Source organism: Zeus faber (assembly GCF_960531495.2).
Source record: "Zeus faber genome assembly, chromosome: 6".
In the NCBI taxonomy this organism is placed as follows: domain Eukaryota; kingdom Metazoa; phylum Chordata; class Actinopteri; order Zeiformes; family Zeidae; genus Zeus; species Zeus faber.
In genome coordinates this window covers 4,047,572-4,161,390 of record NC_137201.1, presented here as the reverse complement: position 1 = coordinate 4,161,390, position 113,819 = coordinate 4,047,572, and the positions used below count along the sequence as shown (strand labels likewise).

Genomic DNA, 113,819 nt, shown 5'->3' with positions numbered 1-113,819 from the left:
ACGCTAACTTCTCTCTCCCTTTCTGTCTGCAGACCAATGCGTCGGACAGAGAGCTGGGCATGGTCGTCCCAGGAGGTGGAGGGGACCACCGGCTGATGCTGTACCTCAGCCTCGATGTCCCAGAGCGGGAGTTGAGGTAAAGCACAATGGAGTGCCTGGGGATCAAGTGGGCCATCGGTTCCCTCAGCTATTATCTCCTGGGATGCGCTTTCACCCTCTGTTTGGACCACGCCCCACTGCAGTGGCTCCTCTGTATCCACTGATGGTCGTGAGGGGAGGGGTCCAAGTATGTGGTGGACCAGGGGTGTGGTCAAGCTGCAGCTGCAGACGGCAGCATGGCTCCCTTTCCCGCGTCCGCCCAGCTGCCTCGAGGTCCAACTCTGTGCAGGGAGCTTTCTAAATGTTTGTCTGTCTTGCAGTGGGGTATCAGATACAGGTCTTGAGAGCTGACCATGAGCCCAGTCGCAGTACCAGTGGCGCAATAGTCGGAGATTCCTCCAGCACCCCAATTAAAATGTTTAACCTTATTATTTAGCATTTTGGCCAGCAAGCATTTTTATTAGAACTATTAATAAAGATTCTTGTCATGTTAGCAATCCACGGCCAGAAAGACTCCGTCTCCCTCTCTTAACCCCTACCTGTGGGCAGAGACTCCCCCAAGCGGTACCTGAACAGGGACACGGGAGGGGCAGGGCGCCAAGTGAAAGATGTCCCGGAGGTGATCCGCTGGCTGGTAAGCGCCTCACGGACATAGAGGATGAGCGGGACTTCCTCCGCTGCCAGCTGGAGCGTGTCCTTGCCAGCGTGAGCGCCTGGGAGCATGCTGCAACTGACCACTGGCGGGCCCAACACAAAAACACAAAACAAAAACCTCAAAAAGAGAAGAGAGATAACTCAAACAATTTAAATCAAAAACAAATGCATTTATGCTGCTGTTATGCATCATATCTGCTTACCGTGACATCACAAAAAAATATTTTGTAAGCAATTTTTCCCAATTTATATTGATCAATATAGTTTTATCAATTTGGAATGCTTCGCGATAAAATCTCTTCACAAAGCACAAACTACAGTTCTGAAAACAAACACTCATAATACTCCTCACCTTTACCAAAGTTGCATTAATGAACTGACGGACATTTTTTCCAGCAACTTAAAACCTGCTACAACACCACACCCCTATGATCAATATCACAATCATCTCTCTAAACACAATTCAACAGTTCAAACTGTAAAATATGTATTCCTACGACCTCAGCATAGACTACTGTTGTTAACTGGCACTTAACTGGCACTGGCATTCAATTCGACTTTAATTGAATCTGCTAAAAACCACTAGTTAACCATAATCATACAGAGCACCATTTGACTATTGGTTAAATCACTCAGTCCTGCAGCTTCATCTGCCAAACCTTACTATCTTACTGAAATTATATATTGCAACTCTTTTTGCTCCAAGTTCTGTCCTAGACAAAGAATCCCAAATGCGTCATGCGCTCACTTTCCCGCTTTTTATTGTCTTTCACACCAACTTCCATAATCCTTGCTACACTTTTCTCAGTAACCGGTGCAGTGCTGCGATCCACAATGTGAACAATGCTAACCTGAATACCACCAGGAATCCCTTCACTCCTGCATTGGTGGTTCTAATTTACTCTGCATGTTCGTCCTGATCCTCCACCCACTCCAGGTGGTTCATGTATAATATTTTAGCTAAATTACAGACACACAACTTATTTTACAGTTGACAATATTTACAAGCACATATACAGTTTCTTGCTGTTGTGGCAACCCCTAACGGGAGCAGCCGAATGTAGAAGAAGATATAAATTTTCTTGCCATTGCCTAGCCCTTAGGCAATTTTAAACTTCCTGTCCGTACAGCCCTCTCCTTCACTTGTCTGCGAAGACACAGGACGAAGAGCGGTACCACAGTAGTCGTGTCAACTTAAGTTCCTCTTGAAATTTATATAACAAACTTCTGTATACTACTGTATTTGCATTAAACACACACAACAAACGTTTTCCTCTCAGTGCTGTAACTGCGACTCAACGTACTACGGACGTGCTATTTTTACACCTTTTCCCTATGGTTCTTCTGTGTGTTCAGCAGCAGTTAGTGTTAGCCAAACCAATCCTCCAGGATACACGAGACAAACCACACACAAACAACAGGATCATTCATACTTTCCACACCATGGTTTTTCATTTACACACATGCACATAGATTATTCGCATCAGCCTCTGTTTAAGCTCATTTTTCTGATTCAATTTATAATTACAGTAATTTTTAAGTAGGTGAATATTTTAGGTTCAATGGAGAAGAGACTTTTTCCAATACCTGCAACCTGGGTGGAGTCCTGCACACAGACACAAACAAAATTTGCAGAAAATAGGCTCTGCTTACCTTCAAATAGTGTGGCCAGTAATGTCTCTGAGATGCAGGTTGGTCCTTCCCAGGTCTTCGGTCTCGTTCCTGATCATCGTTCTCTCCTTGCTCGGCTTGCCAAATTGTCGTGATCAAAAAGGTCCAGACCTGGGCCAGAAAAAAGTCTGGATTTCTGGACAATGTTTCTATCTATTCTGGCCTGAAAAAACGTTTAAGAAAAAACTTGAAAAAAGTTGATTGTGTATCTGAGAGTCAAGTACAGCAATAAACAGTGAGAGGGACTCTGGAGCCCAATTAACTAGCTGATCTTTTGGACTTCCTTATATACCCAAGATGTACTCTTCTCCAATATCATGTTCCGCCCCTTTCAGCACCGGGGACCAGTCATAGCCTTGTTGCTAAGAATTTTCTCTTTTTTTGGGGTAGTTTCCAAATAACCAATCACAGTCTTTGCAGGGTGTGAACCGAACACAGGCCTGTTACCAGGGAGCTTCTACATTCCTGGAAAATATTTTTCTCTACGGTTCATGGAACCCCCACGCCATATATGGGCATATGACATTAGCCTGTTTGTTTGTCTCAACTGTATTTGGCTGGTGTTCTGTTTGGAACTGTTTTTGTGGAAGACGTAAGTTCTTTCTGTTATATCATTACTTCCCTTAGTTTTGGGTTTTATAGCATACATTTTTCAAAAGTTTTTTTTAATACATATACCTTGAATATTGGTGGTTTAGTATAACATGTTATCAGTTTATTTTCATGTGGGGGTTAATAATTAATCACAACAAGTTGTGGCTAATTATTGTGAAGAGGAAAGATGATAGATAAGAGGAAAGATGGATACAAGTCATGCAAGCTGGGCTGCTAAAAGAAAAGCCAAAAACATGTCAAAGAAGTGCCAACAAAGCAAAGAATTCAGAGGACTTGGACAACGAGAAGATTTGGACAACAATGGCACTGGGAGTGTAACTCTACCGAATAGCATCGATCTAACTGCCAAAAGTAGCCATGATAGAGCTGGCAGTTGCAATACAATTAGCACTAACGCCATTGTCACACTATATATTTTTCCTGTGGTATTTCAGTAACACTTTATAAGACGGATCGCCTACAGTGTAACTTCCTTGAGGATTTAGAGTGTAACTTCCCAACATGTACCACCAAACCTCCTGGAACTTAGGATGTAATTTTCTCATATGAATCATATGTTTATGGATGAAGTGCAATAAAAAACAATTATTTGCTGTGGTAATGGAACAAGCAACATGTGGCGATGCTTCCCATTTCGTTCGAGAAGAGTGGGGCTGTGAGAGAAGAATTGATGGAATGTCTGTCATGAATGAACCCTTTGAGGAGCATGGTCAAATGCGAAGTATGGAGCGCCTGTTAAGACGTTAATTGTTCTCCCTGGCCTCAGTTTGGTGTCTGGGGTATGTGGTGTGGGGATGGTGTGGTTTGAGCAGCCACACCTGTCTGTGGTCTAGGTAATTGGGGCCCAGGATCAGTGTGGCTGTATACCTGTTGCTCGTTGATTGGTCTTACGAGCAACAGTTAAAACCCCCATCCCCACACACGCTCAGGAGAGGAGCCCTTGTCATGACATGCTGTCCATCTGCTCCTGGGCTTGTTTCACCTTGCCCCCTCTCTACAATTAACTTGTGTCTCTGTGCTGAAGGTCCCTGAAATCGCCACTCAGGTTAGATCTGCCACAAAGATATTTTAGGCTGCTCCAGCAACCGCAGGCAAGGGTTGCAGTAAAGTATAAACTCCCTCTCCAAAGAACCTCAAAAAAGGCCAAAGTCAGGGTGGAGAGGCAGTACTTTTAGGGCATTGGTGTCTGCTTTTACCAGCCAAGCGCTGTGGCCGCAGAGACGGATGAATGAAATGGCCTGGTCAACTGTGGAGAACAGCATGGAAACTCTGGGCTGGGAATAAGACTGTTAGTGCTCAGAATATTGTGCCATGTGGAAATGAGAGGTCGAGAGGGATGATGGAGGGATGCTGGAGGGAGGATGAAGGGATGATAGGGAGGGATGAAGGGATGATGAAGGAAGTATGAAGGTATGATGGGGAAGGATGAAGGGATGGTGGAGGAAGGATGGAGGGATGATGGGGGAGGGATGATGGAGGATGGATAATGGAGGAGGGATAGAGGAGGGATGAAGGAGGAAGGATGATGGGGGAGAGACGATGAGGGCATGGTGGAGGATGTTGATGGGGGTCTTAAGGTGTTGCAAGAGGCCTAGTCCTGCTATCTTTTGGGTTTGTGGGGAAACACTGTGGGGACAAACTGAGTGGGCATGCCCCCCCCCACAAAAAGATCATCTATGTAGGATGTGTATGTAAGTATGCACATGGAAGAATGGCAGCCCAGGTTGTTGAAGTTGTTACAGTTGTTACATCATCTGACTTGGTAAGGTTTGGGTCGACCTCTCTTATCTTATCATTTTGGTGAGGGAGCCAGGGCTGTGGGTGGAAATGGCTCGGGAGCGGTGGGTGGAGGAGGTGCAGCTGCTGAAAGATGACAAAGACTGGTGTCAAGGTGGCTGGCTTTGGTGATTTAGATGGAGGAGCTGTGATGCTGCAGGCCGAGGCAGGGTGGGATGGAGCGCCGTAGAACATCTCTCTCGCAGTACGAGAGAGGTGTTTCTGAGATCTTGCCGGCCTTGGATGGCAGAGAAGATTGGGCCCTGAATTGTTGTCAATGATCCTGAGTTGAGCCTATGAATGCTGAATGAGTTTGGCAATATATATGTAAATACCAGCGAGGATTTGCTGGCGGACGGAGGTTGAAAGAGATGAGGGGCGAGATATTGCGGTGGGGCAAATCAGAGGGGTGGCTGTAGCCAGGGGTGTAGGAGATGTTAGAAGTGATGGGTAGGGGTGGAGGAGGATGGGTAGGTAAAGATGGTGCGGCCTCTGCTGGGGGAAGGTTAGCACAATGAGAAATTACGTGGGGATGAAAGTCCAGGGTTGGGGTGGGGAGGGGGAGGATTGAGGAGGGAGAGGATAGAGCAAAAGAAGAAAAGATAGGGGAAAGACTGAAACCCTGCCATGGGTGACCAGCTGAGGGGAAAGCCGCTTAGCAGCCCCTCGCCCCATGATAGAGTGGGCTTTAGTAGCCACAGGAGCCTGTAGGGGGTTTGCTGAAGGAAGGGGAGGAGAAAGATGTGGGATGCATGTGCATGGGGAATGGTGGGTGCAACCTACACACAGGGATAGTAAAGGGATGAAAAGAGGGAGACGAAGAGATTGGAAAAATCCAACATTGAGAGAGCAGGCACTCGGGGAGGGATACGACCTGAGCCTCCGGTCTGGCTGACGCAGAGGCTTGAATCGCTGTAGTGGGCATCATGACATGAATGGAGATGGCCGATGGCATGACATCACCGCATAGTTGACCCGGAAGTGATGGGCAATTAGTAGAGGCATTCTTGTCAGGTCGCTTGCTTCCTAAGGAGCCGGTGTAGATAGAAAAAGGTTAGACTTTATGGGCGGTGCGATGAAATGTAATTTTATGCTCTTTTAAAACCTTCTGAAGGCGAACGACGGTCAAGTCGGAGCTGGCGGTGGATGGGACCCCTGACAGCCATTACGGGTCTGCTTGGCGTGGGATGCTGGCAAATTTGACTGGTGTTTCCTACAAAGATGCTGAGGATGAAGGCCGTGGTCTCGACCTAGGAATGGTTGGAGCCATGAGCCTGCTTGCCGGTGGGGTGTCCTCGTTGGAAAGAGTGAATTTCTGACTCAGAAACTGAAAGTAATTACTGAGGACTAAATTAAAGTCCAAGGCAAAAAGAGGCCAAGGCATTTGGCATAATTATTATTGAATGTGACTGATTTACTTTTTGCATTCAACCAAAATAGATCATTTTGACAAAAATGACTCAACTCACAACTCTCAAAAATAAATAAATCAAATAATCTAAAAAATGAGTTGAATCTTTCATTTCTAATTTATACCAGATTATACCTCTGATTTATACCAGAAATCATAGTCCTCACTTTCAGTGCAAAACTTGTTCAGATGAACACAGAGTTGGTATCCTGTCTGAAACTGATGATGTATTAACGCAGCCTTGCCATTTTGCAACACAAGAGCTAATAACAAATTACGACAAACTTATCGACATTATCAAAGGCCTTCCTCTGTTATCTCAATTTTGAGCAACACCAAAGAGTCGCATTTGTGATTGGACCCTCTTATGAGCTGATATCATCACTGGCTTGGCTGTAGATTAACATTATTAACAGTTGCTCTTGAGTAAGCGTTCCAAACGTGCTGATTAAGCCCGTTGGCCCTGGTCCAAGTAAGCTCCCTTTGGCCCCAAAAGCACAGCAGAAGCTAATGAATGCCCACAGTCAGTGGCTATTTGTGGGATTGTTTCTGTTCTTTTTAATCACACAAGATTCAAGATTCAAGAGGTTATTTGTCACATAGATATACATACGGTCATACATAAATGCAGTGAGACGTGATGACACCCGATGACACAAAAGCTCTAAAAATAGTAAAAATACTAATATGTGTGTAATTGACACGAGGCGCTCCGCAGCCAGCCGCAAGGAGTGGCGCCACAATTGCGATTCTGGGTTCTATAATTATATATAAGTATTAATTGTCTGTGTTGTATTAAATATACATTTAAATCGTCCTAAATTAAACTTACCTAAACTTACATCCAGTGATTTATCTCTTCTTATTGTTTTTTTTTGTCATTCAATAAACATGGATTTGGTCCTCATAGGTAACGTTTCCTCAGGATCACAGAACTAACAAATAGTGGAATTTGTGAAATTTTGCATACAATTTTTAAAATATGCCTTCATGCAAACTGACAATGACGCTATCGATACCAAGTGAGAAGCATGATGTTTCCAGAACGAAGGGAGAGAAAACTCTCTAAAAAGTATTCTTTTTTATTATTTCAATTTCATCATTCATTCTTTTTTAATTAATTTTTTACAAAAATGGTACATTTCTTTTGTTTAGCCATCCATCAGAAACAGACATCTCAGAATTCTGACATCAAAATCTCAAAATCCTCACATTAAACTCAGAATTCTGCCTTGAGATTTCACATGGCAATAGCTGTTCTAATCACATCATATGATCACACTTTGTAATTACAGTAACTTCCATAAAAGCAGTGTTGGGGGTCTTCAATTATCCATTTGATATCGGCCTGCAAACCATTTAGAGAATGTAATGTCATGTTACGTAGCAAATTAATTTAAAAGAAATCCATGCAGGCAAATAAATGAATGACTTTTAGAGCAGTAAAATATTGGCCCATCGTAATAGAGAAAATTGGCGATGGGCCAATAGATTATTTTTTTAATTGAACTGACAGTATGATAAGATCATATTGACAATTAAAAAAAAGATAGATAAAGTCGTGATAGGGGACCACATCAAGTGGCACGTGGACTGCGACTTGCTCCAGAGTTACTCTGAAAAGTCACAGAAATGTCTTATTGTACATAGCAAGATGTCAGATGCACTATGATCTACACAAATTCAATTAGGGTGACTGTTTGCAAAGGTTGTCAATTTTAATAGCCAGGACTTCTACTCTGTGAGGTTAGTGCTGGAGGTACGAAAGTTCAGGTAAGTTTCATTTAGGAGGATTTAAATGTATATTTAGTACAACACTGTCAATTAATTATATAATATAATTATAGAATCCAGAATCGCGATTGTGGCGCCTCCCCTTGCGGCTGCCTGCACGAGCACCTTGTGTCGATTACGCACGTTTTGGTATTCTTTTGTATTTTCAGAGCTTATAGAGCTTATTGTGCGTAATCACCGGGTGTCATGACATTTCACTGCATATATGTATGACCGTATGTATATGTATGTGACAAATAATCTTTGAATTTGAACTTGAACTTGTGTATATGAATTATGTCTCAGATGTTAGATAGCAATGGACGCATGTGCGTATGCATTTGGACAGAAATGGAGATGGTGGTAACATTAGATACTGCCTCGCTATTGCGCAACTGTTAATCAGCGCACCCATCCCGACTATAAGCTTTGTCTTTGTCGTCTTTGAAATAGGAATAAGATCACTCCGCTTGCTCCCACACAGATTTATCTTTATTGAAGGGAACACGTGAACGACACCGAAAAACAGGGTGGGAGAGCACGGTGGAGGCAGAGGCCAACTGATGTTAACTTCAGATATATTTGAAGCACTGCTGCGCTATCTCAATGGATAACCTGTTTGATTGATACCGCCGATTCAGCTGGCTGGAGGGGAAATAAAATCTGTTTTATTCCCTGTTCTGGTAAAATATAAACTGTAGAGGACATGTCGCCACCGCGTTGATGTCTTCAATGGAAAGTACACTCTTTGATACATACATCCTGTATATATATGGAAAATAACAGGTGACAGTGACTGAGAAAGTTTCCCCAATACGCAAGGGGCTTTTTGTGTTTCATTTAATTAGAAAAGAGAGGAAAATGACGATTCTACCAAAAAACACACAGTTTTTATTTGTATTGTTTGGAAAAATGATGGCTCTGATCTGAGCAGCTCCGCCGCAGAGCGCAATGCTCAGTGTTAGGTATGGTCCACTTTAGTGGGATTTTTCCAGGCATGAATATGGGAAATATATTGTAATGTTAACGACTGCAGGTAAGAAGGGTATATACATTTTCCGACCCCCTGATCTGTCATTGTACCCTCTTCGGGGGGGTCCAAGTCTTAATTAGGGGGTCATACCCCCCCATACCCCCCTTAATTCAAACCATGCTCCTCTCTTCGGATCACGGTTCATTTCTGCCTCTGTCTACTATGTTGGCTGTGTGATATAATTGTATAAAAAATATATATGTTACCAAAAAGCTCTACAACGCCTCTCAGGCCAATAATATGTCTAAATTCATCATCAAATTCGGCTAGGATTGTATACTCATGACCGGACCAATATTTCAGTTTGGGATTTTGGGGTATTTTCACTATTGGGGAACATTTTACTACTTCTATCTCTCTCCGGTGAATGGGAAAACCAATTTCTCTTTGAGGCTCTGAAGTGAAGAACTAATTATTATTATATTAACTTATTTTTATTATATTAACTATAATTATTTCAATTGCAGATATACAAAGTTCAAGGTGTACTCATCTCATCTAAATGGTGTCTGTGACTTTGTAGTAATCAGAATGTAAATAATATTTTTCTTGGTTTAGTGCACTTCTTCTTAATTCTACCTAACTGATCTCGACTAGACTGGAGAATCGCTGAAATCTGACATTAGAAATAACCATAAAGTACCGGTCTATTGACTGACCTCCATCATGATACAATTGTCAAATTTCACGCCTTGGAATTCACCGCCAAAATGCTCACATCTCAACTGGAAACCCCATTGCAAAGCAATGGAAACATTGTTATTTTTGTTTAATTGGGCCTCAGCTGACACTTCGTTCCTCTCAAAGTATCTAAGTGACATAACTCTCGCAGTTTCAGGTAACTCATTAACTGTTTGCTTCTGTAAAATCATGCCTGTCATTGTTCCTTGGGTTTTGCTCCTTTTTAGGGCCTTATTTTCGAGATAAAAAAGAACACTTAAATTGTATAGCATAGGTGATTTTTTTATAGACACTCGCCGTGGTAAAAGCTCTGTCCAAAGCTATCTGCACGGGATGTATCCTGACAGTATATTAACTCCAGGATCATAACAGGTGTCATAAAAATACTGATATGGCTATCCTTAAGTGTTTTGGCGCTGCTGTGTGTTCCTTTGACATGGGATTTCTATTTTTTTTTTTCCGTTACCGAGTAGTTCATAACTCAGAAGTAGTGGAGTGCAGCAAATAACTGTATAACTTGTATGTGACGTTCTACTTTTACATATGTAGCATAGGTGGTCACAGGTTGGTTAAAAAGTGAAATTGTGTCACTTACACAAATTTCCACTTACGCTGACAATAAAGTTATTTTATTCTATATATAGCCTTGTTTTTTAACTATTTCAATTTGGAATCATTTCATATGAGTTTTTGTTCTGTTTCTTTAAGCCAAGGCAGGACAGGGGGGCTTTGAACTGTACTTCACCGTAATTGTCTATGACCAAAAGCCAACAGACCCCGTTGGATTTGTGATATGTTAGATGTGTAAACATATGCCGGAGTGGGAGTAAAGGAAAAAATGACCGCAGAACGGAATGGGGAATAGCACAACCAATACTACCAAAAACACAGAGAATTGACGACCACAGCCGACACGTGACCTTGGGAAATACGACGATTCTAAGGTACTTTTTACCGAGGGGGGAAAAAAACTTTTCAGAGTGAGGCTGAAAAGCTTTTATAAGTAGTTTACATTAGTATTATTTTCAGGTTACAGGAAATGATTTGAGTACAATACCATTGGTGATTTGTCCTTTTTTTATTATATGAAAAAAAAATTGCACGTTCATTGCAAACACACACAGACTTTAAATATCTAAGATTTATACTGAGTTATACTTGATAATAAGTTGTTGTGAACCAGAAGTTTGAACACACAGATCATCCTTAGAGTAAGGCGATATTTTGTAATCATAATATTTCAAGCATGCAATGCTCAGGGTTTATAAGGTTTCGAGTATTAACGTAAACACACTAAAGTTGCTAAACTTATATATTCATTCAGCATTGCATCCAAAAGGACACAGTGAAAACATTTCAAATGTAAATTGAGAAGGAGAAGGAGAAGAATTGACAAAGTAATGATATCAGTCCTTTGCATTAGGTGTAAATATTTGTGAAAAAGCACTAAAATGCTAAAATCTGCAATCGTTTGGTTATGAAACACTTCTACAATTTAGCTGTAAACCAATCTCCTCTTTTGCAATTATTTTACATTCCTGCATTCAGCAATTCTGCTTTATAGCTATGCATCCATAAAATGGGATTCATAAAAATTGTGCTTATGTGGACAGCTGCCTCTCTTATTTTACTAAGCACTATTTAATGTCACAATGACATAATGGGTCTAAAAAGTGTATTTTTCTATCAAAATGTTTTTATATATATATATATATATATATATAAAAATATGTATATCTAAGTGTGCATTTGTATACATACCGATCAGTCACAACATTAAAACCACCACTAATAATGTGTAGGTCCCCCTCATGCCACCAAAACATCTCTGACCCGTTGAGGCATGGACTCCACAAAACCTCTGAAGGTGTCCTGTGGCCACAAGGCCACCTTCTTCCATTGCTCCATGGTCCAGTTCTGACGCTCATGTGCCGATTTGCTTTCAGCGGTGGACAGGGGTCAGCATGGGCACTCTAACCAGTCTGTGGCTCCATACACAGCAAGTGGTGAAGCATTGTGTGTTCTCACACCTTTCTATCATAGCCAATATCAACTTTTTCAATCAAGCAATTTGTGCAACAGTAGCTCTTCTGGGGGATCAGACCAGACAGGCTAGACTTCACTCCCAATGTGTATCAACGAGCCAATGGGCGCCCATCACCCTGTCACCGGTTCACCGGTTGTCCTTCCTTGGACCACTTTTGGTAGGTACTAACCACTGCATACTGAGAACACCCCACAAGACCTGTTGTTTTGGAGATGCTCTGACCCAGTCATCTAGCCATCACAATTTGACCCTTGTCAAAGTCGCTCAGATCTTTACGCTTGCCCATTTTTCCCAAAACAACTGACTGTTCACTTGCTGCCTAATATATCTCACCCCTTGACAGGTGCCATTGGAACGAGATGAGCAATGTTATTCAATTCACCTGTCAGTGGTTTTAATGTTGTGGCTGATGGGTGTATGTGTATATACAGTATATGAATGATTAGTAATATTGCCTTCTTATTTGTGTAGGTTTACAGCTTTCTTTTTACTGATATTTTCTTTGTGTGGGCTATTCATCTCTCTAGGATTTGATTATCTTTAAGTGCATGCAATGTTTGGATTTGTGTATATATAGATGCTATGAAATATCTATGTTAATTTATCAAAAGTCCAACTTAAGCAGAGCCTGCCTCTGATTAAAAACAGCCACTACTAAACTTACAGTGTAGATGAAACGTAGAATTATCTTAGCTTTGAATATATTTTTGCTTTCGATATAAGCACCGCTTGCACAGTCATTTTTAACAAAATCTCTTGACATTATGGTCTATTAACTAGATACTCTAGTATCTGTCATATCCTCATATTCTATATTTACCCAAAGGAATTCAAAGGGCAGGGCCACTGTGTATGATGCATATTTTCTGAAGTATAAAGATGTAATTCAACAAGTCTGGGAAAATCAGGTGAGAAATGGAGTGCTAGGACGCCAAAGGGCTTAGATAATAAGATCCACTCCTTTCACAAGGCTGGCTAGAGGCATGTGTATGTATAAATCAGTTAAAAAAAAAGACATTCTGAATGCCTCCATCAATCGTCCCTTTGTTAATAGATCACCTATTGTCTTGAATGGGAGGGGTTCGGGGGTTGGAGGAATGACTCCACGCATGGCTACATATAGAGGATATGCCAGCGGCTAATCTTACTCCTGGTGTTCCCAACATTGACAGCTGACAGGTGGCAGGAAAGATGGGCAAAGGCTTCTACATCAGCAAAGGCGTCGGGGTGGTGGGGATAGTCCTGGGTGCCGGGGCCGTGGCCACCATCATCGCCCTGTCCGTGGTCTACTCCCAGGAGAAGGGCAAGAATGACGACCTGGTATCCCCCACGGTCGCCGAAACGACGACCACCACTCCGGTCACCACTCCGGTCACCACTCCGGTCACCACTCCGGTCACCACTCCGGTCACGACGCCCGCCATCTCCACCCCGACCCCGTCCAATGAACCATGGGACAAGTACCGCCTGCCTACAAGCCTCAAACCGGATCACTACAATGTCACCCTTTACCCAAGACTGAGGCCAGACATCGCCACTGGGCTGTACATCTTCACAGGTAAAACCCTGAGGTGAAATTGGTATATTTTTAGGAGGAGGAAACATTGAACAACTGTGATGTTATGTAACATGTTTATGCATTAGATGGTACAGTCAGCCAGCCAGGACCAAACATGATGTATCATGTGTCGCGGATCTCTGAACGTCTCCTCTTTTTATAGTGTTTGAAAGTTTTTGAGAAGAGCGTGATGCAGACAAAGTCTAGGAAAGGTTGAAGGAAATCAAATTCATTAACAGTCCAAGAGCAAAAGAAAATGACCTCCTTTACACTTTGTTTTAACAATTTTCGAACTTTATCATCGTCATCTAAATTAGCCATGTTAAGTTAGCTACTTGGCACTCACAGCATATCGGGTCCATTTTAAACAGACGTAATTGTAACTTCAATCACTGTGGAGTTTATAATAATGATACATCATGTGGCCTGGAATAGTCCTGGGCCTGTTTCCTCTATATCCCTTTTGTTTCAGCTACGAGTGACACTGTGGCTAAAATCTTTGGAGAGATTTGAGTCAAGTAATTTTGTCTGTTTGCTCCAGTGGCCATAAACGGATCGGGTCACTTGACTCAATGGTAAACTGTTCCCTCCAACAGTAGAACCCTGCACAAAATACTTTGGAGTGGATGTGGTGGAATGACGTTGTTTTACATGTTCATGTGTCTTATCTTTCAGAGTTGTCCAGTTTGTATTTGTATTTGTCAGCCTGCAGATGTCAAACGACAGAAATAAAACCAGCTTCCTTCTTCTCCCCCTCTACCTTTCATTATCATTGTCTCACGTCACTGCAGGATCATCCAGCGTGGAGTTTGAATGCGTCCAAGGGACGGAGTTGATCCTGATCCACTCCAACAAGCTCAACTACACCACGTTGGAAAACAACTTCTTTGCCAGGCTCACCGTGGTCGCCGGAGAGGTCCCGACCCCTTCCATCAAGTCTGTCTGGCTGATGAACAAAACCCAATACCTGGTCATACAGCTTAATGGTAAACTCATCAAGGGCCAGAAGTACCAGCTCTACACCGAGTTCACCGGAGAGCTGGCTGACGACCTGGGTGGCTTCTACAGGAGTGAATACATAGAAAATGGGAAAAAGAAGTACGTTTGAAAACAAAAATTAAAAACATGCTGGAGAGACAATTGTGCTTCCTAATGGGATAAACCATATCTAAGGAAGTTCTAGAAGGATTGGAATTAAAAGATAGTTTTGTGATTTTTCAAGCTGGGCCTTATTATAATGTTGGCTCCCATCATTTAGAATTGTTCATTTATAACTGTATATGTTTTTCAAAAGGGGAAATTTAAACTGTTGTTTTTTAAAAGCCTTAAATGTTTTCCCCGTTGGACTGCATTTAAACACAGTGAGAAGATGCAGCAGAGTGGTCATTTTCTCAATAGTAAAGCGCTCAACGAGATTGTGCTGTGAACAGTTCACAATGATGGGAACCAACAAGGCCTGGGTTAATAAATTGCAAACTTATTCTTCCTTAATTCCTGAATAGATACGTCAAACCGTTGAAATGACACAGCCTTGATGTGGAAGGCCTCAAAATCAATCGCAAATATCTTCCGCTCTGCTTGTCATACATAGGACGCTGTAGTGTAGACATGGTGTAATCTAGCAGTGGATAAGTTTCATGTGTTGTGTCTAGACAGTAAAAAATAAGATAAACATCTGACCTGTTTTGTTTTTTATTTTCTAAATAGGCTTTTTCAATTGAATATATATATATATATATATTTTTTTTTTTAGATTTCAATGCAGTATGGTTGCTTTAACTAGAGTGGCAGAAAGACTGAACTTTTTATTTTTGCTTTACTAAATTGCATTGTCAAAAAAAAACAACCCTTCTCCTTCAAGAACTTTTCACCCATAGTTTTCAATAAACCATTTTATTAAATTACATACAACATATATTTTTTTTTACCATATTTGATATAATCATCAAATATGGTAAAAAAAAATGTTGTACGTAATACAATAGTATGTTTTTTTTGTGTGAAGCTATCAGAAATACAAATGAAATACTTATAGTCATATTAGATAGAAAACAAAAAACAATGATTATGACATGACTTTCCATCTCAGGGTTGTTGCCACCACACAGATGCAGCCAACAGATGCCAGAAAGGCATTCCCGTGTTTCGACGAGCCTGCGATGAAAGCTGTATTCACTATTACCCTGATCCATGAAGCCAACACTACGGCTTTATCCAATGGCAAGGAAATAAGTGAGTGTCCCCCAGTATACTTTTTATTTGTCTTTAATTAATGCATAAAAGGTAGAAATTGTCATTTAGATTTTTATTTTCTTTTTAAGAGCCCCAAGTTAATTCAATTTTAATTCAATCTTTTTTTTCTAATTCTCATTAAGCCAACATATCACAGTCATTTACATCAGTCAATCGGCCAATTAGATCACAGTATCGCATGTGTAAGCCTCCACACATGGAAGCCCCACCCACTCACGTGAGCCAATCATGAATACTGTATTAACAATGGCGAGACTGGGCCCTCTCCGATCTGCAGATGATCATATGAGAGTCGTTAAGAGTCGATAAAACTATAAAAAATATATATTAATTAAAGAAATGCTGCCTTTATAATGTTGTGTTCAAGGTTTTTCGACATTCATTTATAAATCATAGTAATAAAACACAACAGCTGTGAAACATTATGACAGCAGTCTGATTAAATGACATTGATTTCAGCAATAAAACAGCAATAAAATGGCGTTTTTTGTCTATGACCCATTTTGTCTGACCTGTAAAAGTCTTCATGAAAGCTTGTGAATAAAATGTATTTTTTTTTTATTTTACATTTTGAATGTAAATAAATAAATATAAAAATGCTATATTTAATGGGATAACCTCAACGTTAATTGCATAATGTAGCTTATACAATACATTTGTGTTGCAGAGTTAACATAATTTTTATTTTTTTTATCAAATTCCAATCAAGATTGTGCATTTCCTTTGGTTGTCATTTCTAGGTACAACCGCCATGGAGGTCACAGGTTTATGGATGACCACGTTTGAGCCAACCGAGAAAATGTCTACATACCTGTTGGCGTTCATTGTCAGCGACTTCGATGTTGTTGAAAACACCATCGGAGGAGTTTTGGTAAAATAAATTTCAAATTTCCTTCTCAATGAACAACAGCATTTTATTTTTATAGAAACTGCATCTCCAGTTAAATGTTTTAAAAATAGCCGGCACAGCTTATCTGGCACATCACAGCCATTTGAAGTAGTGATACCCCACCCCAGGGTTTTGAATAAAGGCTTTTAAGATGAAGATCTGGATTTCGTAGGTTTTCGCTAACCAATGTGTATGTTTTTGTGTGTGTGTGTGTGTGTGTGTGTGTGTGTGTGTCTGTACGCCTGTGATCCTGTGGCTTAGATTCGTATTTTTGCACGGAGGAACGCTATCGAGGCAGACCAAGGAAATTATGCCCTCAACGTCACTGGACCAGTCCTCAAATTCTTTGAGGATTATTACAATGTTAGCTATCCTCTGTCTAAATCAGGTAAGTCCACCATTTATAAAATTCCTCGCCTGGCTTTTTCCTGAAGTTACAACTCAGGATGTGACTGTGTCCCTTTTTGAACGATGGGACTGTTGACGACAGTATCATATCACACTCATAAATGTATGTTGATTGGAGAAAGGTTTGGGTGATTTCCGCTCACTTATGACACGTGTACTAGTCTTTTAAACTCCAGTGATTTACCGCGTGAACACAGCAGCATCACTATAAGGAAGCTTTAACGGGCTGGGACTACCATTTTGCAAACCCCCTATGGCCAATTTCACTTCCTGCTTCCCCTCTGACATTTTCCCCATGCGAAAAATGGGGGAGAGGTTGGTAATTGCCCGTCACACGTCGCATCTACTGCGTTTGTGGCAAACAAATCTTTGAAATGACCCCGGCCAAAGATTTGTTTGTTTGCGACTCTGTAACTGCAGCGGGGCACACAGGCTGAGCTGAGACTCGAATGTCGAACGAAAGGAGCCTGATTCACACTTGGTTTTCTTCTTAAAAACCATTATTCTGACAGAATTCAGTGATTCTCATGACGAATTCCATTCACAGCCGAAGCGACTCTTGTGACTCGCTTAACCAACTGAATCAAACGAACGAGTCGGAAAATTGAACTTATCTTTTTACTGAGTCACTCGTAAAGAGTCGACTCTCCAAAATGAGCCAGACTTAGATGATATAGAGGCTACATTGCTGCTTATATCATTTTTTAATTTTTATTTTACAAATATGTACAGGGGCGCCAGAGAATAATAAGCTTAACAAATAAAACCCCACTGGAGCTGACTTTGAAAGTTCTACAGACCCCGGGAAAAATGTGGACGACTTTGACAATGAATTAGCTAGTTAATCTGAGACAGATTTGTGACAGAAAATAATAGCTAAGCTCCATATTTATTTCCATTCAGATCAGATAGCTCTTCCAGATTTTAACGCTGGGGCCATGGAAAACTGGGGCCTGATCACGTACAGGGAGACAGCGCTGCTCTATGACGACAAGTACTCTTCCAACGGAAACAAAGAAAGGATCGCTTCCATCATCTCCCATGAACTGGCTCACATGGTTGGTTTTTACACACACACACACACACACACACACACACACACACACACACACACACACACACACACACACACACACACACACACACACACACACACACACACACACACACACACACACACACACACACACACAGAAAATCGTGTTCAATTATTGGTAGCCGTTCGCCTTTGACACCATTGACCCATTATTGGTGTGACATTCTATTTTCAACTATTTTTCCGGCCCCTCCAGTGGTTTGGTAACCTGGTGACTCTGAGGTGGTGGAACGACTTGTGGCTCAATGAGGGATTTGCATCCTACGTGGAATACTTGGGAGCGGACCATGCCGAACCGGCATGGAATGTGGTGAGTTTTTTTCTCTGTCAAGCAAATGGAACTTTGATGTATTTTTAATGGGGAGGGTCAACATATTTAATGGAAAAGTAATGATTTAATAGCAAATATGCTGGAGCCAACTGACCTCTATCCGACAATATAGTGTTTTCTTTTTAATTATTTATTTTTAATTACATGTATCTTACAGTATTGTCAGTAAATATAGTATATATATGTTGGCCCGACATTGTTTTCTTATGAATAGGATTGTTGAAGTAATTTCCCCCTGGGTTTATTAAAGTGTCTCTGATTCTGATTCTGATTCTGATTGACAAATCAACAATACCTTACAAAAAATATTTGAGAAAAATACTTGAGAATTCCGATAAGATCCTATAGGATTCCTATCGTTTTCCAAAATGAATCCTATTTAAACAAGTATTACTGTATTTAGTGATCATGGTAGTATGCCAATAGTGGTGGCATACTATGGAGACCACAAAGTCTTCCTGTAAGATCCTATACATAGCTATAGGAATTCCAATAGGATCAATTTGGCACAATTCCTATTACTTCTATAGGGATGTAGAATTCCTGTAGAATAGGATTCTATAATGCATCATATAGGGATAGTTTCATAATAGCATATAATTCCTTTTGGATCCTATAGGATTTTGCATGATTATTTCTATATTCTTCTAGAGAATCTTTCTATATCAATCCTATGGGATTCTACAGGAATTATATGATATTTTTTGGACAATTCCCTTGACCAAAAATATTTGTCCTTGACAAAATCTGTAATACATTCTATAGGAATTGTTCCATGTTATCATAAAATTCCTATTAGTTCCTATAGTATTTAGCATCTTTATATAGGAATCCTATGGGGGTTTTTTTTCTAAGGGAAGTAGTATAGCGAGCTACAGCTCTTACTTCACTTAACTGGTTCATTGTTGATCAGCAGTCTGATGCGTTTTCCTTTTGCTTCTCCTCGCCCACCAGAAAGACCTCATGGTGATTTACGACGTGCACCGGGTGTTTGCCGTGGACGCTCTGGCCTCCTCCCACCCTCTGTCCTCAAATGAAGAAGACATCCAGAGACCGGAACAGATCAGCGAGCTGTTTGATGCCATATCATATAGCAAGGTACCCTCTCATATTGGTAGGCTCTCTAGCCCTATTGTTAAAAGGTCTATGAAATAAGTGAATCTGATTTGGCCCAAGATCTTAGTTAAATCCCTGAGAGCAGCATATCATCTTTGAGACATTATTTGCATATAAACACCATCTAACATGATTGTTACTTTGAAACATGAGAAACTGTGAGATACGTACGAAGAAGACAAATGGAGCTGTCACCACGTTCAGGGTTAAAACATTAGGACAGTTCAGAACAGTCTGCACTGAAGACACAGTTCAGCTAGATGGCGCATTCCTAACAAAAAAACCTCTTTGCATCAGCATTAAAAAGAGGATGGGAATTGTGTTTCTTTTTGAAGAGTAGTGACCAAGACAAATGAAAAACGGCTAACAAACCCATTTACATATTATAGATGGCATTTCCATGTTCTCAATGAATTCCACCAATAACTGAAACTAGTTTGAGAAGGGAGCCATCTGAAGTTGCATTGATCTCAAAAATTCATCAATTCTAAAAACGTGTTGGATTTCTTAAGTCCCACCCTGACAGGAGGGGGCTGAATAAACGGACATTTCAGAGGTTTAAATGCTCTTTAATTGACATGCTTTGTGAGAAACCAGCCAGGAGATCGGAGGGGATCTGAATGTTAATCGAGTTAGGACACGTGATAAAAATATGTAACTCAAAATGGCATTTTAGCTGGAAGGAAAGAAAGTCTCTGTATAATAACTAAAAAAAATGCAACAAAAAAAAGCAATGCTAACATATGCGGATGACACTGTGAGCATCACAGTAAAGTACACAGTACATTAAAATTGCTGAAATTTAAATAGTATAGGCCTTTACAACCCAGTCTCATGAGTCGTCCAAATGTGACACCTACAGTATGCATAAAACGTTGGTTACAGTACGCAAAAAAACAAATTGTTATTTTCACACAACTATTATAAATATTTTAATTATGTGGGGAATTGATGAGGGAATCCACAATTAGATCACAGACGAACATCAAATCCTTGTCCTGGGAAATAACAGATTGGTTCCAAAGGGAAGAGATATCTGTCGTTGCTCCAGAAGTGTTTGACAAGGGAATCTACTGTACTCTACTCTACTCTACCTCTACTGCTACTCTACCTCCTTCTACTCTACTCCCCCCCCCCCGTGTTACCTCCCCCACTTTTCTTCCGTCTTTTCTGTGCCTCCTCTAATCTTTTTTGTTTTTAATCCTCTCCGCAGGGGGCGTCTGTTCTCAGGATGCTGTCTGATTTTCTCACTGAAGATGTCTTCAAAATGGGCCTCAGCGTAAGTTATTTTTCAGATTTGGATTCCACAGAATTGCCCCAAAAGAATGATTAGGCTTACCATATCCAACTAACAAAAATCCAATTGTCGTATAAACTCCTCAGTTGGTCATTTAGCAGGGCCAAAAGTAGGAAGTACTGTGAAAATCCATTTGACAGTCATGATAGCGCTTTGTATGCAACTTATTTCTGACTTAAAGCACTCATCCACAACTTGATCAAAAATATTGACTTTAGTCCTTGACCATAAGCCTACACCCCATACACAATATCGGTGCAAGATTAACATTTTCAAATGTGTTACTTAAGTCAGGAATACAATCATACACTGTGTTGCAGTACTTTTATAAACTCAGAATTTATTTTTATAATCAAGTGTTAATCAAGATAATATTCCATTACCACTGGTCGCATAGCAGTAGTGCATGCAGTGTTATACGCATGAAACGTTAACAATAATGCAATAATCAGACTATCTTTTTCTATCTTGTGGTTTGGTTGAATTATTAGGCCGCATACTCCATGTGTGAGTAGTTACATACACAGTGGTCGCATCAAGCCCCCCAGGGTCGGGAAAGTGGGGTTTGCTTCCAACTGGCTAACTGGCTGGAAGACCAATGGGAGACCCCCCATTGAAAACCCACCTAAGACTGCTATGAACATACATTGATCTCATGCGGCACACAAGATCAAAAATGGGTGTTTATATAATGAAGCTTTAAATATTTGAGTCTAATGGGTCTCAAAGATTCTTATAGCCCATTAATTGCACAGGCGTCATTGCTTCCTTGGCATGGATTATTTGAGCTTGGCCTTTTTTATCGAAACATTTACGTTTATGCTTACAAGAGCTTCTAAATTATAACCCAAAATATTTGAAACTATGATATGATGCATATCAAAGTTTTCTCTTTTCCTTCCTACAGTCCTACCTGAATGAGTTTGCCTACGGGAATACGATTTACACAGACCTATGGGATCATCTCCAAATGGTATGTCATGCACAATGTCTTTACTACACGTCGAACCACTCTAAAAGGACTCCGTGCATATTTTGTTATCATGATTTCATATTGATTTCATACATATTTTCACAACATGTATTTACTTTTGGTACAGTTGCTTATGATTTGTGCTTTTGATTTTTTGGCCTCGTCTCAACATTTCCTACGTCCTCCTCCTCGCCCCAGGCCGTTGACCTCAATAGCACGAAGCTTCCTCACAGCATCCACGACATCATGAACCGCTGGGTGCTCCAGATGGGTTTCCCCGTCGTTACCATAGACACCACCACGGGCGTCGTAAGGCAACAGCATTTCCTCCTGGACCCCGAATCCAACGTTACTGTATCATCCCCTTTCAAGTTAGTATCTCCTTCCATCCTTCCATCCAAGACTAGGTACCTTTTAAGATTGGTCCTCACTTCAAAGGCAATAGTGTGCAATCCCTCGACTGCTTTGTTAAAACTAAATAGATAATAAAGCACTTTTTTGCCCCCGATTCGCCCCTTCCAACAATCGTGAGCAAAGTCCAGATTTTTTGATAGTTCTAAGGATTGTAGTGCCCAATTATGCTGTTGTGTGAGGTATGTTACTAGTGCTATTTAAGTCTGTTCTGGCTCCACCGATCACAAATTGCAAGTATTAAACATGTTCAATATTTACGATCTGATATCCTGTAGTATGGGGGGAACCCCGAGGACGCAGTCTGTGGATTGTCACGTGGGAAAGGCAGACGATAGCCAATTGGCAGCCAAGCTGACTGAAACACAAGATGTCATAAACACAACAGCAGCCATGGTGGCAAATGCGAACTCAGCGCTACACCATGGTCGCGCTGTCTCCATTACTTCATCCATTCTTTTTTCTGTCTTCCTTTTGGTTTTTCTGTTAAAAAAATGTGCAAAAAATAGCATCACTAGTTCTAGCCCGTCACCCGCTATGTTTGCTTACTCTAAAGTCACGTTTCATCACATGAGATGTACGGTTTTGAGAGTTGGGACTCTGGTAATCTCCCGTAGCCACACCTCTGTATGAAATTTTTGGTGAAGGGAATCTGTGAGTCTGTGGTGTGCTGTTTGGGCAAATCGTTGCTCTCCACAGACTATAGGAACATAACTGTTAGATTTTTCATGGTATGTCGTTATGTGCGGAGTATCTTAAGATTTGAAAAATCTTGTAGTGTGGGCATCGCTTAAATAAAATATTGATAAATGAATGAAATGAGTTTGCCACTATAATGTATTCCTGTCATGTATTTCTCCTTATAGTTATGAGTGGATTGTTCCCATCAAGTGGATGAAAACTAAAGAAGTGCAGCAACCAGTATGGTTGGAAAACAAAACAGGTACAGTTACAAAAAAACCCTGTTTGGAGCCAGAATGTCAGTTGTTTGGGGTTGTTTGGTAACCAACCCTCACCTGAATTCCCCCCTGGGGATAATCTTATCTAAACGTATCTTAAGTTACCATTGTACACTAGTTCTACCATGAAGCAAGCAATTTCATCACAAGCTTCTTTCCCTGAGACATGAGCTGTTGTTTTCATTGGAATTAATGTTGACAATGGATTCAAATCACGTGGCACAGAAATCAACGTCAATAATCATTTGGGGGTCCCTTTGTCTTTGGCTCACCTACAGCAATATTTGAACCGATGAAATCACCAGTTGACTGGGTGTTGGCCAACCTCAACGTGGTGGGTTACTACAGAGTAAACTATGACCAAGCCAACTGGGAGAGACTCCTCATGACTCTGAGCACCAACCACAGCGTAAGACAACAACAACATTTACCTATTTCAGATGAGTTTGTTTGTATCAATGGATTGGGACTCAACAACAAGCTGAAGGGCTACCAACAATAAGACATTTTTTCTATATTGTTATATGGTTAAAAATGCTTTAAGTAAAGGAAATAAATTAAGGAAATAAATTCATTGTGAAAATGGCATTACATTATATTAACAAGTCAAGCTAAGAAGGGTTATTGTTTCTCCTCATAGGATATTCCACTGATCAACAGAGCTCAGTTGATTGATGATGCATTCAACCTGGCAAGGTAAGACTCACAAGTTGTTCAGGGTAGGGGAAAATGATGGAAAAAAAGGTCGCCATCCGCCTATGTCATTTGCATTCCTATAGTGGAATGATATATAATTACTCAAACTGTAGAGACGTGGGGCATTTTAGTTTGATAAGAGGAGCTCTCTTATTTGAAATGTTCAGAAGAAAAATCCCAGTCGCATTTATAGGTTTCTGTGCTGCCCGCAGGGCAAAGATCATCTCTACGGTTCACGCCCTGCGGACAACCAAGTACCTTATCAAAGAGAAGGAATTCATGCCTTGGGAGTCGGCTCTGAACAACCTGGATTTCTTCTACCTAATGTTCGACCGCAGCGAAGTCTACGGACCCATGCAGGTTGGTCATAGCTCAGAAATTAAAGCCAAAACGTATATTTATGTAAAATTTCATATCAGTGTTGGCAGCGCCTGATATCGTACATCACTCTTTATTGCTCTCATTTTAGGATTACTTGAAGAAACAAGTGACTCCACTGTTTGACCATTATAAGAACCTGACTGGCAACTGGAGCGATGTACCGAAAGGACACATGGACCAGTGAGTAAACATAATTCTCCCTAATTACCCCCGATTGCCCCTATTGACCAATCAGAATCAAGTATTCCACAGAGCTGTATTTGAGGATATTAAAGATAAAAGACTAAAGATAATATATAAATAATATATATATTTGAACAAAAATAATAATAATAATAATAGACCAAAATACCAGACTAGACCTTATCTATAATATCCTATAAATATATATATATATATATATATATATATATATATATACTGTATATAATTCTGGGGACCCTCTTGATAAAAGACAAATCATTGTGACTCAATTAATTCACCGCCATTTCGCAACCCCCGATATTGTATCAAAAGAAATTTTGAAGAAAATGAATGTTGAGTCAAAAGAAATGTTTTACAAATCCAAATGTTATTTAAGACAATATTCACGCATTCCACATATATGTTGATAAATGAAGCCCGATGATTGCATTCAGGCGGAGTTTATCTCATAAAAGGGGCCAGTTCATTTTTATTTTCTTTTTTTTTCATCATCAGGAAAACTAATGGTGTATTTTCACTAATATTAACATAGTCTAGTCTTCCTTTTCACAAAATTTAGTGTCGCTGTAATCCTTAAAGCTTAACTTGTTGGTAGATAAAGTGGTAGACACAAGCATGTGTGGCTTGGCGGTTGACTGATGATAAAAATATTTCATATTATACATTTAAAAGTCGAAGGAAGAAATTGAATGAAAAAAAAATCTCCTGCCGGACTTGACGCTGCTGTCGAGGTGCAGAGGTAGGAAGCCCTGTTTTTTTTAAAACAAGGAACAACCAATGACTCCTGACGCTCTGCTTTGCCATTTACCTTCACCCTCCACTTTTTTTTTCTGTTCTTCTCTTTTCTTCTAATATTCTCTCTTGCACTCTCATCCATCCCCCCACCTTCACTCAGGTATAACCAGGTAAACGCTCTCAGAGTGGCCTGCAGCACTGGGGTCCAGGAGTGTCGGGACCAGGTGAAGTCCTGGTACAGTGAATGGATGAAAAGACCTGATAATAACCCGTGAGTCCAGGCTTCCGTCCGCTTTGATATTATTTAGGAATGAACTTTTTCCTCAATATTGTCTTACTTTAAAACGCTTACCTCGTTAACAAAGATGGTCGATTTAGTACTTAGAACTAGAAGCTGGTTTTCCAAGTGCTTCACCAATCATTTAGTTTGGAGTACATTATTTATCACAATAATAATGTAATTGTATCCATCCAGCTATTGTATCTAGCCATTTAATTTCATTTGAATGATTCTGAATTGATTATTATTAAAAAAATCAGTTTTACCTTCATCTATGTATTTTTTATTCTTTTTGTTATTCAAGTAATTATGAATACATCTATATATGCCCACATGTGTACAGCACTTGAGACATATTGAGGATAACATAAATGGCAACTGCATCATCTAGTTTAGGCACTACAGTGAAAAAAAACCCTGTTATCTGAACTTAACAGTCTTCATGGGTATTCGTTCATGTTTCAACCTTACTCAAGGATCGACCCCAACCTGCGCTCCACTGTGTACTGCAACGCCATCGCAGCAGGGGGGGCGATAGAGTGGGACTTTGCTTGGGGCCAGTTCCAGAATGCCACCATTGCTATCGAGGCTGATAAGCTGCGCTACGCCCTGGCCTGCACCAAACAACCATGGCTACTCAACAGGTCCGTCAGATACGGGTGGCACCACTTCTGTCTTCTAATGCTACTTATGTTATATTCCTCAGTTGAAGTAGCCAATTATCCTCGGGCCTGTGTTCCTCTAATGTGTGTTCGGTTTAGAGGCTCTGAAATTGTTTGTTGAAGGAAAACTCAAGCATTTTTTTACCTAAACCTTAATTATGGATCATTGGGAGCAGATCTGGATTTAACGCTAATTTGGCCTAAATTGATTGTGTTCGGCAGAAACATGCAGAGGGGGTTGGCGAAGGGTACCACCCTTGCAAATCTTGTTCCATGTGCCCTTTTTTTTTTTACTTTGAGCACCTGCCCCTTTAATGGTCTCTGCACAGGCCTGGTGTTCTTTGTTCAAGGGATCCTTGTAAAATGTTTTTCCTTTGACTTATCGCTGTGAAAAAATTAGAGGAGCACTTGTGCCACTGCATGAAAAAATATCTTTTACATAAAAAAATATACCATCAGCCTGATTTTCTGCTTTGCGCCCTCCCTTACTCAGGTACCTGGAGTACACTCTGAAGCCAAAGCTTATTCGCAAGCAGGATGCCACATCCACCATCAGCTACATCGCCAGCAACGTGGTGGGACAACCTCTGGCTTGGGACTTTCTCAGGGCAAACTGGTTCTACATCTTCACCCAGTGAGTACAATGTAACATTCCACCGCCTTCAATCTCAGCCTGTACAGGTCACATAAGCCAGAGCATGACCAGGAAAAGCATTTGAGCGAAGAAAAAGGAAATTGCACAGCTGTAAATGAACTGTTATAAACCTTAGATGAGGTAACAGGGAAGTCAATAAGCTGAGGTGTGATATCACCAAATCTGTTTCTGATACGAGTTGCCTCGTTTGGATTACACACATTTTAGTGTTTTTAGTTTTTTTAGAGCTTATTGTGCGTAATCTCTGGGTGTCCTGACATTTCACTGCAAATATGTATGACCGTATGTTTATGTATGTGACAAAAAAACCTCTTGACTATTGACTCTTGAAGCTGTCTCACAGTGGGAACACTAAGATACTAACATAAACCCACAGTCGGCCAGAACATCGATGAACACTGGACCATAATTATGATAATGCATCAATATTACATTAGCTGTATTGCATAAGTTTGACACATTTTATTTCAGCCAAAGTTAAATTAAATGAAGTGCAAAGTTCCCCTACAAATGAGCATGGGTTGCTATGCTCCAATTACCCCCATCTGTTTAAATAGGCCAGACTGTTTAGGTGTTCAGTGATTTGCCAGGGGAACCACAAGATGATCACATGTAAGCTATCATAACAAAATCTATTACGCATTTTAATTGCTCAGCACGATGATTCATTCATTAATCTCTAAAGAGGTAGGTTCCAAAACTCCATAGTTTGCAGATTTTTTTTTTTTTACTTTTTCTTTTTTACTTTTTCTTAATCCACACACACCACACTTCACCTCCTTTGTCCATGATAATAGACTTAGCTTGGGCTGTGTAACAGTAGTAAATGTAACTGGTATATCCAGATAAGAACGGACATTGTGCAAATATTTCCATCCATGCCCGCAAGAGGAATCAGACCAGTTCATTGGAGTAGTGTGAGGGTTAATTGTGGTGAACAATCCATCCAACTCCCGTCTTCGCAGGTACTTGGCTTGGTGATGAGTGAAAATTGATTGTTATTTTAACACTTTGTCTGTCCTCCGTTAAAGGTACGGCGGCGGCTCCTTCTCCTTCTCAAACCTTATTAATGGTGTTACCCAGAGGTTTTCCACAAAGTTCGAGCTACAACAGGTTGGTGTCAATGTTGTCAGTATTCACACGTAGAGATTTAGATATTGATGTCACACTTTGCTTTATGTCTTTATAACAGCTGAAGCAGTTTAAACAGGACAATGGGGAGGTCGGTTTTGGCTCGGGTCAACTGGCAGTGGAACAGGCCATCGAGAGAACCAGCGCTAACATAAAATGGCTTGAACAGAACAAGGCGCAGGTGCTGGAATGGTTTGTGGTGGAGTCGAAACTATAAGAAAGCCCTCGCAAGCATCTTTCTTTATAGATTAATTTTGTGTCCAGCTCATATTTTTTAATTTATTCAGGAATCTCCTGTGTTATTCCCTGTTTCCATTGTGTACATCCTGTATACTGTATACTAATATAATGTATATAGAAGACGTAGAAGAAAATATGTTCTATTTGGTTCCTTGACAGAAAATGTATGTATGTAGCTTCTCCTAAATGTCCAAATTGCCACCATCATCAGTAGAGACAACAAAGTTCAAGCGTTGGGGCTCAAGAAGACAATGTTTGTAAATTGAACCTTTTTTGAAATTTCCTTTTTTTAGTAAATTATATAAATAAATTATAATTGAATTGCCTAATAATTTAAGTTATTTTTTTATTACATGATCTGTATTACAACTATGCAATCTAGAACAAATATGCTTATTCATGTATTTAATCATCTAAAATAGCTTTTAGCCTGAGTGTTTTTTGAAGTTTTATACTCGATTTCTGCATTTTGACTTCATGTACTTGAAATTGTCTAATGTATTTCAATTCCGCTGAAAATTGTGTCCTAAATCATTTATGAGAAAAAGGCTTGTATGTATTAATTCTCTTGTCTGTTGGAAAAGCTATTCATAAAACATATGTTAACATCCAGAATTTTTTCTATTTTGAAAAACACCAGTACTTTAATATATATACAGTATTTAATATATAAAGTTATATTTTATTACTGGTGATTAATGGCTAAGTTTGGATTGTGATGAAAAGTAGTAATAGTGGATCCTACTGGTACTATAAATCATTTATAGTGCCAGTCTACCTGGAAAAGTAAAAATATTCCACTGTGACCAAAAGGTTACCTCTCCATTTATCAGCTAAACATTTTTTAATGACTGATACTTTTTTTTTATAAATTGTTGTCATCTTATGCCAAAAACTTTGCAGATGATTACTGAAGTTTTAAACAATGATTGTTTAAAACTTCAGTTTTTTTTAGAATTGTTCTTACTTCTTGAAAAAGTAATAAATATCTTTGCTATGTATCTTCTGCCTGCCTTGTACTTTGTATGACTGGGATTTTCTAGTTGCTGAAAACAGTCAATTTCATTGATTGGCTTTAGTCGTACATATGGTAATTGCTTTTGCATTTTGCAAATGGTAAAACTGGTACAATACCAAATGTGGTGGTGGAGAGTGTGGTTGTTTAAACTGGTACTCCAAGGATACAAGTAGGTTTGCTATATTTTCAACCCTTGTTCTAAATGATGTTCCCATCATTTAGAACTGTTCATAGCACAACCTTGCTGAATGCTTCACTATAGAGAAATGCACAACTCTGCTGTTGTACTGTGCTCATATGCATCCCAATGGGGCAACTGTTTAACCCATATGTTAAATATCCTTTCTGGAAACTGAGAAACCTACATTATAGTCACAGAACAGTAATATCACATGTTGTGCTATGAACTGTTTGTTATGAAACCATGGAACCAATATTCTAATGAGGCCTGAGTTGTAAAACTGGTGAACCCATCCTTTAACACTGTCGTGAAATAACCCACACTGACACTTAACGCTGGAGAAATTAGTATAGAAAAGCTTCAAGTTTACCACTGTGGAAAACTTTGATATCAGATGTGACCTCTGAGCTACCTTAGTCCATAAATAGGAGAAGCTTATGCCATAGACACAAGGTTGTCTGAGCTGTGGTTCATTGTGAGCTCATAAACATCCTAAATGGCCTCATAAAATCTTATTGCTGTGAATTTATTACTCTTATTGCTCACTTCACAACTGATGATTATCTACCCTTTACACTACACCCCTGAGAGCTATTCTGCCCCAATAAATCTTAGGTTAGTGCTTAATAGCGGGAAGACAGCACTGCAGACGGTGGGACAGTGGGAACATACGTTGAAGCCAGCGGCCATTCTGCACTAGCAGAGAAAATTGGCAAACTAAACGATTGATTACAAGGCGGTCCTGGCTGTCTTCAAGCGGCATCGAATCAAGTTTTTATTTTTCGCGAGCAAAGAGTAAGTGAGCTTATTTTCCGAGCAGTTATTCCTGTTCCAGAGGCACTATGGGAAAAGGTTGCAGTGTCAGCAAGCTGTGTGTCATGTGCGTGGTCCTGGCCCTGGCCTCTGTGGGAACGATAGTTTCTTTGTGGACTATTGCCCTCACTGGCGATGCTGACGCTACACCTCCGTGGGACAGGTAAGGATCGCTCAGAGACACTACACCGTTAAGACTCAGTGAGACAATCGGGGGTTTTCAAATCACAAGCAATAAATCCACCACAATTAATTCACTTTTTGAAATGAATGACATGTCAGTTAAGTGATAAAAAGAAACTTGTAGAATAACAATGCATTTTTTATTTATATTTTCTGAGCTCTTGCACTTGATACATTGGCAATAAAAGTACCTTTTTTGAAATAGCATTCATATGTAGATGTGACGTGTGTATATCTGTACAGGTATATATAATTTATATATTTTATCATAAATCTTTTATTAATATATATATAATTTTAAAGGGCAATATTTAGACTTTCTAACTCAAATAAAATGGAAAAAATTGTGGTAATATTCTATTCTAAACTGATCTTATGTGACAGCTTTGGTGTTACTCCAAAACTGTGTTATTTAGGCAATACATCTTGTGCCTTTACACTTAGAAATAAAAACATAAAATGATATCTTCTTGTTCGAATGCATTTACATTCTGAACTATTTTTGACCCACAACCATTTATCCATATCTCATTATAAACTGTAAAGAACCGCTTCACGTAAGTTGCCAAGTACAAACTGCAACGCCTTGTGTCAGAACATCACCGACAACAATACTCAGCTGACTGAACTGGCAACTCACAGGTAGCACACACCTGATAATCACAGATGGATAAATGTGTAAAAAATACCTCCAAATGGTACTGACCTTGTCATCTGAATAGGTAATAGGTCATCTGAATTTCCCTCAAAAAAAACATTTTTTTTTTCTTTTAATTTTCCTCAGCTATCGTCTGCCGAAAACTTTGGTCCCGGACCACTACAATGTGACTCTGTGGCCTCGCCTCACCCCTGACCCCAAGACCGGCCGCTACCTGTTCACTGGTTAGGAGACACACTAGCTTCTTTATTCTGAGTGCACCAAAATATACACCGACAAGCCACAACCTTAAAACCACTGACAGCTGAAGTGAATAACATTGCTCATCTCCTTCCAATGGCACCTGTTAAGGGGTAGGATATATTCGGCAGCAAGTGAACAGTCAGTTCTTGAAGTTGATGTGTTGGAAGTAGGATTGGCAAGTGTACGGATCTGAACAACTTTGACAAGGGCCAAATTGTTATGGCCATTGATGCAAGTGGGGAGTGAAGTCTAGCCCGTCTGGTCCGATCCCACTGAAGAGCTACTGTAGCACAAATTGCTGAAAAAGTTAATGTTGGCTATGATAGAAAGGTGTCAGAACACAAGGTGCATCACAGCTTGCTGTGTATGGGGCTGTGTAGCCACAGACCGGTCAGAGTGCCCATGCTGACCCCTGTCCACTGCCAAAAGTGCCTACAAAGGGCAAGTGCGTGTCAGAATTAAAACCATGGAGCAATGGAAGAAGGTGGCCTGCTCTGATGAACACGTTTTCTTCTACATCATGTGGATGGATGGAGTCAGGTTCCGATCAAGCATCTCTGAGATGTGCTGGAACAACAAGCCTGATCCATGGAGGCCCCACCTCACAACTTACAGGACTTAAAGGATCTGCTGCTAACGCCAGATACCACAGAACCACTTCAGAGGTCTTGTGGAGTCCATGGCTCAACTGGTCAGAGCTGTTTTGGTGGCACGAGGGAGACAAAACATTGTTTTCTATGTTGTAATTAATTTCTAGGTTTATTATGGCTTTTATAAATACGTTATTTATCTATAGTTCATATATCATTAGGCTGTATATTGTCCCTCTCCCTTGTTCATAGTTTATTTTAGGTATATTGTTTGGTTTATTTAATTGAATATTTCAAGCTTTTTACATTTTCCAGCAATTTTTTGGGTTGCTACATATTGCCATTTTCTTATTTCTATGTTATTCTTATTACTTTATAATTATATTAATCATGGGATGAATAAAGTATCTATCTATCTATCTATCTATCTATCTATCTATCTATCTATCTATCTATCTATCTATCTATCTATCTATCTATCTATCTATCTATCTATCTATCTATCTATCTATCTATCTATCTATCTATCTATCTATCTATGTAATGTAGTCGTGGTCTCTACCTAACTGGGGCTGCCAGTGCAAAAAGACAAACGTCACAATTTTACATGACGATACTATCTATCTCCATTTGTCTGCTAGGTCATTCCAGAGTGGAGTTTGAGTGTGTGCAGGCGACGGATCTGATTGTAATCCACTCCAACAAGCTCAACCTCGACAGTCTGGAGAACAAGCACCTCGGCTCTCTCGCCAGTGAAGGTGGATTATTACGATGCTGCCGACGACCCCCTTATATTTCATTGCCATTTTACTGCCTTTAGAGAAGTATGGGTTTTGCATATTAGATTTGACCAATTTTTTTTTTACTGTACCGACGCACAATGTTTTTTTCTCTCCCTTCCACCTTTCTTTTCCCACTAAGGCAGCGCCTTTGTTCCTGGGATTAAGTCTTCCTGGCTGCAGACTCAGACTCAGTATCTGGTTCTACAACTGGATGGTACCTTAGTGAAAGGCCAGAGATACCAGCTGTACACAAAGTTCACGGGGGAACTAGCGGATGATTTAGCTGGCTTTTACAGGAGCGAATATGACGAGGATGGAGTTCAAAAGTAAGTGTGCAGTCTACAGTTTGTAAAGTAAAAAGTCAAAGCTTTAGCCATTTTCCCCGTTTCATTTGGAGTCAAAAATGCAACATGTAGTTGGTATTGTACAATACATTGGAATAAATAAAAAGGTATAAAACGAACTGGCCCCTACGGTGGCTCAGAGAGCTCAACGCACTGCAACTTAAGACAACACAAGCAAATGCGAAAAAGACAACCGCAAAACCACATTAAGGAAGTAAGCCACACGATTACGGAAGTAAGCCACACCGGATGCACTGATTTATCTGCAATAATATAAATTTAACTAAAATATTCGTGTCTGTAATTATATGTAAGAATTTAACAAGTAAAAACCTGGAACCGCAACTATCACAGAACAATCGCGCCGCGCGAAACCGCCATGTCCGAATCCTCCATCTGCTTTCTCCATGTAATAAATAAATAGAAAAAACAACTTTTATATCAATCCACAGTTTTTATGCAAGCCATTTGAGTGTGATGTTCCAGGGAAAGCGGCTTCTACCGGCTCCGTGATAGTGTAGTGAAGGCCCCAAAAGATTAAAATGTTTTGGGTGAAAAAGGGGATTCTCTCACTTTTGAGGGAATCCCTGCGAACGAATCAGTGATTCAGCGAATCAGTGACTCAATGTATCACTCATTTTTTATTCACTGAATCACTGCAAACGTGATTCTGAATTATGTTCGCTCGCAACTGACTGAGCTCTCAACAGAACTGACCGATGAACGGATCGTCTCAGGAAGTAATTCAGTTCAGTTTGTTCACCCAAAAGGTTCGAATCTATCGCGAATTTCACCACCCTATCACGGAGTCGGTAGAATTTGCTTTATCTGGAACATCACACTTAAATGGCTTGAATAAAAACTGTGGATTGATATAAAAGTTGTTTTTTCTGTTTATTAATTGCATGGAGGAACCAGATGGAGGATTTGGACATGGTGGTCTCGAGCTGCGCGATTGGTCTGTGATAGTTGCTGCTCCAGATTGTTACTTGTATAAATTCTTATATATAATTACAGAGACAAAATAATTTAGTTATACATTTTATTCCAGATAAATCAGTGCGTCCGGTGTGGCTCACTTCTGTAATCGTGTGGCTCACTTCCGGTTTTGGGGTTGTGTTTTCTGTTAATGCGGTTGTGTTTTCTGTTAATGCGGTTGTGTTTTCTGTTAATGCCGTTGTGTTAACTTGCTTGTGTTTTGTCTATTTGCATGTGTTTTCTTAAGTTGCAGGGCGTTGAGCTCTCAGGGCCCCCGTACTTTACTGTACTCTTCAGTTATAAAGTCACAGGAACGCCATAATATTTCTGTATAATTCCAATACGACATATAATAAATCACATGCAATTAGGGGACAGAGGACGCCATCATAGCAACTTCTCTTATTGCTCATAAAATCAGGAAGTATTTTCAGGTGTTGTAAAGTGTCTGAAGACACTGAATCAACAAATAAAAACCGGTGGAAACATACCACATCACAGACATACGTTTTTTTAGGGATTGTGCAAACACAGCGTCACAAAATTCTCAATATTTCTACCCGAAATAACTGTCGAGGCAAGAAGTGGTTTTGCACTAGGTTCATAGGAGATAACAGTAAATACTGACAGCCTCCTTGGTCTGTGCTGAGACCCAATTTCATCTCATGACATCGGGTGAGGGTGTGAAGTTGTTTATTTGTGTCGAAAGGATTGTCGCCACCTCCCAGATGCACCCGACTCACGCCAGGAAAACCTTCCCTTGCTTCGATGAGCCGGCGCTGAAAGCCATTTTCCACATAACTGTCATCCACCCACCCGGGACAATAGCTCTGTCCAATGGCATAGAGGAAGGTCAGTGGAGGCTTGTTTTATTATTTGGCGTATTTTCTGGATTATTGTTAGGTTTATATTATTGTTTATTGTTAAAGTTATAGTATATTTACCCCCCCCCCCCCCCCCATTTTTCTGGCATTTTATTTTCTTGGTCATTGCTTATTTTTTTGGTTTATTTTATTGTTTCTCATTTGATTATTGTATATTGCTAATTTGTATTGTTAATTTCATATTTTTCTTTAGCTTGAGTTTGTATTGTTAGGTTTATTTATATTGTTTATTGCTATCTATCTATATCTATCTATCTATCTATCTATCTATCTATCTATCTATCTATCTATCTATCTATCTATCTATATCTATCTATCTATCTATCTATCTAATACATAGAACTTAACTTTATTTTTAGATGCTTGGATTGATCCAGGACTACAAATACAATAACATTTACAAATTGGATTTTTCAAATTCATGTTATAATAATTACATTCACCCGTGTTTCGCTAAAACAATAACTATATCATATGTTTTCTCAATATATATTTCCAACATATACACCTTTCAGCCACAACATTAAAACCACTGACAGGTGAAGTGAATAACATCACTCATCTTGTCCCAGTGGCACCTGTCAAGGGGTGAGATATATGAGGCAGCAAGTGAACAGTCAGTTCTTGAAGTTGATGTGTTGGAAGCAGGAAAAATGGGCAAGCATAAGGATCTGAGCGACTTTGACAAGGACAAAATTGTGATGGCTAGACGACTGGGTCAGAGCATCTCCAAAATGGCAGGTCTTGTGGGGTGTTCCCGTTATGCAGTGGTTAGTACCTTCCAAGAGTGGTCGAAGGAAGGACAACCGATGAACCAGCAATAGGATCATGGACGCCCATGGGCATGGGGAGCGAATGTCCGTCCGTCTGGTCCGATCCCGCAGAAGAGCCACTTTTGCACAAATTGCTAAAAAAGTTAATGCTGGCTATGATAGAAAAGTGTCAGAACACACAATGCATTGCAGCTTGCTGCGTATAGGCTGTGCAGCCACAGACCGGTGTGACCAAGTGCCCATGCTGACTCCTGTCCAGCACTGAAAGCGCCTACAATGGGCACGTGAGCGTCAGAACTGGACCATGGAGCAATGGAAGAAGGTGGCCTGATCTGATGAATCACATTCTCTTTTACATCATGTGGATGGCGGAGGTTAGGTTTCGATCCGATCGAGCATCTGTGGGATGTGAAGCCCGATCCATGGGGGCCCCAACTTAAAGGATCTGCTGCTAACGTCTTGATGCCAGATACCACAGGACATCTTCAGAGGTCTTGTGGATTCCATGCCTCAACGGGTCAGAGCGGTTTTGGCGGCATGAGGGGGATCTACACAATATTACGGTTGTTAGTGGTGGTTTTAATGTTGTGGCCGATCGGTGTATGTATACGCTATACTGTAGATACAATACATACTGACATAAACAATCAGCCACCAGTCCAGAAAATTAAGATGTAATCAGTATAAAAAAAATGAACTATTGAACACATCATTTCAAGGTATCACAGGCCTTTCCCTAAATGATGAATGCAAATTTTGTGTTTCCTCCTCTAGAGATTACCAACTCCAGTATTGCCGGGTCGGCAGTGACAATGACCAGGTTTGAGCCCACCAAGAGAATGTCCTCTTATTTGTTGGCCCTCATCGTATCTGACTACAAGTCCCTGCAGGCTCAGCAAGGCGACACGCTGGTAAAGGCCACAGTGCAAATTTATCCAGGGCTGCCAAGTTTAAACAAATGTTCAGAGTAAATTTACGGGGAGGGGATGCATGCGTGACGCAGTAGAGTGAGCACGGTTGTGCATGCATGTTCACGTAACGTGCGTAAAGGATCTCCCGCAAGTTGAACAGTGATGGGCACCAAGCATGTGCGAGTGAGGAAAAAGAAAATTAATTTTAATTATTTTGGAATTGTCAGCATGAGAAATACGTATGAGCTTGTGAACTGGTTTGAAATGCATGCGTCTCGCGGTCAACGCGTGAGACTTGGCAGCTCTTTTTATATGTCCCAAAAACTACTTAAATTTCAATGATGCCTAGATAGGTTTATAGTTTAAGGGGTGTTAAGTGAAGCACTCATATTTTGATTATATCTGTTGAAAGATGGCCTGTTCGACTTTGACCAATTTCCCATGATTTTCTTGGTTTACCGGAACTGGTTTAAGAATACATGCAACCCCAACATTCGAGAAATGGAAATCTTTTTGAACCCAGAAAACTGTGGACCTTTATCAATCCCAGAAAATTGCGGACCTTGATTCAGTCTAGTTCGACACTACAGCTAGTGAAGGCAAGGTGTCATTGAATATTTGAATATCAAGAAATATTTTAATGGATGCATATTTGTCTGATAGGTTTGTCCAAATGTAAGCATCTTAGCCACACTAACACACACGCATACAGCATAGTGCCAAAATAGTCCCCGCAAATGAGTGCAGCATGTGCTTTTCCCCCCCCGTTATTTCTGAGGTCAGTTTTCGAAATAGAAAACAGAGTGTGAAGTGAAGTTAAAATAGCATCATTTTGCAGTAAACTTGGTTCATGAACAATCGATATACGTTTAAAAGTACATTTGATTAATTCAAATTAATCATAATTGTGTTTGCAGATCCGTATCTGGGCACGCAGGAGGGCTATTGAGGAGGGACAGGGAGGCTATGCCCTCAATCTGACAGGTCCCATATTAGACTTTTTCCAACAGTACTACAACATTTCCTACCCGTTGTCCAAGTCTGGTGAGTCTAGTGTTTTTTTTTTGTTATTTATTTTACAGAGCTTATCTCAGAGTCGTCAGATTATTAAATCAGTAGGATCATTTTGTTAAAAAATATTTGATCCTTTTCTTATAAGAAACACAAATGTATGAAGCATATGCATTCTGCATGTGCTCCTCTATATGCTGTTTCCAGCTAAATAAAATGTTACTCACTGTAACTTCTCCTTTTCGCATCAATTGGAACATCCAAATTTTAAATCATTGATCTAGCCTTACACGCCATAATACAGTTCCCAAACCAGGAACTATGCACAGGGTTACATTTTGACCCTCTGAATATATTTCTAACCTAAAATGAAACTTCTTTAACTATCCACTCCAATCATATTTAGTAGTATATGGGTCATTCCATGAATTGGTGCCATTTGGGTCCACAGTCTATAAAACACAATAATCTTCCAACATGTCTGCCAAGCTAAAAACATGAATTTAAAGTTTTTTTATTAACAAACTATATGAGAACATGTTACTTAAAGTGAATAATCATATCAATCATATCACAATAATAATATTATTTTTCAAAAGAAAGACTTTATTTTCATGTCCGTATGTAGAGTCATGGAAGTTCACCAATATTACAGAATAAAATATGCATTACCATCACAACTTTGTTATATTTTCAAGTAAATCTGTTTTCCCATCCACACAGCACATATTAATTACATATAAAAACATTATTTGTAATTGAAATAAGATGATTTATTTGTGTCCCTCAGTTTTGCTTTCCCCCGTCACATCCTCAAAAACAAACTGTTGCTTACAGTGGCATCATAAAGAGAAAGTGACATAATTTAAGACCTATTTAAGATAAATTAAAAAAGCCGGTAAATTTCATTATTGATAATTTGATGGGGTCTATCAAGCATTACCTTTCCACCCCGTCACTGATAATAGATAGAGATAAAAGTTTTTAAATAAATTCTTTGTGATATTTACAAAATAATTGAATTATTAACTAATAAATATCAGCTAATGAATTTAACCCTGAGTACATTTTTTCTGTGGTGGCCATTATGATGAAATTTTCTACCCCCACCCCCCCCATCACCAGTAATTGTAAATGGATGATAAAAATAGGGCTTTTGTGTCTGGGGTGGGAAAATGTTTTCTGGTAGGTTTAACATGTATGTTAAATGATGAATATTAGATATTCTGAAAAAAAAAAAGGCCAAATGGCATTGATCATGGAATGACTCATATTCTACATTTCAATTGTGCAACGAATGTGTAATTAATACGTATTTACAAATGTAAACCAAATGTACTTACATTTATCCTATAAAATAATCTTGATTATTTTCTGCTTTGCAGATCAAATAGCTCTGCCGGACTTCTATTTCGGGGCGATGGAGAATTGGGGCTTGGTGACATACAGGGAAAGCAACTTGCTGTATAATCCCCTGACGTCTTCCAATAGAAATAGAGAGACCACAGCCACCATAATTGCTCATGAACTGGCCCACATGGTGAGCCACCTTTCTTTCTTTTGTGTTTTTTTGTTTGTTCATTCCTTCTTTTCTTTTTGCTTTGATTTCCCAGTCCGTACGGCTAGCCTTGTTTTTTTTCTTGTTCAACTCTTAATTCTGAAGTCAATCCCAACCATATAGTGGGCCATGGGCGCTGGTAGGTCATGGGCTGAAATCAAATATTTGGTAGATTCATTTTTTTTTGCCAAGGAAGAACGGAGCTCCACCACTAATGTGTTTTGACTTGAAACGATGGGTTAATCGATCGATGAACCGATCCACCTATCGGTTGCTGGATGTCGCTGCTCTCTCCTGGACAGTGGTTCGGGAACCTGGTGACTCTGAGGTGGTGGAACGAGGTTTGGCTCAACGAGGGTTTCGCCTCCTATGTGTCTTACCTGGGGGCTAACTACGCTGAACCATCGTGGAACGTGGTAAGGATGTTCACTGGGTCAGATTCAATGTAAATATCTAAAATAATTGAAATACAAAGGCCAGCGGTTCTCCACTGGTTGGTACTAATCCTGTTCCCAACTGTTGCGCTGTTGTGAAGCTAATCAGGTTGTCACTTGTTACACCCAAAGCTTACTGGTCACTGTTTTCAACAGTACAGTACTTCTGATGTCCGACATTCTTTCTATTGAACAGTATGTACTTTGGATATGACCAAGGAATTGCATTTGTTTTTGTAGATGTTTGCCTTTTTTTCATCCATCTAGCACCAACTATACATTAATGACACTGAATGATTATAAGGCTATGTCCCATCCAGAAAGACTTGATCGTACTGGATGACATCCATAGGGTGTTTGCTGTGGATGCTCTGGCCTCCTCCCACCCGCTGTCCTCCAGAGAGGAGAATGTTCTGCAGCCAGACCAGATCATTGAGCAGTTTGATGCCATCTCGTACAGTAAGGTACACAACGGAGTCCTTTGGTCGTACATCGGGAAGTTCTGAGACTGAATTGGTTACTGCTACTCTTGACAGAACGCAGCCCTACCTAATGGTTCTCATTATCTATTCCCAGGGTGCGGCGGTGCTGAGGATGCTTTCAGATTTCCTCTCTGAGCCTGTCTTTGTCCAGGGGCTCAGTGTAAGTATTTATACACACCGGTTTACGTATATTTGCATTAGATGGTAACTTTTCGGTATTAACTAAATATACTCTTTTTTAAATTTACAAACCCCAATTCCAATGAAGTTGGGATGTTGTGTAAAATGTAAATAAGAACAGAATACAATGATTTGCAAATCCTTTTCAACCTATATTCAACTGAATACACAACAAAGACAAGATATTTAATGTTCAAACTGATAAACCTTATTGTTTTAAAAAAAATATTCACTCATTTTGAATTTGATGCCTGCAACACATTCCAAAATAGCTGTGACAGGGGCATGCTTACCACTGTGTTACATCACCTTTCCTTTTAACAACACTCAACTGAGGGAACTGAGGACACAAATTGTTGAAGCTTTGTTGGTGGAATTCTCTCCCATTCTTGCTTGATATATGACTTCAGTTGCTCAACAGTGCGGGGTCTCCGTTGTCGTATTTTGTGCTTCATAATGCGCCACACATTTTCGATGGGAGACAGGTCTGGACTGCAGGCAGGCCAGTCTAGTACCCGCACTCTTTTACTACGAAGCCACGCTGTTGTAACACATGCAGAATGTGTCTTGGCATTGTCCTGCTGAAATTAGCAGGGACTTCCCTGAAAAAGACGTTGCTTGGATGGCAGCATATGTTGCTCCAAAACCTGCATGTACCTTTCAGCATTAATGCTGCCTTCACAGATGCTGGCTTTTGAACTTTGCGCTGATAACAATCTGGATGGTCCTTTTCCTCTTTGGCCCCGAGGACACGACGGCCATGATTTCCAAAAAACAATTTGAAATGTGGACTCGTCAGACCACAGCACACTTATCCACTTTGCATCAGTCCATCTCAGATGAGCTCAGGCCCAGAGAAGCTGGCGGCGTTTCTGGGGGGTGTTGGTATATGGCTTTCGCTTTGCATGGTAGAGTTTTAACTTGCACTTGTAGATGTAGTGACAAACTGTGTCGACTGACTGGTTTTCCAAAGTGTTACTGAGCCCACGTGGTAATATCCTTTACAGAATGATGTTTTTTAATGCAGTGCCGCCTGAGGGATCAAAGGTCACGGGCATTCAATGTTGGTTTTCGGCCTTGTCGCTTACGTGCAGAGATTTCTCCAGATTCTCTGAGTCTTTTGATGATGTAATGGACTGTAGATGATGAAATCCCTAAATTCCTTGCAATTGCACGCTGAGAAACATTGTACTAAAACTGTTGGACTATTTCCTCACGCAGTTGTTCAGAAAGTGGTGAACCTGGCCCCATCCGTGCTTGTGAACGACTGAGCCTTTCGGGGAAGCTCCTTTTATACCCAATCATGACACGCACCTGTTTCCAATTAACCTGTTCACCTGTGGAATGTTCCAAACAGGTGTTTTTTGAGCAGTCCTCAACTTTCCCAGTCTTTTGTTGCCCCTGTCCCAGATTTTTTGGAACGTGTTGCATTCATCAAATTCAAAATGAGTGAATATTTACAAAAGAACAATGAAGTTTATCAGTTTGAACATTAAATATCTTGTCTTTGTAGTGTATTCAATTGAATATAGGTTGAAAAGGATTTGCAAATCATTGTATTCTGTTTTTATTTACGTTTTACACAACGTCCCAACTTCATTGGAATTGGGGTTTGTACATACTTTAAACAGCAGAGGGCAGAATCGCCAATCCAACTTTGTATATTTATATGATAGCAGTGGGGAAATGGCTGTTAAATTAGCCAAAGGCTAAACAGCAACTCTGCATCCTACAACAAGGAAAGCTGGAAAAAGATAGAACGCAGTGCATTGGAATTGAAAAACATTTAAAATAATTATATTCATTCAAGCATCATCTTTTAAAAGTTGAATAATTTCACAAAATATATTATTGACGCTTCAAACTATATAAGAAAGATAAAAATGAATGGAAATAAACTAAGAAGAAATAAACAATAAGAAATATATAATCTTGAAATTGTTCTTTAACATTAAATTCATGTTAATGTTAATTCATTGCACATTGAACTCTGAAAGAAAAGAAGGAATCTTCCACGATTATAATTTGTTTCCGTGTTCACTTTCTGTGCAACTGTCAAAAATATTGTGACTGTGTTGAACTGTACTGTACTTTATTAGCTTATTCCTGTTTTTAATTTATTTCATTCTTTTAACTATTTTATTGTTCTACTTTGTAAATGAATTTTGCATGTCATGTATGAAGTTGCTATACAAATAAAGTTTAGTATTATTATTATTACTATTGTTATTATTATTATTACAACTGTGAATCCCGTACTGCGTATCATACTGAACCTCAGTGATGCAAGAGTCGCTAATGATTTATTCGTAGCCAAGAAATATTTTAAATGACTTGGGAGTTGTGACTCCCAACCAACAACTCGTTTGAACAAAAGAATTGTTCGTTCGCGACTCTGTAACTGCAGGCAGACACGCGGGCTGAGACTCTTATCTCAAACGAAAACAGACATAGAGTCGTGAGCAAAGCACGCTCCCCTTTCAGCCAATGACTGTGTCTGATTTCCACTTTGCATCCTTCCTAAATAAATAACTTTGACAGAACTTAATGATTCTTGTAACAATTCCATTCACAATTTGGAGCTGAACGGACTCTTGTGGCTCGTTAAGCAAACTGAATCAAACCGACGAAGAGTCAAAAGATTTAACAAATCATTTTAGTGTGTTGTTGCACCCCTACTTATTAATGAGAATTCAATGAAGTTGACTTTGCGTTTTGACAGCAGGTAGGTTTTAAAAAAAATGTTTTATTCATGATTGTTGCCTTTTATTTTTCTCCAGAGCTACCTCAATCATTTTGCCTACAGCAACACAGTAGGGGCGGACTTGTGGGAGCATCTGCAGATGGTAAGAACCTTTGTCCCTGATGTTGTTCACTCCTGATGTTGTTCACGCCAGTTTATGACCTACCCCTTCTGTGGTCCCCAATGCACAAAGCTTTTTTTCTTTCTTTTTTAATAATTTGGCAATTTAAGTATAGATAGGGAAGAGAGTTTTAGATTTCCTAAAACCAAGTATCAACCCTGTGGGGATTGTAAGTTGAGGCGTAGTTGAAAAGATGGTAGGTGATTTATAACCTCACATTGATTATTTTGGAGCCTTAGACTGATATCTAATTTCACAATTTTATTCATCCGGCCTTTTGCTTTAGCTTTATTTTCGACACTACACAGAAGATTTGATACAAATGATCCCAAATGCTACCAATTTGTTGCAGAAAGCCTGGTCTGCTCATGTCCTGTAGCTGTGTACACACTTCTTTTTCAAATATAATTTTTAGGGCTGTACACAACTAAGAATTTTGTCAGTTGAATCGGATTTGGATGTTCAATGCAAATATTTGACTATTCGCCGGCGGCAGCCAGGGTGGGGAAGTTCGGCCCTTCCTATAGGCAAGATAGGCGGCCGCCTAGGGCGCCATCATGAGGCAGGGCGCCTAGAGTGAGCGACTGGGGCGCATTTTGTGCTCCTGTCTCCCCCAGTACAGACGATGAGTGCGCCAGCGATGGGGTGCCCGCGATTGCCGCGTCAGAAGTGTATTTTTATTTTATTTTACGTCGCCTTATTGAACAAAACCGTGCGTAATCGGGACACTTTTGCCATGACTCTCTCCCTGATCACCCACTTTCAATGTGTTATGTGCAGAAAATTATCTTAACAAGTCTGTGAGTCGTGCCCTGTTCCTCTGTTCCCCACACAGTGTTTAGTTGTTTTAATGGGAGGAACAGAACTTGGCTCTTTGCCATCGGGACGCACAGAGTGCCGTGTCCGGATGGGGACAATTCACACATTTAAAAAATATATTTATGATTCCCCTTATTTATGATTCCTCATTGAAATGTTTTCCCTGTGCATTTTGTAAGCTTTCATCCTTTTTATCCTGTTGTTGTAATGCACACTGACTGAAAAGAACCCCCATAAAAACGACTGCTCGGCTTGAACAAACTCAGTCAACTGACTGGTTTCAACTGATGATTCGACTCATCGACTTTCAGGGGGCAGGCGGCTAATACTTTTCTTGCATTTTTAATTATTTTTTTAAAGGCAGTGCAGGCTCGAGGTGTGGCCCTTCCTGGCAAAGTTGATGAAATCATGAACCGCTGGGTGCTCCAGATGGGTTTCCCTGTGGTTACCATAGATACAACCACAGGTGGCATTTCCCAGAAACACTTTCTGCTGAACGCTGAATCCAACCACAAATCCACTTATAAGTAAGTTGCGTTACCGCTGCAAAATATAAACACATCTATAAACAACTGTAAACGTTGATTTAATGTCATGCATCCATGCAATGTTTCATATTTGACCAAAAAGGTCACTAGTAGCCAAAGTGTCAATAAGTCACCAAATCCATGCCTACTGGAAAACACCAATATAGGTTGAGCTGTCATTGCAGAAATATAAAATGTACATTTATTATTTACCAATATGACTACACAGCTGAGACAGAGTAGAATTTTTTTATTTTTTCATTTCATTCTTTATTCCATTTTATATATTATTTTCATTTACATGGACTTGAAGAAGTTATACAATCCAGAATACATTCTCATACACTTTTTCTTGCTGACCACCTCACATGGGATAATATATTTTCATTACTTTTAACCTTCCATCCATTCATCCATCCTACTTTCTTCAACGCACCAACTTATAATTCAGGTATTAACAAAATTCCTAATGGAATTATACGTTTGACTTATTTGCTATTGTTTTTCTTGAATGAATTTGAAATTTCTTGAATTATCACTCCTTTATTAATTATCTTTCAGCTATGAGTGGCTGATTCCCATCAGGTGGATGAAGTCTGGAGGGGAACAGAAACACTGGTGGTTGATGGAGCAGACAGGTATTAAATCAAATTGATCAAACATTTTTCATTGAAATCTAATTGAAATAGTGACTGCTTGCAATCTTTAGGTTTTTGGCACCTTACTGTAAGAGGAGTTTTTCTCCTCAGCGGTCTTGAACAGGCATACTTTTCCCATCACACTTTGACGACCAAGCTCAGTCAGGGTTTGAACGCCAGAGTAAGAGATCTACTACCTGGTGGCAATTGATCACATTAAGTAGTGACAGAGGCCTGCATCTCCCAGTAAGGAGATTCATGCAGTGATTGATCCATTCACAAGGGCATTTAGTCAACTGCCTTATAAGCATCCCGCCCATATACACTTGTTTTATTCTAGTCCAACATGTGCTCTGACCTGATGTACATTCAATGCAAAATGTCTGCCTGGCAAATTTCCACTCCCCTGAATATTCTGTATCTCTTGGAGAGATTTTTCATTGCATATAGGAACTTACACTATTTAATAGTGCGCATATTTATATAACTGCAACTTTCATTCTCTCAAAGCGGTAAACATTGCTATGAAGACTGACGCTGAGTGGGTTCTTGGCAACATCAATGTAACTGGCTATTACAGGGTAAACTATGACTCTGGTAATTGGGAAAGGCTTCTTGCTCAACTCCATGCTGACCACCAGGTAATCGTCTCCAGTCGGGATTTAAATCTCTGATCACACCATTTGTTTGAGATCATTCAGATTACTTCCAATTTTGCTGTTGTTTCCTCCACATTGCACTTTATTTGTTATGCTTACTTTTTCTCCGAAAACATTTAAAATCCAATTTGACATGAAGACAAGCATATCTCTTTGGCAGGTGATACCACTGATCAACAGAGCCCAGCTTTTGGATGATGCCTTTAATTTGGCCAGGTAGGTCTTTGCTTGAGGTCATAGTATTTTCCATAGTTAAAATGCAAGCTTTAGAACCCCTCTGAGAATTTCACATGAAGCAAACCATATCAGCCATATTTAATTCTATTGAGTTGCCATTGTCTTTGAACACTAAGACCCCAACATTTTTGTCCATGTCAATAACAAAGCACATCTCAAGTGGCGGCAGTATTGAAGTAAATACAACCCAGACAAGAACTTTTTGTCTTTGGTATGAGGACCTTGTTCATTTCTAAAGACTTAGAAGATAATTGAAACATACAACATGTTAACAATTATACCACAGAACATCTGAACATAATCGTTGTGAATAATAAAATAAAATACTTGTAATGCTATGCACCAATAAGCTACGGAAACTCAGCAAATGTAAAGTTTAAGAGTTGTATGCATTGAAACATGACATCTTCTGGCATGTACTTTACAATGTATTGAGCATGAAGACATAGTAACGTGGTCATTTCTCAAGACTGTTGTCAAATGATCAGTTCATGAATGGAGAAAGATTTTGTGAATAATAACTGGCATATTTGCAATCAATCCTCAGAAATAAGATTGCCATTTTGACTGGGTTCAGCACTGGTGCCTAACATGCGCCCAACATGCGCGTGCCCAACATAACAACATTATGCACAGTGAAAAAAGAAAACAGCCAGAATAAGTGGCTCGGTGACAAATTTAATGTAACATCTTCTGGCCAGTCAAACTGGAATTTTGGATGGGCACTGTGAGCTCACTGGTAGTTGAACATGGGACATAGTGCACCCTAAGTGAGAAGCATACCAGTAGCCCAATGAGCCAAGCACTGCTGGCTGCCATTGCAAAAAAAGAGTCATTTTGATGGTTAAAGAACAACTATTGTAGTTGTATAACAAAAATAACACACTACTCATGAAATTGTATGGTTGATAAATATTTACACAACTCAATTTACTTACACAACCCATAACCCAAACCGTATAGAGATGCATATAATTCAATTTAATTTGGGTGTATTGTATTTTCTACTTCTCACCAGGTGAACAGTGAAGGATACTAAGCCACCGCAAGTGAGGAAATACACACGTAGAATTTAAAAAATTGCGATTTTCACTTATTTTTGGAGAGAGAAACTGATCCCTTTTTGGTATCGATCCTATTGACGCTAGAATCGATCTTCAAAACAAGACAAAGTGGGTAGTAGTATCAGTACTTTTGGTATCGATCTGCCACCCATAACTTATATGTTTGTAAACATTTCAATTTCAACCCCTTGAGCAGTTGAGACATTAGGAACATTATATGTTAAAGCAGCACTATGTATCATATATTACATATTTGGGATTGGGCGCCCCTACACGACACTCTCGTAAAATTCTGTCCATTGGTGTCTGACAATAATTATTTTAATGGACCAATTTGAACCTTATCAGTCACGTTTCAATAACAGTATGTTACAATTGCAAATTGTCAATTTGTAGTTGATCTTTTAAATTTTTTATTTTAAGGCAAAAAAATTACCGGAGCAAAATATCTAATCTAGGAAGAGACGTAGTGCCGTTCTCCATATTACAAGTCAGTTAGCTAACTTGAGAAAGTAAGGATCAAGCTTGTCAGGACGTGTGGATTTGTTAGGATCCAGTTGCTTTAAAGCTCTACAGACCTCTATCACATCAAGAGGAGTAAAATTGAATGGTTGAAGCATAGAATTAATTGGGGGTGGGGAAGAGTGAACCCTCTGCTCATTATCTGTTTTGGATCTGGATGTAAAGACTCAAATAAAAAAAACAGAAAAAACAAAGTATTCATTGAAGCAGTTAAAAATGGCTGATTTATCATTCGAGTAGATGAGCCTTTTATAGAGCAGGCTGGCAGCTCATTCGTGCTTACACTCCTAAATGAAGATTTTATTACTTTTGGAATTTCTTTGGATAATTTAGGTTACTAGTAGTTTTAGAAAGGTAGAACTCCGATTGAGCCTTTTTGATGAGAGAGGTAAAGCGATTTAAGACCTTTTTTACCAAGCTGTCTAAAAATCAGCCGGTCTGCCTGGGATCTGGATTTTCTTTCAAGCACAGGGGCGGCACTAGGGGAGAGCTTGGGGGGGCTCGAGCACCTCCAAGAAAGGCCATAGCACCCCCTCTCAAGAAATTTTGTAAGTTCTTCCCAAATTTCATTTTTTCAATTAATAAAATAAATTGTTAGACTGTGTGACATGATCTGGTCCTATTAATAGAAGATGGCCCTACCTATTAATAGATGACACCCCCCCCCCCCCCAGTAATACATTATTTACGGTACGTCCGCTAGTGATGCACACAGGATGGAAGTTACATCTTCCAGATGGCCGCATTTTCAAGGCAGAAGTCCATCTATGCAGCAGACAGTGACCAATTTCATCTAACGAGTCTCCTAAAACAAGTTTAGCGATGGGAGATTAGCTCGAACAGGAGGAGAATCAGTTTGATGATGACAGGGCCAACGTGGATGCCAACATGGATGCCAATGTGGATGTTAAGGTGGATGTAAGCCAACATGCACAGCAAAGTCAAAGATGTCCAATTCTTAAAGCATACTGTTCACAGACATTTGGGACTCAGCAAAGGAGTTTTAATCAAAGCTGGTTTGAGCAATATGTTATATATAGCATCACCAAAGATGGAGCTTTCTGTTTTGAATGCAGGCATTTTTTATGACCAGGTCAGCACTGATTTCATTTGTAGTCATCCTTCACCATAACTTCCAAAACTGGTGAAAAGCTACAGCAAAGTTTCAGGCTCAAAACATAAGGGTGGGGCACAAAATTTAAATGGAGGCATGGATAGAAGGCATGAAGCAAGAAGATTAAGACTAGCTTGATAAGGGACATTCAGCACTTGTCAAGGAAAATCGGCAGTACATGAAGGCGGTGGTGGAGAGTTTGCGCTACACAGCTTGACAAGGCATCGGTCAGCGAGGCCACGCTGAGCAGTAATTCGTTAGGGGGGACTTCATTGAACTGCTGCATGTGCTCGGTATGTTTTACAGTACAGTAGCCAAAACGATGGCCAACAACAAGTCCCAATCCGCCCTGACGCCCTGGAGGAGAATGTAAGTGGGGCCGCTGCCCCCGACCCCAGGACCCACGTGGGACTCATTGGGTCCCCAGCTCGTCCTGGCGCCCTGGATGGGAATGGCTGGGCCTCCGCTACACCCATTGGTGTCGCGGGACACCCCTTTTCTTTCCCGCACAGTCCCCCTCACGCTGTCCCGGGGGAGGGTGGATGCCTACCATTGTGGAAAATCAGGGAGCTGCGCAGACGTCTGGGCACGAGCGCAGTCACTGAGGGCGGCTCGACCATGGCCGCTGGGACTGTCCCTGAATGGAACTGTCCCTGAATGGAACTCGGCCAGGTGGTCTGGGTTGCCGAGGTGGTCTGGGTTGGTCGGGAAGGGGCCTACCAAGTACCGGTAAAGCTACAATAGGGTAGACATAAGGCTTTGGTGGACTCGGGCTGTTCTCAGAGGATGGTCCAGTAAAGCCTGGTTCGACACAGGGCTTTGGTCGAAGTGTGATTTTGGAAATTGGTTGTGTGCATGGGGACATTCACAGATATCCGATGGTGCAGCTCAAAATCGGTCACAAGATGGAGAAGCATACGGTGAAGCATACGGTTCCCACCTGTTGCACTTTCTGATTTTGGGCACAGACTGGTCAGGGTTTGACGCTTTGACAAGAGAGGCTGGGGGAGTGCGCTTACAGTTGGTAGGGAGATGTGAGTGTTGTGTGGCACATGGAGGCGTCGTTGGCAGGCACGATGGGTGGGGGAGTGGGGGAATCCCAAGTGGGATCGTCCCCAATCCCCTTGAGCCTCCCCATGGACCATTTTCTGCTGGAGCAGTTGCGGGACGATACCCTACGCGGGGTCTTTGAGGGGGTAATTCAAATCGATGCCATATTGATGCGCCCAGAAGCCGCACTCACTCACCTGTATTTTTCGGCGAATTAGAGTCAAGTTATATTGAGTGAGCCATGACACTCAGACAGGAGAGGAAATAACCCAGTTGTTGGTCCCGAAGAGCCGCCGGGTTAATGCTTTTCCAGGCGGCTCACCTAACCCGATGGCCAGTCACCTGAGACAAGATAAAACACTCCAGCGGATAATGGCCGCTTCTTTTGGTCAGGCATTTGGGCACATATACTCAACTGGTGCTCCGCATGTCCTGAGTGCCAATTAGTCAACCCTCGTTCTACCCCCCTACCCCTAGTCGAGGTCCCGTTCAAAAGACTCGGTATGGACCTCATCGGGCCGTTAGACTGCAGTGCTCGCAGGTATCGTTGTGTGTTAGTCCAAGTGGAATATGCAACCCCATGCCCCAAAGCAGTGCTCCTGCGCAGTATTACATCCAAAAGTGTGATGAAGGCGCTGTTTCAGATCATCTCCTGAGTTGGGACTCCAAAGGAAATACTGAGCAACCAGGGCACTTCCTTTATGTCACGTACACTTCTGGAACTATACTAGTTACTGGGCATCCGCTCAATTCGGACCAGCGTTGACCACCCCCAGACCGACGGTCTGATGGAGCGCCTTAATAAAACGCTGAAAAACATGATTCGGAAGTTCGTTTACGAAGATAGCCATAATTGGGACAAGTGGTTGGACCCCCTGTTGTTTGCAATGCGGGAGGTTCACCAGCCTCCACGGGATTTTCTCCCTTTGAACTACTCTTTGGCAGGAGACCCCAGGGGGTGCTAGAATTAAAGAAAACTGAGAGGAAGGTCCGAGCACCAGTAACAAGATGCAGTATGTTAAGGACCTGAGAGCAAAGTTAAACTCGCTGGGGCAGTTATCACAGAGGAATTTGCTCCTAGCTCAGGAACGACATGACAGGGGGGCTTGAACAATTTGCAACAGGAGACAAGGTAAGGCTGTTGCTAAAATATTAAGTGGCATGGGCCTTTTGTGGTCACACGGCAGGTTGGAGAGGTCGATTATGAGGTCGAAGGGTCTGACAGGCAGGGGGCAACACAGATTGTTCAGTGCCCCAGCCACCTTTCAGAGACTCATTGACCTAGGCCTACCTAGATGACGTAATCATTCACAGCTACACCTGGGGATGGCATATGCAGCATGTGGGCGCAGTTCCTGAGTCCCTGAGGCAGACGGGCCTCAGTGCCAACCCAAAGAAGTGTGCCATGGGACGGTGGGAGGTACAGTATCTGGGGCACCCATTTGTTGAAGGCCTGGTCAGACCCCAGCTTGAGGGGGGGGGGTCAGCTGTCAGCCGGACAGCTCCCCGGCCTAAGTCTCGAGGTGAAGGTATGTGGTAGATCAAGGGGCGCCATGGCTTCCTTTCCGTAACCACCCAGCTGCCCTGAATCAGCCGAATCAACGCCTGATTGGTCTGATCAGGGGCAGGGAGCTTTCTTAATGTTTGTCTGTCTTGCAGAGAGGGATTGGCGCACGGGCTCGTCAGCCATCCAGGAGCCAGAGTGAAGCATCATTCCTCATGCTCCCAAACTCATTATTGTTTATTATTCATCCTTTTGGACAGCGAGCCTTTCTGTTCATGATTATAATAAAAACTCTCCCTCCCTAAACCTGTACCTGTGGGCAGAGACTCCCAGAAATACCAAGCCCCGATCTAGCATTGAAATCACAAGGGGTACTCAAACAATTAAAATCTGGGCCAGTGTTGGGTTGAACATCTCCTGATACTTACAGCAAGAGAGCAGTAAAACATTTTATTTTCATCAAGATTTGTGTTTGTGTGTTGTGTTGGCACTAATTGATTATACTTTAAGCCTGGTCTACTTGGAAGATAAGAGTAGAATGAAAACAATCAGTCTTATGGCCTAAAACGTTTGATAAAATATGATCCAGATGGGAGAGCTACTAAGAGATTAAAATCGCAATTTGTGCCTTTTCAAAGGAATAAGATGAGGCGCATTATGGTCTCCACACCTTTAATGCACATCGTAGGGATACAGTACAGACAACAACAGCAAAAGAGGTGCTGAAGGAAACATGCTGATCGGCATGTGGTAGGGAGCAAGAATATAGACAAAATCCAGGTCAGTGCCGTAATTATGTGATCCAGGTTTCTCATCCTCCTGAGTCAGACAATGACATTGCGTGATGTCTGAGGTAATAAGGAAATAAAGCCCAGTGAAGCAATGCTGCAGATTATTGAATTGAAATAAGGACCAGCTAAAATAGTAAGGCTACAATGAGGCTTCCTATTGGTTCCTACAATAGGAATACAATTTCAAGTACCAGTATCAGAGCCAAGAAAGAAGCACTTTCCTTTATCAGGAGAGATTGGAGTCAAGCAGCGTAAAATCAAGCAGCGTATCGGCATTCCAGCTCCAAGTGGTGAAACAGGCTCCGTGGTCCAAACAGATCGTGATCCAGGTCAGATCAACACAGTAGTTTAAACCGAGTGTTGGTATTATCGGAACAACTCGCAAAATTGACCGGTATTTTTCAGAAACGACGGCTATCACTCGGTCAACACTAGAGCAGTCACATAAAGAAATGGACAGGTAGAGACGGGCTGCCATCTTGGATTAAGCCCCGCCCCAAGATGAAAATTATATCAATAGTTGAAGACTTTGCTTTAGTTTTTAATTGGGGAAAATCACGTGGCTCTACTTTTTTTCTGTAGGGCCAATCTGCTCTCCACCACCCAAGCCCTCCAGACCACTCTCTATCTATCTGGGGAGAAAGAATACATTCCATGGCAGTCTGCGCTGGATAATATGCAGTATTACTACCTCATGCTGGACCGTACTGAAGTCCACAAGCCCATGCAAGTACGAGATCTGCTTTGTTGTTATTCTTGGGAGAAATCACTGTCGAACCTTGTTTATAATAATGACCGTACATTGCACAAATTCACAGAACTACATGAGGATGCTGGTGACTCCTCTCTTCCTGCACTTCAAGAATATCACGGCAGGATGGACTTGTCTTCCGGACAGACATACAGACCAGTGAGTAAAGTGTGGCACACAATGAAATCAACTCTGCAATGGGTGTGGTTCCAGGTGTGAATGCATGTAGCTGACTTGTTATTCAATACATTTTCCTCTCTTTTACCATGACAGGTATAACCAAGTGAACTCTATTCGCATGGCCTGCAGTACTGGAGTGGAGGAATGCCGGAATCTGACAACCACATGGTTCAAACAATGGATGGACATTCCAAGTCACAATATGTAAGCTACGCTTTCCACAACCAGTCTCAAAAATCTCAAAATTTTATATGCACCAATCCAATAATTATCCTTGTGCCATCAGGATCAATCCCAACCTGCGTTCAGCAGTGTACTGCAGCGCCATATCAGCAGGAGGAGCTGTGGAGTGGGAGTTTGGGTGGTCCGAGTTTAAGAACGCCACTGTTGCCAGTGAGGCCAGCAAACTCATGTCTGCCCTGGCTTGCACCAACGACAAAGCATTGCTTGAAAGGTGTGTGTTTCCATGATAATCACTTAAAATCCTTGTGTGCTCTGCTGTGTTTGCATACAGGTATGCGTATGTGTCTGTTTTCACCCACATCTAAATTTGCCTAATAAGTGAGAGCATGTGCTCTGCGGGATGGCTTAGCATCAATTGCATTATTTTTGTGACTCATTAAACATCTAAAATTTGCCAAAATTAACGCATAAAATTGTATAATAAGCAAAGCGATGTTATCAACGCAGCTACGTGCTGTATGCATCTGATCCTGTCTATTGCTGTTCCACCAGGTATTTGTCCTACACCTTAGATGCGACAATGATACGTAAACAGGACGCCACCTCAGTCATCACCTCCATTGCCAGCAACAGCGAGGGTCAGGAGCTGGCCTGGGACTTTGTCAGGAAACACTGGAACCACATGTTCACACAGTAAGTTGGTGTAAATATGCAGGTTTGAGACAGTGAAAAGAGAGGAGATAGCTTTCATACATACAGACATTTGATGACATTGGACCTCATTCATGATGTGCGTAGAAATAATCTCACTTTGTACTCAAAAGAGCTGGATACACAAAGTCAGCACCGGATTCATGGCGCTACGTAGCGGCCACATTTGTTCATAAACACGTGCGTATGTTGATGAATCTGAGCCATTCTAAATGGACAACCGTGTCCAGTAAAGGGGTCAACAAAGAGTAGGAGCCGGCTTTACTGCGCATGTCTACTGCTGCTGCTGTTGGAGTTTTCCGCTGCAGTGACAGACAGGGTAGATGCCGTTTTCTCCAGAGGATCACATTCAAATGGCTTAGATAAAAACAGTGGATTGATATTAATGATGTTTGTTCCGTTTATTAATTGCATGGATGCTGTTTGGTGCTTGTAGCGAGGAAGCTGATGGTGGATTTGGACATGGTGGTCTCGCGTGGCGTGGTTGGTCGATGAAGTTGCGGCTCCAGGTTATTACTTATATAATAATCGAATTAAATACAAATAATTATATATATATATATATATATATATATAGCAGATGCTTTTGTCCAAAGCAACTTACATGAGAGACTAGTAACAATGAAAGCATACATTGACCATTGGAGAAACTTTGAATTTAAGTGTCTGAACACGTTTCTAAATTCAAGTTCAAGATAGCTGCAAGGCATCAGAATAAAAGTTGTTATTAGTAAAATCATTTATTTTGTTTTTTGTTCGGTATGTTACTGCAATATGTATACGTATGTATGTATAAGCATTGTTAGTGCATTATGTCAATACAACAACTTAATACTAGTCTACTATATACTAGCAGGGTCTTCAGGTAGTCCTTGAAGGTTGTGAGTGTCTCTGCAGAGCGAAACGAGCTGAGAAGCTTGTTCCACCATTGGGGCACCACGCATTAGAAGAGTCTGGACTGAGAACTCATTCCATGCAGTGGTGCATTGTGTGTGGGTGCAGATGTAGGTTGACATCAAGGATTTGAAATTGATGTGGGCAGCTATAGGGTGGGGAGAGATGAAGAGAGGCGTGACATGTGCACTCTTTGGCTGGTTGAAAACCAGGCGCGCTGCGGCATTTTGAATCATCTGCAGTGGTTTAACAGTGCGCGCTGGAAGAGCAGCCAGTAGGATGTTGGACTGAGTGAATCTGCAGGACCAGGAGAGAAAGTTAGCTGGATGTCAATCACTTCCTCAAGATTTCTAGCAGACTTGGAAGGTATTAATGATGACGGGCCGAGCTGAACACCAACTGAATGAGCTGAACACTGAACTGAAGCATAAAGCAAAATAATCCATTGTCAAACCTGCTTGGAGATCAATATGACTGCTTTATAGCTGGCGTGCGTAAAGTCAACCAACTGCACATACAACTCAGTTAATTTAAGGATTCTAGACTTAAGCACACACACACACACACACACACACACACACTCAAATCAAGATACACAGAGAAGATAAATAATAGGTTTTGGATTATTATTGGTATTATCTTTTTTATCTTTATATCGTATATTGTTTTATATTGAATGTTTACTCCTTTTTTTACTAATTGTGGTTCTAATATGCTACTTACATTTGGTTCAAGTTCAGCAATATCATTTTCCAGGACTCTGAGGCATGGTACGCATGGTCTTCTTTTGTAAAGTAAGAACAAATTGAATCACAGATTTTTGCTTAAACTGTGCATAGGCAAGATTTAAGCACAAATCTGTGCACCGCACTGTTTGTACGAATGAGGCCCATTGTGATTTTGGCTGTCCCCACGGCCAGGATGATTATTCAAGATAGGACAGACACTATAGAGATAGTCACCCACTACCCAGGAGGTAGAGCTGGTCGTCAAGTAATCTAAAGGTTGCTGGTTCGATCCCAGGCTCCTCCTGATAGCATGCTGTAGTGTCCTTGAGCAAGACACTTATCACCTAATTGCTCCCGATGGCTGCGTCCGTCGGTGTTTGAATAATTGTAAGTCGCTTTGGATAAACGCGTCTGCTAATTGCAATGCAATGTACCTGGCTTGCTTGTTTAGAAAAAAACAATCTATTCCGACAGTACCACTTTTTTTTTTACCAGTTGTCTATATCAATTGTCTTCAAATTTTGACAATGAAAGAAAATTCATACTGCATGGAGATGTGTGAAAAAGACCCTAAACATCTACCCAGGAAAACTTGTTATACCTTGCTATACCCTCTCAATGCACCTTCCGTGGTCTTGTGAGCATTTATTATACAGGTATTTGAACTGAAATATGATTGTGTGTGTGTGTTTTTTATTATTCAGATATGGCGTGGGCTCCTTCTCCTTTGCCACCTTAATCAATGGCGTCACTGCAAGGTTTTCCACTCCGGCTGAACTCCAGCAGGTCTGTAGAGTTGAAAAGCCGCTCTCATCCCTGCACCTGAATTCGACAAACATCCCCATGCGCAGGTCATCCCCTATATTCTGAGTGTTTGCTGTATGTGTTTCCATGCCTAGCTTGAGGAGTTCAGGGAGAATAATTCAGCGACGGGCTTCGGGTCAGCCACGCTGGCGGTGGAGCAGGCTTTGGAGAGGACGAAAGCTAACATAGGCTGGGTGGATGAGAACAAACAGGATGTCCTGGACTGGTTCAACAGCCAGAACCAGCATCAGAGACTGACATCGGACCATCGGATGGCAGAGGAAGAAGAAATTAACACAGACATATAGGCCTGTTCTTTGTTTCCAGTCCCATTCTACCATCCCCCTGGTGTGTTTGCACTATATATATTTAGCAACCCCCTCATCAAAAATTTGTTTCCCAATCTTTATTTTTTTTTCTGCCTGCCTGCCTGTCTGGCACACATTTTACAATGAAATAACATCACCATACTATTAACCACTAAAACCCTAAACCTTTGCTTATTATTGTGGCCTGAGTAATGCTGAGGCAAGACTCACGAACGACGACTTTTAAATGAGTCGGGACTCACTCAGGCAAAAGAGTGGGCGAGCTAGTCTTCGACTTAGAAATTGAAAATACAGGAGATTAGGTTTAGGCGCTTGAAATCATTTATATTGAACATCACTGATTTACACTTTGCATACCACCAAAACAAATTATTTAGAGGGAATTAAATGATTCTTGTGAGAATTCCACTCACAACACGGAGCCAAACCGACTCTTCTGACTCTCGTTCATTGTTCACTGCAAGTCCACCCTTGTTGGTAAATTGAACGACTCTACTCTTTACTGACTGCTAACTGAATCTCAAAAAAGAGTTGAACCTACCACTCACTACTTAAGCCCTTTATATACTTGCTTCTAACTATGCGTTTGCGTGTGCAAGATGGCTCACCCCCTGATCTGCCCCCTAGTGCATATACTTTTTAATCACCCAGGTACATGCAAAGTACACAGGAAAGTACTGAACAATGCTGCTCGTGTCACAGCCACTTGTCTACGTGTACGCCTCGTTAAAACCACGTATATAAAGCCCTCAGATGAGCTTGCTAATATGAGTACAGAGCTGCTAATTTGGCTCAAACTGATGAGTTAGTGTAACCTTGCAATTTTGAACTTGCAACACAAGAGCTAATTTATATGTGTTTTAAGTGGAATTTGACATTTTTTCGCAATGAAATGCATTCACTGTTGTGTTTATTGGTTTCAATGTTCAATGTTCAAGGTTCAATGTTTTTTTTACCACCTATCATCGACTCACACAATGGGAAGTTGGTAGTGCTGCCTTCACCTGGGAGCAGATACACGTTCTTTGCACAGTGCATGCAATAACACCAAAAAAAATTCAAGGAATGCAAATGCAAAGTGTTCTCTGAGGGTTTTTGTCACATTTGTGCATTCCTCATGTAAAATTATGTGTATTTGTTAAATGAAGTCATCTCCCATATTTTGTATACTTTTCTTACGTACCTTTCATACACACACATGTAAAAATCAATAATAAAATAGGCAAATGTGCAAACAATATGGTGCATTTTGATACTTTTTGAAACAATTCTGGTGCGATTGAATTGCTTTGCGTTTACTTAACGAGCAGCAACTTACATGAGCAGTCCAATCGCCTTTAAACCTTCAGGTCCATGTATATTATATCATTATTTCAGAATCATTCATTAGAATTAAAACAAATTGGATAACAACTGAACACATCACACCATTATCTGGCTAGTTTATGAAGGTGTAGTCGCCGTTTTGTGTTATTTATCACAGCAGCCTCTGTCTTGATTGTCCTATTAGATGTTTTAAGGTCTTAAAGGATAGATTAGCCTTTTTTTATGCATTCCAAAGTTTTAAGCCTTAAAAAAACATGTCAGTGTCCAAGTGTATTTCTTTTTTACATGTTTCGAATAGAATCTTATCAGATTTTGTTAAAAATTACTTTCTAATTTGCAATTGTTGCAATACTCCCAACGCATAATGTGGTTTCTTGACCTGAGAACTTCTAGAACATCCATAAAAGCAGAGTTAAGTTTTCATTTGTTTAATTTTTTTTCCACAGCCACATGAACAGACATTAACAAAACAAAAAAGAAAAGAAAACTTGTCGCACCTCAGAAAGGTTTGTACACAATATACCCTCTCCACACACACACACACAAACCAAAGGACAATACTGTTAAGACTACATATAGAAGAAGAAAAAAATTATGGCTTTCTCTTTTTGATTGCTTTACAGTGATGTCTGGTCCGGTTAAGATTGTACAAGACAAATCAATAAATAAATAGACAAATAAATAGATACATAGGAATTAAAAACACTGTATTCATAAGCCAGTTCACGTTCATTTTTTAAAACTTTTTTAATTGAAGCAGCGCTGACAGTTAGGAACACTGAGAAAGAAATAATCAATGCCAGTCACACGTGAAAGATAAGCTCACACTGGAGAGGATTTGGACTCCTTTTTTGCCCTAATGAATGTCATAAGGCCGGGAACTAAGGGAATGAAAAAGTAAGATCTAGATTTATTAGACATTTTATTTTTTACCTACAGTAGACTTAAAAGAGTGCAATGTTAGCCGAAGGCTGTCGTGACCGCTTTTATCTTGAAGGTGTGAAGCTCTGCACCAGAAATTGAGTACACTTCAAAAATAAAAATAAATTATATATATATATTTATTTTTAAACAGGGCGACAACTATACCTTAAGTCCATTCAAACTGCACTTGCGTGGACCCCAGTTTTGGATCGAGAGCCACCCGTTGAGAACCACAGGAGAATGTTTTGAACAAAAATCCGTCACGGTTATGATTTAGGTTTAACCCTTTGCATTACAACTGCTCTTGAACGGCTCATGAATCCGTGGTCCGACGTTCCAACATAACTCAATGGGTTGATGGTGATTAGTGTGAGTGTTCGTCAAAAGCAGGACAATGCAACATTCGAGCACAAGTTTTGTTTTTTTCGTTGTCTTTTTTTTTTTTTTTTTATACATCATACAGTGAAACACACAGTAAACCACTCAGGGACAGGTTTCACAAAAATAAATGTGTAGCTCCAAGATAGCCACCTCGGATTTATTTCACAAGCCCCCATTCTCAAAAAACAAACAAAAAAATAAAACTAATAAAATAAATAAATAAATAAATAAACAAATAAAAAATTGCGTTCAGCAAGATCAAGAGTCGAAAATCTGATCTTTGACATCCGTGTTGAAACCAGCCAGCACTGACTGGAGGGGAACAAACACGTGGTGCTATCAAATGGGCTAAGTTTGCGTTTATTTTTGGGAAACCGTCTCCGATAGATTGTTAAAATGGACATAACATTTTAAAGACACGTCAGAAACACCGTCTATGGAGGGAATAACAGACATGCAATCGGTCAGTCTGTGAGTGAGACGGATGAGCGGTCACAAAAATAGACACGCAAAAAAAAAAAAAGCACATCTGTGATTAAAACCAACAAAATCAATACGACACCAACTCACCCGCCTATATCTGTTTTCAAATATATATTCTAGATCTATCTCCATGCTGATATTTTCTTAAAAAAAACAAGTCAACATAAATTCAGCTCCTCAAGACATTTCCATTATATCCGTCTGTGATAGTCACCTTTCACCACTAGAGGACGCAACGGCGCGACCAGGGAGTACTTCAAGTCAGTCTCAGTGAAATGGGGAGTTGAGGGGATATGGCAGAGGTGACGCAAAAAAACAAAAAACAAAAAAACCAATCAGCAAGGAGAAACGGATTCAAATATGATATATGCAAAATTCTTGAATAACAACTTGAGGAAAGGAAATTATAAGGATCTGGTATTCATTCTGGGAGACGGTGCAGTGTGGAGTTGTGGATGTGAAAAAAGGAGATACAAGGACAGCGTGAACATGGAAGCTTCATCAAAGTCTTTGATTGAAGCGTTTGGCTCAAATACAACTGAACCGACTTCAGAGCAGAAATAAATAAGACATTTAAGATATGGGACGGTACAAAACCACATTATCTTTGGCCAGGGATCCAATGTGGAAGCATTTAAAGGCCAACAACAACAACAACAACAACAACAACAAATATTTCCCTCACGGAGCTCGTCCACAACCAGAGCGTTTACTTTGTAGCGTTTTTAAAATTCTTAAATCTTGTGTCGACAAATAAAAATAACCGAGATATGATACATGGATGCCAACCATGACCTAAATTAGTAAATCTTTCTGGTTATCAAGTATTTTTTAACCACATGCATACAGATGCGCCTTGTTATTGGGGCATCTCTGTTAAGTTGCTTTTATTATGTGAGAGTACACTGAGAAAATAATATTAAAGACACAAAATAAGAGTGTGAAACCTCATCTCTACCATCACTGTCAGAGGTTCATCCTCCTCCTCACCCTCTGAAATGATGTGTAGCTTATGGAGCTAGTTCTGTCAGACAACTCGACGGCGCCACATGCGTCCACGTCCTTATGGGCCAATCCCTACCTGCTTTGCTGCCTGCCTGCTGCGCTCCCTCCACCTCCACTGCTTCCACCTGTTGGGCTCTACTCTTCTATTCATGCCAATCACTCAGATATTTCTAGCTCATTAAGCATGCCTATGTTTGCTGTACACCTCGCCTGGAGTGATGAGCAGTAGAGCCCAAACTCAAACAATGCAAAATAAATATAAATAGAATAAAGATAATGACAAAGTACATCTAAGAGTTGTCTGTCAGAACTGTCATTATCGCTTTTCACTCGTTGGCCAAATCACACCCTCATTCAACCGAAACACAAGGATTATCATCTACAATAATTAACAATGAAATATCCATAATAAGCTTCCCACTTTTGTATGTTTCTTCTTTTTTGAAATGTGCCAGGGGACGTCAAAACAGGTCGCATCACACATAAGAATGAACAGTTTCCAACCTTTGCACGCCCTTACACACTGTGCCCCCCGCATGCTGCTCTCGTTCTCAAACCCTGACAACCCCCCCACCCACCCAGACAAGCCTTTAACCTTTAACCCCAACGTGAGCTCATTGCAGGATTTTATCACGGGTGTCGGGCAGTTTGAGTGCCACCATCCCGCCGCAGACCAATGCGGCGAAAGAGAGCAAGATGGGGATGACTTTGGTTATGCCCACAAAGCTGGCGAAGATGGAGCTGCCCAAGATGGCCGCCAGCTTGCAGAGAGCATTCAGCATCCCAAAAGCCGTAGCCCTGAGGGAGCGAGAGAGAGGAAGAGAGAGAGAGAGAGACAACCAAAGTTGCTTTGGGCTACAGCAGTTAAGCAACAGTTTCCTGGTGTGATGCAAGGCATTGTGTGACATGTGGCTTGGTTCCTATTATAGGTTGCATGTTTTCCAACCTTTTTAATGCCACGGCACACTTTTTAGCATGAAATAACCCACAGCACAGCCTATTCTGTTAACCGCTAAAAACATAAATTGTGATTGTTATTACTAGATGAATAAGTACATACTTGCAATTTTGAACTTGCAACATAAGCTAATTTCCATTTTTTTAATGTGGAATGTTATGTGGAAAATTTCACAGTACGCCTTCTGTGTTGATTGATATTTGATTGATTTTTGCGTATATTGAGAAAGAATTTTTCATACACGGCAACCCATAAGCAACAATACCAATAAGGAAACAAGCAAAATGCATTTAATGAGATATAAGTCAATATTAAACTTATTTTCAGATTTGGTTCATCCATTTAGACCTTGGAGGGTCACAATTGTTCCTCAGCGAGTGATTTTCGACCGTTATTAATCCTCACAATTGTGTATCTTAATTCAAAAACCGTCAAAAAATGGAGGGGAACTTATATTTTGTTTACCAATCATATCAATATTAATTTCATTAAATTTTGCTTGATGTAGCTTTAATGTTACATATAAAACCCTAATTAAACCTTTTTTTCTGACTGTATAGTTAGCAAGGGAGGTAGAACCTTTAGAATAAGAACTTTGTGTGAAAAAATGAACAATCCCTGAATGTAAATTATTAAGATGCAGTGCATCTTAATAATCCATCAAACCATACAGCAAACTGCATAGGTAATAAGCATGTTATTCTGGTCCATCAAATGGACGATTTGTGATCAACGTTTAGTTGACTTAAGTTTGGCACAAGCTTTGAAATATTGTGCCGAGATTAGCACTTGTACAGTACATCTAGCAGGACCGGGCAGACTTACAAACAGGTAAAAGGGGCTTGTGCCATGCGGACTAGTACCTTTTGGAGGTCGGGTAAAGCTCCACGGTCACCACCTCGATTCCGTTCCACGCAGCAACGCTGACGCCGCAGAACAGGCACTGCAGAGCGATGATCGCCGACTGGCTGAAACTTAGGAAAAGGAGGAAGGTGCAGCCAGCGGAAACTAGCATTGAACCCCCTGAGTGGGAAGTAGGAAGAAGAGAGGTGAGGGATTTGTTAGAATTAGTTTCCCCAACCATTTTCCTGCCACGGCACATGTGTACACTGAGGTAATCCCACGTCACACCATTAACCACTGAGAACGTCAGACGTATGGCAAACTGTGCTTAGTATTATAAGCCTACTAATAGTTGATGATGCAAGACTCGCAAACAATTCGCTCGTAGTGAACAAAACCCTTGGGAATCAGTCCTGCAAAAGCACGAGTGAATCTTTAATTCACAAACTGCAGATAGTCCAAGGCAAAAAGGACCAAGGTGTTTGACACAATTCATATTGAATGTGACTGATTTACTCTTTGTATTTCAAATAATTTAGACAGAAAATGACTCCTGTGAAAATTCCATTCACAACTCAGAGCTAAAAAGACACTTCTGACTCTCGTTCATTGTGCGTTATACCAACTGAATCAAATTAAAAAAGAGTCAGAAAGTTAGGCTGAGTGAAGAACCAAATGGAGAGAACGAGATGAAGCTTTCATCCCCACGAAAAGTCGTCAATTTCAGTGTGAAACTTGTTCTGATGAATAAAGTTGGTATTCTGTCTGGAACTGATGAATTAATACTGCCTTGCAATTTTGATCTTGCAACACAAAAGCTAATCTCCATACTTTTTTTAATGTGGAATTTGAGAAAAAAAAAAAATCATGGCACGCTACAGAACATGGTGGTTGAAAAACAGATACAGTGTACTCTGTATCGCTGAAAGAAAAGTATTTCTGAGAGATTAGAGAAAAAGAGTATTCTAGTGTTACTAGAAGAAATAGAAAAGGAGCAGCAACCAATGCATTTCGCCAACCAAATCGACATGATCTGGATCAAGGGTTAGGGTTCCATTTCCATCAAGCTCCATTTCTGAATCTAGAAACTCCAAAACTGATAAGACTTGAGAATACAATAGCAATGTAATAATAATTTTGCAGTAATTAAAAAATAAGAAGTCACCTATGATCTTGACTCTGCCAATTTTCTCCATGGAGAGAGCGGAGATGATGTTGCCAGGCAAAACCGCTAGGCTTCCCAGGAAGCTGACCAGGTAAACGAGAACATCATTCTCCACGGCGGTGTCCAGGTGGCAGCCATGTTTGTTTTCGTGCCAAGAGACGTTTTCGAATTTGCAGTCGATGAATTTCTCCTCCCACAAGTCTGGCGGGAGCAGAGGAAAGAGCCAGTGATAAGTCGTTCTCAAATATGTCAACAGAAGTGACTGAGGGTGGTAATGTACTGATAGATTTCCGCTATTGATCAGTTCTTTGAGGAGAATGGGGATTCATTAGCTGTGCCAGTGCAGTGCATGACCAAATGTGTGGGAATTAAAACAGCGTGAACGATGAAGATTCCTAGCTGAGTAGGAGATACTGCAAGCACGTCTTTAAAGGATAGGTTTGTGATTTTCCCCCCCAGGCCTCACCCTCTGTTTGGCCCACGCCCCACTGCAGTGGCTCCACCGCACGATGGATACCAACATGTGGATCACCTGTTCGTACCTGGCTCTTCAGCCCTTTAAGTTCAAGGTGATGAGCAGATGATCAGGGACCGGCCGCTGGACCGGGAGGTGATGGCCTTTTTGTTTGATTATTTAATTATAATAAAACCCCCCCAGCAAAAGTCTCCTTCTTCCTCCCTGAACCTGTGTCTGTGGAGAGAGCTGTCCACAGTCTCTTTCAAGTTTGTGTTTTTGGTTTGGTTTTCGGTGAAGAATATAATACAAATAATTATATTCTAAGTTAAAATAAATGTTGAATTTTTTTATTTTTATCAAATTGCTACATAATTCCCCACACATTAAGTCACTGGAAATGCCAACCTGCAAGTTGCCCTTTAAAAACACTCCTCTGCCAGCTGATCCCGGCACCTACCTGTGTTGATGAACTCAGTGGATCGGATAGTGCAGTTCTTAAACACAGTGTCTGTGGACTTGATATCCTTAAAGTAACAGTCTTCAAACAGTGAGTCCTCAAACCTCACTGACTTCATCTCAATGTTGATGAACCTATCGGGGGTGGGATGGGACACACACAAAAAAAAAAACGCAAAACAGGCAGACAAATAAAACCACGAGACACTCACTTCTATGGCAGCCATAGCATAGAATAAGAAATTGACAAAATGCCTTTTCCAGTACGTACCTATGAAGAATGGTTACTGTCAGACATTACCATAAGAAGAAGTGTCGTGTTTGAAATGGCAGCGGGTTTGTGAAAGCTCTTCATGAAAATATACAGTAGTCTTTGGCTGGATTTTGTTTGACTATAGTTTAATATCACGAGATGGAGTTTGGACTTGGAAGGCTCATTCTGTCAAATTCTTCTGTGCATAGCATAGAAGTTTCATAATATACAGTAGTGCTTAGATAGTATACTATGTATATACAACATAGTATACATAGTATAGATGTATCGAACACTTTATATTCCTGAGATGAGGCCCTTTTACATTCTTAACAACAATGGGTAGTAAATGTGCACAGTATAAATGTATGTATACTGTATGAAAGTATATATGATATACACAATAAAAACCTCATCAAACATCATCGTGAAGCTTTGATAAACCTCGAGATTTACCGTCTTCACTGTACAATGACTTACATTTTTCTTAAACCGGCATACACAGTAAACGCTCCATGTGTTCTAGGGCATCATATATTTAAAAAAAAAAGGAACATGCAACTATGGGTGAGACAAGAGGGTGGCAAAAAAAGGGGGCGTGGGTTTCATTTGCCTCCTACAACTGTCCTCTCTAGTAACATCACGCAGCGTTCCAGTGTATAAAACTAATTTTCCGTTTCTTTGTTTTCTCGGCTATGATCAACACTAAGTAGGGTTGCCAGCTTTGATGTTTGTCCGAGCAGCTGGACTAGTTTTAGCCTCTTTGGGTTTGAGCAGTCTCAGGCCCTTGCCAATCTAAACTGGCTGTGCAGAATTCCTTTGCGTGTCTATGCAAAGTAGTCGGAACCGGTGCTGTAGCTCTATGCAGTAGTTGATTAGCAAGCTAGGCAGTTCACCAACTACAATCAGTAAAACAAACACAAGGGAATATTGTGATTGCATTGAGACTAATTGAATTTGGTTCCAGATTTTGCAGTCAGAAATCCGTGTGTGACCAGGTGAAAATGCTAGACATGGCAACCCTGGAATTTGCAATTTAGCACGTAGTGCCTACTTAGCTAAAAACAGTCAATGCAAATTTTGTCACAAATCTAAGCTAGTCACATATCTAGACTCATTTTGTTCACTGTTTAGCTATCATCAATGGTGCATTTAAGTGTTTAAGAATTGTTTTGATAAGACATTATTATTAATCAAATAGTATTAGTGGTAATTACTGTTACTCATGGGAAACGAAGATGTTTAATTCATTAATAGGGAATGTAAATGCAAGTTCACGTGTTGTGTTTTTTTTTTGCCCCCCTCCACCCATGGTCAAATCTTGTTCATGCATGCAACTGTATAATAACAAAGTCACTCATAATGTAATGATTGGTCAACTTATAATAGTAACAGTGGTAACTTGTTTTGAATAAGATGTTACTGACTGCCTTACAGTCAATTACAACAGCACCACCATAAACAACAGTGAACTCAAAATAAAATAAAGTCTGTGCTCACCTTCTCAGTGCTGGCTTTGTTTTAAAATGAAAAAACTATTGTGATGCCAAATCTAATGCATTGAGATTGAGAATGCTCACAAAATGAGGGTCCCTTATTGTAATCAATCGTAATCTAGGTTTATGTTGTTTGTATTCAAGTAAACTGACGGCAAGGCCTGCCATAGGTCTGGCTTGTGTCCACAGAGCGATTTGTTGGGACCTACTCGTCTCTGATGTATTCTATTTCTTTGTGAATCTGGTTTTCCAAAGTGAAGTTGAAACGGAACCTCTCCACACGCTCTCTATGGAACACCTGTGCAGATAAAGAGTGTAAGAAAGAGAAAAACACTGGGGATTTATTTTGCCGCTGTAAATACATCCTAATAACATACAATACTATGGCATCTAAAGTAATGAATATGATATAACCTCATATCATAGAAAGAATTGCTGTCATTTATAGAATCACAGATTGAGAATCACAACTAGTTTGACATTTAATGCACTTAAAGACCAGGTTCGCCATTTTTCAACCAAATCGAAATGTTGGTCTGCTCTGCTCTGCTGTAGCTCTCACGGTGTTTAAATGCAGCCCAATGGGGCAATCATCTAAGCCTTAAAAAAAACAAAAACATGTTACATCTCCTTTTCCAAACCTGGAAGCTCAGAATATTGTCAGAGGGTCTTTTTATACGATGCAGGAAGAAAATGGTCGCAAACAGTGCATTTTAGCAGGTGTTCTTTTCCACAAATCAGCCCTTTTGGCTACATCCACGCAAACGTGACAGACTAGAAACAGGAAGTTGCATCGCTTTCTTCCGGAAACCTATTGAGCCGACGTTATGATCGGGATGTACTTGTGGCGATTACAAAAGTGAAAATCACTAAGACATGTGTGAGCAAGTTTCTCAATAGTGACACATTCAGGGAGGTTGTGTTATAATCAGTTATAAATGATGGAATCAACATTTAAATTGGTTGAAAAGTAGCTTGTTAAAAATAGAACTAATCCTTTAATCACTAGTAACTGTACTTCTATTTACCCAATCATTTCCTCTTGCTAAGGATTGCTTTTAAAATTACCTTCACTCTGGCCTCGTACTCCTCATACTGAAGGTGTTTGATCATGTCGGGGAACCAGACGGACAGACCATAATAACTGGAACACAATGTTAGAAAAGGGGTTAATAACCATGTCATATCATAAGGCAACCTGAACTCAGGCTTAGTCCCGCATCAGACTGAAATGATGGTATAAATAGTAAGGTATTAGATATGAACTGACCTGAAGGCCATGCAAAACCAGATGATGGCCATGAAGAGAGTAGCAAACCTCAGCTCAGCCGACAGGAGAGATGCTACATTCTTTAGAACCTGAGGGGAAATCAGCTACAGTTATCTGTTAAAGTTATCTTCATGTTGGTTTTTTTTTAATTTTCAGTTTAACTAAATATATTTGTAGTATTTAATAGGACAGTAAATATTTCAAATTCCATGCCGGATTAACTTGGTTTTGGAATAAAGCGAATATGGCAATAGAATTGAAAGACTCAATTCTAGGTCTTACTGTGAGGGTTAGCCTAACCCTGCAGATGATACACAGTTTTACAGATTAAACATTTCAAGGACACATGATAACTCTCTTGTCCTAATTTTAAATGAAATATATATATATATATATATATATATATATTTGCAAATGTGTATAATTAGTGCCTACCAGTTTACACAGCGTTAGTGAGCGGACGGTCCAGCGCTGCACGGCTGTTCCCGTGGCACTCTGAATTTCTATGAACTCATCTTCAGCTGTCTTAGGAGCCTTTATATGGGTCACCTGAAACAGTGCATTAAGATGTATCCGTCTATCACACTCGAATGTCTTTGAAACTGCAATCCAATGCATAAATACTGTGATCAACTGATTTTATTACCATTCTATTAGCATAATATTATCATTTCTTCATGACGGAACATATTCAGGGGCCACAGACACATCCAATAGAACACACAAAACTCATTGATAACTAAAAGGAAAAGAGATTGATGATGTTGGCTGACAGTTATTGCAAACTGTTCATGCACTCTTCATAGTCATTTATACAGGAAGTATATTAAAATTTTACAATTGGTATGCCGGAAATTAGCTTTTTCCACAATTAATTATTGGTGGGGGTAGGGTATTATATTTGAGAGTGTCAAGCCATTAAAAAAAAAAAAAAAAGTTACATTTTTAGGTTAGTCCCGCTATCATCAAATCAATGTACCTGTGAACAAAATATCAACTTACTATCATTTAATTGTTCATGAATCGTGTTTAGAGACTGTAAAGTTCCACCCTATTTCCTGTTTTCGTGGATATTTACATTTTGCCAGATGTTACCAGCTTTTCATTTTACTATTTTGAATATATACAGTATTTTTACAATTTTTCAGTAACATTTTCTTTAAGGCAAAATAACCCATGTTGCAGTTGGATGTTTATTGTGTTGATTTGCCCGTCGATTTCAAATTGACTAACTTTCAATCTGATGACCGAATCAAAATCTTTCAGTGACTTTGAATGAATTTGACTCGACTAGAATTTAGACTTTTAGAACTTTAGAGCATTTCTCATAGCTCTATATACCCCAATAGCTCTGTATGCAGTGACCAATACATCTTTAATTATATTTTTAAAAGATTCCCAGTGTATTACTACCAGCAGTCATTCATTTCTATTCTATATTACAATTGGGAAATGTGTCTGTTTACATCTGCATGTTCCAGTACTCACAGTGAAGACCTTTTCAGGCTGTCCCTTGGCCCTCCAGTTGGTGTCATGGACCTGTTTCAGAATCATCCAGGCTTCGTCGTGCTTGGCGTTCTGTTCAGCACACAAACACACATAGACAAACATATGTTGGGACAATAAATTACTAGTAAAAAACTGGCTTTTTTTTTAATACCACCTCCAAGTGCATCATCCACACTATTATTTATTCTATAGTTCTATATTACAATCAAAGGAACCAAGCTGTCAAAAGTCTCCATAAACGCAATTATCGTGTGGAAATTTTCTTTGATGGGAAAGGAGCAATAGAAAAAAGATGCATCTGATCCAATTTTGCGCCAAAGAAAAGCCTGTGGCAATAAGAATCGCTGCACAGTCACAAATAAAACAATTCTGAAATTCTAGATTCTTGAATCAATTTATAATGAATGGTTGGACTTTTTCATTATCAAATGAACAAATGTACATGATTTTTGCCTAATGCAGCAACCCAACCTTAAGGGACCTACCTGATTCAACGTGAAACCCTTCTTTTAAAAAGACCCAGTGCTTTTTTCCATGCATTTATTGTATTTTGGCTTGTAACTTACAATCCCTTTGACACTAAATAATTACTTTATAATCTTTGAATTCAAGTGTTTCACATTACATTTGATTATTTCAGTGACTCCAAGGCCTAGCAAGTCCCTGAGGATCTGGCGCCCCTCTGTTGGGGCCAAGCACCCCAGTTTGTGAACCTCTGGTCTAACCTATTGGTAAATGAATCTATCTCATGTATTTAAGATAAGATAAGATAAACTTTTATTAGTACCACAACGGGGAAATTTACATTGTTACAGCACAAAAAGGGGGACGGCAGAAAATAGAGAGCATATAAGGGTTAGCAAGTTTACTGACAGTTGGAGATGCATTGTCTGGGAACATTTCAGATTAGATATAGATAATAATCTAGTCTAGGATTCTGAATGACTTATGAAAAGGCCAGATTGGTAAATTGCTGAAAAATTCACCAAAGTGATGCAAAAAAATACATATTGCACGGCAGTGGTCTCACCTCGAGGAGGAAGCGCGGGCTCTCAGGCATGAACATGAGACCCACCAGAGATGCGATGGCTGGGAGGGCTGCCACCAGGACGAACACACGCCAGCTGTGGAACTGAAACTCCGTGCCCATACTGAAGCCCCAGCCTGGAAAAAACACACACACACACACACACACACACACACACACACACACACACACACACACACACACACACACACACACACACACACACACACACACACAAAATACCACTAAGTAAGTGTTGCAAAGCCTGTATCATATCATTTTAATCAAAAAAGCAACTTACATTTTTTATTTCGATTTAATAAAGACCAGTGAAGCCACTCCATTGTTTTTTCCATCCATCTACAGTATGTGCCCCCTTGTCACCATAATGGGGTAAATACTTTTTCACATTTTTGTGTTTAACCATTTGTGGTATGTGTCAGAGAAGGAAATTAAATCCTAACTTCCCAAAATGTATTGGCTCAGCGTAACTTTTGGTCCTACCTTACCTACCTAGGCGTAGAAGTAAAATGTCAGACTTTCTTAACCTAAGAAAGAGGAATCCAGAACTATCGTAACCCCTCAGGAGTTCCAACAGACACAGACAATCCAGGGGAGGAGAGGATGTGTTGGGAACATTTGGCAACAATTAACTTATCAAAAGAGATTGTTTGGACGGAGATGGAATCATTTATGTGTCGTGATTGCACTGTATGCAAGAAGATGCAGTGCCCTTTCTGCAGAAAGAAAACTTCTTGAAACATCGATGATTTAGGTCCATCACGGCCAACTTTTGTTATATTATTGAACTTTGCCCTTACATAGCTGACGATATTACGCAGATTCATTTATTTCCCCACTGCTCAATGTGAAGTAATGGAGAACAAAAACGCCAACACATTTATGCCAATTGCTGGTTTCACACTGATTAAGATCATTACCCTGTGACCCATGATAAAAAGCAAAGACGCATAGGTTCTACAAAAGACTACAAAAAGACTACAAGACGTAATTAATATTTCCACTTTTGTGACACAGATGGTCTTCCATCCCTCTCAAAGGAAATACCTTCTCCTCGCTGGACCTGATTATAGGAAGCTTCGGAAGTAACTTTTCTTGCGTGTTGATATCAGAAAGTAGTATAATAGAAGACACCCTCACCGTATCTCGGTATGATTCCCCAGGCAGTGAAGGAGGCATAGATGCCCCCGATCATCCAGAACATGCACAGCCAGGACAGATGCTCTCCCCGCTTGTCCATCTGAAGGAACTCGGAGAAGTAGGAGTAGACAATGGGCACCGAGCCGCCAATGCTGAAGGAAAAATACATCAAAGAGACAGAGTAAGAGAGAGAGAGAGAGAGAGAGAGACACACCAGGGATAAGCATGTACAGGTGAGAATGATACCAGAAGAAGGGGTTAGTTATTGAATCAATATCCTTATTAAGTTCTCCAATTTAACCCAATATCGTTGAAAATAATTTAACTTTATGCTGGATCCCTGCATAATTGATATGGATGCTGGTTCCATTTATCCACAATGGAAAATTACACACATTTCCGGTCTCTGAAGGCCTTGGTAGATTTTCATCCACAGGGGGATAATAATTCTTCATTTCCGCCATTACAAGAACAGCCGTCTTATTATAGCAGTGGGAATGGGATTTGCCCCCTGCCTCCGCTGCTTCTTTAGTCACTGCATGAAACATCCAACTCTGGACTGTTGTGGCCAATGGACTGCGCCTAGCTCGAGGACAGATTGATACGCTACCAGGAGGAGCCAGGGATTGAACCAGCAATCCTCCTGCTGTCGCCTGTGTATAACGTTCCAAGATACATACAGATATTTTGGTCTTCCGGTTAAACACACGGAAATTGTTCAAACGACATCATCTGCTTCCCTCACTGATTTTTCATTGTTTGTTTGTTTTTGGTAATTTTTTGTTTTAAATTGATTGTTGTTTTTATTTATCATTAAGTAAACTGTATATAGTAATGTTTATTGTTTATTGTTGTTTTTCTGATTAATTTTCCATTGTATCCAGGTTTATTTTTATTATTAATTGTTAATTTCTAGGTTGATTGTCTCAAATAATAGTGACTAGTAAAATTCAATTAGATACTAGTAAAAATCTGAATAGATACTAGTCCGAGGCAAATATTGAATACCTTAAACACGGAGCCCCATAGGATTCAATGTTTCTCGTAACATTGCAATAGTTATTCTTAACAAATGGAATATTTACTAGTACCTAATACATTTTGACTAACATTTAAAAAGTTACTAGTAACTGTTGGAATAGCAACTAACTAAAATATAAGTACCAGTAACTTAAAAAAAATGCTAGTTCATCCTCTGGATTAAATGTTAAATGCTTGCCATACACTTTGCCTCAAGATATGACACCATTCAGTTTGACAAAATATGCAACAAACAAGGTATCAGGAAGGGGGGAAATACTTTTTCACTGCACTGCATTTGATGTACAGTATACTGTATTTTAAGACACTACTAAAAATGTTTACAGCTTATTGAGAAAGCCTCAACTTAAAAAGTCTTTATGCGTTTTACCCGATGCCAGAGAAGAGCCTGAAGAAGATGAAGAAGCCGTAGCCCTGGGCGAAGGAGGAGAGGAAGGCGAAGATGCAGTTTATTGCCAGCGCCACTATCAGGCAGCGTCTGCGGCCCACCTTGTCTGCCAGCCCGCCCCACAGGAACGCTCCCAGCATCATGCCCAGGAAAACGATCAGACCTGGAGAGCGGGAAAATAATGCAATGTGTAAAAAAGACAACATAAACCATATATTGTAGACAAGGTAGACATTTTCTCAATAAATAAACTTTTTTACATTTTTTTTTTTTATCGTCTCCTTTTGAGATAGTAGTGGTGCAACACTTGCAAACATTTTCATTTAAATGATTCTTGTGAGAATTCCATTCACCACACACACACACACACACACACACACACACACACACACACACACACACACACACACACACTCCCTTAAGACTCAATGCTATCACAGATGGTTGTGTGGTGGGGGTGGGAGGGTGGAGAGAGTGAGATAGAGAAAGAGAGAGGAGGGAGAGTGAGATTCGTGACTGGATGAGTAAGCATATTGGGCTGCAGATATGAAACCCAATCAAGCCCTAACACACACACACACACTCACACAAATAAACCCCTACACACACACACACACACACACACACACACACACACACACACACACACACACACACACACACACACACACACACACACACACACACACACACACACACACACACACCACTGACAGGTGAAGTGAATAACATTGCTCATCTCGTCCCAATGGCACCTGTCAAGGTGTGGGATATATGAGGCAGCAAGTGAAGACTTAGTTCTTGAAGTTGTGTGTTGGAAGCAGGAAAAATGGGCAAGCGTAACGATCTGAGCGACTTTGACAAGGGTCCAATTTTGATGGCTAGACGACTGGGTCAGAGCATCTCCAAAACAACAGGTCTTTGGGGGTGTTCTCAGTATGCAGTGGTTAGTCCCTACCAAAAGTGGTCCAAGGAAGGATAACCGGTGAACCGGTGACAGGGTGATGGGCGCCCATAGGCTCATTGATACATGTGGAGAGTGAAGTCCAGCCTGTCAGGTCTGATCCCACGGAAGAGCTAATGTTGCACAAATTGCTGAAAAAGTTAATGCTGCTATGATAGAAAGGTGTCAGAACACACAGTGCATCACAGCTTGCTGCCTATTGGGCTGCATAGCTGCAGACCAGTCAGAGTGCCCATGCTGACCCCTGTCCACCTCCGAAAGTGCCTACAATGGGCATGTGAGCATCAGAACTGGACCATGAAGCAATGGAAGAAGGTGGCCTGATCTGATGAATCAAGTTTTCCTCTACATCATGTGGATGGCTGGAGTTAGGGTCCAATCAGATCAGGCATCTGTGGGATGCGCTGGAACAGCAAGCCTGATCCACAGGGGTCTCACCTCACAACTTACAGGACTTAAAGGAGTCCAGGCCTCAATGGGTCAGAGCTGTTTTGGCTTGCACAAAGGGGAGCTGCACAATATTAGTGGTTATTAGTGGTGGTTTTAATGTTGTGGCTGATTGGTGGCTATATACTGTATATACTGTATTTACATACAGGCAAGCAGAAAAGAGTCCCAGAAAAAATAGGAATCTTAGAGAAATAGGTAGCTTGGATGATTGGACACTTGGATACTCGGGTCAGGTGTTTGTAGTTCCTAAAGATAGAACCACGGAGCAGTGTGAAACCCCTTAAGACTCAATGCTATCACAGATGGTTGTGTGGTGGGGATGGGAGGGTGGAGAGAGTGAGAGAGAGAAAGAGAGAGGAGGGAGAGTGAGATTCGTGACTGGATGAGTAAGCATATTGGGCTGCAGATATGAAACCCAATCAAGCCCTAACACACACACACACACACACACACACACACACACACACACACACACACACACACACACACACAGACACACACACCTTAGACCTTTGGACACTGTGGCCCCAATACACTCCCTTATATTATCTTGTCTTCAAAAAACATGTAAAAAATCTGGAACCCCCACCACCCCTTACATTTTTATATAAGGGGATGTAAGACAATGTTTTATACTATTATTTTTATTATTATTATTATTGTTATTATTAATAATAACTTATAACCTTGCATTTAATTGAACATTACTGCACTGGACATTCTTAGGCTGTTTATTATTTTTGTTTATTAATTTATTTTGCATGTATATATTTATGAATTGATATAGTGTTAACCCTTGGTCTGTACTTCATGTTCCCTCCTAAGCTGTTGCAACGCCCGAAATTCCCACATGGGGGGCCAATGAAGTACTATCTTATCTTATCTGATCTGATCTTATATTATATGACCATTTCCAGCCAATATCGACCCAATTAAACGGGATCAAATGTCACCCACTCACTACACAATGGGTTAGGGTTAGGGTTAGGGTTAGGTCGATTCTCACAGACACATTAGGCTACTAGGTAGTGTGAATAATGTAGAGCAAAAGTGAACGTAGCGACCACTCAAATTAGATTTAAGTTTTTAATGGAGGACTTATTATGTAGATAGCTCAATTGACTTCAAAAGATGTGAAGAAGTCATTTTTGTGAAGAAAAATTATGAAGAAGTCGTCTTAACTACGCTATAGCAATTATTGCCAGGTGCCATCTTCACCAGGGCTTTGGTGACTTTTGTTATGGTGGTGAAGGTGGAATTAGTGAACTGCAGCGGGGAATGCTGCATAACATTAAATGGCTAAAAAGGTAGAGATTAAACCGACTGAAGCCAGCCTTGAACAGCTTGTCTTGTTGAGTCTGCTGATTTGCTAGTGCAGATCTGTTGCCAAGGTCGGGGCAGAGGGAATCGAAACTTCCAACCGGGTGCCGGGGGCCAACTGGCTCTCTCCCACCGCTGACTCACCGCAGAGTTTCTCGGAGATCGAGAGGATGGCGCAGGAGGAGGAGGAGAACGGAAAGAGATGAAGAGAGGGGAAGAAAGAGAGGCAGAGAGAGGGAATGGAGAGAGGAAATTGGGAAGGTGAGAGGATAAGTGCTCTGAGCTACTATGGAAATACACTGGCTGCCTCCAAATAAGGCAGCCGACCCTTCCTGGGTCTGTGTTAGGTGTAAATTTGTGATAACTAAGTATTAACTACTTACTAAATAATATAATACATTGACACCGAGTATTGATTTGAGATGATTTTCTGCCTTGTATGCCTAGGGTTCCGCCAAAGAAAAATTGTTAGGTGATGGTCAAAAGGAGGAACCCAAATGCAGGACACACAGTTTTGGGAGTATGTACAGGGGGTTTATTGAGAAGACATAGGGGAACAGGACCGGCAGGGACTCGTGACGGGGAAGACAGGGATTCACGGCCAGGCAGGGAAGAAGAGCCGGCAGAAAATCGGGAGCCAAGAGTTCAGGGCACACACCTAGGGAACCATGCAGGGTTGTCGCGCAGGCAAAAGGCCTTGCGGTTTATATGTTTTTTATTCAACACATCACCAAGCCATACAATCCCCACACCACTGTGGAACTGTGGCTTGAGCTTTAATCCTCTCCTTTGCCACTCCCCACCATTCTACCACTCCGGCACAGAGAGGCCTAAACCCCTCGAGACCCCGGAACAACCCGACGAAGGTGCCGCCGAACTCATCTTCTTCGAGGATACTAGGATTTAACTTTCAGTACCCAAGGCCAAAGACCGGAGCACAGGACTGGACCCGAAGGAGGACCCCATCGTGGTCCGAGAAAAAGACAGGGAGCACCCGCCCAGACAAGCACGCCCAAGGACCTCGAGAGAAAAACATAGTCCACCCTCCTCGCAATCCCCTGGGAGTTTCGCCATGTAGTATCGTCCAGTTGCGAGGTGACAGCCCTCCCCCCGTCCATCAACCCATGCCCAGCCATGAACCCCTTTTACAAAAACCCCACTCGTGTCCCTCCCTACGTCCAAGTTGAAATCCCCCCCAATGATTACCTGTCTGTTGGTGGCCAGGTGCGGTCCCAGACTGACCAACATCTCCCTCCTCTCCCTCGTTCCCTGTGACCCATAGAAAACAAAGACCCTCAAACAAAGACCCCTATACGCAATGTCCGCTCCCAGCACCCTCCCCTGCTCCACAACAAAATACCCCTCTACCCTCACCCCCCTGTCCCCGAAAAGAATACCCCCTCCTGAATTGTGAACCCCCCCATACTGCAGACCTACCCCCGCTTCTCCCACTCCCTCGTAAAAATTCCCACATCCCTTTTTTACCTCAAATGAACCTCTGGCAGGAAACAAATTGTGCGTCCCAAACCCTCAACAAAATCAAAGACTGCCCTCCTCTTAACTGAGTTCCCATTCCCCGTGCATTGATTGTGACAACCCCCAAACAATTCATTTAACACAGGTGATGAAAACCAAAATCCAAGATGTATTCTATAGCAGTGGAACACACACAAATAAACCCCTACACACACACACACGCACGCACGCACGCACGCACGCACGCACGCACACACACACACACACACACACACACACACACACACACACAGACACACACACACACACACACACACACACACACACACACACACACACACACACACACACAGACACACACACACACACACACACACACACACACACACACCAGAAAGGCTGTATTCATTTCTGCCTTTATAGTTGCCATTAGCTAATTACCCAGTGGGTCTAATTTGATGATGTACTGGCCACTCCACTCTAAGAAGCTTCTGGAACTTATGTGTGTGTGTGTGTGTGTGTGTGTGTGTGTGTGTGTGTGTGTGTGTGTTTATGACTCAACAGAAATACACTTTTAATAATTTCTTTGCTGAAAAGGGTTGGTGGAGTGAGAGAATAAATGATGGAAGCGACATGACTTATACAGAATGTTTATGATGTTCTGTCATGGTTAATGGTGTGGAGTATGTTTTTAACTGTAAGATTATGAAATGGTTTGAGACACGGTAAGTGAACTGCATTTATAAAGCGCTTTTCTCGCCACTTAAGGAACTTAAATCGCTTATCATGTTCTATGCCTTACATTCACCCATTCACACAATGGCGGCAGGGTCAGCCATACAAGGAGACAGCCAACATGGGAGCTCTTCGGGGTTAGATGTGATTCCCACGGACGCCTCAGCAAATTAGCCAAGAGGAGCAGAGGATCGAACCCCCCGACCCTGCAGTTGCCAGCCGATCACTTTACCTCCGGAGCTGCGGCCGACATCCATTCTCCACTGTAGTGGAGGCCCATGACGTTGTATGAATGGCGCGTATTTAACTACACCGTGTGAAATGTGAGAGCTCCGTCTGCACCGACCCTGTAAAGATATTGTTGCTTGCAGACATTAAACCCAGCTCTGAGTTGAGCTGTATGGCCAAACGTGTGGGCTTAATGAGAAAAATGGATTCTCTTTGGAATTGTTGACCCCCCTGCCCCTCCTGTACAGGTACTCCTCACTTAACGACCTACCTGCTTCACGACCGTTCGGACTTACGACCAACTCTCTGACCAGTCTGTATTGTGCGTGTGGCATGCGCGGCATCTCAGCGTCAAGCATTTCATCGCACATCACCGTTCTCAGCCTTCCCGCAGTCTGTCAGTATTCACTACACCAGCGATCACAATCGCCGCGCCCCCTTACCGTGAAATAACATCGGTCCTCGCTTATCGACCAATTCACTTAACGACCTGGTTGTAGGAATGGAACTGGGTCGTGAGTACCTGCTTTGTATCCAAATTTACATTCCAGTGCTAGCTTTTAGCGCTTGCTCATCAGGTCCACCTTCAGAAATGTATTTATGTGAATGAACCCTGCTTCTCTTTCAATGGATGAAATTGAGCAAATGGTCAGATATAGATTTCCTCTCAAAGGAAAAATTAGGGAGTGGGAGCACCATTGTATGGCCGATCACCACGGCCAATGCCAGAGGTGGAGAATATGGGTACGTTCCTGTGGGTTACAGTCTGGTGGAAACTTTTTTACTGATCCCTTCAGAAAGCTCCGCTTCAGAAATTACATCCTACTGGAAATGAGATTTATTTCAAATAATTTGAACCATTAAATTATTCATGAGTATTAAAGGTCTCCTTTTCACAATAGCAGGAGAAGGTTTCCGCTCGAAGGTAATCGTCCACTTGGGAGACAGAGATCAAATGATATTCTCTGCTGACTATACTGTATATTAGTGATTCAGCCTAGTGGAAAAACTAGCAAAGGAGATTGCAATAGTGAAAGCACTGTGTCCCATATTTAGTACCCACCACTTTAATAGTGGTAAAGTGGTGGTGGCAATGAATAATGGTACTCAACTACTTAGTTCAGTTGATGCTAAGTGAAACTATAAATCCATATAACAATTATTTGGAGTAACCTGCTTTTGATTTGTATGCCAACTTTTGGTCTGCCACTTTGGCCAGTACATAGCCTTCCTAGATGTGCTGAACAAATCGATCATCTACTAACAGTTACCTGAAAATGTATAATTTGTCCTTCTCCCTCATGTTAAGAAATCAATACAATTAGAAACTGTCAAAAGAAAACACTGCACGAGTCATAACAGGCCAACTCATTTAAATAAGTAATTGAACCATTAGGCAGGGTCAGTTCTTGCAGGTGGCAAACTTAACCGGAATTAAACAGTCCACTTTAAAAATAACTAATAAAAGGCCCCCGAGCTCCAATTAATCACCATCCCTTATCGACTTGCTTACCAAGCATTCCTTTCTCTGTGTTGGACAGGCACAGGTCCTTTTCTGCAGATGGCATAACGAATGCGACCACAAAGCACTCGACTCCGTCCGCCATCAGGGCCAGTCCCAGCACGATGAAGAGAGTCCACTGGAACTTGCCGTGGCCACAGTCCTCCATGATGTCCTCATACTGTTCAGAGAGCTCCTCTAACTCAGAGATCACATTGCCTGCCACTCTGGCTTTGGCCCTGGGGGAGAGCCGGAGAGAGAGACAAGTTCATCTTGTCCTCCTAGGAAGTTGATTTAATCAGAGAAAAATATGTAAAAACAAGGATCTGCTTAATACATTATGGCAGTAAAAGTCTTCCCATTTTGGAAAGTCCCATGTTTTCCACTGACATGTTCTTATCATGTGCCTATACCTATGCTAATAACTTAAGCACATGCATCTGATCTAACAATAATGCAGTTTTGTCTAAGCCCCCATACTTCAGAAAGTTTACTCTGGCCATATCTGAGCTCCAGAAATGTATAACATTACATTTAAAGGTTATGACAGGTTTGTCAAAGAGATTTTCTGGCAGGCCCCAAGAGGGCCAATCAGCCACAGTCCTCCATATTTTCCTATCAAGAGGAAGTCTCCCAGTTCTTACCTCGCTGCCCTCTGTGCGGCCTTGACTTCATCGGGATGCGGTATCCCCTGGTATTCTCCCTCGTACATCTGATCCTCTTCATCGTGGCCCTCGGTGGCATCACTCGCTGCGTCCTCTTCCTGGGGCGGGTAATCTCCTTGGTAACCATATCCTTCATTGCCTCCGCCCTCTCCGTAAGTCCCGTATGCATCGCCACCACCTTGGTGGTATACATTGTTGTGGTATGGGTCGGCCATCTCGGCTAACTAATCAACCTGTCTTATTGGTTGAAATAAGACCAATGGCAACTGCCGCCTTCAAGCCTTGAGTATAATTTTGGATAATTTAAAGGATTGTGTGATAAGCCAGCAGTTGATTGAGATTGTCAAGCAGTGTGTTAGTTTACTTAGCTATTAATGTAATGAACTCTAAAGAGGTAGTACAAGAGTTATTTGCCATATGCAAATGACATACACTAAATCGCTAGGTCAAATCATTTTGCCTATTTCGAGGAGCAAACAACACCCTCAATTTTTATTAAAATGGAGCAGCTCTGTCCTGTGGTCTGGCTTCTTCCGCTTTGAATGTGTTGGGTTTATTTTGAACTTGGTATTTTTGGACGAACAACCAGGAGCACAAAGTTGTTGGCACAGTGTTGCGCAAAAGCTACATGCTGTACTGTGTGGGTCCTTTGATGGATAGGTTTCCACCCACGGTCTTTGCTTGCTTTGATAGGAGAACGCGTCAACTTGACCCCTTGGCTCAGAAAGTGCTGTGTAGGTAACAACTGCAGGTCCTCACTTTGACTTTGAATCTACATCTGTAAACAAAAGAACCCAAAGTTAGTTTCCAGGAGACAAGTGCATGCGGAGTCTAACTTTAGTCACCCCAGTGTGCAAAACTGTGTATCATTAGTGACGTTGCTGTCAAGCTCCGTGCAAAAGCAAGTCGATTTATTTTTTATGAATACCAACTCAATGAATTTATTTTCCTCTATTTACCCTTATTTCTCTCTTCCTTTCTCTTCCTTTATCTTTGTTCTCTCTCTCTCTCTCTCTCTCAATTGAAAAAGGCTTTCTTGGAAATGATAATTTTCCATACATAAATACAGTAATGCCAAAGCGGGAAGAAGTACAGGTAGGGAGAAAAATGAAGATAATAGACAAATTACATTTAGCAGACACTTTCATCCAAAGGGACTTACAATTGTTTAAACACGGACGGACGCAGCCATCAGGAGCAAAGTGTCTTGCTCAAGGACACTACAGCATGCTAGCAGGAGGAGCCTAGGATTGAACCAGCAACCTTTAGATCACTAGACCACCAGCTCTACCGCCTGAGCTACCATCCCCCAACATTACCTTGATAAGATTAAACAGCCAGAACAGTGAACACAGCTATTCTATACATATAGAAACATATATATATATATATATATGAGACCCTTCTTTGATATAACCTTCACAATTCTTGCATCCATTAAAGTTGTGAGTTTCTGCTTTAATTTCTTTGCAGGATGTCAGAATAGCCTCCCAGAGCTGCTGTTTTGATGCGAACTGCCTCCCACCCTGATAGGTCTTTTGCTTGAGGATGCTCCATAGGTTCTCAATAGGGTTGAGGTCAGGGGAGGATGGGGGTCACACCATGAGTTTCTCTCCTTTTATGCCCATAGCAGCCAATGACACAGAGGTATTGTTTGCAGCATGAGATGGTGCATTGTCATGCATGAAGATGATTTTGCTACAGAAGGCACGGTTCTTAGGGGTTAAGTGTCTTGCTCAAGGACACTACAGCATGCTAGCAGGAGGAGCCTGGGATCGAACCAGCAACCTTTAGATTACTAGACCACCAGCGCTACCTCCTGAGCTACCATCCCCGCTAGAGAGTTTGTACCATGGAAGAAAGTGGTCAGTCAGAAACTCTATATACTTTGCCGTAGGTCATTTTCACACCTTCAGGGACCCTAAAGAGGCCTACCAGCTCTCTCCCCATGATTCCAGCCCAAAACATGAGTCCGCCATCTCCTTGCTGTGGTCGCAGCCTTGTTGGGACATGGTGCCCATCCACCAACCATCCACTACTCCATCCATCTGGACCATCCAGGGTTGCACGGCACTCATCAGTAAACAAGACTGTTTTGAAAATTAGTCTTCATGCATCTCTGGGCCCACTGAAACCATTTCTGCTTTTGAGCATTGGTAAGGGGTGGCCGGAAGTAGGTTTATGCTGAGGTGTCTGGAAGGTTTGAATAGGTCACCGAGCTCCCAAAGCTGAGATATAGTACGGTAATAATATTGAAGTATATTACTTCGAAAGTTACATGGAGAAAGTCAACTTTAGAGTGTGTACATTGGAGGCCCAGCGAGGAGAGAAGCGAAAATGTTTAGATTTATGGCAAGACAGAGGCTGAGCTGACACCTATGGATTGGAACCAGATGTGGTATGTTATCTCTGTACAGCTACTAAAGCGAGTGCCGATCGCCGCTTGGCAGAGAATCCATCCGGTTCGGTTCTCTCCTGGACGTCCTAGGCAAGTCTGGTTTGATGCTGATTTGTGTAATAAAACTATTATTTTAATCAAGTCAGTGTCAGCGGTCACTCCTTCATTCAACAACACATCAAATTCATCAAGAAACTACAAAGTGGCATCACGAACTAGGATCTGTTGGGCCTCATCTGCCGATGCTGCCTGCTCCAGCAAACTACCACTCTCAGGGTGAGTGACCTCTCACAAAATTGAGCTGTGTGTGGTTCTTGAAGCAGTTGTGTTTTGTGCAGATGGGCTGCACTGACAAGAGCAGAGTGTGCGGAGATGGAGATGATGTCTTGATGTGTGAAGTGAGTTTCCGTCTAAATTGGGGTTTATTAAGTTGTAAAAGATGTAAATAAGGGGAATAAGAGAATAATGAACGGAGAAAAAGAGAATTAAGTTGAAAAAGAGAATAGAGATGAGAGAAATAAAAGATTAAGTTAAAAGTAAAAGTTAAAGGCTTAAAAGATGTGGAGAAAGTTGAAGTAAAAAGTAATTGTAGAATGGCAGAACTAGTAGCCAAAAGTTATTTAAATAACCATGCAAGATTAACGAAGACAGGGCCTGTATCTCGTTAAACAGTAAGACGTGTACATTAAATGCTGCGTGAAAGTTGGCCGAATGAAATATAATATAGTCAAATCTAGGTAGAAAAAACAAAGAGGAAATAACCCTGGCCAGGGGAATTGACTCAATATAAAATTATATGAATGGAGATAAAAAAGATGAAAATAAAGTGAAAAAGAGATAAAAGTTAAAAGCCTAAAGCAAGATGAAAAATATGAAAGTAAAGTGAAAAAGAGATAAAAGTTAAAAGCCCAAAGTCAAATGAAAAAGATGAAAAGTTAAGTAAAAAGAGTTCCAAGTTAAAGGCTAAAAAGATGAAAAATAGAGTTTGAGAAAAGTGGGAAAAACAGGGCTGAACTTGCCCTGGAGAACAAGTGAACATGCATGACGAGAGAATCTGATTAAAAAGATAATTTGTTAAAAGTTTGGCCAAAGTGAAAATTTCGATGAAATTAAAAAAGTATAAATGAGTCGACGTTAAAACATAAAGCTAAGCGCTGTTGAAGTCTTTGGAGGATCAGATGTTCTGCAGGACAGACATATCTTTTTCTTTTTTTCTTTTTGTGAGTGTGAGTGTGAAAGTGCTGCGGCTACAGATGTGTGAAGAGCTTTGTGTAATGTTTTGTTTATGTGTAAGTGATAAATAGAATATATGTGTTATTAAATAGGTATAAATATGTGGTGAGCAATTGAATTATATATAAAGACTAATATTTCTTGCCCCTTTAGTGATAAACATATATGAGCCTGTTTACGGACTTTGTAAAGTTGATAATAAAGATTATGAGCCTTTCTTTAAGGACGTTTGATAAATATATGAGCCTTTTTCTTTAAGGACGTTTGATAAATATATATGAGCCTTTTTTCCATGGACGTTTGTACATTTGATAAAGGATATGAACCTTTACAGGACTTTATATATTTGATAACAACATGATCTTTCTGAAGGACTAAAGCCACAGTCTGCCTACACTTGCATGTACACATCCAGAAAAGAAAAGAAAATTTCCTGCTCTGAATTGGAAGAAGGATTTGTGAATTGTTTGATTAGTGTGTGGGGTTTTTTCTTTTTCCTTTTGTGCTTGGGGTGTGTGTGGCGGTGATTTCTGTGAGTCCTCTCTGGTTAGAAGAGTGGATGGTCTTGTTGGGGTGAAGGGAGACACTGGTTTTTGAGAGGTTTTGTGTTTCGGCTGCTGAGAGAAAAACAGCTATGATATATGACTGTGTGTAACTGCATTGAGCTGGGCTGTTCCTACGGGAGCCAAAACAGGATGTTCAATCGCTGACGACCAGTCCATACTGAAGTCTTTGCTAAATTTAAGAGGCGTAGCAAGGGGTGGTGCTTCATACAGAATGGAACTTAGTTAACTCAAGTTCAAGTTCAAGTTCAAGAGGGGCTGTGTTGAGCCCCCCCTCTACTCTTTTCTCTCATTATGATAGAAGAAAAAAATAATAAAATAGAATAAAATTAAATAGATAAATAGAATAAAAATAATAAAATAAAATGAAAATAAATAGATAAATAGAATAAAAATAACAAATTAAAGGTGATATCAGATTGACTAATATACTCTTTAGACTTTAAATGCATTGCATGAGTAAAAGTAACCATTGCTTTATTTATTAAAATAATAAAGCTGATAATGTATGTCACACTGAATTGTATTACAGTGTGTATAAGAATTAAGAGTGAGCCTAAGACACTGAACTCTTCTGTTGTTCTTTTTCTTTTTTCTTTCTTCCTCTCTTTTACTATGCTGAGTGAAAGCTGGTGGAAAGACAGAGAAGATGGAATGAGTCTGAATTGGATCATACAAAGGGCAGATGACAAGACATCTGGCAGATCATCACAGACACTGAGGCTTGCGGATGACAACGTTTTGGAATCCTGAATCCAGCTAAACCAGTTAAAGGCCAGTACGGTTTTGTCCGCAAACTCCTTCAACAGACCTCACCTGCATTTACTGTACCCATATGTCTATACATTTAGTTTTAATATATGTGTTTAGCTTGTTTTCACATATAGGTTTGTAGTAGTTATTTTTCATACATTGCATTTGCAATTATTTAGTGAGAGACTTGGCAACGGACTGACTAATTAAGGCATTGGCCGTAAAAGCTTTAAATTTAAATACTGTTGAGTTCTGCGAATATTGGTTTCATTATCTGAGTATGGTTTATCTAGGCTGTTTTGAGAATGAACACTGATATAATTTTGATAATTTAACGTAAATGAGTGTGATCAGATGCATCAGATGGTGAACAAGTGAATTGGCTTGCACAAGTGGGAAGTGTCCTTTGGGGTTGGCAAATTCAGCTGTTTTTGGTTGAGTGTGATTACACGTACATTACACGTGATTACATTACAATAATTCAATTCGATTTACAATAAAAGTAAAATAAGAGGGTCATTAGGATGTCAAAAATGGATACTAAAATTACAAAAGTAATCACTCCTATTGATGTAGTGCAAAATAATAATCCCCTTATTAAAGATATTGCAAAAATATCAGGAAAATGGAGCAAGCGTTGGCCTGACATTGAACAACCGTGGCCAGTTGAAGGAACTCTTAACCTGGATGTGATTAAAACAATGCAGGTGCTTGTGTCCACATATAAAGTAAATCAAAAGAAAGGCAAGAAAGGAAAGAGACACAAGGAGAAAAGACAAAGGAGCTGCAAAGGATAAAAGAGAACATAGTAGACAAGAAATAAAGAAAAATGAAAAGGAAACTGATTTTGACTGAAATTGATGGAGAAGATTCCCACACCATTCTCACATACAGCATCCGTAAAGAAGCCCCCACGTTATGAGAAGGAGGTGAAGTTCACTGATGTTTATCCCCAGCTCCCAGTGATTACATAGGAGGGCAACAATCTCTTCAAAGATGAAGATGTGCAAATAATAGAGATGGGCAAGGCTAAAACAACCATCAAGATGTATGCGAGCTCCAACAGTACCAAGAGAAGGAACCGTCTGGGAAGCAGACAATGAGTCAAAAGTCTGGAAATAGGAGACGAGATTGGGAGTGACTCTGAGGAAGCTATTGGAGGATACGACCCCGCAGTCAGACGGATGTTGGCTAAAGCGGAGAAAAACGGAGATCGACCAGTGAGGAAAATGTAACCAGGAACGGACGACACAGATGAGAGTGAACAGAGTGAAAGCGATGAAGAATCGGAGAAAGAAGGCCCTTCCTGTTTTCAACCGTTAGCAGCCAGCACTGGGGTAGGAGATGACAGACGCATGGTTTTAAGAGAGATTGAGAGGAGTATAAACAGATGCCTCGAGGACATAAGTGACTCCACCTGTCCCGAGTTCGACAAGCATTGGAAAAACGGTTACAAGAACAGCAAATAATGGAGAAGAAACTACAGAAGAAAAAGCCTCAAAAGCCAGACACTTTGAGGTATGGACTACGTCCAAGAAAAGGAAAGAGACCCGACAAAATGTGTCCAGTGATAATTCAAGGACAAAATTTAGAATACAAGCCTTGGCAGAATACAGACATGTCTAACATACTTGAAAAGTTACCCACTCTTCAAGATGGAGCACATCCGTGGATCTCAAAGCTGGAAGAGGTTTTGGTGGGAACACAGCCTGCCATGGGAGATATTAAAAGGCTTTTGGCCAGCCTCATTGGAGTCCCAGCTATGGAAGAGATCCTGCAGGCGGCAGGCCTTAACAGATACATGGCAACTGCGGTGTATAATCCAGAATTGTTTGCTGCAAGTAGAGGTCGGATGTGGAGAGCATTGAAAGATGCATTTCCAACAAACGTACACCCGGACAACATCTTTATCGAGGCATTGGGCCCACAGGAAAATCCAAGAGCTTATGTGTCAAGAACTCATCAAGTGTGGAGAAATGTCACAGGAAATGATCCAGATTTGAATCAAATGGAGAAATCAATTCTCTGAGCTAAAATACAGAGGGGGCTGCCTCTACAAGTGAGGAGCAAATTGGCAGAAGTGGTTGGTCTTGGAAGCATGACCAAAGGTGTTTATACGGACCACATAGCGCATCAAGTGGAGCTATATCAGAAAAGGGAGCATGACCAGAAGAAACGGGACCAGGAGACTCTCAGAAAACTCAACCAAATACAGTTGGTGGATAGCAAGAGGAAGGAAAAGAAACAAGCTGTGGTTATGCAGAGCCAGTCACAGCCAAATCAATTACCACCACAACAACAGCAAGGACAGATTCAGGTTCTACCACCTGTGGTCCCCACTGTCTCCTTTCCACAGCCAGTTTTTGACCAACCACAAACATGGAGAGAAAGAGGTCAAGGAAATTTAGGAAGAGGAAGAGGAGGAAATTTCCAACAGTCTCAAGGAGCGTGTCATAATTGTGGATAACTAGGCCATTTTGCACGCGACTGCTACAGGTTCAGAGGAGGCTTCGGAGGAGGCTTCGGAGGAGGTTTCAGAGGAGGCTTCAGAGGAAAAACACAGCCACCCAGGGGACCGGCGAACCCTTACAGGGGTCTGGAACCTGGTTTCTAGGGGTGCCAGGAAGACTCGAAAGGGAGGTGTCAGCTGGTAGTATCAGCGCCGTAACAAGATCCAAAAATAGAGGTGAAAATAAATGATGAGCCATTGGAAGTAATGGCAGATTGCGGAGCAGCTTTCACCTGTGTTCGGCCCGAAGATGCTATACATCTCCCCATGTCTGACCAATTGGTACGGACAATCGGGTTTGAGGGTGTGAAACAGCTGATTCCTCTCACAAAACCAATTGAGCTCTGCTATTAAAATCGGAAAGCTACACTACCTATTTTGGTGTCAGAAAATACGGCCATTGCACTCTTGGAAAGAGATGCTATGTCTACCACCAATTATTTATGGAACCAGGGACCGAGACTTCTTTAGTATAGTAGATTGGAAATCTTAGTCCAGAGCTATTAGAGCCAGCCAAGATGTGGGAGAAGTTCATTGTGGCAAATATGCCTGATGCTAAGCCCCCTGAGTATCACATCACTGCAATATTTCAAGAAAGCGGGCCAATTGGATCCGGAAGAATAGTTGAGTAGTCAACCCAAGCATGTTCAGCTGACCTCATGCTGCATAATTGTGGGACCACAAGGAGCAGCTATGAAGATTAACATGAATGAGTATCTCGAGAAAGAGTACGACATTGAGAAAAGTGTGCCACATGTGACTTTAATGGTGGCCGAAGGATTTGAGCAGAAGCAAATAGGAGAAATGATGGCAGAAGCTGAGGAAGCCATTTTTTCACCAATAAAGGAGAATCTTGCTATCTGGATAAGTGAAGAACAGAAGTTCACGAAAATCATGATTTCAGCTCAAGGACAAGGACAACCACAAGTGATACAGATGACACATGAATCAATGTTCAGCGCTAAATTGGACTCAGACAGCATGAGAGAGGAGATGATGCAACAAATTCCAGAATGTTTGTGGTCACGACATAGAACTGACATCGGACTTGTGAAGTCAGCCCAACCGGTGAGAGTTGAACTGAGAACAGGAACGAAACCTCCTTGGAAGAACCAATACCCACTCAAGGAAGAGGCAATCAAAGGGATTGAACCACAAATTGAAGGACTGTTAAAAGCAGGTGTAGTGGAAATATGTTTGGATCCTCAGAGCAATACGCCTAGATTGCCTTTAAAGAAACCAGATGAGTCCTATCGCTTGGTACATGATTTAAGAGCGATAAATGAAGTGGTGCAGGATTTTCCAGCAGATGTACCAAATCCAGATACCTTGCTAGCCCAAATTCCTCCAGAGGCTACACACTGCACAGTGTTGGATTTGTGTGGAGCATTTTTTAGTGTTCCATTGAGCGAAGAAAGTCAAGGGTTGTTTGGATTCACATACAAAGGCCAAACCTTCAAGTACAAGAGGCTCCCTCAAGGATTCAAACATAGCCCACACATTTTCAATAAAGGGTTGCAGGATGACTTGGCTGGGATTGATCAGATCTTGAAAAGTACTGTCATTCAGTATCTGGACGACATCGTCATCTGTTCACCGGATAAGGAAACGTGCCATGAGGACTCAAACAAACTGTAACAGCTATTGGCAGACAAAGGAAACAAGGCCTCTCAGAAGAGGCGGTATTGTCAAGAAAAAGTCGTTTATTTGGGTCAAACAATAACCCATTGACACAGACGCATCTCTGAGAGTCATTTGGAAGCCATTCGAAAGCCACCAAAGCCTAGAACGTCAGAGAGATGATGACATTTCTTGGCATTGCGGGATATTCTTCAGCCTGGGTGGAAGATTATGCCTGCCTAACAGGGCCTTTGAGAGCCATGATAAAAGAGACTGGGAATGCTCAACTCCACTGTAACCTCACCTGGACGCAGGAAGGTCTAATGGCATTTGAAACGATCAAACAGAGGCTACAAGAAGCTCCAGCGCTAGTGCTGCCAGACTACTCTAAGAACTTTTTGCTGCATGTGGCTACGTCCACTGGAGGCAAATATGCATGTGCAGTTCTTTGTCATCCCACAGGTACAGGGACAAGTCCTCAACATGTTTCGTATTATTCTACTGCCTATTCAGAAGTAGAATTGGGGCTACCACGGTGCTACAGAGCAATGGTGGGAGTTCATCTAATGTATGAGAAAGCATCATCAGTAACTATGGGTTACCCAGTGACAATTCTTACCCATCATAGTCTCAGAAATCTTTTGAACTTCGGTAAATGTACATTGACTATGTCTAGGCTAAGAGACTATCATAGGCTCTTAGAGCAGGAAGATGTCACCTTAGTAAGGTGCGTCACGGTAAATCCAGCTGAGAATTTGCCAACACCAGAGGATGGAGAGCCACATGATTGTGTTCAGGAAGTAGAGAGATATGCAAAGCTCAGATCAGACTTGCAATCTTTCCCACTGCATGTGTCAGATGTGGAGTATTGGACTGATGGGTCCTGCTATCGAATAGGAGACACATTGAGTGCTGGTTACGCAGTATTCAAAGCCTTGGGAACTGAATTTGTTGTTGACAAAGCAGAAGTAATACCACAACCTGCTTCTGCACAGCTTGCTGAGCTTGTGGGCCTGACTGAAGCTTGTCTATTGGCCGAAGGCAAGCAAGTAACAATATATACAGATTCTGCATAATCACATAATGTCTGTCATTTATTTGGATCGGTGTGGAAAAATCGAGGATTTAAGAAAACCGATAGTTCTCCGATACAGCATCATGCCCAGATAATGAAATTGTTGCATGCAATGATGAAACCAAGGGAAATAGCTGTAGCTAAGTGTGCAGCACACAAATTGGACATGTCAAGGGTCACACAAGGTAACAAAGCGGCTGATGAGCTTGCAAAAGCAGTTACAGGAGCAAACAAAGCAGGCAAGGTTCTTCTGGTCACCCATGAAGTGGACCTGGAAGATAAAATCACGCTCAGAGATGTGATCGCGATGCAAGAAGCGGCGTCAGCCATAGATAAACAATTATGGTTGGACTGAGGAGCCACACAAGATTCTGCTGGGCTGTGGAGAAATCATCTCCAATCATCAAGGAATGATGGTGGCACCCCCTGACCTACTAGGTCTGATGATTCAGAAAGCACATGGGTTAGCCCATGTTGCAAGGGGAGAGTTAAGGAGAACAATCATGAAAGAGTATGGTTTTTGGGCACCGTACTTACTTGAGCAAATTTATTATGTCATAGGCAGATGCACAATCTGTCTTAAAAATAATGTTCAGAGGGGTGTGATGAGTCCACCCGGTCACATTCCAACTCCAACAAGTCCCATGCGTGAGCTGGTTGTGGATTTTGTTGACATGATAAGACCAATAGGAAGTAAAAGATACATGTTAGTCGTCGTGGATAGATTTTCACGGTGGCCTGAGGCGTATCCAACCAAGCGTAAAGATGCTCAGTCGGTTGCCAAGTTCTTGTGTCATGAGGTTATAAGCAGGTGGGGACTTCCATATCCTCAGATAATGGGAAAGAGTTTGGCGATAGAGCAGTAAAATTAATTCTGCAGAAATTGGGAATTAAACAACGTTTAGGAGCTGTTTATCATCCGCAAAGCCAAGGTGTTTGTGGAAAAACGATTGGTGTTCTGAAAAATCGCATAATTAAAATCTGTCAGCACAAAGGTCTGAATTGGTTAATCATATATTAGAATAATGTTAAAGTATAATGCAAAAGTGAAATTATTATACTGTATTTGATGTTTGTGCAAGATACTGGCTGGTGATTCTTTCTTTCAGGACCAGTCAGAGGGTGACTGTGTCCAGAGATCCTAACAGCCTGATGGACTTGAACATTCAAACATGGACACTCAAAAATGGAGGATGAAAATGGACGGCGGACCCTGAATAAGGACATCATGATCAAGGTTGAGTGAAATATCATTAAAAGTTGATGGTGTTAAAAAAGCAACAGTTCAATACATACATATGTGTCCTGAATGTTTTTACAATATTGGAGTTTGTTTATTACAATGTAATCTGTATTATTGATGAATATCCTGTACTCTACACTAGATATTTTTTGCAAGACATATTACTTTGATTTGCTATTGTTTTCTTTGAGTTGTCTGTAATGGGATGAAGTGAATACATTGGGACCTCAGGTATTTTCTTTTTTTGCGGTTTTTGAGGGACATTGGTGCTAGGCAGGGAAAGGTCCACTGGAAGGTCCGATGGGTCGACCAGCCTGACTTTGGACAGATTTTTTGATTTATTTCTGAGGTTCTAAATGTATGAATTTATATTTTACATCCTGTACAGTTTTCTAAACCCTTCTTCTTTTTCTGTTAATTGATTTAGAGTACCTTAGGTGGTTGCCTGGGGCAGAGGGACTGTGAGAGAATTTTCCTGTCTTGATTGTTTGCTGGATGTTCGAAGAAAGGAAGCTGCCAGATGGGTTTTTCGCTCTCACACTCCACAAATTTGCTGTATTGCTACGACTAAGCTTGGTCAGAAGGGTACTTTATAACCAATTGTGTTTGTTATTAAGTAATTTCTATTAAGCCAATTAACATCGTAACAATATTGACGATATTACTTCGAAAGTTACACGGAGAAAGTCAACTTTAGAGTGTGTACGTTGGAGGCCCAGCGAGGAGAGAAGGGAAAATGTTTAGATTTATGGCAAGACAGAGGCTGAGCTGACACCTATGGATTGGAACCAGATGTGGTATGTTATTTCTGTACAGCTACTAAAGCGAGTGAGGTCCTAGGCAAGTCTGGTTTGATGCTGATTTGTGTAATAAAACTATTATTTTAATCAAGTCAGCGTCAGCGGTCACTCCTTCATTCATCAACACATCAAATTCATCAAGAAACTACAATGCACAACTGCAAGCCTCTGGAGGATCCGACACCTTGAGGTTCGTGTGACTCCAGAGGCACTGGCAGCTTCAAATACCTGTTTGCTGCTTTGTAATGGCACCTTCCTCATTATGCCTTCATCTGCACGAACCCATCTGTGCTCTGAATCAGCCACAAATCTCTTCACAGTACGATGATCACGGTATGAAATATCTAATGTTGGCATTGCACTATTTGACGCTTTTCGGCAGCAGAGAGATCCTTTTTCTTTCCCATATTGCTTGAAACCTGTGGCCTGCTTAATAATGTGGAATGTCCTTCTTAAGTAGTTTTCCTTTAATTGGGCTAACCTGGCAAACTAATTATCACAGGTGTCTGAGGTTGATTTCAGTGATCAATGAGCCCTGAGACACAATACCATCCATGAATTTAATTGAAAAACAAAAATTAAATGTTTATGATACTTAAATCCAATTTGCATAATAATTTGGAATGCGGTGTACACACACACACACACACACACACACATGTACACACACATATATATATATATATATATATATATATATATATATATATATATATATATATATTGTGGTGAGCTTGCACTGTGAAACAAATTAATTCGGTCAAGACAGCGTTCTTGTTAAGCCACCACCTGCACCGCATGACCAGCAGGTGCAGCTTCCATTTATTTTCACAGACAACAATAACACATAGAACCCCTGAGGCCACAAACGCCTACGTCAGTCAACGTCACGGCCCTGTCCTAGTCAACAACAGGAAACACTGGGTCACCCACCAACACAAACAACACAGCCCAACACCAACAGAATATCCGGTTGAAAACAAATAATAAAACACAATGGAGACACATAACAACTCCAGACCCATGATCCTTTGCCTCAACATAACCAAAAGGCCTGGGCTCACCCCCTTGGGTCGCTACAATATATATATATATATATATATATATATATATATATATATATATATATATATATATATATATACACATACTACATACTTATTATACATAAACTAACCAACATAACTAACAAATTTCTCTGTGACTGTCTGTCCTGCATGTGACAGGCTCAATAAAGCAATGAGCAAAAATGGTAACCAATCTCTGTATAATCTGGACCATAGCAGCAGCCTTTACACTCCTATGGAACCACAAAAGAAGAAGCCACAAACACACACACACACACACACACACACACACACACACACACACACACACACACACACACACACACACACACACACACACACACACACACACACACACGTGCATGCACGCACACACACTAACTGCATCACTGTGCTCTTAACACACACATTCACAGCGTTACCGCGTCACAGTGTCTGGTTGTAATGTTGTGCATGAGATTTGTCTCACTCTGAGGTGACAAGGTTGTCTGTCATACCCTGTCTTTCCATTATTCCTTATCCTCCACCTTTCATCTTTCGCCAGATCTACTCTTGTATCTACTCTCATCGCTTATGGCTTTCCTACCCTGGAAAAAATGTTGCGTTAAAAAAATACATTTTGAAAAAAAAAAACTTCAATCAGCTAATGGGTTGGGAAAGTTTTACTTGATAAGGAAAATAAGTCTTCTAACAGAAATTATCTTAAAGTATTGTGGGTAAAGCAGTCCACAAAATATTGTGAAATGAGGAAAGTCAGGAAATTTCATCAATTTTCTGCTGTTTTTTTTTCTAAGTAGGAAGAAAGAATTATAAAATATGACCTATTATATGCAATACGAAATGCATTTATGATTGCAATATTTCCAAAGCTAGCGGAATAACCTCATACACACAACTATAGGCTAGTCAATTGATCTCAAAAGAAAAAAAAGAGAAAAGAATATTGTTCCAGTGAACATTTCAACCCCCATTTCTTCTCCCTCTCATCTCTTCTACAGATGCAGCCCCCTAGAATGGCCTGCTGGTCCCTGACAGACTGTTTAATTATTATTTTATTTATATTTGACTTGTTTGGATGAGCATTGAGGTTGTCGCACATGTGAAAATCACTGGATTTTTATTCAAAATATCTTGTCAGTGAATAAAGGAGCAGATCGTTTGCTAACTGTGGTATAACTTGAGTATATTTAAACCCCAGGACAGTTATTTTTGAGTAATGATCCGTTGTTTGTTTAATTATTGTCCAGGGATGCATGACACATTTGTAACTCCTTGTAATGCAGCAGACTGCCTTTGCACTTATACTGTGGGCTAACTTTTCCACACTGATTCAACTGTGGTTTTGGAATAGAGCTGTATAAAGTTAAAAGCCTAATTGCCCAAGGCTTCCTCAACGGTCATACAATTTTCCACGCTGGGACTTTCCAGTGCATTTTAACCATTAATCTAATATTTCAAATCATGTGTTACATCGAGAATAGCGCATTTCCTATGTTCTTCTATTTGTTCAAATACAATGGGCATCCTTTGCGACTACAGTATGTGTGAAGAAATGATCGTACTTTGTGTGCAGAAAAAAAATACGAAGTTTGTGCCAGACATGTGCCTTCCAGTCCAATTTGTGGTGCTGGATCATTCTCAATTGATGGGCACGTCCCTGAAACATCTTATTTGAATAAACCACACCCTCATTTTCCCATATAACCACATTCCTTGTGCAGGCTTGAAGATAGAGACACTTTTGTATAGCACACTGAAAAAGTAAAACATGGCCCCAAAGGTAAAAAAAAGAAACATTTTTATTAATGCTGAAATATAAATTATTGTTTCAGAAGTTGAAGACAGAAAAGGTGTCCTATTCCATAACATTATACAGGTGTGGCAGTTTCGCCACCAGACGCCATCCAAGTGGTGTTTTCAGGGACCTCCGGTACAGAGACACAGACAACAGGGGGTTGTCAACACCAGTTTATTGTAGAGATGGGGCTAGGTGGAATTAGCCAGGAGCAGATGGAACATGTCATGACAGGGCTCCTATTCTGAACGAGTGCGTGGATGAGATTTTTAAACCTGCCCCCTGTTAGCCTAACCAACGAGCAGCTGTGGCTGCTCAAGCCATCCCATCCACCACAATGTGTCCGCTCTAAAATAGCTAAAAACTGAGGCAATGGATGCTGTGTCCCCTGAGGTTCACACTTTGGATGAAGTTAAAGAAGAGAAGAATCATTATTCGTCACATGACACACCGCACACATGCTTTTTGGGTGGTGGCCAGTGAAATGTGGCCTCTGCATTTCTCCCATCCTGGCTTGTCCTTCCTCTGGGAGGGGGGGGCAGGCAGGAGCAGTGGGCCGCATTAGTCGACGCGCCCGGGGACCTCGTACCAGGTGTCCATCGCTGGTCAGACGATGGTGATGGGTGCATGTTTTTGGTGGGGGTCCTTACTGATGTTAGGTGGAGGAAACCCCATGTGAGCATGGGGAGAACATGCAAACTCCACACAGAAAGGCTCCTATTTGGAAGATAACCCGCCGGAGCATGGTGCCAACGGCGCCCCAGGCAGGAATGGAACCCAGGGCCTTCTGCTGGCTGGATTTGTTCATGCTTAATGTTCGGGAAAGAGGCCCAATCGCATTGGTTCATTCCATTTGTACGCTTGGCAGAATAGAAGGTTACATAATTTACAATTTATGTTTCACATTTTCTATTTGAAAGTTGTTTTTTGTAGAGGACCAAAAAATATTTTTATTACTTTATTGTAATCACCTATCTGAGCTATAGAATATGAATTAAGGCTTCGTTCTTGCATATTCTTGAAAGGGGTTTGATGAAAAATACAAAAATTTGTGGGTCATCGACTAAAAAAGGTTGAACACGACTAATCTAGCCACAGATATTAATGTTAATTTAGGAGTCCCTCAAACGTATCTCACTAATGCCAATTGAAACCCATCAAAACCTAGAAATAATCAGCAAAACCATCAAAGAAAATTAATAAACTACAATCAAAGGGAAAAAGGACAAATGTATTGGATACAGAAGAGAAAAAGACAGAGGCTGACAAGGAATGAAAGACCGAACAAGGTGTCTTGAAAATTGCAGGAGTTACCCGCTCACTGTGACAGATTGTGTCTGACACAACATAAGTTGACCAAACATACCGTGTCACAAAGCGATGCAAGACAAATCTAACTTTTTAATAATTCAGTAGTTGTGAATTTTTCTTTATCTTAACTGTATGTGTGTAGGTTGTTGTTGTTGTTGTTGTTGTTGTTGTTGTTGTTGTTGTTGTTGTTCTTGTTGTTCTTGTTTTTGTTAAATACTGCTCTTACTTTTATATACAGTATTTCCACAAATACCTTAACTGCAGAGGGTACTAGGACTTTATTGGAAGCAAGCTTATATTAGAGGCTTTTATATCTAAAACCAAATCAAACCAAAACTCTCTCCTTGAAATTTTTATCAAACTTCCGTCAGGTTCATCAAAATAAGTACATCTAAAATAAAAACACTCTGTGTTTTTATTTTAAGAGATTTCTTTATTTGTCATTTCTCAGCATCCCCATTATTTATTTTGAGACTCAGGACGGCCAGGACGGACAGTGGAGGGACAATGAGCCATGGGCACCCATGACCCTGTTCACCAGTTGTCCTTCTTGGACCACTTTTGGTAGGTACAAACCACTGCATACTAGGAACACCCCACAAGACCTGCCGTTTTGGAGATGATCTGACCCAGTTATCTAGCGATCACAATATGGCCCTTGCCAATGTCGCTCAGATCCTTACGCTTGCCCATTTTTTCCTGCTTCTAACAAATCAACTTCAAGAACTGACTGTTCACTTGCTGCCTAATATATCCCACCCCTTGACAGGTGCCATTGGAATGAGATGATCAATGTTATTCACTTCCCCTTCCCACTTCACCAAGGGGAATCAGTGCCCTGGTGGCACTGATTGGTCCGATCCGGGGCAGGGAGCTTTCTTAATGTTTGTGTCTTGCAGAGAGGGATCGGCGCATGGGCTCGTCAGCCGACCAGGAGCCAGACTGGACGTCATTCCTCCTGCGCCCAAACACATTATTGTTTATCGTTTATCCTATTGACACACAAGCCTTTTTGTTCGGTTTTTATAATAAAAACTCTCGCTATGTCGGCAACCCACGGCCAGAAAGACTCCGTCTCCATCCCTAAACCCATACCTGTGGGCAGAGACCCGCACAATACAGTATATAATTGATGATAATTGAGGCAATACAACAGACAAGTACAACAAAGCAATGTAATAAAGCAGTATTGCACAACATAACACAGGTAACACAAAATACAAAATGACATCCTACTATAAAATATACAGTAGGATGTAATTTTGTATTGTGTGTGTATGTTTATATGTATATATGAAAAGATATATGTAAACACCAACATATAGTATATGGTGTGGGTCAAGAGCTAGCAGAAGAAGTGTCAGGAGAGAATGGGAGGAAAAGTCCCTCCTTGGGACAACGGTGGAAAAGGATAGATTTAAGGACAACACTGCGGCACTAATCATAGCAGCACTTGAACAGGCACTCTGGCACCAGATCGATAGCAGCAGTGGGTCTACCACATCAGATCGGGGCGACAAAGTGCCAACTGTGCAAAGATGCCTGTGGCTTGCAAAACTGTCCATTCCCACCAGGACTTTCAACAACTTCCTGTCCATTATGAATAGTAAACTGTACACATTAGCTAAAGAGAAATGGCTCCTACAAAGCCTATGAGACAGTCCAACGCATAGTAGCTCTCTGTGAACAGTTTACACTGAAAAAGGGTCTCAGTGGTTGGGAATGACAGAGCTTTTTTATTATTAGACACTCAGCAGGACTTTCAACACGTTCCCTTTCAGAATGAATAGTAAACCATTGATTTAGCCACATTGGCTAAACAAAAATGGCTTCTACCCCTCTGAGACAGTCCAGCACATAGTAGCTCTCTGTGAACAGCTCACAATGACACACCGCAAAGGGTGGTTGAGAATAAGAACACATAAGTAACCAGAGAATGTGGAAATTGAAGGGAAAGTGATCCCAGTGGTGGTATGAGCACTTTGTGGTTGTTGGGAGAGTGGTTTCAACAGATCCCAGATACATCCTCCGAGAGCGTTGTCCAGGAGTTCTAAGTTCTAACTCCCTCCCCCGGGTCTGCGTCTAGAGGGCCTGGGAATTGAAGAAGACGCACAAACCACCCGTATGGATGAGAGAGGGAAATGTTCAATAAACCACTATCACAACTGTTATCACATCATCACACCTGTGGAAATTGGTTTCCACTGTGAGAAAATGCAATCTAGACAATTTCAGTATAGGAATATTACAGTGCAACTGGTCTATGGACCCTGAAAAAGTAAATTTAACTGCAAAATGTACTGTAGGGTGGTGAAACCCATGCTGACAAAAAGAATAGAACATAAATTTACCTCCATCAAAGCAAGTGCCAGAATTTGATGCCAGTCGTGTTCCTCTCATTATTTCCCTCTTTCACTTGCTTTTTTTATACACCTAGTCACTGTTTGGATATCCAAGCCAGTCCCAGTCTTCTCTTCTCTTTTGATATACAGTACACATTTCTGTCTCTCCTGCCACCGTATTTCTCCCCTGTTTATTTTGATTCAGGGGTGGCTGTGTTGGCCATATGGATGCTTTCGAAGCCAGGAACATACTGTAATCTGCAGTGGCTGCCAAGTTTCACCTGATTCTCAGCCCTTTGCCTTCCAAGATACAAAGATCACTAGAGGCATACTCAGAGAGTCACAAGAGTCAAATATATATTTTATTTAAAAAAGATGGTATAACCCCCATAAATTAATCATTAAATTAATTAAAATGAAATTACTGCATGCTTTTACCACCACCCTTAGCCCCACTGGAACGCGCACATCGACTCTTTTCCAAGGAGGAAGAAAAAGCTCAATACAGTTGAATAGATTACAATTAAATAATCAATCAATTTAATTACAGAGGTGTTGGAGGTTACCATCAGGTCATGGAGAGAGATAGAGCGAGCGAGAGAGAAAGAGAGAGAGAGAGAGAGACGGTTGCATAAGTGTTGCATGTGATTCAAAGGACATGTGAAACCCACATGCGAATCTCATGTATTATGGTGTATTAACTGGTGCACTGTAAAATCCTAGTCATGGTTGTTGTTTTTTTGTGATATTGTAAAGAAATGCAAATAAAAAAACATTTTCACTCTTTTTGTTTTCTTTTCTATCCGCCCCGTCTGTTGGCTGAATGTAATTTTATAATTATATTATTACACTTATGTCATTTTTAAAATGTAGACTTAGTCTTACACACTCATTAACTAATGATATGGATATTAATGACTATTTATTAATAAAAAAGCCTTTATTATAGTGAGGAAAATGCAAAAAAACGTATTTTCAGCAAATATTATAAATAGAGGATATAACGTCTGCTTTAGTCAATAAACACACACACACACACACACACACACACACACACACAAACTCACACACGCACGCACGCACACAGACACACAGACACACACACACACACACACACACACACACACACACACACACACACACACACACACAGACATTTTTTCATACTGCAAAGAAAACAATGCATGGCAGGACAGGAAGAAGGAAGTTAAAGTTGAGTAAAACGAGGGAGTGACTCAGAGAGAGTATGGTGCGAAAATAAAGAGTTATGGAGACAACTGGATGTCATCAGAAAAATGGTCAATACTGATACCTTCAATGCCAATTTTATCGAATCAACTGAGTCAAATACTGCTATAAGATTTAAAGCGTTGAAACTTTTGTTTTTTTTCAGCTCACTGACACTGAAGTGATGAACTATTATCAAGCTTTCGGCCTTTCAAAATCCAAGGCCCTTCTGGTTTGTTCATCGTAATGAAAACATTTTTACATTCTTACAGTTCCGCTGGTCATTTAAAAGTGACTACGGAAGATCATGGAGAACATAGTAGCTCTGGTGACTTTCTCAACCTTCAACCCCAAGCAGCTTAAAATAAATCCCATGAATCAAAATACAGGCAAATTTTGTTTCTAGTTTACCAGCATGAGAATAAAAAATGTCACTGATCAAACGCGGCGACAAATTTTCATTCCCTAGTTCCATCTCTTTGGTGAAACGACATGATACTGGACACATGATACACGCTCCAGTATTCCTGTCATGATCTCCGCCTTCTTCTACCTTCCCCTCCCTCTCCTTACCTGTCCCATTAGCCCAACTCTATTCACCTGCACACACAGATGTTCCAGATCTGCAATCTAACCACTATATAAGCCTCTCTCACCAGTCACCCATTGCCAGATTGTCTTCGATGCTTGCACCAGACTCTCCAGCATTCTCCGGACTGATTCCCCGCTACCGACTCTGCCTCGCTCCGACCACGTATCCTGCCTGCCACTCCGCCTGTCTTCTGTCTGCACTCCTCGTTATCGAACCTGCCTGTCCCCGACGACGTATCCTGCCTGCCCCCTGCCTGTCTTCCGTCTGCTCTACAAATAAAAGACATTACCAAATATCCCTGCCTGTCTTTGTGCTGCAATTGGGTCCTAACCACACCCGTTACAGTACAATCTGGCCAACAATGGACCCAGCACACAACCCCGAGTCGCTGGCACGCCTGGGAAGGGTGGAGTCACAGCTCCAACACCAGGAGGCTGTCCTAGCTTCCACCTCAGCGTTCGTTTGGCTAGCGGCGGCTAGCCAGGAGCAAGGGCTCGCCACGCTAGCCACCCAGGTCCAGCAGCTCGCCATCGTTCTCGGTCAGTTCATCCCGCCGCCTGCTTCCCTGGACCCACCTCCACCAGCACCGGCCCAGCCTGGGTACTCCCTGGAGCCCTGGGTGAGGATTCCAGAACGCTACGCCGGAGATGCAGACGGCTGTAGTCCGTTCATCATGAACTGTTCCATCCTCTTCGCTCTGCAGCCCCACACCTTCGCCTCCCAGGATGCCAGGGTGGCGTTCACCGTAAATCACCTGACGGGCTGCGCTCGACTGTGGGGAACGGCCGAGTGGGAACGACGCACACCAGCCTGCTCCTCCTTCCACGCCTTCGCTGCCTTGCTCCGCAAGGTGTTCGGGGTGACATCACGAGGTCCCCATGCTGCTTGTGGTCTCCTTGGTCTCAGTCAAGGCTCCCGCTCCGTGGTCGATTACGTGATTGACTTCCGCACCCAGGCTCGACTGAGCGAGTGGAACCCGGCAGCCCAGATTGACGTGTTCCTGATGGGATTAGCAGAGTACGTGAAGGATGAGCTAGTTTCCCACGACCTGCATACCTCTCTCGATGGCATCATTGAGCTTTCTTCCTGTATCGACCGACGCATCCAGGCCCAGCAGCAAGAGAGGCGTCGGAGGCAAGTGGAGCGCCGCCCAGCAACCCGTCTTCCAGGTTCCTCCGGGCCGCCAGCTCTTCCGGCCCTTCAACCCACGAGTAAGGCCTCTCCCATGCGGGTTGGCCGGGCCAGCCTCACCCTGGAGGAGAAGGAGAGACGCCGGGTGGGGAACCTTTGCCTCTACTGCGGTCTAGCTGGACACTACATTCCAGAGTGTCCGGTAAAAGGGCCGGGCTCGCCAGTGAGGTCCTGGTGAGCCACACCTCCAAATCCCCCTCCAACCTACGCCCCCTGTGCCAGGCTTGGCTGCTGCTGCGCCAAGGCTGACATTACCTTGCCATACTTATTGACTCTCGTTCCGATGTTAACATCATCGACGATAACCTAGCATGGCAGCTGGGTGTTGGTCGAGTTCTCCGGCCTTCTCCGGTCCCTGCCACTGCCCTGGATGGTCGCCTCCTGGGGACAGTCACCTATCAGATGATTCCCATCCGCATGAGCCTGTTCGGCAACCACCACGAGACGATACATTTCTGCATCCTGCTCTCACCTCGTCACCCTCTCCTCCTGGGGTTCCCCTGGCTCCGGCGTCACAACCCACACCTCGACTGGACCACAGGGGCTATTCTGGGATGGAGTCCTGCGTGCCATCAGGTCTGCCTGAAGCAAGCCGCCGCACCTCAGCCATCCACCAGCTCCAGCTCCGCACCTGACATGTTGGGGGTCCCCGCCGAGTACCTCGACTTCAGGGAGGTCTTCAGCAAGGCCAAGGCGACATCCCTTTCCTCGCACAGGCCATACGATATTGCTATCGACCTCCAGCCCGGCTCCACCCCCCCCAGAGGCTGCCTGTACTCCCCGTCCGCCCCGGAGAGAGAAGCCATGGACACCTATATTAACGGCGCTCTGGCGGCGGGCATCATCCGTCCCGCCTCATCCCCGGCGGGGGCTGGCTTCTTCTTCGTAGAGAAGAAGGATAAGTCGCTTCGCCACTGTATTGACTATCATGGTCTCAACGACATTACGGTCAAGAACCGCTATCCCCTGCCCCTCATCTCATCAGCCTTCGAACTCCTGGAGGGGGCCACGGTGTTCACCAAGCTCGACCTACGCAATGCCTACCATCTGGTCCGGGTTCGAGAGGGGGACGAATGGAAGACGGTGTTCAACACTCCCTCCGGTCACTACGAATATCTGGTGATGCCCTTTGGCCTCACCAACGCCCCCGCCGTCTTCCAGGCCCTGGTCAATGACGTGCTCAGGGACATGCTCAACAAGGTCGTCTTCATGTACCTCGACGACATCCTGTTCTTCTCCTGATCCCAAGCTGAGCACGTCCACCACGTCCAGACGGTCCGGCAGCGCCTCCTGTAGAACTCACTCTTTGCGAAGGCAGAGAAGTTTGAGTTTCACGTCCCATCCGTCTCCTTCCTGGGGTACGTCGTAGGGAGGGGGACCATCCAGATGGACTCCACCAAGGTCTCCGCCATCACCACCTGGCCCGCCCCGGACTCCTGCAAACAACTCCAGCGCTTCCTCGGTTTTGCCAACTTCTACCAGAGGTTCAACCGAGGCTACAGCAGGGTGGCGGCCCCTCTCACAGCCCTAACCTCCTCCAAGCGGCCGTTCCTGTGGTCGCCGCCGCCAACGATGCCTTCCTGGCCCTGAAGGCACGGTTCACTTCAGCCCCCATTCTGATATTCACACCATTCTCACCACTCCCAGGGCCCGGAGTACCAGCCGGGCCAGAAGGTCTGGCTCTCTACCCGGGACCACGCCCTGAAGGATGGACTCTAAAAAGCTGGCTCCTCGGTTCATTGGCCCGTTCGAGATCGAGAAGGTCGTCAACCCGGTGGCAGTGCGGCTCAAGTTCCCCCGGTCCATGCGCCTCCATCCCACCTTCCATGTGTCCAAAGTTAAGCCAGTCTGGGAGAGTGCTCTGGTCCCCTTGGGGCCTCCCCTGCCTCCTCCGCGCTTCATTGACGGGGGTCCTGCCTTTTCTGTCCGCCGTCTCCTACGTTCCCGCCGGCGTGGGAGAGGCCTGCAGTTCCTGGTGGACTGGGAGGGTTACGGCCCGGAGGAGAGGTCCTGGGTCCCTGCGAGGCACATTCTGGACCACACCCTCATCAGGAGGTTCCATCAGCGCCATCCTGACCAGACCTCCAGACCGGGTCAACCCTCCCGACCGCAGACCCCACCACCTCTCTTGTCTGCGTCCTCCAGCGATGTTTCAGAGGCGGAGGATGTCGACCCTGGGGGTCCCTCCTCCGATGAGGACGTGGCCCATTTAGCGGAGGACGAGGAGATGGATGGGGTCTCCGACTACTCCGATGAGGATCATGTGGCCCATTTAGCGGAGGACGTGGAGATGGACGGGGTCTCAGACGAGTACTAGACATAACCAAATATCCCTGCCTGTCTTTGTGCTGCAATTGGGTCCTAACCACACCTATTACAATTCCTTGACTCTATCAATTTTATCGACCTCTGTTTGCAATAAATTGACTCATTAAAGAATAGGGTTGGTATTTTTCAACCCAGTCATTGTTTATTATTAAAATCAGCAACTGTTTGTTCCAAGACCATGCATCTAAGGTACTATAGTTTGCACATTCACACCAACTCGGGGCACCATAAAGGGTGGAGAAATAATATGACGGGCTCCTGAGTGTATTTTATTGGCCTGGAGTAAAGGGAGCAGTCCAACAATATTGTAGACATTGCAAAATGTCAGAGAGCAAGCCCCAGAACTGCCTACCATAACACCCTCATTCCCCTGCCGATTATTGAGACTCCTTTTCACAGAATTGGCCTGGACATCGTGGGGCCCATCCCAAAGTCAAACTGAGGACAGAAGCCTGAAGCCAGAAGCCATCCCACCACAGAACGCCAACACTGCCACAGTGGCCCACAAGGTCTTTCTCCCTCTTTAGCCAGGTGAGCATGGTAGAGGACATACTCAGTGACCATGTTTTGTGTTTCATGTCCATGGTCTTACAAGAGATGTGGAGGAGGCTGAAGGTAAGACAGCTATGAACCTCTGTCTATCACCCCCATAGAGATGGCCTGGTTGAACGGTCAAACCAAACGTTGAAGCAAATGTTAAAGAAAATGATTCAAACTAATGGGAAAAACTGGAAACAGCTGCTCCAATATGTTCTGTTTTTTATCTGATAGGTTCCCAAGGATTTGACTAGATTCTCCCTGTTCAAAGTGCAATAGAAGGATGCTACCAGGGCTTCTTGCTAAGGAGGCCTGTTAAAGAAAACCTGTTAAAGAAAGGCGGCGTGTTTGGATCACTCTGTCAAGCCCTATGTGTAGAACCCAATTTGGTGATGCCCGTCAAAGGGCACCAAAATTACCGTGAATATACAGGTTTTTTTTGAATGATGGATCAACTCACTAAAAATAGGTAATTGACGCCTTTCCCACCTTACCCCATTCAGCAATCATACCACCTGTCACTCCCCATTCACTCAGTCCTTGCCAGATCATTGTCGTATCCACTGTGTTGTAGCCACTTTGTTGTACCTACTGTGTTGATTCCACTACCTGTTTCCTGAACCTGCCATCTGAACCTCTGCCTGATTCCCCGGACACAAATTCTCTGCCTGTTTCCGAAAACCCTGGTTCCCTGCCGATAAGTTTGCCTTAATTGACTGTTTTCTTGTTTTTACCCCTGCCTGTTTTGCAATAAACCCTTGATCCTTTACACCTACTCCTGAGCCAGGACCGCCAATTGGGTCCAGTGCCGGTGCTGGCTGGCTACCCTCCAGGAGGCGGTGATCCTCGCAAGGACCATGCCGAGGTGTACGGGTGGATGCTGGCATACCATCCGGAGCCAGCGAGGGAGCCAGCCAGCTCGGCCCATACCAGCGTCCCAGTCATCCCGGCCAACCAGGGAATCATCCATGCTGGGGTCCCAGGGGAGGGACCCCACTCTCCAGCTTCCTGTCCTCTCTTTCCCTTCCCGTCGGTCTGGTGGAGGGCTGGGGACTTTCAGGCTGGTTCTTTCCCTCCCTCTGTCCCCTCTCTGTCCCCCCAGCCCTTCAAAGGTGGTGCTGCAATGGGGACCACACTGGAAATGCCCCCTCATGGAGGTCGGCCAAGCCCTCTGGGTCACTAGCCCGCCGTACCCCTCAACCGGTCGGGAAGAGGCCTACCACATAGTGGAAAGGCTACGAAGAGGTAGAAATCGGGCTTTACTGACTCATGGGAACATTCACGCATATCCAATGGTATGGGTCTAAATTTGTTACAAGGGAAAAAGTCATACGGTGAAGGCTGCGGTTAGTTCCCACCTGCCGCACTCCTGAAATTTGGGCACAGATTGACTAGGGTTCGACGTGTTAATGAGGGAAGCTGATGGAGTACGCTCACAGTCGTTAGAGAGATGTGAATGTTGCGTGGTGCGGGGCAATGCGGCAGGAATGTCGGCAGACACGCCAGGTCCGGGAGTGGGGGAATCTCAAGTGGAATCTTCCCCAGCCCCAATAGTCTTTCGCGTTGATGATTTTCCATTCGCACAGTTGCAAGATAATGCCCTATGAGTGGCCTTTGAGCTGATAGTTAAGATTGATGGTGTGTTGGTGCACCCAGACAGTGCCCTCATTCACAGTCATTTTTCACTAATTAGGGACAGGTCATATAGAGTCAGCCGAGACACTCAGTCAGGTAAGGAATTCACCCAATGGGTGGTTCTAAAGAGCTGCCGGGAAATGCTTTTCCTGGCGGCTTACCTTAATCCAATGGCCTGTCACCTTCGACACGGTAAAACATTCCAGCGGATAATGGCCCAGTTTAATTGGCCGGACATTTGGGCAGACATACACAAGTCGTGCGCTGCATGTCCTGAGTGCCAGTTGGTCAATCCTCCAGTGACGCGTAGAGCACTATTGAGGCCCCTCCCCCTAGTTGAGGCCCCATTCAAAAGACTCGCGATGGACCTCATCGGCCGTTAGACTGCAGTGCTCGCGGATATCTTTTTGTGTTGGTTCTAGTGTACTTCGCAACCTGATATCCCAAAGCAGTGCCCCTGCGCACTATTACGGCCAAAAATGTAGCGCAGGCGCTGCTCCAGGTCATTCCCGAGTTGAGATTCCAAAGGAAATCCTGACTGACCAGGGCACTACCTTTGTTACGTACACTTACAAATTACTGGCAGTCCGCTCAATTTGGACCAGCGTTTATCACCCCCAGACCCCAGACAAACATTAAAAACATGATTCGGAAGTTTGTGCAGGCCTCCTTTTCGGCAGGAGACCCAGGAATGCTAAGTCTGAATAAGGAAAACTGGGAGGAAGGGCCTAGAACTAGTAAAAATGAAATACAGTATGTTATAGACCTGAGAGCCAATTTACACATGCTGGGACAGCGTGTGAGAATTTGTTTCAGGCTCAGGAACAGCAGTGCAATGTTGGACATGGTGGTAATAGAGGAGTCCACGAGTGACTGGTCCAACCCCATTGGGCTAGTGGGTAAGCCCGATGGGTCGGTCCGGTTCTGTGTCGGCTACCAAAAGGTGAACGCAGTGTCCAAATTTGATGCCTACCCGAGAGAATCGAAGTACAGCACCATCAAGGAGGAGTGTTTGGCGATTAAGTAGGTGATCAGCTCCCTCTGATATTACCTCCTGGGACGTCCCTTCACCCTCTGTTCAGACTACACCCCTGCTCCAATGGCTCCACCGCATGAAAGATACCAATGCCCAGTTCACCCGTTTGTATCTCCCCCTGCAGCCTTTTAACTTCAAGGTGGTTCATAGACCGGGGACGTGCACAGGCTTCTCCTTGCAGCAGCACACCTGCTCTGAGTCAGGGAAATCAGCGCCCCAGCGGCGCTGATGGCTTGACTTGGGGCAGGAAGTTTTCTTTAATGTGTGTTTTCTTTCAGTGAGGCAGTATTTGCCGGAGTCTTGAGACACGCGTGAGAGAGATCTTGGCTGAGAGACATAGAGATAGAGATAGAGATAGAGAGAGAGAGAGAGAGAGAGAGCGAGAGAGACAAGGGAGGAGGTGGTGGACCCGATTTTATGTTCTCCATTTGGCCTGCGAGCCTATGCTTTTTTAATAAACATACACGCCAGCAGGCGCTGATTAAGCCTCTCAGACTATTTGCCTGGCCGGTTCTGTTTCCATCCGTGGCCAACCCGCCACAAGCTGATTTGCAGAAGTGCAGATTATGGATATTCATCTTCAACGTTCGTTGTTGAGGGTCTAGCTACACTTAAAAACAAGAACATGAAAACCTTCTTAATATTTTTCTTAACTAATATATTTCTAGATAATATTCCCATAGGTTTTTTATTCTTAAACGCACAGTGCTTCTGGATAGTCATGTGGTTGTTGATACTTTGAGCGTGACATGTATTCATGAAATCAGTGTAACTACATTGCTAATTTATTGAAATAGCCTGCCTTAATACATGGGATACTACTTTAGGGAAGCAACATTTTGCTTAAGGTTGAATTAACAAAAACGCTGAACCACCCAGGGACTGTAATCCCACTGCGGTCGGGTCCAGTTTATGCCAACCATACCCAGAGATTATGTAACCATTTACAGATTTTCCTCTTTTCATCACAGATGATTTTGCATCAGATAATGGTGACTTGAATACAAAATGAGGGCTTTTCAGCTCCATTTTAAACAGACCTCCACTACAAAAGACTATGTAGTGGAGGCCTCGGATCTAATTTCCTGTCTTTATTCAAATGAAATTCCCCATAATGCCTCCCCTCTCTGCTGCAGAATACTCATACTTTTCCTGATTTCTCTGTTCGTGTGTGTGTGTGTGTGTGTGTGTGTGTGTGTGTGTGTGTGTGTGTGTGTGTGTGTGTGTGTGTGTGACAAGAGCAGTGTGTCATATTCAGAGCCTCGTCGTCCAGAGCCCGTCCACATTGTAATCCCCGATTATACGGATTAAAACTCAAAACCGTGCTCACTGATGACACAGCTTGCTCTGCTCTATATATTTCTCATTGACAAATGGAAGAGCCACACCCTAGCTAGCGCACGGACACAATTGCAAAGATAGGAAGTAAAACCGGCCCAGAAGTTGGGAAATAGATAGATTTGAATGCAAAAAACTAAACGGTGGATTGAATGGTATGTGAGATCCCTAAAAACAGATCATAAAACTACACTGCTGAACGCCTCTAGTCGTCCTGGGAAGCGTGAGCAACAGAGAAAGACTTAGTCCATGCAGACAGAGAATTATGGTCGTTGCAGATGCAAGCCACATTTTAATCCTGTGTAGGAACCCGGAAAGGCCACTGGATACGTCACTGTCCTACTTTGAACTATCAACACTTGAAACATATTGAATAAATACTACTCTCTGATTGAAGGGAACTTGCATCCAAGTTTTAATTTTGTCAACTGTTAATAGTATATGTCACATTTTCACACTATTGGCTTTGGTCTTTAGGGGTATTGTATTATGGACACCTTTTTTAACTAATGCTGTTACAGTATAGACAGTGTTTCAGCATTTGCAAAGCTACGTTCAGTTCCAATACCACCTCTGTTACAGTGAGCCACAAATGATGACAGTGCAAGTGCAAGGTTTGAAAACACCATCCCCTTATAATATTTCTTTGAACTCCAGAGATCATAGATAAAGAGAGTTTTAAAAATAATTAATTTAGCATTACTGAAATAGCTATACAAGTCTGCCTATTATTTTTCTCTCATAATATAATAATGCAAGGGCCCACTTTTTGTATTCACAAGTGCTGTGTTCTGAATTGTCCCCTGACAACATGTTGAAGCCAATGCAGGAGTACTTTAAACTCAGTACTGTAAACTGCAGTTCAGCTAATGGCCACTAGATGCTGGATCCGGAATACTGAATGGAAGGCAATGAGGGAAAGCAAAAAGCAACTTCTCACCATTTATACAAAGCACATACATTTTTACCACAAGGCTTTACAGTCTCACTAGTCAAATGTACCTGTTCTAATGAGCCAGTTTTTCTCCTGTTCTGTTATATTCTGATAAAAACTGTTACCTCACAGGTGATCATCACCTGCCTCCCAATATAACTTTTTGTGCTCTCTAATGCCACCAATGCAAACATACAAACAAACAAACAAACAAACAAACAAACAAAATAATGACTCAAACAAAAATAGCCCCTTCTTTCTCCATAAATCCAAGATTGTAAATTCATTCATTCAAAAAAATGACTGGTAATTGCTCTTTAAGCAACTCCTGCGATACGTGCTTTGCTGCCTGCTTGCTTGCTGCATTGCTGTACCACCTCACCGGGAGTGATGAGCAGTTAAACTTGGACGCCAGACTCAAACAATGCAAATTAAATAAACATCAATTTAAAGTAAATCTAGGCATTTTACTGAGAGAATAATAATTTGTGCCCAGTCTATGCAGTTTTCAACCTTATTATTTGGACTTTAAACAACAGCCAGACTTGTGCATCAGTTGACTGTCATGCTGTACTCTCTGCATTTCGATCTCTTCTCTCCGGGTCCGTACCACAGAGAGAGCCACTCAGATACCTACTTTACGACTCCAACAAGTGAACAGTGTTCCATTAGACTGGGCGCCATTCCTTTGAGCGCTTTGGTGATACCCGGCGGCTAGTTCTTAGTGACTGATAACCATCATCGCCACCAAACGCTGTGACAAATTACAACCTGATAGAATCAAAACAAGCACAAAACAGGACAACCAGTGATAAAAAGGCACATCTAATAACACAAATGTCAGCCTTCCCATACTGTAAGAGAGGGAGATCTTTCTCTGGATGTAATGTGAGATTTAACAATGTGATCCCATTTGTTGTCCTTGTAATGTGCCCTGTTCCACTTATCTTCTGAAGCGATGAAAATCAGCAGACATGATCTTTCAATCAGCCATGTCGGAGCTCTCAACTGAAATTCAGCAATCAACATAATATTTAAGCACTGTCAATCAAGCCGTTCAAGACTTCATCATTCAGAAGCAGGCAAAAAAGAAAAGAAAGAAAGAAAGAAGGAAAAGTATGATGTCTGATATGACTCAGCAGAGATGCTGTCGAGACACCTTTTAAATTAAGCTGATAGGTGACCTTGTTATTACTAGCCAAGCGTACAGGAAATTAAAAGTCTGCCATGATGCAGCTCGAGCCGCCCAGCCTGGCCGCACTACATTTATCAGACGGTCACTTTCCTTTATGGAAAGTATGCCTTCTTCTGATCGATTGATTTGTTTGCTTTTCTTTGTCATTGACGTGGTGAGGTGACATTTCTTCATCTCAGGATGCTGTTCTTTTTTGTTAATATTATTCCATATTGACAGTTAACTTGCCACAACGAGCTGCTGGCCACTTCTTGCGCATGCTCGATCAGCGCATGACTCAGTGAATCTTCAACGATCAGATTAAAATGATTTTAGTGAGAATTCCATTCAAAACTCAGAGCCAACCGATTCTTGTGACTTCATTCATGTGAAGTCCTCCCTTGCTCACTGTGCATTACAGCAACTGAATCATACGAATGAAGAGTCGGAAAATCTAACTCTTTTTACGGTGTCACCCATCAAGGGCCGAGTCTGACAAAAGAGCCAGACCTTCAATGCCTAGTGCATTGTTGCCGGAGAAAGGCAGGTACCGCCACCAACAATGGCAATAGTGTATAGAGGAGCATAAATATATTGAGTGTCTGTTTCTTATGAAGTGCAAATGAATAAATATGGGATAAATATAAAATACGGAATTCTTTTTTACAAAAAAATATTACGGACTACAACTTAAAACAAGGGCCGTTCGACATTTGATGAATTAACAAATCTAATGTCTGTTGTCACTGCAAAATGCAATGCTAGCTCCACACAAATTTCAACAATATATTATTAGAAAGACATTAGAAAGTATCTCTCATAAATCCGTCCGTTTGAACACCAGACAGCAGCGGTTGCAAACAAATGACATATTCGTCCGTCGACTGTTATATGATACCAGACTGCTAGGTCTACTCTTCCTATTGCTTCCTATTGTCTTTTCTTCCCCCTCCAAATCTTGTCGACACAGTGATGGCTCGATAACAGACGATTACATGCAGTTATGGGGACGCGGGAGAAACCAATTAACAAAGTAGGGGAAAACAAATCAGTGTTCCTTCTGTCTGTCTGTTGCTCTCTTGCATCTCTTAGCTCTCCACCACCCTCGTTTCTGAAATCTGCTGCTGAATCTTATCCTTTGTTTTTCTTACCTTCCTGTTTTCCACTCCTTGGTACCTTGAAGGAATTATCTATTTTCGTCCTTAATTAACGGTGTTAGCGAGGAATTACGGATGCACTGCAGCAGTCTTGCTTCAAAACAGATGCTGGATCAGATTGAGAGCCGATGCGTGAATGATTTTACATTTGTTTTTCCCCCCACTTGTTAATTGGTGGACTGTGCATGCAGACACACTCAGACACACACATGGCTGCCTCTAAAAGTTGCAGGTGTCTCAGTCGTTGTGTCATGAAGATCAGATGAGACTTTGGTTTTCCTGTTCCTGACGGAGTTGCGATGTTGGGTTCACACCACTTCTGCTTCAGACAGATTTTTAATCTTAACCTTATCATTACCAACCAGTTGGAAAAAAAACCTTTGGCACCTTAAATGAACCAATTGAGTTATAGCACAATTTCAAGTCAGCACACATATTATATTGACCATTTTCTAGACGATTTCCTGAGATTTTTAGATTTTTAATTTTCTAATACTCTTCTAATATTAGTTTTGGTTTTAATATGGTGAAAAAACTTCCTTAAAATCTACCTCCTTGTCCCGCTGCATGACAAGTACGATAAATTATGTGTAGCTTGCAGAGCTAGTTCTGTTTGATGACTTGACTGTGCCACATGCTTCCACACCTGCCTGCTTGCTTGCTGCGTTTCTGTGCCCCCTCCATCTCCCTTGCATTTACTTGTTGGGCTCAAATCTTCTATCTACTGCTGCTTTAACTGGAGAACATCAATATTCATATGACTTTATTTATTTCAACACCCCCCCCTCTCTGACTTAATTTATTTGCAAACATTGGCTACAAAGTCAATGTACAGTCAATGTAAATCAGTGCAGATATTTGACGCACACAGGGTTCTGGTAAAATAGCACTCGGCTGATATTCTATGCCTCCACTCTATGAGGTCAGCATTCTATTTAACGCAAGCGTGTTCATGGTTATAGAGAGAGACGAAGGGTGACAGCCAGGGATTGGATAACTCTTAACAGGATTTTGTTATTAATCAAAAGAATAAGACGTGCATAATTAGTTGACGTGAGAGTTGCGATGACCCAAGCTGCTATAAATTGGCCTCTCTGGGAATTAGACCAGGAATTTTCTTATCCAGTTAATTGTAATTTACCATGACCTCTTAGGAACCGAACATTGCATCTGCAATGTAAATCTCTCCCTCCTATATATTGTTTTTCATTTTCGCTATTCCAGACTACACCCAGCTGGGGTGCACTCATGACAATAGTTATCCCTTTTTGAGCAGTTTACAAGATAATTAACAGCAGAAACAGGTCCTTATTTAAAGGTGACATGGCATTATAACGTGCGACACAAAATAATGAATTGCATACTAATTAAAATAAGCATAGTACATTTTAGTTCAAATTGCTTCACCTCAAATTCTGGAGATGAGAATCACACAGAAAGTGCATGTCCCCAGTTACGCATCAATTCAAGTCCTGCCGCCCAAAGATGGATTGCATTATGGGAGCTGTAGTTCCAACACCCTGCTCCCATCGCTGCTGAAAGTGCCTCATTGATCGCCTGTGTCAAACACACGTCCAAACCAAGGCTTGTATATGTGTAAACAAGATTGAAAAAAGTAATATGCACAGGATATCCACTTATCCACTGCTACTTTCCCATATAGTGCTCACTATTTAGCAAAGTGTCACTAGTTAGAATAGTGGTCCTTCATGTTAACTTTGTGTAGATAGATGTATACATATGTGTTATTTGAATTTGTATCTCTTTCGCGACTGCTTTGTTTTTTGCTGCTGTAACTATGAATTTCCCTTTATGTTATCTTATCTTATATATCAGGTATATCAACAGGAATAAACATAAATAGTCTGTGATTTAATCTCCTCGTAGCCCAGTCGCCTCCCTTTCTCTGGTATCAAAAATGTTAATCTAACGCCTATAATGATAAAAATCTATAATAAGAAATAATAAGAAATATATTAATGAATTATAAAAGTTTCGACTTCGGCAACTTTAAGGAGCCTGTGAAATTCAAGGAATTCAATAACATGGATA

The 113,819-nt window shown here is 41.6% G+C and overlaps 3 protein-coding genes across 3 annotated transcripts; 2 read left to right on the top strand and 1 right to left on the bottom strand.

The window, feature by feature from the left end:
* Window positions 1-12,951: 12,951 nt before the first annotated feature.
* Window positions 12,952-56,406, top strand: LOC307231577 (aminopeptidase N-like; the record flags this gene model as incomplete). Its single annotated transcript, XM_080002342.1, has 21 exons — window positions 12,952-13,318; window positions 14,110-14,416; window positions 15,408-15,550; window positions 16,312-16,442; window positions 16,722-16,848; window positions 17,772-17,926; window positions 18,161-18,274; window positions 19,250-19,393; window positions 20,625-20,690; window positions 21,616-21,681; window positions 21,880-22,052; window positions 22,959-23,035; window positions 23,330-23,460; window positions 23,692-23,747; window positions 23,960-24,107; window positions 24,217-24,308; window positions 25,228-25,338; window positions 25,824-25,991; window positions 26,503-26,643; window positions 27,696-27,777; window positions 56,194-56,406. The coding sequence occupies 21 exons, from the start codon at window positions 12,952-12,954 to the stop codon at window positions 56,404-56,406; spliced, it is 3,012 nt and encodes a 1,003-aa protein (XP_079858468.1).
* LOC307231556 (aminopeptidase N-like) lies at window positions 30,077-49,458 on the top strand (the record flags this gene model as incomplete). Its single annotated transcript, XM_080002321.1, has 16 exons — window positions 30,077-30,210; window positions 31,015-31,112; window positions 32,363-32,479; window positions 32,643-32,829; window positions 34,535-34,677; window positions 36,257-36,393; window positions 37,311-37,437; window positions 38,790-38,944; window positions 39,265-39,378; window positions 39,717-39,860; window positions 39,973-40,038; window positions 42,839-42,904; window positions 44,102-44,268; window positions 44,830-44,906; window positions 49,015-49,231; window positions 49,374-49,458. The coding sequence occupies 16 exons, from the start codon at window positions 30,077-30,079 to the stop codon at window positions 49,456-49,458; spliced, it is 2,034 nt and encodes a 677-aa protein (XP_079858447.1).
* Window positions 56,407-61,160: 4,754 nt separating the features above from the next.
* sv2bb (synaptic vesicle glycoprotein 2Bb) lies at window positions 61,161-80,124 on the bottom strand (the record flags this gene model as incomplete). Its single annotated transcript, XM_080002770.1, has 14 exons — window positions 61,161-61,344; window positions 62,368-62,527; window positions 63,513-63,713; window positions 64,427-64,560; window positions 66,384-66,472; window positions 67,243-67,318; window positions 67,445-67,533; window positions 67,880-67,993; window positions 68,933-69,022; window positions 69,984-70,117; window positions 71,142-71,293; window positions 72,553-72,733; window positions 79,257-79,483; window positions 79,889-80,124. The coding sequence occupies 14 exons, from the start codon at window positions 80,122-80,124 to the stop codon at window positions 61,161-61,163; spliced, it is 2,067 nt and encodes a 688-aa protein (XP_079858896.1).
* Between the last annotated feature and the right edge of the window lie 33,695 nt (window positions 80,125-113,819).